This window comes from Sturnus vulgaris, chromosome 4, assembly GCF_052056855.1.
Source record: "Sturnus vulgaris isolate bStuVul1 chromosome 4, bStuVul1.hap1, whole genome shotgun sequence".
Classification (NCBI taxonomy): domain Eukaryota; kingdom Metazoa; phylum Chordata; class Aves; order Passeriformes; family Sturnidae; genus Sturnus; species Sturnus vulgaris.
The window spans coordinates 5,079,572-5,221,583 of record NC_142246.1 but is presented as its reverse complement, the minus strand read 5'-3'; the positions used below and the strand labels follow the sequence as shown (position 1 = coordinate 5,221,583).

The 142,012-nt window shown below is 45.4% G+C and overlaps 4 protein-coding genes and 1 long non-coding RNA gene across 8 annotated transcripts; 4 read left to right on the top strand and 1 right to left on the bottom strand.

Annotated features, from left to right (window-relative positions):
• The first annotated feature begins 11,406 nt into the window (after positions 1–11,406).
• Positions 11,407–18,628, top strand: LOC148223849 (uncharacterized). Its single transcript, XM_088164412.1, has 6 exons — positions 11,407–11,439; positions 12,570–12,662; positions 14,837–15,008; positions 16,328–16,465; positions 17,536–17,665; positions 18,487–18,628. Exons 1-6 carry the CDS (start codon positions 11,407–11,409, stop codon positions 18,626–18,628), a joined length of 708 nt encoding a protein of 235 aa, XP_088020538.1.
• A 24,421-nt stretch (positions 18,629–43,049) lies between these two features.
• On the top strand, positions 43,050–61,733 carry LOC106853117 (histamine H2 receptor-like). Of its 3 annotated transcripts, XM_088162984.1 has the most exons (7): positions 46,601–47,374; positions 48,024–48,362; positions 48,963–49,236; positions 52,973–53,149; positions 54,328–56,094; positions 58,107–58,235; positions 61,263–61,733. In XM_088162984.1, exons 3-5 carry the CDS (start codon positions 48,980–48,982, stop codon positions 54,998–55,000), a joined length of 1,107 nt encoding a protein of 368 aa, XP_088019110.1. In that variant the 5' UTR covers positions 46,601–47,374; positions 48,024–48,362; positions 48,963–48,979; the 3' UTR covers positions 55,001–56,094; positions 58,107–58,235; positions 61,263–61,733. The 3 variants fall into 3 exon arrangements, with proteins under 3 accessions (XP_088019109.1, XP_088019110.1, XP_014731651.2); XM_088162983.1 differs by lacking the exons at positions 46,601–47,374; positions 48,024–48,362 and adding an exon at positions 43,050–43,979; XM_014876165.2 differs by lacking the exon at positions 48,024–48,362.
• On the bottom strand, positions 58,060–99,546 carry EIF2AK3 (eukaryotic translation initiation factor 2 alpha kinase 3). The gene is made up of 17 exons (XM_014876194.2): positions 99,269–99,546; positions 92,470–92,599; positions 77,798–77,992; positions 76,060–76,190; positions 74,155–74,389; positions 73,743–73,905; positions 72,742–72,879; positions 72,083–72,205; positions 71,317–71,537; positions 70,874–70,986; positions 69,870–69,992; positions 68,509–68,658; positions 66,722–67,490; positions 62,574–62,741; positions 61,926–62,027; positions 59,676–59,738; positions 58,060–58,621 (listed from the first exon to the last, which is right to left on the bottom strand). The coding sequence occupies exons 1-17, from the start codon at positions 99,529–99,531 to the stop codon at positions 58,445–58,447; spliced, it is 3,264 nt and encodes a 1,087-aa protein (XP_014731680.2). The 5' UTR covers positions 99,532–99,546; the 3' UTR covers positions 58,060–58,444.
• A 457-nt stretch (positions 99,547–100,003) lies between these two features.
• On the top strand, positions 100,004–101,729 carry LOC148223848 (uncharacterized). Of its 2 annotated transcripts, none has more exons than XR_015802989.1 (3): positions 100,004–100,251; positions 100,439–100,597; positions 101,158–101,729. It is a non-coding gene; the product is annotated as an uncharacterized LOC148223848 (long non-coding RNA). The 2 variants fall into 2 exon arrangements; XR_015802990.1 differs by having other exon boundaries at positions 100,007–100,165.
• A 4,690-nt stretch (positions 101,730–106,419) lies between these two features.
• On the top strand, positions 106,420–124,513 carry RPIA (ribose 5-phosphate isomerase A). Its single transcript, XM_014876203.2, has 9 exons — positions 106,420–106,617; positions 112,258–112,318; positions 114,378–114,433; positions 118,268–118,327; positions 119,189–119,253; positions 119,578–119,646; positions 120,153–120,294; positions 120,794–120,893; positions 123,313–124,513. Exons 1-9 carry the CDS (start codon positions 106,435–106,437, stop codon positions 123,408–123,410), a joined length of 834 nt encoding a protein of 277 aa, XP_014731689.2. The 5' UTR covers positions 106,420–106,434; the 3' UTR covers positions 123,411–124,513.
• The last annotated feature ends 17,499 nt before the right edge of the window (positions 124,514–142,012 follow it).

Below are 142,012 nucleotides of genomic sequence, written 5' to 3'. Positions count from 1 at the left end.
CATCGATTTAGGGGGAAAATAAAGGATTATTGTCTACCAATTGTGAAGGAGTCTAAAACTGAGGCTATGGAGTGTTCAATAAGGAAGAAAACAGCTCTTGACACAGAGCTATCTCTGCCTGGGAGCGGGGGGCAAATGGGCAGGGTATCTTTTGATATGGGAAAACAAAAGACACATTTAGGGAAAAAAGCTGATATTCAAGAGGTGATGGAATCTCTATCAAAAATTAATATTTTTTAAAAGGTTATTGTGGTTGTTGAGAACAATCAGCTGTTCCTTGTTGTGCTTTTGTGATGAATGAGGCACATGAATAAGAAATTATAATAACTCCATATTGATGATGTATGAAATTATGGTGGCACCTATAAAATCATGAGTAGCAGGGTAAAATAACAGGGATGAAGTTGTTTATTATCCAGTTAAATACAATATAAATACCCTGTGGGATTTAAACTAAAACTGTGACCATGTTTGTGAGCAGATACCACCACACAATGTGCAGCTGTACATTGAAGCTTCTCAAGGAACTCTCTTTAATTACTTGCAGAAAGGGAATATTATGGATGACTTTTTTGTAGTCTATAAATATCTGTGCAAGAGCTTGAGGATAAAGGACAAAATCAGAGCAGGAATCAGGGGCCAGAACTGAATCAGGACAGAGAGAAGGGGCTCAACTCAGCTGGTCACACAGAGATAGCTGGCCACAGTGACACTATAAAGGCCACTGTAAAGAAATACTTTGAAGTCTGTTCACTCTTCTTGGCTATCTGGTGTCTCCAGCTTGGTCAGTGTCTGATGAGGGGAAGTGGTCCAGCCAAAGGATTGCTGCTAATGGAAGCTTTGGCCAGCAGAAACAGGAGTCTGAAATCAGTCTGAGTAAAATCTCACAGCTACTGAGCCAGTTAAAGATGCTCCAGCATAATCCCGTGTGCCTTAGAAAATCAGGTGGACAGACAAGGGAGTGTGGAAAAACCTTGTTTTAAGGCAGTGATGCAAAACACATGAGAGGCATCAGCAGGAATCACACCCATAAAAAACCAAACCTGGTAAGCTCAAGATTTGTCACCTTACAGAAATCAGCCTTTCTGTTCAGGGCTGTGGACCAGATTCCCTGATGCTCACAGCTCTAGGGGTTCCTATGACTGATGGCAAGGAAGAACTTCCGTGACTTCTTTGAGGAATTTCAGGTGATTTTGCTGCCAGTCAAGGCGTGCCTGAGCCTGACCTGGGGAGTGAACCAGGCTGACATTTGTGACTGACTGGCACGTGTCACACACTGGCAAAGGCAATACTGACCAGGACAGATATGGCAACTCTATCATGAGGCTCTGCAGACTCAACATAAGCAAAAAGAAGTGCAAGTGCAAAAACGAAAGAGTCAACAGAGCTGAAAAATTCTAACTGGTATTTAGGAAGACCAAAACTAGCAAGGAGAGGAAGAGCAAGACCTGCCTGGGTTTCCCCTGGGGTTTTCTGCATTAATGTTGAAGAGATTTCCCTGCTTTCAGAGAAGGACAGGCTGAAAAGATGGGGAAATACTACCAGATTTTTTAAAGATGACCCATCAAGAGATTTAGAGATTCTCAGTATTTGGGAGATTATAATGCTTCAGAAGCAGGCTGACAAGAAGATCCTGCTAGCAAAGGTGCAGAAAAGGTTGAGAGAATTGGAATTGTTCAGCCTGGGAAAAGAAGGCTGTGAGGTGACCTTATTGCAGCCTTTCAGTACCTGAAGGGAGCCTACAAGAAAGCTGGAGAGGGACTTTTTACAAGGGCATGTCATGACAGGACAAGAGGGAATGGCTTTAAACTGACAGAAGGCAGGTTTGGGTTGGACATTAGGAATTAATCCTTTGTGAGGGTGGTGAGGCTCTGACACAGGTTGATTGGAGAACCTGCCTCATCCCTGGAAGTGTTAAAGTCCAGGCTGGACAAGACTGAGAGCAATCAGGTCTAGTAGAAAATGTCCATGCCCATGCTAGGGGTGTTGAAATTGGATGATCTTTAGGGTTTCTTCCAACCCAAACCATTCTATAATTCTATTTAACCTTTTAATAGTTCCATTAATGGTCAGGAGACTGAAGAATTCTGAGGGGCTGAGAATGGATTGATGTGGCTGTGGCATGGGTCACTGGCCCAACCAGGCACCTGTATGTTATCAGGAAAGAAAAGATCCCTTAAACAAGGGAAAGGGTTCCTAGGAGGTGAATTCCCACAAGGGACCTTCCAAACATTGTGTTTCCTGATATCCAAGCAAATTCCTCACTGTGCTCCTTGCTGGAGGAGTCAGAAGGTGGATTCATTTCCACAAAGCAAGAGGGACAGTGCAGCAAAACCAGTGCAAGAGGCTGATCCCTGGCAAGTTCAGAGAGATCAAGAAGCACTTCATCTCTTCAGTTGCACAATTTGAAAAAGTCATTTGACCTGGTATGTTGCAATAGGTGTGTGGAGTGTCCTAGGGCCATATGATATTGTAAGAAGCTGCTGAAGAACATTATGAAGAGGTGAGGTCAGCAGTGCTGGTCAAGAACAAGCTGAACAACTGGTTCAACACAATGACTGGTAGCAGACAGGGTGACTTGATAATTCACAGTAACTTCTGGAGCTGCCTGTAGAAAGTGAAGGATGGAGTTACAGTCTCCGAGGACTTTGGGCAAAGCCAGAAGATCAAAAACCTGAAGATGATCACATCTCCAGTGGTGGTGCTGCTTCATCAGATGTGCAGAGTCAGGTTGCTGTGTGCTGTGATGAATGATGCAGATCAAACATTGGCATGAGCCGGGCACAGAGCAGGAGGAAAGGGAGAAAGGATGAGAGCTACACGGACAGGCAGCAGCCGGGTGGACAAGATGGGCAGCCCCGTTTGTCTGAGACATTTCACCACACAGGTCAGCAGCTGATCCCTCACGGAGATCTGAAGCAGGATGTAGCTGGCACATGTGGGTGTAGATCAACTGAAGCAGCCATGAAAAGACAGGAAAATTATGGAAGTGAAAAGCTGGCTGCTCAGTTGGTCCCTGTTCTTGCTTTGTGTGCAAAGAAATGAATAAAGGGAAAGTGAAACAAAAATGACAGCTGGTGTTTGGAGTGAAGTGTCACCGATTTTGGGAGTGTGCCAGGACTGGGACAGTCAGCAGAAAGATGTGCAGAAAGCCATCCCTGTGAGGAAGCTCTGGCTGCTGCATGGATGGATGATCTCTTTGAACATACCCTGCTCTTTATTCTTGTTAAGGAGAGAGGATTAAGATTCAGATGTTAACAGAAATTAGTTTTTTGCTTTTTATTTTGATTTTTTTTGTTGTTAGTTTACAATTTTCTTGACAGGGGTGTGGATCCTTGTGCCCTGCATTTGCACCTGCCTCTTAATATTCCCCACAGACCCTTTGGGTCAACAATCTGTGGATGGAAGGGGTGGAGAACATAAAGAAAAGGAACCCATACTTGCTGAGCACAGAGGAGCACTTGAGAATGACTTGTAACTGTCCTTTATGGTCATTAGTCTGTGGGAGAAAAAATAAAGGCCAAACATCTCTGAAAATGGAGACAGCAAAGACAAAGGACCTGAGAGGGAAAAGGGACAAAGAGCAGATTTTTGCATGCAGCAGTTCCAGTTCATCTGTGAACAGTGATGCCACTTTGAGTTTCCAAACTCAAACACAGTGGGACCCGTGTCACCAGGTCACTCTAATGGGCCAGGCAGACAGAGCCCTGACAGACAGCAACCAACACCAAGAGTGTGGAAGAGGCAAAATCAAATTTCCACGCTCTCCTCTTGACAAGGAGAGTGTAATCTGGCTCTTTACAAGTCAGGAGATTCCTGCAGAGCAGTGAATTCACATCACATAGTCCCAAAGTTTTGGATGGGATCCCTTAGGGGAAAAAAAAAGTTCAGGATGGAGAGAACCAGATGATTTAATCTGGGTTGTAGGAAGGGTGAGTGAGATAGAGGTGATTGAGCAGCATCAAAGGGTGACAATCAATTTGAATTTCCCCAGAAGTGATGTTGATGCCTGTGTTGCTTCTCCCCGTGCTTTTTCTTTAATTAAATACCGAATGTTCCATTAGTAGTTGGAATAACATGCTGTTCTTGGGGAAAAGAAAACCCAAGTAATCCCTTTATCTGCTAAAATAGATGATTTCTAGTAGATTAAACAGTGGCCTTTCAGCTAGCAGAGCATAGTTCAGGCCATAATTGAAGTCCTCTCCTTGGCCTCTCCTCAGTCCCTCGCAGCCAGCAGCCCGTGGAGCCCCATCATCAGAGATAACCTCAGTGACTCTTGTCTGCACTGAGTGTTTCTCCAGATGAGGAGATTAGTCAGAGATAAAGCATATTACCTGAAAATAATAAGTGATTACAGTCCCTGACTGTCTCTCCACATTCATTTCATGCTGGTTAACCCTTGCAAAACTGGCTGCTGGTTGGATTTAGGTCTTTAAAGAGGAGGGAGGGTAAAGGAAGGTTTCCAGTGCCTGAGTGGAAAAGGAGAAATTTCGCCCTTTGTTGTCTGTTCCATTGTCTGAGTGGGGATTTCTGGGCCTGGCTGCAGCCCAGAGTCCATGGAGGAGTTGGAGCTGTGCCTTGTGGGGTTTTTGTGTGATGCCATCACCCTCTCCTCCCTGTGCTGGTCAGCTGGAAGCTGTGAGGACTTAAAAGTCCCTTGCAAGTCATCTTCCATTTACCTGACAGCAGCATAGGAGAGCACTGGATGCCCAGGACATACTCAGTGGCTGTTTTCTCACTGCTGCATTGAGCAGGACTGTGCCATGGGCCCAGGCAGTGACCTGCAGTAGTCCATGCTGTCCAGTTATTAGCAGGGACCTGTCATGTTTTGGGATTTACAGTACTCTCCCATCTCCAGGTATGGCTCAGAGGCTATAAACTTCTCCAGTGGGAAATTTCCATGGGACCAGTCTGTTACTGGGAGTGCTGGCTGGGCTGTGTGGATGTGAGCTCAGAACACAGAATAGTCCCTGGTATCTTTTCAAGCATGGATGTAGCTGCTCTGACTTGACAACACAAAACCATTTATAGCTTCTCTATTCATTCAACAGCAAGAGATGCAGAGAAATACAAAAACCTTGAAGATTTTTATAGCAAGTTTTCAAAATACTCTAGAAGGACAAAAAAAAATATAGTGGTTTTCTAGAGATTCAGATTGGTTGCCTAGGGAGGATGGAGAGAAGAAATATAAAAGAAAAAAATTGAAAAAATGCCTTGAAATCCGCTTATGTGGCTCTGTGTTGTTAGCAATACTGGGAGTGAGCTCCTGTGCTACAGAGAGTGTCCTGGTGGGAAGATAATTTCCTTGTGTTCCTTGCAAATATTACAGATGAAGTCTTGGCCTCATTCGAGTCACTGGGAGTTTTGTGAGCAGCTTCATTAGCACCACAGCCATTTCATTCATAAAAGGCCCCTTCCCTGCCCCTGTGCCATTCCAGCATCCCCTGTCTGTCATCAGGCTGGTCTCCCTGAGTGAGGGGAGAGCAGGTTCATCCTTCTTCCTCTAAATGCTTCATCAGCCGCTCCCTTGAAAACTGTAAATAAAGGCCGCTGGGGATAGCTTTTCTGCTTGACCCCTCACCTGAAATGAAAATAAAGGTGACTGAATTTCATCCTGACGTGGAGCTCCTTCCCAGGCTGGCTCTTTCCCGTGGCTGTTGACAGTTACCTGCCAAGCCCCACGGTTACCTTTGATTTTGCCGTAATGACATCTCCGTGCTCAGGATGGCTCGGGGACTGTAATCCCCTCTGCAGCCTTAACCGATTTATGGGGTAACCTGAGACCAGGCTCTCTCTTCCCCGTGATTTTTCCACTTGTTAACACTCACTGAAGGCATCAACAAACTAAATGCAGAGGGTTTATTTTGTTGCATGCCCAGGGTTGGCGAATATCTGCATTCACACCTGATATGAATCTTGGCCTTCAGAAAGATGCTGCATGTTCTTGCCACGTGAAAATGGCACAATGTTTTATTTCCCCAGAGTGTGCTGCTAAAACAAATGCTTTGTTAGCAAAACCCAGGCAGTGCTCCAAGGAGCTGTTTAGAGCAGAAGTGAGGATTCAGCAAAGCGGGATCTATCCATAGTTTTGCCACAGATTTTCTGTGTGATCTGTAACTTGCTTTGTCTCAAAGTGCTTTGTATTTAAAACCTTTCCATTCAAAGTCTTGATGTGTCTTGTATTCAGACTAGGCTTTTCAGAGACAGGGCTTTTTTATTTGCAGAGCAGCTTTTATAAGAAGTCCCTGATCTCTAGGGAATCTACCTGTGCACGTGTAATACAATTTTAAAAGAGAAGGCTCAACTTCATCACAGTGAATGATCCTGATGTTAGAGGAGGACACAAGTCCTGCTCCCTGCTCTTTAACCTGTGTTTTTGGCTTTTCTAAAGGAAATCTTAGGGCAGATGATTTACACGGTGGTGGAAGTGGAAGGAGGATCCCTGGGGAAAGCAAACACTTGAGACTTCAAGGTGAGGTGACTTTGGTGGCACACTTTTCCACTGGCCATCTGATCCAGGAGGTGCCCACTTCCTAAGCACAGATCAAAGACAAAAGGTGACTTCTGAAATGACATGCAGCCACCTCTTGCATTGCTTAAATTCTCTCCTCCTGCTTCTGTTTGATCTCACTTTACTTTTCCTGCCACTGGAAGCAGGTGGTTTCTTTATTCTCCCCGACAAGTTTAGATCAGCTGAACAGCTCTAATGGCTGCAGTGAGAATCTCTCAATGGCATAGCCAGCCTAAAGCTTGGAGCAGTCAATGGAAAAGCTCCTTTTCACTGCAGTCACGTGTGGATGGGTCTGGATAAGCAGATTCACAGTGGTCATTACCCTGCCAGACTTGCCTTTAAGAAGTAGATGTGGGTGTAATTCGAGGTGACACTCATGGAAAGCCCAGGAGCTCCTCCAGGCCAGTGGGCATACAGCTGGAGGGTTTTCATGGTGTGCTAAAGATGCACATTTCCTCTTTATGTCTTGTTAGCAAAGGCTGGTGCTTGTTAGTCTGGGCTCTTAGCTCCATAGGGTGGCTCTGCTGACTGCTGGTAAAAATGTCCAGACCATGAGATCTGTGATGAATGTGATCACAAGTGACAGGCATAAGTCAAGCCAATGTCATATAGTAACCAGAGTTACATTAGATCAAGAGACTCCCCAGACTTGGGTCACTTGTGTGTGCTGCTCTGAATTTTGTCTGTTTTTCCTATTTTTCTGTAATGCTGCTCTTTTCATGCATCTCTCTATTGGTTTACTCGTGTGAGCCTGTCTCTAATTTTAACCTGCTTCTTCTTCTGAGAAAGAGAAGCAGAATTTACCTAACAGGCAAGCTCTTAACAAAGCCTCGGATACCTGATACACATAATGGTCCCAGAGGCATGTTTACTTTGGACTGAGTGAGTGAGTGAAAACCCTTTTGGAAGGACTTTTTCACCTCCAGCAACTTAACCTAACGAGGAGAAAAGTGATGTGGTTAAAGGGCTGTTTAAACAACGGCATTAGGGAGCAGATTTAGGCTCTCCAACAATACCCATATGTATTTGCCTTACACAGGTGCATAAATATGCCATGATTTATATCACAGGACACATCACATAGGCAGTGATGAGATTTCAGCCATCCTCTGCTGATGGATGATTTTTGGGGGATTATCAGAGACAAACAATTGATTGCTTTATCAGGTTACAGCAGAATTGCCCAAAGATTTGGGACATCAGCTGCCCTTGTCTTCTGCGCAGAGGAGTGCCTGTGCAACAAGGAATTTGGCTTTGAGGGTTCAGTCCTTTAGTCCTTTCAGTGCTTTAGGTGGCTGGAGGAGAGCAGCAGGGGCCTCAGATTTGGGCTGAAGGATGGTGCTTGTTTCTGCTCACATGAAGTCTTAAATGCCCCACCAATTTATCAAGCAAGCATGAGAGATGGATGAAATAAATAACTGCATGGGAAATGTGCCCATGCTGGACTGCTGCACTGCCATGAAAGTTCATGTTTTTACACTCAAATGGGTGGCTGACCTCCTGCTGACAGAACAGGCTGTCAACACTCACCCCCTGAAGAAGAGTTCCCTCTTTGCACTTTGTGTCCTGGTGGTGATGACCTGAATGGAGATTCCCAGATTACACCCTGCCTCTTCCATGCACTGGGGGTCCTGCTTACCCATCACTTCCCTCTTTCAACATTCTCATGGGGGCAATGAATCTTGTTCCTGGCCCAAGGAGCACTTGTCAGGGGCTGGGTTGACAGGGAGGTATGTGTCCTCCTTGGCCATGTTTTTGTGCATGGAATTGTTACTAGCTGAGATGGTTCCTTGCACAAGGGCAGTACAGACCTAGAGAGAACTCCTGTGTTTCACAGGTGGAAAAAGACAGCAAAAATGGTAAGTTAGGGCCAAACTGAGGTGAAATTTATCTCTGCATCATGTCCTTTATGCAACTGCAGTCTTACTGAGACTACAAGATCCACTTTCCAGGGGTACACAGGTACCTCTGAACACAGTGGGAATGACCTCCAGGACGCCAGGAAGGATCTGCACAGGCCAGGTATACAAATCTCATTGTTTTACATTATAGTTGAGGTCCATGACTCTAACTCTTCCTATGTGATTTTAAAGGATCTGAGCTCAGCTCTCACACATTTGGGCCCACTGGCAAATTCTTCCAAGGTGCTGCTCAAACACAAAAATATCTGCCTTTGACTTTCTGGTCCTGGCTGATGTGTACTTTGCTTTTGTGCATGCATGTAGCACAATGTGGAGAAGCCAAAGGCACCAGCACCCTCTGAATACATTCCTGGATGTCTGGAGTTGTCATTACCTTGAGAAACAGGGGCACTGCCATTCAGATGAATGGTTTAAGCTCCTGGCTGTGGGAATCTGAGCCATTGTCTCCCTGGAGTATTGTGAAAATAAACCAATTATTTAAGAGTAATTTCCTCCTGCAGATGTTTGGTGTTCAGCACTATCTTCTGTCTCAGGGATGTGCAGAGAGCTACACAGAGAACAGCCATGCAGGGCACAGCTTTCTCCATATCTGCATTAGCAAAGAGGAGGCAAATAAGTTCTCTTGGAGATAGGAAAGTGAGAGCTGCGAGTTTGGTTCCTATCCACTTCTAATTGGGATTATGCTGGCAACTATCAGCCCCATCTTCTGATAAATGGGAAACTGAACAGCAATAGTGGGCTGCTCCTGCATAAACTATTCTGGCAAAATGCCTTTTAATTTCACATGAGCGGTGCCTGCGAGAAGACGGAAGGATCAAGCTATCATCATCAAGAAAGATTAGGATTTGGAGCCAGGTTTGGAAAATTGTCTCCTATCTCAGTAATGAATCAGACACCTTAGGTTAAATTCGGATCCTACTGAACAAGCATTTTGCTTTTCTGTGTTTACCAGGGCCAAGATTTCATCCCTAACTTCAAATATTCCCAAACACTGCTGTGCCTGCAGCTTGGAGCTGGTTACCAACGTTACATCTTAAAATTGTATTTTATTTATATTATCCTTGTAGGACCTGATTTTACTCCCCACTATGGGGCTTCCAATGCTGAATTCAAGATGATGAGACTATCCTTTTTTAACTCTGCTGTGTTACAAAATAGTGATATTTTTAAAGTGATTCTTCTTAATTTTTATTATTCCTGGTAATTCTAGATTGCAGACTTGGTTTCATTTACACCAGAAATAGGATCCATTTTCTCTGCCCTGGAAGGAAGACACTCTCAAGGGCTTACTGATATTTGTGTGTTTGACTTTAAGGCAGAAGTTTGTTCCTAATTAATTGAATAAGTGCTTTAATCCCTGGCCTGAGGGCTTCCCATAGAGCATTAGCTGTATTAAGAAGGAAATGGAGTGTAATCCCTTTAATATAAGCACAGGAGAACATGAGAGTTTCACATTTCTGGAAATAGTTTCTTTCCTTGTTGCGTTATTTATTCTAATCTTAATTTGCATAAAATGCAGTGAGGACAAAGGGCTTCTCCTGTTTCCTGACACCAGTGCAGAGCTGTCAGCAGCACACAGCCCTTGCCAGAGCATCCTTGGGCTCCAGTTGCACACTGGTATGTAAGAGTGTGCAGAGAGAAATAACTCATGGAATTCAGCTCATTCCAATGGTGCCAGTGAACACAAGTCTGTGACTGGGTCTCCTCCTGGAGCTCTCATCTTCCCTTCCTGCCTCATCACCAGCATTCACTATTTGCATCACTGTAGTGACAGAGAATCTTGTTTCTGAACCAATGGCTGCACAAGGCTCATGTGCAGCCACTAAAATTGGACTCTAGGATGAGATTCAGCTCAGCAAACCCGGGTTTCTGGATTTATTTCAGCCCCAGCTATGTACCTGCACTGGTTACACGAGTTGTCCTAAAGGAGCCAGGAAGTCAGGAAGGATGAGCTCAGAGGGAGATGTCCTCCTTGTGTACACCCAAAATTAAGCAAGATTAGTCTTTCGGTGAAATGCACCCAAACCTGGTCAAAGGTTGGTGTTTTTTAAAGACTAAATACTGCTCTGTGTATCTGGTGTGGTGTTCTATTAATGAGACAAAGGACTCCATTTGAGCATGCCCTGCTGCCTCACCAGAGGAAGAGAATGGCAGCATCTGAAGGGGACAGTTCAGGTGTCACCCTCTGAGTCCAAATGGAGATCCCTGCCTGCCCTAATTCTGCTGTGCTCCCCATGCTTCCATGCAGGCAGGTAAGGATGCCGTTTTCCTCTGCTCAGCACACCCACAAAGCAATGTCCTTCTCTCCTCAGTTTCCTCACCGTTTGCTCACCTCTTTAGCAGGATTTGGGGAGGTCTTCACAAAGAGCTCACAAAGGGCAGGCTTTGTCCCTCTCCTGGCCTCGTGTCCCCAGCATGGCTGGCTGTAGCTGAAAACCTGGGTAACAGCTCCCCAGCATGAATGTTGGGTGCCTTTACCTCCCAGAAACAACACCAACCCCCTCAGGCTCCCCTTCTTCCACCAAGGCCTCCAGGGTTCTGAAGTTCAGTGGTGTCACAATGGAGTTTTCCCTTGACCCTGGAAACACAGTGACCACACAGGCATTGTTGGATCCCATCACTGATGTTCCCTGACCCCAGGAGGGGTCACAGCTGCTCACCCTCTGGGTGACTTGGGGGTTCCTGGTGCTGGGATGTCTCCATCTCATCCCTTCTGGGTTCCAACAGGCTGCATCCCCTGAGGTGTGCATCTGTGTACGTCCTGGCTGGGTATATTTTACTTTGCTGAAGTTGGCTGAAATCAGTCACACTCTGCCAATTTGAGTATTTCAGCCCCATCTGAATCCCCTTCCTCCTGCCAGTAGCCATCTTCAGGTCTCCAGTTCCCTTATCCCTTGAGGTGGGATGGAGGAGAAGACCTGGGGTGCTGGTTTCTAACTGAGTGATTTTTCTGGTCCAGGTTCCTGGTTCATCATGGAGATAATGAGGGATGCAAAGCCGTGGAAGGTGAAGTGCACACAGGGCTCTCATCCTTACTGGTGTTTCAGTAATGGGTTTGGCTGGGTCTGCTGGTCTGAGAAGATAATAGGAACTGGTGACAATGGAATTCTGCATCCTGGCCAAAGGCAAACACTGTTCTGGGAAGCCCAGAGGGGGGAAAAAAGTGAAATGCTAGGAAAAAAAGGACTGAGAATATCAAATATATCCTTGCCCAAGGTGTGTGACTGTTGGCAAGGCACACAAAGCCCTCCCTAAGGTGCTGTGTGCTGCTGCAGTGTCCCAAATCACAGGGACACGGCAGTGCAGGTCCTGCCTGGGCCAGCCAAGCCACCCTTGTGTGGTGGAGCCACACAGGCTACACAGGAGTTTGTGTAACTGTGGAGATCACAGTGACACCTGCAATCAGAGCTCACCTCTCCCAGCCCTTGCCATGCACTGATGACTTATCACGTTTAGTGCTTCAGCATAGAAATAGCTCTGGAGCCAGCCTGAAGGGTCATCTTAGCAGCTTTCCTGGCTCCAGCACTGCTTCTGGTGCATGCTGAGGGACAAAACACACAGACAGTGCTCTCTCCCTAAAATCCTCCCCCTGCCTCCAGAAATTTGCACTGCAGGGATTTCTGGTGTTAGTGCAGGTGTCACTGGCTTTATGTCCCCTGGCAGAGTTCTCCTCCATAGTTTCTCCAATGGCTTTGCAGAATTAGTATTGACATTAGGCAGCTCTTTAAATATGTGATAAGCACATAGCAAATGTTACTGAAATAGAAGATGGAAGCATGTGCTGATTTAACCTGAGTGACACTGGAGCTCAGCAGCTGATCAAAGTATTTCGGCAGCTCTGTATTAGTGCTCTGCCTGGGGCCATTTGGGCACTCAGAGGAGGTTTGAGGAAAGCAGGAGGAAGGCGTTTGTTGCAAGGGAAATCCTGGGACAAGAAGAGCCCGAGAAACCATTGCCAAAAGAGTGTAGGAGCTTCCCAGCCACCCTGAGCAAGGAATCGCCCTGCTGGACTGGCCCAGAGGAGCAGCTCATCCTCTCCTGAGCTGTGAGGGAGCATTTTTGGGTTTGTATCACCACGTTTGAAAGCTTCCCCCGAGGCTTAGTGGTTCCTTGTGTTTGCCTCCTCTCTCTCCCAGCTGCCCCCCGCCCTGGACAAGTACAAGAGCACGTATCGGAAGGATTTCGGCTGGCACGAAGATTACCACTCACCCGTCCAGGCACACGTACCGGTACCGTGCTCTTCTCCTGCCCTGATCCCCATTCCGAGCCGCCAGCTCCCCTCGGTTCGCCTGGGGATGGGGATGGTGCCAGAGGGGCAGCAGGGGTGGGTGGGTTCTGTCTGTCCTGCCCTGGTCGCCACCAGCAGCTCCCAGCTCGCCCAAACGCCCCCGGCTTGTGCCCCCATCCCTCCTGCGGGAAATCCCCCGTGCGCCCTCCGGTGAAGCTGCTGCTGGGGAGTGATGCTAATTGCGCTCATTAAGTCAGGGCACTAACGAGTGCTTGCTGAACCCGCGCCTGAGCCTTGGACTCCGCTTGCTCCCCGTGGGGCTGCTGGGTGTCAGGATCAGACCCATCCCGGGACCGCCTTGGGAAGGGGATGCGTTTGGGATGGAGACGGCTCCTTGCCCTGACACGGGCTTGAGAAGACTTCTCTGGGGAAGCTGGGGTTGGGTTTTTTTTTTCCTAATCTCCTTGCAGTGCGAGCGACCCCCTGAGCTATTTAATCTGATTTGCCTCGCTCCGCCTGCCCTGGCTTAATTGCTTGTGGCAGCGCGGTGGGGACAGCTGCGGTCTGCACTGGGCCACTGCGGAGAGGTGGTGGGGGGCATGTTGGGAGTGCTTTGGGCTCCTGTGCCCACGGGAGAGGGGAAAAAAGTTGAGGCTGGGGAGGAAAAGGAGAGGGCAACAGCAGAGAAATCATTGAGTGAAGGTGCCCGCAGGGACAGAAGGGCTGCCTGGGGACATCACTGCCCTCCCCGCCCGGATGAGGAGAGGATGGCATTCCTCTCCTCTCCTCTCCTCTCCTCTCCTCTCCTCTCCTCTCCTCTCCTCTCCTCTCCTCTCCTCTCCTCTCCTCTCCTCTCCTCTCCTCTCCTCTCCTCTCCTCTCCTCTCCTCTCCTCTCCTCTCCTCTCCTCTCCTCTCCTCTCCTCTCCTCTCCTCTCCTCTCCTCTCCTCTCCTCTCCTCTCCTCTCCTCTCCTCATTAGCACTGCTGCCGGGCTCTCCTGCTGTTCTCCAGGCTGGCCAGGGCTTCCCGGGCAGCCCCAGCCTTAGGTGGCTGCTCTGCTTCCAGGAGCCCGGCTGGCAGGGCAGGGTTTAACCCCTGCCTGCTGGAGCACAGTTTCCAAGCCATGCACCTCAGTTTCTTTTTCTTTTCTCCTTTTCCTTTATTTATTTCATTTAAAATTTATTTTTGGAAGGCTGCACGCTTTCTGTGGAGATGCCGGTGTAGCTTGGGAGATAGGAAGGAAGGAAGCAGTGTCTGATTCTCTTGGGTTGCAGTTCCCTTTGGCTCTTTATTAATTCATAAGGCCTGCCAAAGAAAGCTGTCCCACTGGGTAGTGTGATGATGAGGTACTTGGGAGGCCCAGGTTTCCCTCTTGGCCCTGAGAGGATTTGTTCTTGTTTAAGAGGGTAAACCAACTGTGATGTTTTTATCTATGAAATTTTGGGCACTAACCCACTCCCAAGGGGAAGAAGAACTCCTTGGTTTAAGGAAGAAAGCACTGGTTGGTAAACCATCCCCACTAGGGTCTCCTGGAGGCTGTTGTCCCTCTGAAGATACCCCAGGAGAAGCTCTGACCATCCTCAGTGGGGGAAGCCCCCAGACACTGGTAATTCCTGTAGCTCTACAGCCTCCACCTGCCCTGCTGTCAGCCTGGCAAAGGAAAAATGTTAGAGGATTGCCCTGGGAACCCTGGAGTTTGAGGGACAAACAGAAACCCACAGAGATCCAAAACAACAACAGACAAACCCTGTGAGGATGGTCCTTGCTGGCCTAGCAGCCTGGAGGAGCTCACAGCAGGAGAATTCCTTTCTGAGCCTCTAAAAAGCATCTGGAGCTGCAGTGTGCAGCTGGGGAGGCTGGAGGCAGTGGCCACACCAGATTGCTCTTTAGCCTTTCCCTGCCATGAGCCCTGGAGCCATTCCCTTTCCCATTGCTTTTGCCAGGGCTCCCTCCCTCCCTCCCACTGCCCAGCAGAGTCCTAGGCTATAAGTTGGGCAGACGGAGGAAGCTGTGATGGTTCCTGTATTTCAGTGAGAGCCCCAGAGCTGCTCTGTGGCCGCTGCATCCCCAGGGATGCTGACCCCAGGCTTTGCTGTGGGCGGGTGTTTGACGATGCTTTAGCAGCTGCCCTCCCCAGCTGCATCCTCTCCATTCACAGGGCACTTTTTTCTGCAGAAACCTTCATACCCTCCTGTGGCAGAGGTACCCAAGTGCTACCTGCCAGAGTGCCGGCCCTCTGACCTGACAGCGAGACGAGCAGGGAAACTGGAGATCCTCGCTGAGCCCATGCACGACCTGTCCTGCTGCCCGCCCCTTCCATCTCCTCCTCTGGCAGCTGAAACTGAGGGTAACCCTGATGCTGGCACTGCTGGGGAACAGCTGCCTGGCCATGTCCAGCTGCCCCAGGGACTGGGACTGTCTGCTGGGCCTTTGCCAGCCCCCAGCCCCAGCTCTGTGCTGGCTGGACATGGATGGCAGCCTCCTGGTGATGCCTCGGTGCTGGGCTGAGCCTGCCGAGGGTTCACACATGGGCACTGCACCCTGTCACCACGAATATGCAGCTCCCAGGCCAGCTCACAGCACGGGTGTAGGGAGCTGGGGTTTTAGAAACATCTTGGTGCATGAAGAGCCTCTTCTAGCAAGGGCTTTATCCTCACAGCTCTGTTGGGATAGAGGGAGATGCAGTCAGCCCCATGTTGCAGAAGTGCAGGGAGAGAAAAGGGCTATGGCTGTGTGTGAGGGGTTTGGGTGGTTCAAACACCTTCTGCTAAGGGTTCCTGTCTGACAGCAAAGGGGATGGTAGCCAGCCCTCAGCCACACCATTTAACAGCCTGCTTGCATGGATTAAAATGCTCATGGAAGTCAGGAATACAAAAGGAGTCGTTACCAAACATCTCTCAGCCATGCTCAACCATCCTAAAGCAGTGGGGATTTTTCTCTGAGCTCCTGCTTGAGAGTGAAGAGAGTGTCACTGCTCAGCAGTGCTCCCGAAGCAAACAGCAGACATGGCCAGGGATGTCCTCTCTGTTCCCGGAGCTGATCTCCCCCAGTGTGGGATGTCTCTGCCTGGATCCTTTCATGATCAGAGGGGAGCAATGACACAGCCATCTCCTGTAGCTTAATGCCACCCTGACAGTGAGGTGAAGACAGCCCTGGCAGGGTTTCTCTGTCCACTCAATACAAGGAGAGTCTGGACAAGCAGCTCAGACAGACGTGTCTCCATGTGGATCCACTTACATCTCAGGGCTTCAAGGATCTCCTTGCCAAGCCCACCTGAAGCTGTCTTATGCTAATGACAAAAGTCCTGTGAGCTTTTCCCTTCCTGCTCTGCCCCTGTGTATCCCAGCAGTGCAGTTTTTCTCCCTCTCACACACAGACCTGCTGCAGAGGGTCTCCTTTCAGCACTCCAGAGCAATGTGGAGACAGCAGGCTGCTTCCACGTGCTTTGAACCAACAAAAATCCTTCCCCTACTTGTGTCATGAACCACCAAAATTGACACACCTAAGCAAAGCTGATGCACCTCAGCAAAGCTCTGCTGAAGTGACTGGGTCTGCCTTGATTTTGCCAGCTGGCACTTCAACTTACTCTGTCTAAAGGGTAGGATTTGGGTGAGTAATTGATGGTGATTCCTGACTAATTCAGCTTCTTCTCCTCCCATGTCTCAGGGGCCTTGGCACTGAGGCAACTGCCAACTTCAAACTTGGTCACCTACCAGCAATTCGCCCAGGATTTGTACCAGGAAAGGCTGTACAATGCTGATAAAAACAAAAGCCACAACCAGACCTCATCTATTTTAATGAAAGGTCAGTGGATGGAAGCTGTGGCAGCTGCCCCATGAGAGTGACTGGTGGCCTTCAGCCTGGTTTTATGTTTTTAATATAATTCCAGAAGAGACTGAGGAGAGTAAAGTGAAAGTGAGTGACACAGGAAAGGTTCACAGATCTCCTGTAACCATCTGCCCACTGGTGGGGAGAAACAGGGCACAGAAAAACATTTATCTTCTGGAAGAGGTTGGAGTGTTGTAAATGATGTTTCTTTCACCTCAATTTCCAGACAGCTCATCCCATGGATCACTGCCCTGCTCAATGTGGTTTCCCTAGAAATAATGTCATAAGACAGGAACTGCTGCTGGGTGCCATTAACAGCCTGACAAGGCCATGCATGTGAGACACCTGTAGCCTCAGCCTCAGTGAAAACAACAGAAATTCTCTACCAATGACTCATTATAGGAATGTGCCATTTTTAAAATACCCAGAAAATCTGTCTACAATGGGAAGCTCTTCTTTGTGTGTCCTCCCTGCATGTTTATCTCCAGTTAGATCTGCTTGATCAGAAGGACACACACCGAGCTGTTAACACAGAGATAAGACATCCCTGGAGAGTCAGATGGAAGATGGTACCCCTTCAAACCAGCTTCCACAGGGATTTTTGGGGAAGATATCAAAGCAGATGTGATGGTCCTCAGTTAAGGGTTAAGTGAGCCATGAATCTCTTCCTTGGTTTAGTCCCTGATGAGTGGCAGGATGGAAAAGAAAATAGACAGTATGGGAAATTTCATACCAGGTGACAAGTCAGTATCCAGACAGGAAGATCACAAGATATCATTTCCAGGTCTGCCTTGTGTGGCTTCCCTCACATAGGCTATAGCAAACAAGGGCTGAATAATCTCATCTAAATGACCTTATCTACACCAGGGAAGCAACTCCTGCATTTTGCCTTGGTTAATCCCTTCATCATGGTAACTCCCACAGGAGTGCTGGAAGCACAAACATCCAATGGACCTCAGGGGAATGGAGAAACACTCAGACTGTGCAATATAGGAGACAGAGATTTAAAAAAAAATCTTTACATTATTTCGACTCTCTTTCACTAGACTACTCTGACCTTGAGTGGAAAAGTATCTACAAGCAAGATTACCAGCGCCAGAAAAGAATCCCTAGTGGACTGTACACAGAGGAGATAAGGCCTTCTCCCGTTTTCCCTGAGGAAAGCCGCTTCAATGAGTAAGGAGAAGTAGGATGGGGAGGAAAGAGTGGCTGCTGGGAGTAGGGGACAGGGTAGGAGTAAGTCAGGGAGGCTTTGGAGCTGCTTGGAATTGGGAAGTGATTCCCGAACATATTTCTCCTTGTCCATATTATGCAATGAGCCCAAAGAAATTCCCTCGGGGACAAATCCATTCTCAAAGCCTGATCAGGCTTTTCTTGAAAAGTTTTGCAGTAGGGTTGATAGGACTGGGGGGACAACTTCTGGGACAGCCTCATCCCTGTGGAAAGAAGATCCCCATGGGGCTGGGGCAGGAGGCATGTCTCATCATTTCCATGTCCAGGCTTCCCCTGGGAAAGGGCTCTCTGACCGTCAATCACACAGGGCAGGAATTGTTTGCAACGTGACTCATCTGCACACTATGAACCAAACAGGCATAAACTGCTCCTGAGCTCTCATTTCTCTCTGGAAAGGCGATTCCTCCCCGCTGCCTCATGCCCCCCACCTTCCCCTAACACACACATATTTCAGCTCTGCATTGCAGATTTTAATCTGTGATCCTGAAGTTATATGTGGGGTGGAGACTGCACCTCTGTAATGGTTGGTCCAGGTGGGAGATGGATGTGGATGGTAGCTGTGTGCTGCAGCATCTGCCCTGCTCCAGACGGACACAGGCTGCTCCCCCTCTGCCCCATCCCATCTGAATGTGCTTTTGTTTGCTCTGCACAGATTCCTGGCTGGGTGGTGGAATGCTGCAGAGGGGCAGGCAGGTCCCTTGTCCTGGTGCACGGAGCACAGAGTAGGGGTCCTCTCCTTATCCCCTTCTCCATGTTCTCTGCAGGGGCCGCTGGGTTACTGAGTATGCAGACAGCTACAGCATCTTCCTCAAGAGGCTGGACTGGTCATCTCCCATCTCTGCACAGTGGCTGCCCTTCGGGAAGGATGCACGGTGGACACCTCGATGGAGAGAGTCCACTCACTGAGTGCTGCTGAAGTGACTCTAGTAAGCACTAGGATCATCCTTTTTGACTCTGAGAGATGGGATTTCAGGGACTGAGGCAGAGGGAAAAAGTATAAACAGTCGTGGGACCTGGTACAAATTACCATGAGACCTGAGAATTTGGCTGCTGAATGTTCTCCTGAGTAGCAGCATTTGTCCCAGTCAGTGGAGGAGGATTGGGCAAGATGGCCTTCAAAGGTCCCTTCCAACCAAAACCATTCTATAATTCTGTGATTTCTGGGCTCCTAGAAAGTGATTTTCCAACCAGATCTAATTAGGAGAATTTTTTTACCGTGAGGATGGTCAGACACTGTCTGGAGACTGGCAAGGTGGGGGAGTGGCATGGAGATGTTCACTGGGTGGCAATGCTGGGTCTGAGGAGCCTCATCTAGGCTGGCCCTGTTGGACCAGGACATCTACATTACTCCACATTTTCCTGATTTCCTTTAGGACATGTGACCAATGTTATTCTGATTACAGCTCCTTGGCCCTCCAAGATGCCTGTGTGATATCGATCATCAGAGACAATAAAAAAAGCCTTGGAAACCTCGTCTCTACCGAATCCACCAGCGTGTCTGTCAGATGTGAAATGTTTGGCAAAGACCTCTTTAAGTGAAAATTATGATTAAAATCTCCCAGGAACCTCAGCTTTTATCAACGTCAGAAAAAAAAGGGGTTTAGGGGGAGAGTGGAGGATACAGACCTAAAATCACTGGGGCAGTTTCAAGTTATGTACTCTAAAGAAAACTTGATGATAAATCTGTGACTCTCAGCAAGAAGTAGTGTGTGTTAAACAGCACTGTTGCTATTAATTTACTCTTTAAAACCTTGTGCACTTACAGGGAGGGAAATATCCCTGTGATCCAGGGCAGCTGAGTACCACCCTTGCAGAACTCCTTCCCTTCCTTTACATTTAAAAACTTATTCCAGGTTTTGACCATCAATTTCAGCTAATGCTGGGTAAAAGGGAATTGAGTTTGCCGTGTCCTTTCGGGATTTCTATTTGGGGAAGGACCAAGGCTGCTCCCAGCCTGAAGATGGCAATGGAGAGCTGCCGAACCCAGACCTGCAAAGGGCTGACAGCACTTCTGCTCTGGCTTTAGTGGTCTGAATGGGTCTTCTAAATTGATGCCAAAATTACCCCAGAGTAGGTGCTGTAGAGAAACCTCTCCCTGACTCGTAAGAATTATTCCTTTCAAAGGACATCCTTGCAGATGTCTAAGCAAGACATCTTTAACAGCTAAAATGTCAAGAATAATGAGAACAAATAGCTTATTTTACAGTAATAGCAACTATCCCCAGTCCTGTTGGTGACAGGACCTGTGTAGACACAGCAGCATACTGGTCCCTGCCTCAAGGAGTTCATCACCTGAGCTCTGCAGGATTTGGCAGAATGATGCCTGGCAGGGCCAAGCTCCAAGCAGGGGATCCAGGGAATTAGAGTGGGCCAGTGTCTCTCAAAGCTGCTCTGGTGGGGGGCATTGCTGACCACAGCTCACGCAGCATTTGGGATTTCCACTGTAGTTGAGTGTAGCAGACTACTGGCAATTTTGGAGGACAGAAACAATGAAACCACCTTTAACTTAAAAATTAGGGAAAGATACAACAGAGAAGAGGCAGAGTTTGACTTCTTTGAGAAAAAGGAGACCATGAGAATTGAGATGTTCTTAAGAGAAATGTGTGCTTTTACACCACTGAAAATTAATCTCTTGGCCTTAACCTTACTGATAATTTTCTCTTATGGAAAAAGCATCATTTTCCTGTCTCCCCATACTGGAGTTGGGCTCCTCAGACTGATTTCCACATTGCTCTGCTGTGTCTTGCTGCACTGATTGAGGCTGTGTCTAGATGAGTTCTCAGAGCACATATACAAGGTAATCACTAGGAAAAAGCATATTGCTAAATTCTAATCATAACCAAGGTGGAAAAACATGCCTGGATAAGAATCTTGGGTTTGTGTTACACCCTGTCAGGACGGCTAAGAGGGTATTCAATCAGGCAGATGGATGCTGGGTTTGCTAAAGGGGTCCTTAAGTTCGTGCCAGGGAGAAGGAAGGAAGCTGCTGATGCTGGAAATAAATGTCCTTGCTGGTTTTTCTGGCAGCATCCTTGCCCAGGCACTTCCCAGATTTGGAGACCAGGCTTAGAGATGCAGCTTTTGAAACCCGCACTCAAAGTTCAGCCCCCACCCAGGATCCAGCCTGTTGCATCCCCACCTCCTGCCATTTCTCTTCCCAAATTTTCCTTTCGAACCTTTGTTTCTTCATCCCTCATTGCCCCTTCCAAATATGGGTCTGTGTGTCGTGGCAGTGATTGCTGTTAGTGCTTTTTACCCCATCCCAGCTCCCTGGGAATGGAAATTGTGATGGTCCCAAGGCAGTTCAAACACACCAAAAGGCTCTCACACCTCCCCAGGAGTCACTGCTGCATGCAGGGGACATTCAGGCCCTGTCCAAATATATCCAGATGGCATAAGGGAGCAGACACAGAAACAGGATTTCAATTTTCATTTTCAAATTGCATCCAAAAATGCCCTGGCTTTTCACAGGATGGATCCCGTTCATGTGAGTGACACAGGGTTAAAACTGAAGAGCACTGGGGTAAAAAAGAGGTGAGACTCTCTAGATAATACTGGCTTTACCTCAATACCATCCATTTCCAGTCCTTTTTCTGCAGCACCAAGATGACACCAGCCATGAGCTGAACAGGGTTCAAAAAGGGATGCAACCAGGTTCTGCAGTAGTAACACAGTCCAAGAGAAAACCTCTGAAACAACACAGAGAAACAAGCCTGGCAGGAGTCAGGAAGTGGCTGGTAGAGATTAGGAGATGTTTTCCAGGGTCCTGATGCCTCATTTCTGCTATGGTGGAGCCATAGGCACATTTCTTCAGAGTATTTGGTGCTTCCCTGTGTCCGAAACAGAGGAACATCTCTGGGTGGAGGCTGCTCTGATCTGGTGAGAACTCACTGGAGCCATGAGAAGGACAGTCAGAAACATGTTCCCTCTCAGGTCCCATCACAAGAAGCACAACCCATTGAATGTAAAATTTGCAATTTCCCCCCCGAACGTACAACTTCAGAAAAACCAGTTTTTTAGTCAGGCCGAAGTGATGCTTTTTGCCTGAATGCCTTAGTGCCACCTCCTGGGTAGAAGGGGAAGTTCTCATTTTGGAAGTTGAACACTTGGTCTGAGCTCCCTTGGCTACTCAGTCATTAGAATCCCGATTGCCATCAGGATCCCACACTCTGCCTGGTCCTGCTAAAAAGAATTGTCTTCCTTGGGATTCATAATGGAGACGTCTGTTCAGGGAAAAGGATTCTCTGGGTTTATAATTAATTTTGAAGTAGCATTTTTCATCTTTAATTTTGTCTTTTCTATTTCCCAAAGTGGAAGCACTGACTGAACTCTAAATTTACTTCATGCGTTCTTTATGAAAAAATTAATTCAAAATTATCATGGGTTAATCCACTGATGGCTTTTTCTACTTTGAGTCTTTCTAGAACTCTCCACAAATTATCTCATTGTACATCAGAGTTGCAAAACATCCTTATTGAATGGCTAAATGAATTTCACAGTGCTGAAAGACAGGCTGAAATATGTCTGTGGTCATTCTGGCCACCACTACAGAGCATCTACTTCACCAAGGAATGACTGAACCCTCAAATGTGTTTGATGCTGCCTGCACCTTGCATGGGAACAGGCAGAAATCCCACAACAGCTTCCTTGGAAGAGCATGCTTGGGAAGAACTGGTGATTTGTGTTGTAACAGGCACAAACTTTCAGAGGTGTTTTTACAAATGTAATTAGAGGATTAATTTAGCCCAGCAGAACAAAACATTGGTGGTTGGGGTTTCAGTGGTATGATGTGACATTTCTAAAAGAGAAGCAGCTGCAGTAAATGCTTGGACACTTTGCTCTGCAAACAGCACTGCCCATGAATGCCACCACTTCTTTGAAGGATGCAAGGACATTCAAGGGCTGATCCTCAGCCCCATCACTGAGCAATCAATTTCTTCCTCCTGTTTTGGACAAAACTCTTCCCATGGCCACCACCCAGCTCACAATTGTGCAATAAATCATTTAGCATATGCTAAATGTTAACAGAGCAGGAGTTAATGATGCAAATCCACCATCTGCTGCAGCCAGGTCAGCCTGCCCTTGGCTCAGCCACCAACCTGAGCAGAAATTATAAGCAAAGAACTTGCTGATTAACACATTTTGCCAAACTGATTTTTGTCAAGGGATGGTGGTCAAACAACTCTTTTTTATTGGAATAGTTTCGTTGGCACTTTCTTGGGCAAATGATGGCGTTCAAAAGAGATAGAGACAACCAGTGAGAAGTGTGAAAGGTTTATTGTGATGGCTTGACAGTCCAAAACAAAAGCAAGTGCCAGCCACTCCTCTAAATTTCCCTAAAATCAGGTATTTTGCTTTCCACCCAGACTCAGCTGGCCTCATGCCTGTTTCCATGCTGTTTCTGTGGCAGCTCAGGTGCTGTTAGTGTTTGGGAACAGTCTGCTGGGCTTGAATGTGGGACTGAACCTCCATAGAAGTTCATAAACACCAAAAAGTTCTTCACTGCCTTTATTTGAGCTTGTTTAGATGAGGAGAGTTTCTTTGGTTTGGTTAAAAGCTACATGAATCATCCAATAGAAAATGAAAGGGGGTGCATTGTTGAGATGTGATGACTCCATTTATGGTGTACAGATCCATCTGATGCTGCTGTAAGATAAAAGTGAGTTTACAGCTATAAATGACTGCAGCTATAAATGACTACATGATGATGACAGGTCCTCTGCATGCACCTGCCTGGCCTGTGCTCAGCTCAGAGGTGAGTTCCAAGTCCTTTGCCTCAGATCTCCTTCTTCTGGAAGGAAACTCACAGCCTGCTGTCCGAGGGAATGGCCTGAGGTTGTGTCAGGGCAGGTTTAGGTTGGATATCAGGAAAAGGTTCTTCCCCCAGAGGGTGGCTGGCACTGAACAGGCTCCCCAGGGCAGTGGTCACAGCCCCAGCCTGACAGAGCTCCAGGAGTGTTGGGACAATGCTCTCAGCACAGGCTGGGACTCTTGGGGTGTCCTGGGCAGGGCCAGGAGCTGGACTGGATGATCCTTGTGGGTCCCTTACAATTCAGCTTCTTCTGTGATTCTATGATCAGCTTGAAAGCTGTTCAATGGATTTGCCTCCATCAAATATAAACCATGCTGGTAAAACTGTTAGAATTTTCCACTGATACTACTTTATTTTAATTGTTAAATTACAAGCAACATGTTCTGTAATATGTTTTGATTTTACCCATATTTTTCTCCTTTTATGAGTTCAAAACTAAATGTTTTGACCCAGGGTCATGCTGACTCACATGTTTTACTTTCTCCTTCATCTCCTTGGTCATTGAACTTTGAAAAAAACCTGTCTTTTGGGTGGCCTAAGCCTTTCCTCTACCTTGCAGGTCATTCTTGGTGCAGTGGACACATCTCAGGTGTTCTGGGTTCATGTGGCCTTTGTAGAGCTGAGCATTGCTGCTTTCCCTGTGAGCAGTGGTGATATCCAACCTCCCTTAGGAGGAGCCACTCTTACATCAAACTAAGACTACATAAAATATTTCCCTTAAAAGAAAAATTGTTAAATGGAAACATGCTGTAATATTTGCAAATAGAGCTCTCATTCTTCCATGGCCAGCTGGAAACATCCAGCTGTATGTGTTACTCAGCACGAAAATGATGTGCCAGAGAAATATGAAAAATAAGTAGATTTCATTTCTCTATGGGGTGGATATCAAGGGAAAATATTCTCATGGGTGATGTTTGATGGTTCCTGGGTGAGTTGCTGATAATGAGTCAATTAATTAAGCAGGTCAGCAGGGCAAACAGTGCCATCAGGAAGCTCCTGCTCTGATCAACATGTGAGGGTCTTCCAGCCTGGGAGCTGCTCCTTCCTCTGCCCACTGCTCCTGCCTTCCATCACAGCTCGCACTGTGAGATTTCACTGTATTTATCCAAGAAATGCACATATGAAAGACAAAAATAATGACAAAAGTGAAAACAAGCACTTCAGTGTTTTATTTCAATCAAACTGCCTCAAAAGCAGCCTGTGATTGATGTGACATCTTTACAATCATCTACACCCTCTTCAATTCAGCTGTCACAAAAAGCTGCCTTACCTGGAGAGCCAGATCAGCTGTATTGCACTGTTGGTGACAGGAGCTCCCAAAATCCCATTGCATTTCTCACAGTGATGCTGGGTTCACACACACTGAAAACTGCATCCAAAGGCTGTTGGCTTCCCTGGAAAATTTTCCACTTATTTCAAGAGGACTCAGACTTTGTAAAAAATAAATAAGGAAAAAAATTGGAAGTAAATTTAATAAAAATCAGAGCGAGGGGATCCCTGATGTGACTCTCTGCAGTCCCACAGCTGAAAGTGCTCCCTTTCCCCATTGCCTCCCCTGCACTGTTTCCAGCAGTAGTCTCAGCTTTCTGCAATAAAAATCAAGAAACCCAATCTTGCTGTAACAAATACCAGCCTGCAGGTTTAAACTCTGCCTTACCCTGGCTTTGTAAGGTGCTGATGCTGAGTTAGTCACTTGTTCACATGATGCTGCTGCCCAGGCTGGTGCTGAGTGCCAGGTGTGACAGAGCAGTAAAGGTGGCACAGCAACAGAACCCTCAAAAATTGGGGCACTGGCTCAAAACAGAGCCCCAAACCTTTTCATATCCCTCTGAGGCTTTTGGAGAAGTGGGAACCTTGAGAGGTGGGAAAAATTGCTCCAAGACCAGCAAAGAAATCAAGAAGTGGTGCAAAGCAGGAGGAGGAGTTGAGCAGCTGTTGATGTGCTTGGGGAATTTGGTGCCCTCTGAGCCTGTGCCTGTTCACTGCTGCCTGGAAACCCAGCCAGTGCACATAAAATAAGTGGTAGGTACCCAGTGTTGCTTTGTACCATTTTCCTGTTTGCCTAATACAAAATCAATGGCCTTTTAAAATTCCAAATGGAGCTGTGCAAGCCAGGTGGAGAAATGCCAGCTCTAGTGCTTTGGGTTTTCATACAATCCTTTCTGATCCCAATATCGTGTTTGCAGGGAAAACATCCAAGCAACGTTTCTGCAATCCTTGGAAGTTCTCTAATTCCAGTCCTCACTGGAGGTCACCCAGTGAGACAGGAGCACCATGGGTGCTGTGGCTCTGTGGGATGGAGAAGAAGCTGGAGATGCCCAGGGAGGAGGGAAGGGCTGCAGGGTGTGGGAACCATCCCGGCTGGGACTGAGGTGTGAGGTGTCAGGTGAGTGCAAGGTTGGGGTGTTTTGTGGTTTCAGGAGCAAGTTGCTCTAGGTTAAAAGAAGTGTGGGAATAGTCTTTGAACTGGAGTTAGGCCTTTTCCTTTCACTGGCACATTTCTATCTTGTGAAGAAGAAGAATGAAAAACAGAGGAACTGGAGAAAAGACAATACTTGGGCTTTTAGAAAATTGTAATCCTCTTTTCCCATTCATTTTTGACCTAATTTGATTATCCATCTTTTTTCAGGGCAGAGTCACCTGTCCCTTTAATCAACACAATCCTAACCACACCAGCAGGAGGTGTTTGGTGAAACCCACCTGAATTTTCAAATAATTTTGTGGCCAAAACAGTTTTTCATTCTGAATGAAAACTGCATTGAAGGGGGACCCTCTCTTCCCCCAGAATTTCACCTCTGGGAAGGAAGGGAAAAGTTCCTGGGTGTGAGCTCCAAACTCCCAGGCCTGCACTGGTAGGGAAAGACAGACTGGATGGATTTGGGATGCTCCTGGGCATGGGACTTGCACGACAGGACAGAAATCTGAGGTTGGAGATGAAATTCTCGGCTGAGTCACAGCAGCTCTGCAATGCAGGTGCTTTCCTGCCACTCTGTTCCTCCCTGTTTTGGCCACTCTTCTGGGGATGACCAATGGCTGAGTCACCCCTCTTAAAGCTGTTCCTGGATTCACATTTTCCACAGTCACTGCACATCCTGTAATAGATGTTTTCCTCTTCAAACACTGTTTGTTGGGGTGTTTTCCCCTCATAGAAGGGAGCAACCCACTCCTTCATCCCTTGATCACTCAAAACTTTGACCAATATGAATAATAAATAGTCTTGTCTGGGGGGGAGCACTGAAAGCTGTTTTTGGGGGAGTTGCTTGGTTTTGTCTTGGATTTTTTGATTTTTAAAATTATCTTTATTTAATGTTTTGTTTCTACATTTAACCAGACCATAGAAAATGGGTTTGAAAGGAATCCTGAAGGCACTTCTATAATGCTAAATCAGAGGCCCAGGGAAATCAGCTGAAGGACTGGAACAGGGTGGTCCATGAAACTGAATTTGTGCTTAGCTTTAGACAAAGGCTGCTGTAGAGGATTAATGCCAATTCATGTGGATGGAAGCCAGATCTGCTTGCCCAGCCTTGTGGCCAGGGTTTGGGTTTGAGCATTTTTTTATTTGTACCTCTTTTAGATGTGTATGTCTCAGCCTGATTACAGGCACAACTCTGTGTTTGCAGGAAAAACAGCATCCCAAGTGACAGCTCCTCCTAATCAATCCCATCCTGCACCCTGTCACCATCAGCCATTCTTCTATCACAAATCATTCATTAATTCAAGTTTTTTATGTCCTTTCTTTTCTCTCTGCTTTGGGAGTTCAAGTTTTAATAGCTGGCACCTTCTGGCTGCACACCTCACTCTGTAGAGTACCTCTTACTGTGAGCCAACCTCTGCTTCTCTTATGATACTCAGCAGTCATTCATTCAGAGGTGTTTAACAATAATTAACATCCCTCTCTCCCAGCCTGTGTCAGACACCACCATCGTGGCCTTTTTCTGGCAGCAGAGAGTGCAGAGAGCTGAGAAAGGATGATCACATGTGTGACACAGCATGGGATGGAGCATGTGGAACTGCTGCATTCCCAGATGGGGACTGGTGAGATCCAGCAGTGCCAGGAGCATCCAGCAGTGCCTGCACGCCCTTCACCTCCAGGTCAGCAGTGATTGCTCTGCCAGGCTTGGCCACACAGCACGCTGTGACAAGGAGCAGCACGTTTCTGGTGAGGGAAGCTCAGAGATTTAACCAGCTGAACACAAATCTCCACTGGCAGCTGGTGAAATCTGCATTTTCCCTCCCATTCCGTGTCCAGGGATGCAGCACCTGGATGCTGCAGAAGCCTCTCACGGGTCACTGGGCACTCTGCAGTTACAAAGCACTTTCTTCAGTCGGACCATTTATTGTGCCAAGGGCAAGATGAAGCTTCAGCTTTCCATATTAAGCATAAAATATTAAACTCAACAGTTTTTGGGTTGTTTTGTGAGGCTGCCATATGTCAGTGGTTTAGTCTAACGCTGAGCTGGGAACTTCAGTGCAGCTCAGACAACTTTATTCCCAGGGTTTTTGTGGCCTTCAGGCCAATTTTTTACTGCACAAGTGCCTGCTCCCAGGTGTGGAGCACTGATGGTGACCAACACAGGTGTGTTTCACTGCTGGAAGGGTTTTACCTTCTCAGGGTTGTGTTGTACAGTTGATAGAATTTGGCACAGCAGCAGCAGGTCACCAGCTGGAGTCTCACAGAGCACAATGTAAGGACCAGTAGGGCCAGGGGTTTCACTGGGGACTTTGGCTCCTGTCAGGAGTTTAGGGAACACCTTCAGGACAGGTGAGAGCAGTGTAGGAAGGTTTAAATGTTTGATGCATCCCTACTCAGACTCATGGCTTGCTTCCTGTGGGTATTTCCAAGATGCAGTGGGTGCTTCAGCCATTGCCTCTATGGCTGGGAAAAAAACAAAAACAAACACAACCAAACAAAAACTCAAAACAAACTAAATAAAAATATAAATATAAATAAAAATATAAATAATATGTGTAATATATATATATAAAATACATATACACATATAAGGATGTGCCAATTACACAGGAAGACCCCAAGTGCCACAGAGGAGTGGGGTCAGAGAGCTGTAGATCAGTCCTGCTGTCCTGCTGGACATTTTCCTGTTGTTTGTATGAACAGCTCTCTGAGTGCCTACAGGAGCCCTGCAGGCTCCAGCAGTTTTTTCCCTATGTTTGTTCATCCCTGGTTGACCACACTTGGCAGGCACTGTCAGATGCATTTGCTAAAGGATTCCTGCAGGCAAAAAAAAAACCCAAAGAAACCAAAACTTTTTTTTCTTTTTTCTCTTTTTTCTTTTTTTTCTTTTCTTTCTTTTTTTTTTTTTTTTTAAATCATTGAAAATATGTTTTTTTGAATGTGGGTCTCTTTCCAAAGTGTCCCTGTGACTTATAGGCCCCTGGCTATGCCATAAAGGGATTTAAGTACACAAGTCCAAGTTATGGCTCAGAAATCCATGTGATCCCTGTGGTTTTGGTAGGAAGAGTTTTTAAGGAGCTGATTATCTGACAAAGAAAGAGGATTCTGATTGTTCTTCATGGATGACCGAATTCCATCTATAATTCACATTTAGGACTGATGACCTTCCAAGCAGGACCTGACTTTGACCAGGGGCTGGGAACCAGGCTTGGGTAGGGGATGCTCTCCAAACCCTTCTGCTCCTCTCCACCTTGAGCTCCCACCACAATCCAGGGACTGGTGGGGCCAGGAGCTCCCAAAGCATTGGAAAATTGCTGAGTGTGGCAGCAAGGTGCTCTTTGGCAAAGATGGCCAGAAATGCTCAGAGCATCCATTTCCCAACACCATTATTGTCTTTTAGGCACTCATCTGCATGGGCTTGGTGCCTTCAACCCCACCACAAGGCAAAGGGAGAATTGGGCATGTTGGAAATGTGATCCAGATGTAGAGGGAAGAGGAAACAGCTGGACATCTCCATGGGGTGGTGCTGAGCTCAGCTCTCCCCTGGGAAATCAGGCAGCTCCCCCCATTCTCATGGGCATGAGGAAATTTCTTGTTCTGTTCATGACCTTTTCCATGTAGCTCAGCCAGGGCTGACTCCTTATGCTGGGATGTGGTGGTGAGAGCCATGGCTGGGAGGAGATGACACTTGGAGAGTTGTGGAAGAGCATCTGAAAAGTTTACTCTGTCCATTTGTTCACCAAAACCAAGTTTCTAGCAGCTATCAGATAAAAAAAAAAAAAAAGATGAAAACATTTGTTTCTCAATTTAGAAATAAGAATTTATTCGGTTTTCTATTTCCCAGTGTTCTTGCCAACTTGGAAAAGGTACCAGTGGGCCCCCATTTAAAGGGAGAAAGGATGGTGAGCAACAGGAAACGAAATACTTAAAAAGCACTTAGGCTTTTTTTACCTAAACACAGAGCTGGAAGGGTAAATTTAAAACCCAAGCACTGAGTTGAAACAGGCTCTGTTTCATGTGTTGGAGCATGAAATAAAAAATACAGATTGCCTCTCACCACAGTTTTTTTATTCCACATTTATTCCTGACAGGGATGAGGGTGAGTCATGGGAGAAGGATGCCACTTCAGAAGGAACAGCCAAGGGTGACACTGTCACTGGTAAAATTATACACAAATTATACATGGGGAATTGCTGCTTGTTTAATCCTAGACTCAAAGCCAGTCCACACATTTTCTATTTTGATGGAAGTCCCCAGCCTCTCCTGGGCCCCCTGGGGCCGTGTTTTGGGTGGGCATTGGCTCTGCTGCTCCTTCCCCAGCTCTGAGGACACACTTCTGCCTCTGCAGCAACATATTTTCATTATTTTATGTTACACCATGAGCCAGTGAGGAGGTGCTGCCAGGTGCCTCCGTCTGAGGAGTCTAGAAAATGTTCAAATACAGACATTTTTCTCCTTCGAGAAGATATGAGCCCTGAATTTTCCCTTTATTTTTGTTCTTATAATTTTGATCTTACAGAAAGGCAATTTCACCTGAGATTAATGTATTTTTATGAAATATTCCCATCTTTGGAGATGGTTGTTTTTCACTGTACACAATTTATTTTCCAACCAAACTAAAAGCATTTTTGTGTTTTAGTGGCATTTTTCATTTTCTATCAAAATACATCAGCAGCCCTACATGAAATCAAGTTTACGAAGACTGCAAATAAGTTTTCCTATCTCTAATAACAAGCATGAAAAACTGGATTTCAGACTCATCCCACTAATGGCAGTGTTTCTGTATCCTGCTGTCTCAGTGGTGTGGGATTTTGTGTGTTTTGGGTAAGCACAAAACAATAAGAAGACTGAAGATTCCTTTTTTTTTTTAAACCCAACATCATCAGTCACCTCTTCCAGACACCCCACACCTAAATCCCCTCCCAAGACATTGCACAGAGGAGGCTCTGTAACAGATTATTTTATATCTTTCTTTATCTTTCTCCAGGCTTTTTTTTTTTTTTCCAGGCTCACTGTAGATTTTAGACCAGTTTGTTTAAAACATGGATTTATTATTCAAGTGGCGGTGGGTGCTGGCACAGATCAATTACTGCAGCAGCTCCTCCATTAACAGAATTGCAGATATTGGCCTTGCAATGCACAGAAGCACGATGCTCGCAGATGAAACGCTGCTTATTTTTAAAATGACAGCATTTCTGTCCCAGGAAGCTGGGGAATATGGTCAGTACATAAATCAGCACATTGGGAAAAGGAAATAGAGTTGCAAGGTTCTGCTCCGTGAGCTTCAGTTCTGTGAGTCATGCAGTTCAGAAGAGAAGGTTAAAAATGTTCTTGGGCTTCAACTTGTTGTAATGTAGGGGCTGCCAAACTCTGCTGATTGCTGTGTGTCTTAAAAAAAAAATTAAAGGAGAAATTTAATATGCAAGATTCTCCCTCTAATGCATTTAATTAAAAACTTAATTGGTTTGAGCTAAGTATTTCTGAACTCTAGTAAAGTAAATGAATATGTAAAGCTCCCTTGGGGCCATCATGACAAGCACAAGCCAGAAAAACAGGATTTCCTATTACCAAAAAATAAAGGCTTTTAACAGTACACCATGTAGCACCAACAGGCAAAAGTCTCACCTGGGCAGTGCTGAGGAATCTGATCTTGCATGGGGGTCTTTTCTCTTGCCAGAAACCCTTTTGTTTTCTGTTCCTCAACAGCTATCTTTGTATTTTGTTTGGAGTTTTTTTGGGGGTGGGTGGGTGAGGTTCTATGTGATGGTTTTTGGTCTATTTAATGGAGAAGCATTTCCCAAGCAGTGACCTCAGTGGAAAGCACAAAAATTGCTCTAATTAGAGCAACTTTTTGGCACACCCTGGGTGTACCTTAAAAAAGGGACAAGATACAATACTCTCCATCAGTGCTCTGTGCAACATGAACTGTATAATTTTTAAAAAAGTAAAAAACCAAAATTATCAGGAAAAAAGCATCTTCATGCCCATCTTAATCTTCTGCAATAATCTATATAAAATCTGATGAATTTACATAAGGTCTGATGACCCATCAGAGGACCTGTTGCTAGGATGATGGGTTTTTTTCAGAGCTGTGGCTGCCCCAACCCTGGCAATGTCCAAGTATAGGTTGGATGGGGCTTGGAGCAATCTGGGATGGTGGAAGGTGTCCCTGCCTTCACACATCACCCATCACCTTGTCTGCCTCTGCAGACTCATCCCCAAGCTGCAGGAAGGTGCAGAGTTAATGGAGCAGGGAATGTAAAATGCTGTAAATTCAGTCTCGCATGAGCAGTGCTCAGATCCTCCCCAGGACGTGCCCATCACTGAGAGCATCCCCCCTGAAATGGCAGCAGCCTGGTTTTTGCTGTCTGTGGTGATGGCTTCAGCTTGTTTTCCTCGTTTTATTCCTGGAATAACCTGGGGTTCAGCCTTCAGAGCCAAAGGACTCTGCTTCAGCCACAGTTTTAATAGACAAGCACTAATTTTTGGCTGTGAATTTCTGTAAAATGCAGCCACTTCCAGCTCATTGCCCAAAGACTCCTGGAGATCCTCTGCCAGCTGTGATTTCTTTGGGCTGCCTCTCCTGGTCTTGGAGGGGGAGAGTTGCACAGTGATCAAAAGCAGAGAGCAAAGCTTTGCTCCAGGGACTGCTCCCAGTCAGACCCAGACATGACAGTGCCTCCCTAGGCAAGGCTGGAGGTCACTCTGACCTTCCCCTGCACTCGTGGACGTCCCTGATCTGGGAAATGCCACCTTTGTGGCTATGGATGGTGTCAGATCTAAAGGGGGCGAGTGGCATCATAAAGGTCAGAAAAAAATAGCTTTGCAAAGAGAAGAAAACTGTAAAAAGTAAAGAAAAAAGTGAAAGCAACTTATAACCTGTTCTTGTTTATACCTGGTTCCTTTACTATATTCAGATTTTACTTCTTTACTTGATTAAAAAGGATTCAGTCAAGCTGCTAACATAAATGGTCTGGATAGCAATTCTTTGAATCCAACCTGTATTTATCTGGCATAGGTCATATTTATCTAGCACAAATCAGTGTCAAATAAACAAACATAGCCTGTATGAAGCCAGGCATGAAAAACACAACAACCAAAAATTAGTTTTAGTATTACAGAGCAGGCAGTGGAAAGAAGACAGTTTATTATTGGGAGAGGAGGGTTTTGGTGGTGTCCTTAGAAATCAGTCTGACACTGTTATCAACAGAAATACATTTTTGGATTTTGTTCCTAAGCTACTGGCTAGGGACAGCACCTGGTGCACCGTTTTATGTGAATTTATGTGAAGGGGCAAAAAAGCAAATATGAGCAAGCAGTGAGATGATATAGAGATCTGCTGGGTGGGCATGGCTGTCTGGCAGGGCAATGTGCACACACTCTCACCTCCCACCCCAATTTCTGTTGTCCTCATCAATGATGAGGATTTTCATTCCCTTCCCCACTTTCATTATTTCTGTTCCTGGAAAAGATGAGGTTTTGATGAGATGGATTTTTGTCCTGCCCCTGAAGAGCTGTGTAATCCAGCTCAAAGGAGTTCATCATCTGAGCAGACAAGATATATTTTCCTCTCTTCAACCTCTTCTATATCATAACCCACCAAGTGAGTTTCCCTCTCTCCTGCTCCTTCTGAGACCCAGCAGATGCAGATGGGGCGGCAGAGGGCACAGCTGGGCACAGCTGGGCACAGCTGGGCATCCCCAGCAGAGGTGCCAGCATGAACACCTAAGCTAAGGTGCCCTTAGCAACCTTTCAACATGTGCAGTGATTCTTGCTGCTCCCCAAACCGTTCCATTTTTTCATCTGCCTCCCCTGGCTTTGCTTTTACATTCTATCCCTTCTCTTGCCATCCAGGTTTTATGACCAAGTAACATTCACAAATCATGCCAGAAGAAAAATCCTTGCAGAATAACACCTAATTTCCAACACATGCTTCTTTAATCTCCCTGGGGCTTACTTATCTCCGGAGCAAAGCAGCATTTCCAGAGAGTGATTTCCCATCAGAGAGGAGCAGCATGCTCCTCCTGCTGCCGGTTCAAACACATCCTGGTTTCTGCAAACACTTCCATAGACATTCAGATCAGGTGTGCACTCTCAGCACAACCCTGGGCAATTATCCCACCATTCCCGGTGGAACAGCAAGGCTTTGGCTGCTCTGATCAACTTTCCACCCGTGGAAAGCTGTGAGGTATTTTGCAGCTTTAGTTAAGCTTAAAAAGACAAGCAGTGAGATGTTTTTTCCTGCAAATGCAGGTTGCTTAACTTAGTGAAAGTATAGTGGCAAGGAATATTTTGTTATACAGCTCTAAAGTATTTATTACTGTAATTATTATTTTATTTGTAAAATATTTGATAGGTAAATTAGTGGGAGGTGTGGGAAAAGGGAAATCATGTTCTGAAAAAAACTCCAAAACAACTTCCCCTAGACCAGGTTGCACAAAGCCCCATCCAACCTGGCCTTGAGTACTGCCAGGGATAGGGCAGCCACAATTTGCTGCAAAATAAATGTGTTTAGTTCAAGCTTCAAGTCTTGTAAATAATCTTTAGATCCTCAAGTGAAAATCCATAATAAAATGTGAAATATTAACCTTGCCAGAAAACATTTGATTATTAAACTAATGAATCACATAAGTAAACAAGTCCTCTACTGGATTCAAGATGAAATGCCTGGGAAAAATAAAAGATTATTAATTTGCTGTGCTCTTCAGCATAAGCTACTCTACATCGTGTCTGTATATATGCCACTCCACTTGCTCTGGGTGGGCAGTGATAAGATTTGAAGGAATACCTAATTAAAGCTAAAAATAAACCACAGATATACTTGTCAAATGCAAAAAGCACAACGCAGCTTTTTGTAGAGAACAGCACAATTTCCCAAGGCAACATAGGATGGTCTCACATTTAAACAGTCAGAGCACAGTTCTGTTCCTGTCCAAAATCTCCCTGTCCACACAGGCATTTCCTCCTGATTTGTCATTTTTTACTGTGAATCTTCTGCAAAAATCAGGCATCACTGCCCCATGTCACCCAGCGAGATAAAATCTGTGCTCCAGGCTGTTCATTTCATACATTTCACATATTTCAAACATTTCACAGCTCAGGAGCTGTCCCTGGTCCAGCCACACCAGGAAATGCTGTGCATGTGAATGGGGCTGAGTGCTGTGCTTCAGGGATTAAACAGGAGGAATGCATTTTCAAACGGGACTGTAAAATTGAAATGAGACTGGCTCTTGTTGGGACAGCTCCTGGCATCAGTGCCATGGAAGTTGAGGACCAGCATTTAAGAAACCTTGTGTTTCAGAAATTCACTGCCTATCTCACTGTGAAAGGTTGAGTTTCTCCAGAGTTCTCCAGAGTTTCAGAAGTAACTTTGTTTTCTAAAAAAGTTATCTACTTTCTAAAGCCTTTCTCTGGCAGATCCATCATGTCTGATATCCTGAGACTGAGACTTATTCCTATGATCTCATCTTCTGCTCAGCCCAGGGCACTCCTCTGTGGCTCTGCTCTGCCCTGACAGAACCATAAAGTGGTTTGGGTGGAAAGGGACCTTAAAGATAGCCAGTATCAACCCCCTGCCATGGACAGAGACACCTTCCACTAACCCAGGCTGCTCAGAGCATTATCCCACCCAGTCCTGAACACTTCCAGGGTTGGGACAGGCACAACTTCTCCAGTAAATCTGTGCCAGGGCCTCACTGCCCTCACAGTAAACAATTTCTTCCAAAGATCCAATCTAACCCTGCCTTCCATCAGTGTGAAGCCACTTCCCCTTGTCCTGTCACTCCATGGCCTTATCAAAAGACCATCTCCATCTCTCTGGTAGCCCTTTAGGCATGAGAAGATGTTCTAAGGTCTTCCCAGAGCCTTCTCCTCTCCAGGTGAGCACCCCCAGCTCTCCCAGCCTGGCTCCAGAGCAGAGGTGCTCCAGCCCTCTGAGCATCTCCATGGCCTCCTCTGGACTTCTCCAACAGCTCCAGGTGCTGCTGGAGGTGCCAGAGATGGACACAGCTCTGCAGGTGGGGTCTCAAGACCTGGTGTAGCCCCAGGGCACAGAGGAAGAAGTGCTGTAGAACCCAGAAGGACCCTGTGGGGTTTGTGAGGGAGTAAAATGCATTTATTGTGTACCTTGGTGAGGGTGTCCAGGGTTCCACCATGGTCCACCAGGGTTCCACCTCCTCACACAACCTGGTTCAGGGCAGGGTTTCCAGGCACCAGCCTTGCTCCTGCACAGGAGGTGGCCATGAAGATGTATTCCAGAGAGGGATCTCCTTTTTTTTGCTTTGAAACAGGAGTCCCAAATGATAAATGAATAAAGGGTTTCACAGCCCTTTATTTAAAATGAAGGCTCTGTTTCTTCATCTCTTCTGGGCTGTACAAATAGTATCATCCTGCAACAGGGATTGCCATTGAAGGCCCTGGATTGTTTTTAGTGGTTTGTCTCCTGCCATGCATCCAGCCCACAATAATCCCAGATGTCCAGTGAAATCTTCCTCCCATCTTCTCCCAATTACTCAGCCTAATCCTAGCCAGCCTGTAATCAAGGCAGGCAGCCTTGTGAGACACTAATGTGTTCTGTGATTGTAGTTTGCTTGCCAGCATTTATGACATTTGCAAAGAGTGGTGAGTCATGCGAGACAAATGGTTAGTGCTGTCTCTTTTTTAATGTATGTATATAATTAGATTTTGAAGCACAAGAGAAAAGAGCCCCTGTCCAGCTTGTCAGGAGAACAATAAAAAGGAAAAAGAAAATTTTCTTTGGCAACTTATTTCAGCCTGACAAGTGGTTTCGATGATAAGTTTCTCTTTTTTTTTTTATCAGAGTTATACAATAATTTCAGCACCGTTGCTAGAAATACACAACAGAGCCAAGAAACAGGATTGTTGGAAGCAATTAAAATATGGCAGCTATTCAAATAGATTCTGTGTCCTGATACAGCATGTAGGATATCCTGAGTTTTTTCCTCCAGTGGTTTTGTCTGTGGGTGTTCAGTTGTCTCCTGTCTCTCAGGACACTGTTTTGTGTATCAATGGTGTCTTTTCTTCCAAGATCAACAAAAGCCTTTGCAACTCCCCTTGGTGGTCTCTGCAGCAGATCTCTGGTATCTACTCAGTGCAGTGGGATTTCTGACCAGATTTATCATTTTCTCCATCCCTCACATCTGACACGGTCTAACAGATAACACACTGAGCCAGAGGTTTTGCTTCAGACCAAGACATTGAGTCATTGTGCAGCTTCTGGCAGGCAGTGAAAGCTTAAAAATGTCCACTCATTTCTGATGACTCAGCTTGAGCATTTTCATACCTCTTGGGCTTGAATTTTCTGATGGCCTTTGAGAACTCAAGGCACACACCGAGCTCAGCTGTACAACCCTGCTGCAAGCCCAGCCCAGCCTGGATGCTTGGGAATGGAGGAGCCCATAATTAGAGAGCACTTTGGGGAATGTTACTCACTGGGTTTCAGTTTAAGGGTAAAAACACCAAGGTTCCTTCTGGACAAAGGGTTTCTGTTTGCACAACACGGGGATCCTCAGGTGAAAGTGCTGTGGTGTAAACATGGCAAGGAGCGTGGCCATGGTGAAACCCTGACCATCTGATAGCTGGGACATGCCCTGTGCAGGGAAAAACATTTTGCTTAGAAGGGTTATCAAATTTCTGGGGAGATCTCCCACACAAAAAGAAGTCATCTGCCCAACAGCTACAGGGAGATAAACAAGCCACTTCAGAGATGTGAGCAAGCAATTCCATGAGAGTATGGAGGAGATGTGTGCACACTGCAGTGCAAGCTACCCAGAGTTCCCAGAGAGTCCCCTGATGTCTGACAGCTGCTCCTCCTGTAAAAACCATTATTGCTCTCAAGTAAACCCAGGGACAGTTCCCTGCCAGCCTTGGATGGCTCTACCTGAATTATAGGATGTGTGTCTGTTGGGTTATCAGCCCGTGTGAGAGGACAGAGATCTGGCACTGTCAGGTCTATTCTCCTTCTGTGGGATGGAATGCCCAAGGTCTCCCCAAGCAGTGATGAAGGTTCAGCTGGAATTGCTCACTCCTGTGTGGAGTGACACCAGAGTGTGGCTGAAGTGAAGCTGCAAAGAACAACTCGAACATTCAAGAGCACTCAGGAGCTGTTGCTGTTGCAGAGGCTGGGCAGAGCTGGGCCATTTCTTTGTCTGAATGTGCTTTTAGAGCTTAAGAACCTCAAACCCTTCTCTAGCTCAAGGGAAAATCCATGACAGAACAAAATTTGGACACAAAACTTCACGTACTAACACAAAACTTCACATATAATTAACTCAGTTCGGTACCTACAGCTCTGTGGTTAAGAGGTTGTCAGCGGAATTCTGGGGACAGTGACCAGAGATCCCTCTGAACAACACACATGGCTGGTTTGTACCAATGGGAAACTCATGGAGAATGACAGAAAAAAAGATTTTGGAACTCATTTTCATCATCAAGGAGCCCCAAAGGGGTCACAGGTGTTCCTCAGCAGTGCAGACCAGCCCTCTGCATTGCCCTGGTCTCTGTCACAGCTGGCCACTGCTCTGTGCCAGAGGTCACATCTGCATCCTGAACACCAGGAAAGACTGGGCTGGATACACGCCTGGCTGGGAGATGCCAATAGCATTTGAGGGTTTGGATTTTGTAGATTTAAAGTGTGATTGCTCTTCTTCCTCTCCAAGTGGCATTGCTCCAATGACCCAAAATTGCCCTTATGATCAGAACCAATGAGCATATCCATACAAAATTCCTGGTGGGTACAAACACCAGCTCTCATGAGCCAGTTTAAATTTTGAGGATTGTTTTTCTTTTATTTTTTATATAATTCTATAACTAGATATCCATCTTACTGCCCTGGATTAATGGCTGTGGTGATAATAAATGTCTAATAAACTATTTCAGGCTCCAGTCATTCCCATGGATTTCACCAAGAATGTTTTGGGTCTCTCTAATTCCCTTGCTGGTGGGGAGGATGCTGATTTTTCAGCAGTGTGACACAGGCTGCAGTTCAGCTGAAGCACATCAGAGACATGGAGTTATTTGCAGGCTTAAAAGTGTATCAGCATAAACATTGCTGGAAGCTAGTGGGAATACCTGTACTATTTATTTCCAGAATATAAATTGGAAACTGTTAAGACAAAAAAAATTAGGAATATATACCCCCTACATATCCATTGGAAAGAAGAGAAAGCACTTTTGGGGTCTGAGGGGCAAGTGGAAGCAGCAGAGAGCAGCTGAGACTGCCCCAGGCAACAGGAGCAATTCCTCATTTGAGGAGTGATTATGTCAAAGTAGAAAGATTACAAATCCCACCTGAAAAACAAAATATAAATATACAGGGCCTGATGAAGGAAGAAGCAGAGAGAAACTGTCAGGCAGAATTCATCAAGCTCGAGAAGTGCTTGATGCTGCAGCACATCAGGTATTGGAAAAGCACCCTCGGGGAGCAGAGCAGGGATGGTGTGTCCAAGGAGCTCCCCTGCCTGGGCTGTGAGTGCAGCACTGCCACAGCCATCAGCAGCCAGAGCTTGGCACAGAGCACATCTCACACCGCTGCCTCGGGGCCCTGGGGCTGCACAGGAGGGGTCAGCAAGCACCTGCAGAGGCTTCTGCTCACAAAGCCTGTCAGTCGGCAGGCTTAGCAAGGAGCTGTTTAACAGTCCAGACAGAAGTTTCTGCAGTTTCACACCTGGCTAAATCAAGACAGACAGGAAAGCAAATGCTCCTTTCTTCCTTCTTGCTCTTGTGCTGCTGCCTTAAGAAGGGGCTGGAGAGGAGGCAAGGCTATCAGGACAGGCTCCCCTCTAGGGGCAAAGGAAAACACCAAAACTGCCACTCCTATGGCCCTCTTTGCCCCATGCCATGTGATTTACAGGCCTTTCTTAATCCGTTTTTCTCTGTGCATTCTGTAAATCTCTGTGCATGGTGGGGTTACCATCTGCCACGGCAGCATCTCCACAGCTGAACCATGAGGTCTAAACCCCACCAAGTTTCCTTGTATCCTTCTGCTTGGCACCACAACACACTGATCTGAGCTCCTTTCCTCCTTCCCAAGGGATTTAACAATGCTTTCCAAGTGGCTATCAAGTGTAAAAGAAGCCTCAAACCATTCCTGAGTGTTCCAGCCCCTGCACCACCTTATTTGTCAGTTTTAGGAGCTGTACCTCGGTGTCTGCATAAACAGCCCTACTGCTTCTTAATTTTTTTAAGATCAAGCTGCTTTTGATATGCAAAACACTCTGAAATGAACATTTCTTATTACCCTCCTTGTTGTAAAGGTCAGAAAGCTAAATAAACTCCATTTAACCTCATTCCTCCCTTTCCAGGTTGCATTAAAATATAATGTAAAACCAGAACCCCAGCAACCCATGAGATGACATCCCAGGAATCTGTGCTTTACAATATCCTTGAATTTCCAATAAATGCGAAATTTTGCCATGTTTTTATTTTGTTTTGATGATTTGTGACATGCTGACAGGTGAATTGATCACAGATTACATTGATATGAGTGGCTGACACAGCACTTGCAGCACTCTGTCCAGACCACCTCTTCTGGCTGTTATCTCCCTCCTTTGTCATTTCTTTGGAGATTGGTGCTTTGGAGGAGCTGCAGGCCTCTGCTATTATTCTCTACTCCATAAAAACTCAATTACTGGAGTCTGACAGCCTGCCTGGAATCCAGGAGGACAAAGAAGAGCCCAGCCAAAGGAAAGCCAGGACCCAGCTGTGCAACCCTCTGGTACTAAGGTGGGGCACAGCCCCCTCCCACCCCCAGGAATGGGCAATTAATGCTAATTAGGGAAAGGGGCAGCTTCCTTCGGGGTTTTTGGACTATTTTTGTCCTATGAATTCAAGGGAAATAGAGGAGGAGAGGGGGGTTTTGGCAAGGCCAGGTGCTGGTGTTGAACCTGGGTGGATACAGCCCCATTATCAAACCAGGCTGGGGGATGAACAGAGCAAGAGCAGCCCTGACAAAAAGGATTGGGGGTCCCTGTCCAGGGCAGGGGGATTGGAACTACCTGACCTTGAAAGGTCCATTCTGAGATTCTATGAAAAGTATGTTCTAAGAATGTTCTGTCAAAAAAAACCCCACCATAAACTGGATATTATTAAAAACCACAAGTTTTTTCTTATTTCTACAATTTAATGTATTTATTATGCATTTACTATATTAATATGGTACAAAATACAATTGATATAAAATGTGTTTATAATATATATAATTTAATTCTATTTTTTGATGTTTGCTTGTCAGCAAATGGAGAAATAAAAGAGCTCAATACAAGCTTTTAAATAAAACTTCTACCCCTTTGCTTATCTTCCCTGGTCAGATGCTCCTGTTTGGCTCAGTGGCATTAATGAAGTGAGGAAGGAGATCAGAAAGTGGCTTCAAGAGCTCAGCTTGTAAAGAGGCTGGTGAACCTTTTCTTCAGGTTTGAAAATTGCTCTTTTTGATCAGAAACAAAATATTTTGCTCAAATTTAAAGTTATATTAAAACTTCTAAAAAGTAAACGTAAATTAGAAGACAACTTTAAACACAATAATTTAAAATATTTACACTGAAGTTGTCAAGGCTGTTTTTTTCAGAAACACATGGAAGTTTATGTTGACTGAAGTAACAGAATCAATCTAAATTCACAGAAAACTGTGAATTCACACATTGCTTATTTCTCCTGCTTTATAGAAAATATTTTGTTCTTATTAAAGGAAAATACAGGGTTGAGGTTGTGTTTGGCTATGACATCATTATTTTCTTTTTCTTTCTTTCTTTCTTTCTTTCTTTCTTTCTTTCTTTCTTTCTTTCTTTCTTTCTTTCTTTCTTTCTTTTTCTCTCTTTCTCTCTTTATTTCTTCCCTCTCTTTTGCTCTTTCTTTCTCTTTCTTTTATCCTTCATTCCTTTCCTTCCTTCCTTCCACTCCTGGAGTGGAAAATCTATAATTTAAAGTAGATTTTATTATGTTCAAAGGGCAATCTGCTATTTCTGAAGCAATAAATATGGCACAAAACGATCCAAACATTATCTTCCATCATTTGATTTGTTTGATTGTTAATGTTTGATTAATGTTTTGTTTGGTTGTTAATGCCAAAGTCGAGCCTGAAACCTGAGAGGCCAATTGCCAGCCAGGAGCAGAGCTATTCCAGGGAGAGGACAGTAAATCGGAGTTTCTTTACTTTCCACCAACCCTGATCAAGAGATTTCCTCTCCACACCCATTAAAAAAATTCTCCGGTGTCATTTTTTGTGGTGGGTGAAGCCAGAGGTCAAAACCTTTGGGACAATATTTGGAAAATAAAGGGAAAAGGAGACCAACGTGTGGCAGCAAAATGTGTGAGAGCTGGTGCCTTTGGGAGTGGTTTGGGGGTTATTTTAGGGCAGGTGATATGGCCGAGGGTTACACACGCACGTCTTTGTGTGTGACATTCACTCAGCACTCAAAGAACCGAATTTTTACCCCTTTTCTTGCCGTGTTCATTTTCTGCTGGCTGAGTGGCTCCCCGAGAGGTGCCGGTCACTCCCTGAGCCCGGACCCGCAGCTGGGAAGAGGATTTCTCCTTTCCAGACACCAGTTCAGCCAGGCTGTCCCACCGACATGCCTAAAGAACCCACTGCCCAGTTTCCAAAATCCAGCATCCACCATCCCTGTATCCCATCCCTGTATCCCATCCCTCCCAGACCCCGGGACAAGGCACAAGGAGGGGCTGGGCAGGTGACATCCCACCAACCTCTCACCACAGGTTCCTCTTCCAGCCCGGGATTTTTCAGATTTTTCGGTTTAGTTTATGAACAAACCACCCTGTTTGGCCACAGGGGAGCCAAACCCACGGAACGCCTCTTATTTTTTATTGTTGTTTTCATGCATCAGGTCGCCGTGCGCCTGTAGCTGCCGGGGGGGGAGTGGGAAGGGCTGGTTTGAAAGCAGGAGGAAAAAAAGCATCGTTCGTACGCGGAGCCCCGTATCCCGCAGGGAAGGAAAGGTTTCCCGGAGGGAAGGAAACGTTTCCCGGCTGGAGCGGGGAGGAGCGGGGGAGAGAGGAGGCGGCTCCTCCGCCTGCCTCGGTAAGTGCTGCCGGAGGAATCCCCATCCCCATCCTCATCCCCATCCTCATCCTCATCCCCATCCCCATCCCCAGGCAGATCCTGATACCCCATTCCCGGGCAGAGCTCCCCCCGGGCACGGCTCCCACTGCTGCTCCCCGCTCCGGGTGCCATCCCCTCTATCGCGGGCTCCCCCGAGGCACATCCTGAACCCTCTGCCCAAGGGACACCCCCTTCAAGCACTGCCTGTCCCTCGGGAAGGGTTCCCCCCTCTTCTTCCCCACCTCCTTGGGCAGGACCCCCAGCCCCTGCCCGGGCTGATGCAGATGCGCTCACAGCATCCTCGGCGCTTTGCCCTACCTGTGGCTGGGGGTTTTGCTGCCCTGGGGGTTGGCGCTTTTGTCCCCAGAGGTTTGGCGGGTTTGACCTCAGGAAGGGTGGATTTGGCACTCCGGGACTGTGGATCAGAACCCCGGGGGTAATGTCTTTGTACTCAAAGGTTTGGTGCTTTTGCACCCCAAGGTTTGGGGGTTTTGGCACCCCAGGGTTTAGGGTTTTTTTGCACTCCAGGGGTTGGGAATTTTGCTCCCCAGAGGGTGAGGGTTTTGCCTCCCCAGGGTTTGGGTTTTGGCACCCTGGCTCATTTCCTAACCAGTGAACACCCAGTGTTTGCAGCGCGGGTTTAACTTCGCCTTGAGTTTCACTGCTGAGATGTCGCTCCGGTCTCTGCTCTCTCCCCGGAGCAGGCAGCGGCTGCTGGAGAATTTCTGTGGCTGTGGAGGAGCCTGCCGGGGCTGATCCCGAACCGCTGTGCCTGCTGTGGATGAGGATTCTGTGTCCTGCTTCAGGCAGGCAGGCTGGGAGCATCTCCGAGAGGAGGGATCCGCACTCCCTGGTACCCCCCGGTACCCCCTGGTACCCCCGGTACCCTGGGGCTGGGAAAGCAGCAGGCTCCGGGCTCAGGGACACGGCCGAGCTGCTCCTGCCATCAGTTTCCAAGGTAAGATTTTGTGTTTTACTGTGCTCCCAGCCCCGGCGCTCTCAGAGACGCTGTAGGAGTCGTTCTGTGCTGGTTTGGGGGTGGAAAGAAGCCCTGAGAAATGCTGTCCTTCCAAGGGGAAAGCTGGATAGAGGGAGAGAGAGAGAAGGAAAGTCAGTGCAAGGCTCACCCTCTGCGGGACCTCCTCGAGTGTGTGCTGTGCTGGTGGAAGCATCCCCAGGCATTCATTGTCCCCCCCTTCATCACCACCCACTGCCTTGCACAGTTGAGCAAACTGCTCGCACTGTTGAGCCATCACTGAGCTGCTGCACTTTCCTCATGGGGAGGAGAAGGGAAAGGTGTGTGAGATCCTGGGGCAGGTGTTGTTCCCTGCTGGTTTGTACCTGATTCAGCAGAGCAGTAAATGCATGCCCAGTAATATATTTCCAGTTTTGATCATTCCTCTAAGATTTTAAGTGCAGTCAGCCTTGAGATTGCAGAGTTTTTTCCCCTCCCTTGCCATCAAAATATGCCTTTTACTGATGAAATTAACCTTTAGCTTGGGATTTGTCTGCTGAATAAATTAGTTCCAACTTTCTGGGTATTAAAGGGGAACAGAGATGGTGGAGTTGCTTTGCTCAGGCAGCCTCAGAGCAGAATCCAACCCATCAGCTTTTTGACAGGAAGGAAAACTATAATATCCAAAAAAGAGCAGTGCAAACCCTGAGGCATCTGAGATTCCCCAGGAAAGCTGGGAAGATCCCACATCCTGATACAACTGGGCATTTACCCCTTTGGTTTAAGAGGGCTCTTACAGGGAAGACTGAAAGACTCTGGGCTATCCCAGCAGTGTAACCACATGGGCTGCTGCAGCTCGCAGGAATATTTAGAAATTCCAGTATCTTAAGCTGAGGAAATGCATCCCTGGGAAAGATAGCATATCCTGCTTTGTCCCAGTAATTTCCACAGAGAGGGTAAGGTGGTATCATCCCCTGCTTTTCTGTGTTAACAATTCTCCAGGTGGTTTGAGAGTACTTTGGGTAAGGGTTGGCTTCTTAGTCAGAAGTGAAAGGATCCAGACATCCACCCCAGGCTGCTTGGCTGTGACAGGGACTGTGGATGAGCTTCCAGGGACTCTGGCTGGGATTCTTAAAAGGGATGAGGAGCAGCAGGATCCTGTTGTCTATACCCTGAATTACAGTTCAAGGTTCAAGCCTGAAGTTTCAAGAATTCATCATCCCTTGTTTTTATTGTTGGAGTAATGGATGTCAAAAAAAGCCTTATTTCCAGTTCCTCAGCCTTTGTGTTGATAAAAAGAAAAAAAATATGACTAAATATTGCTTCTCTAGTGTTTTGTGAGTGTGGGCACATCTGTCTGCTGTTTTGTGCACTGTCATACTCCTGGGTGTGCCCTGCATTAAGGAGCCTGCTGTGAGTTTTTCCACTTGAGAAGACCTTTTAACCCAGGCTGGTGGCTGAGATGGTACTTGAGGAGCACAGAGAACTTGCGAAAAGGAATTCTCATAACTGTGTTCTAATTCTGCTCAAAGTTTGAGAGTGGTGTGTGCTCACAGAGCAGTGTGAGTAATGGTCTGCTTTAATTAGAGTAGTCCTAAAGCTGATACAAAGTTAATGACCATGTGGGAACAGTCATTCTTTGCAGGAAGGACTTCAAAACCTTCTTGTCTCAGTGTTACATCTAAAAAAACCCAGATAATCCAGAATTCTCATCTATCGTTCTCATCCACAATGAACAAATATTTGACAGTGATTTTTCAAAATCTGAAGATCGGACGTTTTAAACTTTAAAATTCATCTTTCTTTTTTTAAATTTTTTTTTTAAACATTGATTTTTCATCAAACCTGATTTGCAGCTAATGCTGCATGCTCTCCTGGGAGAACCTGGGAGTCACTGGGTGGTACTCAAGTGTTTAAATTGGTTAGAGGTCAACTCGAGGTGGGGTCAGAGGGCAGTTTCCAGACCTTGTGGAGGTACCAGAGGTGTGAGGACAGCAGCAGGTGCGGGAGGTGAGATGGAAGGTGGCTGTGGGGCAGGGAATGGCCCTTGCAGAGGTGGGTTCTGGAGCCTGGCTCCCGTGTGGCCGTGCTCTGTGTCCCTGTGGCTTTCCCAGCCGCTGTCCCTGAGCTGTCTGTGTGGAACATGCTGGGAGGAGAACAGCCTGAACAATTCCTTCTGCCAGGAAATGTGGCTGCATTGAAATCCAATTGTTCCACAGGAGCTCATCCAGTCTGCTGCCATCCTCCGTGGAGCTGTTAGGAAGAATGGCACAGATTGTCTTCTTTCCTGTCAATTATGGGGGAGTTTTTATTTTATTTTTATGGGGTGTTACCAGGATGTGGAATGTTGTTCCAGGAATATTTTCATTAGGACTGAGGCACTTAAGACACCTTGCAGACTTTTAGCAGTGCTGGCCCAGGGGGCTGCATGAGATGATGTCCAAAAAAAGCTTCTTATTCTCAGTGCTGGAGGAGCAGGAGAGCTTCAGGTATCATTCAGTGACTTCCATCTCCAGTGAGGAAGAGCTTTCCTTCTTTATTTTTTTTTCCTAGACAGCTTGAGTCTTCTCTTAATTTTTTTTTTTTTTTATTTTTTTTATTTTTTTTATTTTAACTTGAAAGAAAGGAAACCACTAAATCCAGCAAATAAACAGAAGTCGTGGGACGGAGCTGAGGATTTTGAAGGATGAGTAGGTGCACCAACACACGATTACATCCAAGGACAAGGTCACCATTGCTTTCAGAAAATGCAGCCCAGCTTCACAGTTGTATAGGAATGCTTGGAAGAAGTCAGCAGGTGGTGTAGGCTGCTTGGAATTCTGAAAGGTTTTCAATACAGTCCCTCATGGTGGGGGCTTTTAGGGAAATGTAATAGTCCTGAGTTAAGAAGGAAACTCCCTGTGTGAAAAAGTACTTGTCTGCAAGGTGACATGCAGGAGGGGTAAGTGCAGGGTGAATTAAAGAGAGGTCAGTGATGCTCTCTACTGGGATAGAGGTTGGGATATGTGGGGTTCTGGAATCTTCAGCTGGGAAAATCATGAATCATGGAGTGGTGATATTTACAGGCAAAAGAAAGTCTAACCAGGGCATGAAGGATAATGTCTGACTTAATGAAGTGGAAAAAGGTTTTTATGAGACTCGTTGAGCATTACAGTGGAAGAAAGAATTCAACTGTGAAGTGATGGGGTTTCGAAAAGATGGAGAGAATTTCCTAATTTCATGCTATTTTCCCATCTAAAGCAGTGGACTCTGAGCTCTGGAACAAGACCTTTGGATGGCCACAGCCCAGTGGAAAGATCAAAATCACTCAAAAATCACTCAAAATCACTCAAATCAGCAAATCATGTCAGGGATGGTGACGAAAGGGAAGCAGGAGAGAACAGAGACCATGCCCTTAGGTAAATCCACAGAGCAGTTACCTCTTGGGAATTGTTTGGAGTGTTGGTCCTTCTCAGGGGCTCAGAAGAGCAGGAGGGGTGGGCAGAGGTTGAAGAGCCCACCAGTGGCACTGAGGGATGGATGGGGATGGGCTGTGGGGTGTCTCTTCCAAGGCAAGGAGCAGAGGCACCGAACGAAGCTGGCTGGTGACAGGCTCAGAACGAGCAAAAAGAGGAGTTTCACTGCAGGGTACAGAGCTGAGCTGTGGGAGTTGTTGCTATAGAAGGTCATTGATGCTAAAAGTTTGCTGGGGGAGAGGGGAAGCAGGACAATTTTGTGATTCAGAAATCATTGAAACTATCTTAAGAGGTAATTCTGGATCATAGGCTTCAGGAAGGACAAAGAGATGTTGGGAACATTTTGCTGCCTTGTTCTTACACTCCTCCTCAGACAAAGTTTGGCTCCTGTGAGATGAGGCAAATTGGGCTATAAGGATGTTATCCCTTACACTGCACTCAGTAGGATGCTCTGGAGATGTGGGATTGGCCTGAGGATACTGTGGAAGGAGATCCTGGTCACAGGAGAAGTGATGATACTTAAATATAACAATTTGTCATTGGGAAATATTTGTATAATTTTCTTTTCCCCACAAATTTTGTGTTCCCTCAGCTACACCAGTGAGCTTTGAACTGCTGGAGTTTTTGCAGGGCATCATTCCAACCTTCCCACCTACCTGTGACACCACTTGGTCGAAGTCTGGGAACTGAGCTGTGGACCCAAGCCTGAGGATTTCCTCAATGGAAAAATCCCCAGTTAACGAGTTGGGAGCATCACCTCCCATCTGGGCACAGAGGGAACACGAGTCTGGGGTCAGGGCTGCACCTGAGACACCTCAATTTGGTGATCTTCCAACCCAAACCATTCTGTGATTCCATGGTTCTGCTCCCCGTGTGGCTTCTGGCAGCCCTGCTTGGCCGTTCACACTGGAGGATGGAGCTGCCCACTATGGTAATAAAAAACCTCTAAACTTCAGCCTGAAAAAGCACCAGGACAGCCCAGGGCACAGCACGGACTGAACAGTGGGGTTATGGAGGCAGCCAGCCTGGGCAAGCAGCCCCAGCTGGTCTGGGGGTGGCAAAGATGATAATGAGAATGCAGAAACACAGAATGGTTTAGTTTGGAAAGGGCCTTAAAGATCATCTAGTTCCAGCCCCCACATTACACGGACTTGGCATGCTGTTCAGTGGGATTTAGCCCAGCTGCTTTAATTTTTTATTTCATTTGTTTTCTTTTCCTCTCTCTGCTCTCAGTACATTTCTAATTTTTTTTTCTGGTCTCATGCTTCACCTGATGATGCATTTTCATTCACGGGAGGGCTTTTAATTGCCGTGAAGGACTTCAGTCAATGCTGCACATTTATCCTCACCCTCAGGATTTCAGACACTTCTAATGGGCTGCTAACCACGGGACAGTGCTGGCACAGGCACAGCCGGGTGTGTGGATTTTTCCTGGAGCAAATGAAGTGTGAATATCACTTCCATCCTCCCTTTCACACACCTACAAATCGTCATTAAGGTAGTTCTGGTTCTCCCCTTTTATCTCGTCCAGATTTTAACAGTGGGAAGATGCTGATGGACAAGAATGAAACCTGGCTCTCTAATTTCTCCTCTGCTGCCTCCTCCTTTGCAAGGGGAGGGGTTGGGCTCCAGGAGGTGCTCATCGGGCTCGTCCTCACCCTCATCGATGTGGTCACCCTGCTGGGAAACACCATCGTGTTCCTGTGCCCCGTGGTGGAGAAGAGGCTGCGCACTGTCACCTACATGTTCATCATGTCCTTGGCCATGGCAGACTTCCTCGTGGCCTGTCTGGTGATGCCCTTCAGGTGAGGAGTGTCCCTGGGGTGGGAGCAGAGCAGGATAAATGTCCTTTCTCCCAGCTCTGCATCTGCTCATGGAGCAAGGGATTCACCTGCTGGGCTCAGGGCTGGGCTCTCCTAAGGGCTGGACCACGGCTTGGTGGCTCTGTGTGCTTCCCTGGCTCTGCTCTGAGTTATGGATTATTATTATCCCCTGATAATGCATGGGGACACATTTCCCAAGGGTGTTTCTCCTGTTGGCCACACAGGGGTTCTGGCTGCTGATCTGAGCTTGATTTCCAGCTTTGCACGTGGAGCTGCAGTCGTTGAGCCCCCTCTTCCAGGACTAGCCCTGTGTAAGGAATGTAAGGAATTTATTCAGTGTAAGCAGAGTAATTTAGGCTTCCTCTACACTTCATGGAGGAGGAGGCACTTCAGAGAGCACGTGTCCCTGCATGAGGTTTACATTTATGGGAGCTTCACCACTTGGCTCAAACAGTGAAAAAAACCCAGAAAGCAGCTGGCCTGTGATCCTGGCTGTCCTGTCCTGAAAAGCTGCCCTAAGTTTGTGGAAATCAGGGAACTGCACCCTGTTTTGAGCTCCTGGGGCAATATGAGGAAGCTGAACTCTTTTCATGTTGTATGCTTCAGTTGCCATGGGGCTGCCCATTCTTTTGAATTTGGCACTGAAAAGTATTGTCCCAATGAGCAATTACAAACTGAGTTAAAAGTTCATGGTATCAGGTGAAAAAAAGCAGTCAATTATGTTCTTTTAAAAAATATTACTGCTAACTTAAATTCTATGCTTGATGAATTTTAAGTTCGGTTCTGAAATTATCATAGAACCATAGACTGGTTTGGATTGGCAGGGACCTTTAGGGGTCATCCAGTCCAGCTCCTGCAGGGACATGGGCAACTGGACCAGGTTGTTCAGAGCCCCATCCAACCTGGCTTTGAGCACCTTTAGGGATGGGGCAGCCACAGCATCTCTGGGCAACCTCACCGTAAAAACTTTTTTCCTCCTATCTATTTTGAATCTACTTTCAGTGATGTCTTACTTAAACAACAAAAATTACAAAGAGGAGCAAAGATCAGAGCATGGTTTGTGCTTTGTGCCCTCCTGAATGTCCTGGTGCTGCCTGGAGGGAAGAGCTGCCAGCTCCTGCTGGGCCACGTGCTGAGGGATGGACCCTGCTGGCTCCATCAGTGCTGTCCAGCCCTGCCAGCACAGTGGCTGCTGTTTCACACATTCCCACTGCTTTGGCTTCACATCTATGCTGCTCTTTTGGATTTCAGTTTGCCCCTCAGCTGGCAGGTTATTACGTGCCAAAGGGAAGTAAAAGAAATTACCTTAGGAGGCAGTTTGGCTCAGGAAAGTGTGGCAGAAGGGAAAAACAAATTTGTCACTTGGTGTCTTAATTTCATAAGAGTAAGACTTTTGTTTTGTTCCTGGCTTGGCTGGTTTGCAGGAGTGGTCCAGCTGAGCTTAGCTTGTTGTCTGAGTACTCCAGCCAGTTTGTCATTTCCAGGCTGGAAATATTTCCAGCTATTCTTTCCCTCTGCAAGCAAAAGGGCAAGGCAGGGGTGACTTCATTGTGTACTTTTCTTGGCTTTTACTACTCCTTCTTATCCAGCATCATTTCCAAGCTGCAGAGACTTTGTAGCTCAGAGAAGAAGGGTGAGGTATCCATGGCCATATGCTGTAGGGAATGTCTGCAGGTCAGGTGCATCCCACCAGATGTGTGCAGGTGAGAATTGGGCACCTGCTCACTTGGGATCTGTGTGCAAGGGGGTCCCAACAGCAGCACATCTCCTTCTGGGAGGCCAGGGCACACCACAGGCTCTGCAGCATCTCTGGGATGAGGAGGACTCTGAGGAATGGCAAAGAGGCACCCAAGTCCAGTACTGAGCTCATGCTCCAATTCCAATGCCTCATTTCCCCTCTGTAAAAGAGCCATGAAACCTTCCCTTGTGTGTGCTGTGGGATCCTCCACGGTGTGGGGACAGGTTCTGCTGTAGTTTGCTTGGGTTTTTGCATGGAATCCCACATAACAAAGAGCTGCAGAGGGCTAGGACCCACCTACAGCAGTTGTTGTGTTCTGGAACAACCTTCACAAGTCGATTTAGTGAACTGATGCTGATGAGATGCCGATCAGGCATTGTTTTCTGACATCAGGTTGAATCTTTCTCCCTTGCTGGACGCCTGCAGCTCAGCAGCTCTGATCTCACTGTATTTAACCAGCAAGCTGGGAAGTTACAGGATAATTAAAGCTCTGCAGGACTAGGGAGTTACTCATCAAATCCACACACAATGGTGATTTTAGCAGCACCTCGGGAGTTGCAGAAAGCTGGAGAAAGAAAGAAGCAAATGGCATCTCACTGAATGCTATAGAAGCATGCATCAGCCTTCCTACAGCTGCCATATGCTCCTTCCTTCTCTGCTCACTTCTCACAGGCCCCTCTTGACTTTGTTAGAAATATTTTTGGTACTATATCTGCTTTTTGCTGGTGTGTTTACCTTGCTGAGGCATTTAGAGCCACAAAATGTACAAGCTGTATGGGCTTCCCCCTAGGATATATTGTTTTGTATTTTTTTTAAACCAAGAGTGGAAATGCTTTCTAGTTTTGAAGCATTCAGTTGGATATGAAGTGAGTTTCTCTGGGAGATGTCACATGCCTCAGGAACTGGGGAGAAATCATAAAAGACTGTTCTGTGTCAGGCACTGGGAAAATGCTGTAATAAACAAAGCTGTGCAGGTGTAAATCTGGGGAGCTTTGTGGGGCAAAGCACCTCTCTCAAGGCTGCAAGAAGCACAGGTTTGCTCTTGTTTAGTCGTGCTCCAGCTGTGGGGTGCTCCTTTCTTGGGTTGTGCTTTGAGGATGAGTCCCAGCTGTCTGAGCTGCTTGCCCATCTTTAGTACCTGTGTGATAAAATACAGCATTACCTCAGCACAGCCATAAAGAAATAGTCACAGAATGGTTTGGGTTGGAAGGAATCTTAGAGATTCTCTTGTTCCAGCCCTGGGCAGGAATCCCTTCCACCAGACCAGGTTGCTCACCTGATAGCTGCACCACCTTATTAGTGGCACCACAAATCAGTGTCTTCTTTTTTCTTCTGCCTTCACTCAGAGCCAGGATTGAAACTTGAGGGACAGATTTTCTTGTTCGGACTTGATTGTTTATTAATTCTTGTCTAAAGTACAGAGAGTTCTTCAGCACCTCGAGCTAACAAGCTAAAAGCGAGAAAATGGAGCTGTATCTGGCTAGTTACAAGGTCTTTGAAAGGCTGACTATCCAATTAAGAACTAACATCTATATTATTTATACTTTTGACCCAATAACCAAACACCTGTGACCCTCACTGTGGTACCTTGTAACCAATTAAAAAAGTACCACCTAAAACCAAGTAGGAACAAGAAGGAAGAAGAGCCACTCCCAAGAACCTCAATCTTGTCCCATTACCTATTACTGTATTCTAAAACCCCAAATTCTATGTATATCCCCAAAATCCTTCACTATGTGAAATTACACACTTCTATTCAAAAACACACCAGTGATTCTAACTCCATCACTCAAATCTGGAAGCCTTCTCCAAGGCCTCAAGTCAAAAGCAGTATTCCTTTGAGGGTCGGTGTAGAAAGCACAGAAAGTTCAAAACTCCCAGGCTTCAGAGTTCCAACACTCACCCAGCCTGGCCTTACACACCTCCAGGACTGCACAAACAGCCCTTCCAGCTCTGATTTCCACCTGTTTCCTCTCTCAGCATCATTTACGAGGTGACAGGGATGTGGCTGTTTGGGAAGTTGTTCTGCAAAGTCTGGATCTCCTTCGATGTCATGTTCTGCACTGCATCCATTGTCACGCTGTGCTTCATCAGCCTGGACAGGTACTGCTCCGTGGTCACCCCCTACCACTACTCCAGAAGGATGTCCCGTGGCAGGTGAGTGCAGCTGCTCCTCGTTTTGGGTCTCTCCAGGGTGCCACTTGATCTGAGGCTGAATGAGCTGTTGACAGGCGCTGCCCAGAAGCAGAGTGATGTGGTGAAAGGAACTTTAACCATTTAAAACTGCAGAAAATGCCTAGTGTGGTGCAGGAGAGGACAAGGAGGATGCAGCTGAGGGGGTTGGATGGTACTCCTGGCAGAATATTTTTTGAGCTAAGGCAGGGTTGCAAAAGTAGAAACCAGCGATATGGGCTGAGTTGGACCAACAGGTTTTTCCCTGTGCTGTCATTTCAGACATCTCATAGAATCAGAATCACAGAAAGGCTTGGGTTGGAAGAGACTGTAAAGATTATCTTGTTCCATCCCCCTGCTGTGAGTAGGGATACCTTCCACTAGACCAGGTTGCTCAAGCCTTAGCCTTAAACACTTTCAGAGATGGGGAAGGACTTTGAAGTACTTCTAAGGACCAGGTGAAAGGAAACCCAGAAGGATGCATGTAGTCTTCCCTCTCTTAAACTCACCATCTTTTCTGAAGTGATATTCAGGGAAAACAGGGAGAGTTTCTGAGTTCCCATGAAGGTTTAATGTGAAAGGCTGAAATGAGGATTGTAGGGTGGGGAAAATCATCGGAGGGTGGACAGAGAGGACACTGGAGCAGTGGCGTGCTTTACAGGGTGGGTTCAGGCTCTTCTAGGCATGTTTTTCCGACTGTCACTCTTGCTGTGTGTGATTTGTGGATCACAGGCAAAGAGAGGAGGGTGCTGTGTGGCCCCCCCTTGCAGATTCTGTCATCTGGTGTCCATCAGCTCCATCCCCATCAGGCCCCAGAGGGTGAGATAATGACCAGATACTAAAGCTGAAAGCAAAAAAATCTGCACGCTGTTTCAAATACTAACAAACATCTTCTGTAAAACCTTTCCTCATCTTCTCTCAGCCAGCTTTGAGTACTCCTTAAGCTGACCCCAATTCTGTCAACTACAGACCAATTACCCAATTGTTAGAGATATGCACGTCTGGACTTGTTATACTCCAGCTTTTTCCCTTCTCCACGCCCTGCTGGACTGCTCAACAGCGATATCCCACACAGGTTACCATGGGGATTGAATCGTACTGGATGTTCTCAACTCAAAATTACTCAGGCCCTCTCTCCCCTCCGCATCTCTTTCCTTTTGCAGATGCATCGTGATGACCTGCACGGTCTGGGTATATTCCTCCCTCATTTCCTTCCTGCCCGTCATGCAAGGCTGGAATGAAATCCCTGGCGTGGACTTTGATGCAGGCAGAGAATGCATCTTTGTCACCAACTGGGTTTTTGCCATCGTGGCTTCTGCCCTGGCGTTTTTCCTCCCCTTCATGGTCATGTGCCTCATGTACTTCTTCATCTACCGAGCCTCCCGCCTCAAGGCCACCCGCATCATGTCCCAGACGCTGGAGATCCACTACCACCCCAACAGCAAGCGGCAGAACCACCTGCAGCTGGAGAACAAGGCCACGAGGACCATCAGCATCATCATCTCGGTGTTTGTGCTCTGCTGGCTGCCCTACTTCGTGCTGAACGTTTGGCTGGCAGCCAGAGGCACCGACTCCACCAGCACGGTGCTGCTCGGCACCTTCAAGATCATCACCTGGCTGGGCTACTGCAACTCCACCATCAACCCCCTGCTCTACGCCTTCCTCAACAGGGACTTCCAGCACGCCCTCAAGAAGCTGCTCATCTGCAGGCACAGGTCTCAGGTGGATGTTGGGGAGGACATGGTTTCCATAGCCACCTTTTCCAAGACTGCTCCGGACCTGGAATACAGCGTGACGGTGCCCAATGGTGCCCCGAAGGGCAAACCCAAGTCATAAGGATTCAGGATCAGTCACTGGAGGTGGTGATAAAGAAAGTGCTGGAGCACATCCCAAAGGAAAAACGAAGGGTAGGAAAATATGGGAAGGAGGGGCTGGAATATTACAGCTGGGGACAATACAACAAAGATGCATTTCTTCACCTTCCACAGTTTCAGTAATGAGGAACTTAGGTATTTTAGGGGCAATTTGTTATAGTAATGGAGCTAATTCATTCCTGGATAATTATTTTTCTAATGAGCATTTCCTTAGACAAATTCAACCTTCATGTTGGGCAAAAAATACCAAACCAGTACGATATAACGTGACCTTACATTTGTGAACATCCTGGTGATCTGTGTCAGGTGGGACAGTGTTTCTTACCAAGCCACTGTAGCTTCTCATCTCAAAGTTTCATTACAGATTTGACCAGTTTTAATGACTCCACATGTGCCAGTCTGTGTGTGGGAGTTAGAGGAGGGATGTGGCCAAAGAGCAGAGCTCACTTCCTAAAGAGGCACCACTCTGCAGCCTGGGCTGAGCTTGGGGCTCAGCTCACTGGCTTCTGCAACATCTGGATATTCAGAGCTTTGTGTGAATTATCTGTGGGTTTCCTTGTTAATTCTGGAGGGGACATTCCATGTGGCAGGCCACAGGAGACAACAAAGACTTGCTGTAACACCAGGAGCACCGTGGTTTCAAAGCTACAGGAGACTGACATCATCCAAAGATGGGATGTGAATAGGAACTATTACTTGTGTGTACACTGTGGAATCTACCACCGAGATATAAAAAAAAGGATGATAAATGGAAACGATTATTTTTGCTACTCCCAAGTCTCGTCTGGACTTCCAACAGCACTGGCTCCCTGCAGGAAAGCCACAAGTGCCTCACTGAAGGGTTACTCTGAAAAGGTAGCAAAAGGCAGTAGGACCTGCCTGGAGCAGCTGAGATACTGAAGATGCCAGCACAAGGGTCAGGAGTTCTCTCTCAAGAGCCTGGTAGAAAAAAACAGCCCTGACCTGAGCTTCAACAGTGGTTCTCCTGTGAAATGACTCTCCATGAAGAAGGTGAGGTGTCCCAGACCCTACAACTCCAGCAACAACATGGAAGTGGTAAGTAACTACACCTTGTTCTGGGGGAAGCATCCTGTTGGCACAAAGATGGACAGGGCAGGAATCCAGCTTCTGCCACCCAGGTAATTTTGATAAAACAGGACAAGGAATGGGATTTAAATCCAAGAGGGGGAAGAAGGGAGCTGAGGGATAGGCAGCATCCTGTGAAAGAACGGGACAGGACACTGATGCTGCACAGCACAACAGAACTCCAGGCCAAAGCCCCTTTGGCAGGGCTGTGAGCTCACAGTTCTGGCAGTTTGGGCGTTTTTCCACAAAACAGCTGGCAGGAAAGCACACATCACTCAGAGGAAAATTTCTCAGCATAGAGAGGAGCCTTTCTCTGTCAGACCCTGGAGCAATAAGGGACGAAGACTGGGACAACACACTCCAGTGCTTAGAGAAGCAAAGACTGACCAGGCAGTTCAGAGCTGAGCATGGCCAGACGCTGGGCAGGGACCCCACAGGGGAGGACTCATCCACGCCTTGGAGGGCAAGTATAACATCCCAGAATATGCAGACACACCTGGTGTGAACACATATGCTAGTTCTGGGACTGAAATGCTGCAGGGCCCTTGGAATAGGCAGCCACCCACATACAGATATCCAGCAAGTATAAATACCTTATTCCTCATTTCCTGTGCTCCACCTGTAATCACCGAGCTGGCAGGGAAGGCAAAGAGGCTCCACATGTGGCCATTTCACTGTGCTGCTGTAGCTCATGCAAACAGGGACATCCAAGGGAAGAGGACACATTTAACTCCCCTGCTTTAACCCAGCTAAACACAAATTCTGTTCCTGATCAGATATTCACTGCAGAATTCTGGTTTCACCTGGACAAGCCAGTATCTAGGGGAGTTATCCAAGAGGACATGGAAGACAATCATTGTAATCTACTTGTGCCTTATCATAAAGCTGCAGGGTGTCAGCTGGTTTAATTGCTGCTCACAGTGTCACACCACAGTATAGTAATCCCCAGAAGGATTTGAATCCAGTATGCTTTTAGGAAAGTGATCTCAGAGACTTCTGTTAAACAGGAAAATACAATTGCACAGGAACAGCTCTAACAGCTTAAGAATTATCCCTTCTCCCCTCTCTGGTGGGCGATTTTCTCCATAATCCACCCAGTTTGGAGCTCAATTCCTTTCTTCCTCCAGATCCTATCTCACTTGCAAGCAGCACACTCAGTTTTGCGTCATCACACACGCTGTGGCCAGTGTGAGACAGGGAAGCAAAGGAAGTTTCAGGAATGCAGAGCCCATCCTGTTCCCACTGCACAGGGCTGCCATCTGCAGCACACACGGATGCAGGCTTCCAACAGAAGCAACTACCATTTTGTCTTATAAATAAAAAAAGTTTATTAAATCATTTAGACTTGAAATAAGTCACAATAATCAATGCACTCAACAATTACACCAAGTGCATCCTGTACACCACCAACCCAAATGGATTGATTCTGTATTTTATAAATAAAAATTAACATATTTACAGTGAGAAAAAAAAGCATGGCATTAGGCAGTTAAATTAGCAGATTACACAAATGCCTACCAATTGATTTTTTTTAAAAAGTACAAATCTACAAGATTACATACGACACGTATGACTTCATTAGGTTTAAATTTTTAGAATCACAACAATTTTGTACATAATTTTGACTATGGCTCTTCCAACCACTGCCTATAAAACCCCCCATTTAATGGCAAAAAGCTCGTTTTCCTTCTCTACAGCTTCATCCATATAAGATGCATTCCCTAAGATCTACTGTAGTGCAGAAATATGAAATGATTTCCTCTAATGACAGTGATAATATGTACAACTGTGGTACTTTTTTGCTTTAAAAATAGTGCAGATTCCCAGTTTACCCACCAGGGAGAAAAATGAAGTCAAAGTTAGTTTCAAAATCATCTTCATTTCACCAAAGAGCAAGTGACCCGGATAGACACTCACTAGGCTTAGAGACTGTAATTTGCTCTATAAAAATACAGTATTTTAATTCTATTTACATGTTACAGATCTCTCATTCACCCAGCAAGCTGACATTTACAAGCTTCAAAAAAACCCAAGAAACCCCCCAAAAAAGGATAATGGAGCACAACATTGGCAAGCACAGCAGCTGGACCTGTCCGCTTAGGAGAGCAAAGGTAAGGAAAATGGAATGTGAAAGGTTTGGTTACTGGGTTTCCTTGGCTGTCAAAGTAAACCAAAATCTGTCCAACATGTCTTATACATTAAACATGGCAAAAAAAGCTGAAGTAAACTATTCCCAAGATAAACATTCTGTATCATAGGATCCTTCTGCTGAACAATCCCTGTGAAACCTGCTGAGTGGAAGAAGTGATCCTGAGGATAGTTATTTGCTTGGTTGTCTGGAATGTTTATTTCCTGATAGACTCATTGTCCGTGACCTCTGCCTGAGCACGGGTTTGGGTGGGAGCTCCAAGTCTTCAAAGACAGCATTTTCAATGATTGCTGCAGCCTCTGGTCGTTCAGTGGGACTTGGAGAGAGCATGTCCTTCACCATGGTGTACTGAAAGGAAACACAACACATATTACATGAACCAATCCATAAACTCTTCCTCATTTCATGTCCTGGCCTCAGGTGTGGCTGTATGAACAAGTGGAAAATACCCTCAGCTGAGTTATTTGGGTGTTAGTGCTTTGGCTCAGTAATTAGAAGTGCACTAAATATTTTAAGATATATCACTGTGCATCTGTTAAAATGTCTTTACTGTCAAGGACTGAAAACGATTTGGCAATCCAAATTGGACTCGAGGTTTAACAGAGTTATAAAAAACTTAATGTTATTTGCAATCAAAATTAAATATATGATACATAATTTATAAGTAATTTTTAAATTCGTGTTTACATATTTAGCCACACTGAATTTTTCTTGTGGCAAATTAGAATTTTTTCTTTAAATATACAAGCAGTTTGAATATTTGCTTCAAATTTCATCAGAATTAGTGTCGTGCTCCAGCTGAGCACAGTACAGCCCTTTCTCCCATGCAGCCTTCAGCTGTACAGTAGGAAAGGCTGGCCTCATTTGGCCACTGGTCTGAAGCTCCTCTGAACACCTGAGAGAACCTCAGCTTTTCACTGGGGAGGTTGTGTACATGACCTCCTCTTTGCCTGCAACCACATCACTTTACAGACCTGACTAAGGAGAACACAGCACAATTTGCTCATGTGATTTCCTCCTGGGAGGTCCAGTTCTGGAGAGGATCCCACACAGCCATGGTGCTGCCTACAGCCTCTTCTCTACCTGTCTGAAACTCTGCACTTTCTCTTTGGGAATATGGATTTGTTGCAGGAAATCGTGACAGGATGGATGTGAAATGAATGACTGTAAGTGACGAAGGGAAGTCAGGTAAAAATGTATTCCTGGAGGAAAACTGTGACAGAAGTGTCATAGTGCCCATTATTGCAATGTTATAGCTTTGAAATGTAGAGCACTGGGATAGAGAAATGCATCTTAATATCATGAAAGCAACCTGGTTTCTCCATTTTTACCTGCAAAGCAAAGAAAAAAAGTTCCAATAATTAATGAAAAAGCTGTAATTAATAGCATCAGCTGTACCTACCTCTTGTGCATATTTCTGAGTGAACAATGGTGGAAAGTTCAAATTTCTAACATCACTTAGGGTCTGTAAAAACATGAAGAATTACATGTAAATTTTCTAAAATACAATTCTTCAGCAGTATTACCCTGTCCTTCAAAAATATGCAAATCATGCAAACAAATCAGCCTGCTGCAAAAATAACCCTTTGTTTTAAAATGTTGCTTTAGTGGTTAAATATCACAACCTAGTTGAACAGGTGAGTTGCTGTTTCTCTAGGTATTGAGCCAACAACAGGAAATGTGCTACAAGAATTGTGATCTCTGCAATTTTATACATAAGCTTGCACTTTCTCACTTCAGCTGAACACAATCAATAAATCTGTGCACCACCCATAACCCCCAAGATTGCCTACACCAGTATTAAGAGACATGAAAAGACTGTCTCTGCATTACCAATGTAAGCACCAGCCTTTGTTTAACATTTAGGAGGAATGAGAAGATTTGTCAGTTTGGAAACCAGTTGTCTTGGGTATTTCTGTGTTACTTCCATACAAAGGCCACTGGCTCCATCTAGTGACAGTGTTTTTCCCATGTTCGGCCAGAAGCACAGTATTTTTTAGCACTTCAATTGTTTTGGAAGGATCTCATTTTACAAAAGTTTGAGCACAAAATACAAGAGTTCTAAAGTTAAATCAAAATTAATTTCACTATTACTCCACTGGAAGTATGAAGTAACCAGTTAACAGGGATGGACAACAGCCAAACTCCTGTTCAAGAGAACTGAGTTTGATGACATTAAATGCTTCAGAAAGCTTTTCTCCTTTTCACTCAGTCCAGTCTGCATTTAGCGATCTGTTTTCCAGCATGTCATTTGCAAATGAATTGCACTGCTACTCACTGCTCGAAGCTTGAGACAGAGGCAGCTCTCATGCTCCACCTCTGGGGATTTTTCCAGCCAGTTGTCACAAATTCCTAGAATTTGCTGGGTTACTTGGTCAGGCAGAGCATGTTTTGCTTCAGCAAGCAGTGCTAATGCTTGGCTGATGCCAATGAAAACCTCAGTGTAACAACTCAGAAATAACTACTGAAGTAGCCAAACTCCAGAATTTGGCAATGAAAGCACAGAGGTTTCTTTTCAGTAAAAAGAGTGAAATGGTAGTGAAAATCCTGGAAAGCCAGGGCACTCTTTTAACACTGTCTTGAAATAAAAAATTTGAATTAGATGGAATTCAGGTTTCATTCTGATTACTTGCTTTGCTTCTGTTCTTAGGAGAGAAACTGGAAAGGGAAAGCTGCTGCAAGAGATTTGATGGCTCTTTCCTGGAGATTTTGTTTCAGTAAAACTGATTTAGAGAAACTGAAACTGTTTTCAATGCCAGGGGTTCAAATGAAACACCAGTTCCTCCTCTAGACTATACTCTTTGTGCCATTAAAAGCCTGAGCATTTTAATCAAGAGAATGCAACAGATGAAGCACTTGGTCAGGCTGCCGTTCGAGTTGTTTCTTACCTCTCTGCTAAACCCACTCCATCTGCACCAGAGAAAGTAACACCTTCAAGCACATTTAAATGATAAATACGAGTTTTAATGACTCTTTCTTTCCTGCACAGGTGACTGGTTGTCAGAGAGGAGAGACGTGTCTGGCTGTAGCCCCTGTTCTCCATGAACTTGCTCCTGAGCAAGATGGATCTCACATTTTAACAGCAAGAGAGAGCTGTAATGGACCATCAAACACCCCAAATTCACATCTGGGGCAATGAATGTCATCAGTTATGGGAAGATTGTGCTTGAAGCTGAGCAAGACTCATAGCTAAGACTCACTATAGGAAAAGGAACAGCCATTTTTCACCAAGTGCTCTGGGTGGAAAAGCACTGCAGATGTAAATGACGGAAGAAATAATCAACATGCACAGCATGGTTCCAATTCTTGAATGAAAACCAAGCTGGTAGACTTAAAGTCACAAGCTGCTTCAGTTGTATTTGTTGCTTGAGTTCTTGGATATCGTAGTTCAATAGTTTCTCTTACTTGGCTTGACAACAGAGGAGCTTTGTTAAGAAATTAAAGCCTCGATTCAATTGCACACATTAGGAAGACTGCAGTTTATTTTCAGTGATTCAGGGGGTCTGTACAAGGCTGATAAAGAAGTTGTGCTCCTAGCTGCAAGGCTTTTCTCCAAAGAAAACAAGACAGAAACCTTTTGCCAGTGTTTCACCAAGCAAATAGCTGCTTTAAACAAATGCTCAAACTGAAGATAACCCAACACCACACATACCTTGACCCTCTCCATCTGTGTGCTGAACGGGTAGAGCAGCTCAAAGAGAATCAGTCCCAGAGAAAAGATATCCACCTTGTGCGAGTAGGTGTTGCCACAGATCTGAGAAGGCAAAATCAGGGTCAGGGCAATCGAGCTACTCACTGCATGCAATTATCTACAAAGTAAACGACACCCTTGCAAGTCTGCCTGTGAAGTCACCAGCCCTGTGCAGAGCTAGCTTTAAGCTGCAGCACAGGAATGTTGGCAAACTTCAGCAATGAGCACCAGGGAGCAAGGTCCTGATCCTCAGCTCCTCTGTGCTGCAAAGCAAAATGTTTCACCTTACTTAAACCTTTTGCACAAGAGTGTGTCTTTCCTCAAATAAGTGGAATCTTTTACAGTTACCTTCCTATACTGCATTAAAAGCAAGAAAAATGAAAGCATCCAGTCTGTATAATTAGCCACTATTTTTTCTGAAACAAATATATATATATAAAAATATTCATTCTGGAATCCAATTTAGCTCAAAACTCTATTTTGATGAGAAAGAATTTAAGTGACTTGATTGCAATGGTTTCTAGGTATGCCCGATGATTTTAGAGCTCCCAAAAATTCAGGGCTCTTCTGGACACTGCCAAATACAGCTTTGGAGAAGAAAGCACAAACCTGTTCTGGGCTCATGTAGAGTTTGGTCCCTACTTGTCCTGTGTGCCTGGCATAAGCTGGCATTGGGGTCAGAACTGATTCCTCCTCCTCATCTTGGTCCATAGCAGTCACCAGTCCAAAATCCCCAACCTTTACTATGTCATCCATTGTGAAAAATATATTGGAAGGCTGAGAAAACAAAAAGGGGAAAAGAAAAGAAAAAGTAAGTGACAAACAAATGTCTGTGTTCCAGTACTAACTCAGTAGCTGTTAAGGTTAAAAACACTCATTGAACTGCTGAAGGATAGCAGCTAAGAGTTGTAACTATTCAGGAAAAAGGAATTACTCCTGCATTAACCATTGTCTCTTCCTGAAACTCAGACTGCTCATTTCTTGTCATTCAGCAGAGGTTTCCCAGCAGCACACAGGTCTGCTGAGGAACATACACAGAGCCAACACTGCTGGGAGCAGCACAGCTAAGTTATCCAGCATCCACCACATGACACTTGCACACCACATGCTGCAGTTCCATCTCCTGGGCTTTTGTATTTCAATGCCTAAGTGCTAAAGTCGTTTGCTGTATTATTAACCAGCACACAGCACATCATCTTAGCGTTAAATTATAGATACAATGAGAACAAGGTCTGCTTTTCAGTGTAACTGTGCAGTTTAACATGGGAACAGCTGTTTGCATGACAGAATTAAAAGTTTACTTTTGATAGAAGCTTAAGAACTTTGCAATTCATAAAGGCATCAACAGTGATGAACTGGCTTGACTCTCCTTTAGCTTGTTTGCCACACACCACCATCCTTGGCTTAGGCTACTTATAAAAGACTGGAACAGAGATGTCCCTTGGTCAGTGTGCACATCCCAGACAGATTTCCAGAAATCTGCTTTCTGGCTGATAGAACAGCGCCCACCAAAAGAATGATTATTCCCTTGAAATATAACCACTCCAGCTGGGTTACAAATACAGACACAGAGTTTTGGGGGAAGAACAGACTGATCCTGCAAGGGGAAGGAAGCAGCAGGATGCTGTACAGGGCCAAGCTGTGAAGAGGCAGATGGTGCTGGGCAAGCTCAGAGCTCCTGGATCCTCGAGGCTGGGAGAACATGGTCCATGCTTTGCTGACATAAGCCTTGCAACAGGAGCAGGCAGACAGACAGAAGGCAATATTTTTCCACAAGATAAAGGACCACAAAGCTGACCTATTTCAAAGTCCATCTGACTTCCTCAGTTAAAGACAAACCCACTGTGTGCATGAGAAACAAGACAGAGAAAAGGTTTCTTTTTTTTAGGCAATGGCCAGCTCTGAAGGAAGCACTAGAGAAACAGCTCCACAGTGCCCACATCCTGCCTCTGAAACTGCCTTCTGAGCCAGGTCTTACCTCCCACTGTATTTCCCTGTAATGAACATCCAGCCCTTTGGAGCTGCAGTGCATTCAGGGCACAAAAGCCATTGGTCTGTAAACCCACAGCATCTCCAGGCTCTGGCTGAAGCATTTACAGAGCACCCACTCCTCAGTGCACACCCACAAAGTCTTGGTATCAGAATTTTAATGCTCAAGGAACAAACATCTCCATTAGGAGTTTGTATCCCATTGCCTTGATTTCCATTCTCTTCTAACAAACATAAATCCAGGATTTGTCTTGCCTTCTGGGGAAAAAAACTTCTCATAACAGAAAGTTTATTTCAATACTTCTCTGGCTAGATACAGACTGTCTCTGAGCAGGCTGGAACATAGTTTCTACAAATAAGGGGAATGGACTCTCTGCTATTGCAAAATACCAGCAAAACTAAACCATCAAGAACACATTTGGGAGAAAAGAAAAAAAGAGGAAGAAGCACACAGTTTTGATTTAAATCATCAGAAGAGTACAATCAAAAATAGCTATCCTCTAGTTTAGTTATCTTGCCACCTGCACAAAGAAATTTCTCTCCATATTCTTCAGTCAGAATAAGAATTCTCGTTTTTTCACAGACATGAATAAGCTTCTCACACATCTGGAATACTCTGTTTAATTCAATTAATACTGCAAAATGTATCCAAGACTGTTCTTGCAGTTCTGTGAAACTGATAATTTCTTTTGAGCTGCCAAGCATGACCGACAGCTTATCCTAGGAATAACAGTAAATTTACTTGACAGACAGACTTTTGTTCCTGCCCTTCATTTTCTTCAAAAGAATTTGAACTCTGACCTCTTTGCTTACCCACATAAATTCCTGCCATCTTGTCATTACAGTATCTCTGATTAGCAGGGGCCTAATTAATGAATTTTTAATGTGCACTGGTAATTTAAATATTTAGATTACTTCTTGGATCTTTTAATATGCTCACATAGGAATTTATTTTCACACCAATCTACCAGCTTTTGTTGGTGCCAATGGGAGCAAGAACTGGCCTCTGCTATCACTGAGCTCTGCCTGTAGCCAAGCCAGAGCAGCTCTGCAGGTTATTCACTTGTTAGTGCTGGCACCAACTCAGGGCTGCATGACCAATTTCTTGGACAAATTACAAAATTAGACGAGATCTCTTCCTAGGAGCTTCTGAGAAGTATAGAAAATAATTAAATAAACTGGCTGTTGTTTTGTCCAAATTAACACTTAACAGACAAATAAACTGGCTGTTGTTTTGTCCAAATTAACACTTAACAGACAAATAAACTTTGAGATCCAAGAATAACATCTATACAAGCATAGAAAGTTTCCTGAAGGAGGAAGTTGTTCACCCAGAGAGACTGTTTCCAAGTTGGTTATACCAAGGAAACAAAATTAAAACTCTTGTTCAAAATGCTGCCAGCACTGAACTTTTAAGATGTTCCAACAAAACACTCCACACCTGCTGATTAAGACTAACACAGTTTGAAGTGAAGATCTACATAAGGTTTACTGAACAGTGAGCTCAGTGCAGACTGCAGAGGGCTACAACTGACAGTATTGTTAAGAGAGGTTATTAATTAACATGTCTAGCAACATATTAGTACAGGGATTTAATTACTTTTATGGTCAGTTTCTCAAGCACTAAAGATTTGTCAGATAACTGGTTCAAGGTAATTGCCTAATGCTGATGGGAAAAGAAAATACTTGGAAGGGCTCACGAGTTTTTCTAACTCTGACATATCCTTTGAGAATTATTGAATCTGAACCTCCTTTTACTGACACATCTGAGATGGCATTTTTTAGCTTTTGCTTCGACTGATACCAAATTACCATCTGAGAAGCCACAATTTCAGTAATTACTCCACTGAAGTAGGGTATTAATGCCTCCTCAAACAAGCGAAGAGAAATAGAATTGTCCACATTTGGCAAAAGGGATCAGTTTCTCAAAGCTTGGCCTAATAAAACTAACTTTAGCTGGGCTCTTCAGTTAAATTTGTGTACTTGGTAACACATACTGACACTTCCAGTACTTTAAGTTGCAGCAAAATTAGGCACTAGCATAGGAAGCTCACAAGCAAAATGAAAGAAAAGGTACAAGTTACTCCTGACTTCAGTTACACTAAACACCAGAGGTGCAAAGCACCTTTCCCAATCCTCACTGTCTGGATGCTATGAGACATTAAAAACACTGGGAATCCTTCAGAAAGCTTCATTGTGATTGCTGGCATTGGCTCACAGTTTCACTCGAGGACAGTTTATGTTTCAATCCCAGAGCAGTAATACTTAATTTTTACTTTCTCTAACCAAGAGTAACACTGCTCCTTTTAGGCTGTGTTGCTATAGAAAGAAGGAAAATACCAGAATTAGAATCACAGAATTATTCAGGTTGGAAAATACTTTTAAGATCAAGTCCAACTGCAAGCTTCACATTGCCAATTATCTGCTTCACTTGAAAGAGTAGAATAGGATCCAAAATTTGTCACACAGCTTTGTCACACAGCTCAGCACTGAATAACCCTACAAAGAACACAAATTAAAAATACCATAGGACAAATGCCACTGATCTGTGCCAGGTACAAGAAGTCTTGCTGTAATAAAGACTTTAATTGCAGTGATAAGTGATGAATGTTTATTTCCTGGAGCACTGCACCTCCAGATTATTGTACAGACATTAATTCAGCTTTTTTAACACCCATGCTAAGGTCACCGAGAGGAGTCAGCTATTTTGGCAGGATTTGTCTCCAGTGCCACATTCCTCCCACATATAGCAACCTATGGATACAAACCTTGAGATCCCTGTGCATTAATCCTTTGCTATGCAGAAAGTCAACAGCTTCAGCAATCTGCAGAAAGATTTGCAGACACTCTGTCCTTTCCCTCTCCTCTATGGTGCATCTTCTGCTCATCCAGTCTTTAAGGTTCTCTTTCCTGCAGAGCTGCATCTGGATGTACAGGTACACCTTTGGAGAGGTGGGTTTCACTTTTTCTGCAGTGTTTTTAGAAAGGTCCAGGCTTAAACTTGTTGGCCTTGGAGGAGAAACAGAGAGGGGACTTCCTGAAGCAGATTTCTTGTTATCAGATTCCTTTGTACTTTTCCCTTTATCCTCAGAAGGACCCTCATTATGTGAAACATCAACTTTATCTTCCTTACTAGAGGCATTTCCACAGCCAGAATCTTCAAACACAATAGAGGAGGAGGTCCCTTCCTTCAGATGTACAACAGAAACAGCTGAAGAACAAATTTCCAAGGAGTGTCCCAGCTCATTACTATTGATAGTACTGTCTTCTACATCACAGCCTGTAAGGACACTGTCCTGAAGGTTTAATAGTGGATCTTCTGAGTAATGCAAGTCCCTGTTGTCTGTGTCAGAAAATTCCAGAGGGGAAAACTGGCTTCCAGATGAATCTGACTGACCACAGGATATCCCCACAGACCTCACCCTCTCTGCTGAAGTTGCAGTAACTTCAATGTGTTCCTTTGCTGAAAATGGCTCTGTTGTGATCTTAAATGATGGGACATCCATCGGGCTGGGAGAACTGAGTGGCCAATCAGTGCTGGAAGACAAAGGTGAGAGATCAATGCTAGAGAAATAGATTCCAATCATTCCACTAGAAATGCACTTCCAAAAGCCCAGATTTTAACAACTGCTACCCCTGATACCTGTGTCATACCACAACAAGGAATGACTACCAAGTGTGGGAATCACAATCAGGATTTAGCATCTGTGTCTTAGCAAGGATAATGTTTTCTCATTGAGACAAAAGTGTTGATAAAGGAATATTTAACAAGCTCTACTGCTTGGATTCCTAATGTGCAATCAGGCTTATCTTCAGTTCGAAAAAATCCAGCCCTTTGGAACATGCACTGCAAAGACTATTTAAAGTGCCTTGGAAGAATTACAGCTGTGAAATGTTAATTTGATGCCTGAAATATAAAGGTTGCTGTATTCTAAAAATTGTGAGGCATGTTAAGATGTTATTACGAAACCACCCAGCAGTCGTGTATTAGGCCTCATTCTATAAATACGAACATACACCCACTTTTTCCTTCTCTTCACATTCTCTAACTCCTTTATCTAATTTTCCATTTTTAACCTACTTCTACCAAGCTCCACAAATCGTCAGTCTGATTATCCCTCACGTATTTCTGCTGAAATAAATTCACTGAATTCTTGGAGTACTGTATCAGGTCCATCTAATTCAAGACAATGAAGAGGAAGAAAGCAGCAGAAAGGATCAAAGAAGGCAGAGATGCCAAAGTTTGAAACTGAATCACAGCAGCAATACTCCAATCTTCCAGTCACTGCAAGATTCAGTTACACAAGTTCAGTTAAGAACAATGTAATGTTTCCTGAGCTGAAAGAAGAACCTGAACACAAGAGAGGACCCAGAAAACAAGAACTTTATGCAGAAGGGTGATATATTTTTACCCGTTCAATCGAAAAGTTGGCAGGCTAAGTTAATAACCATCTCTCTCCTAGTCTCTCCATCATCCTGGATCCTCTACCAGTTTTCTAGCTCTCCTGACATATAATCTCAAAACTCATTTGTTAAAAAGAGCCCCATGAGTTACCTTTCATCTTTTAACCACTGCTCATCCATCTTTTCCTGCCATCTCTCAGGGGGAGCTTCCAGCCAGGCATTGAAATACCGAACAATCCCTGGATGCTCGAGCTTAGCCAAAGCCTTGACTTCTCTCATCACCTTCTCACGAGCCAGATCCCTGTGGTTTGGGGTGAGGAAAAAAAAAGACACAGTCACAAAAAGCAACAGCACAGCACAAAAATTTCTGCGAAGGAATTTAATCAAAACTGCCCCAGCAGTATACACAGGCAATAGCATTGCTTTTCACATCAAAACAAAAATATATCTTAAATTCCCCAGAGTAACTTTTTTAGTTTAGAAGTGTGGAAGAGCAGAATGTGCTTATAATGGCTCAATATTTAGTTTTCCCTTTTCACATAATTACAGGCAGCAAAAAACAAGAAGAAAAAGATCATCTTCCTCTCAACTGTTCTCAAGGATAGAAAAAAATACTTTGAACAGCAATATTCTACTGGGATGTAGAAGACACTGACACAAAAGACAGACAGCAATACCTTAGTATTTGTTTTTTAATTAGCAGTAGGTAAGGAGGTTGCATAAGGACTATTTCTGTTCTGTGGACAGAAAAGCAGGCAGCCTCCTGTCTTACTGAAGGAATTTATTTCTCTCCAAAAGACTGTAACTGGATCAAATAAAGTCTGATGGTTTTAATTAATAGCTTTGAATACGCTTGGAAAATAAGAATTTAGGCTACCTTAAATCTCTGAACAAAACCTTTACTCTTAAATAGTCATGCTTATTTACCACATTCAAAAAAATAGTAATTCTAGATTTCATAGCTTTACCCCCTCCCTCTTGCTGTTCTAACTTGAGATTTCCAGAAGCAGTGTCTCCCATCTCCCACTAAAAGGAAGTGCTGCAAGCTCTGGGTAGGGTAATTCAGCAGCATGGCTTGACCACCTATGACTGAGAGAAAAGGTAGGGGCTGTGGGACCAGAAAATGAAATAAATGGGCAAATGGAGTAAAAAAACTAGGTGAGAGAGTGAGAAAAGAAAGAGGAAATAAGTAGGAAAGGTAAGGAGAGGAAGGAGAAAAGCACATTTACAGCACTACAATAACTGGTCCTGTTAGCAAAGGCTCCATTCATTAAGGAAATCCCCATGGAGCAGCATCCTCACAAAGGGATTTGCTATGCAAGTGTTTTAGCCAAGCAGGTCACCTCTGCTGGGACTGCATATGCCAAATTCTTTCTGCCAAAACTAAGTCAGCCCCCCATTAAAAAGCATGTCATTCATCCTAATCTGGGAAATCAGTTCAGGAGCAGATGGTTCTGTGTAGGATGGGATCCCACCATTCATTCATTATTCTGTGTCCCACCCATTCATTACCTGTTGGGCAATCGGATCCTCTTGATGGCATAGTTGCAGTCATCCACTTTATTTCTGGCTTCAAAAACCACTCCAAAACCTCCACGACCCAGACACTGAATTGGTTCAAAATCTGTCAGATATCTGGGAACAGAGGGGTATGAGGAAAGGACAGAAGAAGGGAGGGAGGACAGAGAAGAAAAATGCTTAAGTACAGATAGAAAAAAAAAGTAATTTATGACCATGACTGAAGTAGTTCTGTATAGGAAAAACATGCTGAAGGACTTGCAGAATTTCTTATTTTTCCCTGCTCACTCACTGTGAGCAATTCCCTATCTATGAAATGGACATTTGCTAAATACGTACTTAGGCAGAGCCTATCAAAGGCCAGCAGAATCCATTCTGCATGCAATGCGCAATCTGAAGAGATTTTTCAGAATACCAGGTTGCATGCCTACTGGATCCTGAGTATATAACCCACATTTCTGTAGCTGAGTATTTTCTAAATCATGATTTGCCTTTAACCCTACCCCAAATAATTGCATAATGACATGCCCGTATTAAGCCTTCTACCTCAACCAACTCCTCTGTAAAACCAATAAAGGTTTAATTTCAAGTACAGACTGCTTATTCTGCAGAGTATACAAAATGTCATCCGTTTCCATTTGCCTTTCTCTGCCTTACACCATAAACACAGGAACAGATGGAGTAAACACTGATTAATACCTAGAAGGATCAATCTCCCATTTTGCACATCAGCAAGAAGTATGAGAGCAGTACTTCTGATCACATGTAACCTGGAACCTTGGCTCTCTGGAATTTCTGATACTAATCATAACTGCAATGTCCCATGAGTAATTTGTTTTCAGAGTGCTTTGTTCCAGAGTTGCTGATTATCCTGCAAAGTCAGAGGACTGGCAGTTCCTAGGTAAGAACAGGTGAACACCTACTCTTTCTATCTTCAGATCGTATTAGTAGTCACACTGATTAAACAACCTGTTTATGTTGTGTTGAACAGACCTCACCTTGACACATATCCAGAGTTCTTGGCATCACTCCAGCTGTTGTCTTTAATGTCTCCACAAGTGGGCTCATACTTACAGTCAGTCTGACACTGTGTTTCAGACTCCTTCCGCAGCTAACAAGGATTTCCAAAACAAGAACAAAACAAACAAACAAACAAAATCAACTCCTTGAGTGCCTGAGACTGGATTGTACCCTAGATATGGCATTAAATAAATATCTCCAGACACGTCAGAAGCAGTCTAATCTGCTTGCTGAAGCAGTTAAGCAAATTGTATGTGGCAGCTGGCAGCCTTCACACACAGATTAAACAATAAATTTAGGCTTTTGATTTTGTTATCTCATTAGCTATTAACTTATTAATATTACTCATTCCAAGTCCAAACTGAAAGAAACAGCTAAAATAATTCCTTCTGTACTTGGGATTCTGAAAAGAAATACTTACTCTGCTGTAAGGGTGGGGATGGAAGAGTTTGCGCACAATAAAGGTTGTGGCCACGATACAAAACACAATGGTGCCAACAATTTCTTTCCACCAGTGAAGCAGAAGAACAGGATCCTTTTTGCGAATATTCTTGTAATTTGTGTCATCAAAAAATCTAACTGTGATCTGGTTGCTACGTTTATTTCTCTCCCTCTTGTAGTAGGGTAAGTAATAACCATTATCTGTGTATAAAACACAAAGCAAGCACAGATTTACTTGCAGGTACCTACAAAACAATTTTGGCTTCTCATTAATAGGTCTTCTCAACAGATATGGGGTGTTTTTATTTCTATGCCCCATGATTTTAAACGACACATAAGCATATTCAATCCATTAAGGCTGTGGACAGCAACTAGGTCTCCCTGTCTTTAAACCAGAATATCTTCCACATGGAAAACTTGTGACAACCATCCTGAGTCTCCAGCACTGTTAGTAAATTCTGAAAAAATAAGTCCCAAGATTTTTCCACTCCTAACAATTCTCAGTGGCAACAGTAGCACACACAACAGCTCTTCAGTAGCAATTCCTGGCACTTTTGTTGTGCTTTATGTGGCATAAATTGTACCTACATCACCATCTGGAAATCCTAGTTTGGGCAATAATTTCCTAGTTCATTAACTGTTAAAAAATACACATATTTAAGGTCAAACAAATGGTCATTTATTGAAATTGACAGATAATAAAACGTGTGTATTTGAAAATCTTCAAGGTCTGGAACTTCACCTACCATAAGGGTACTGCAGGACTGACAGTGCTCCATTGCTGTATTCCTCATGAGAATACTTGTCATTGCTGAGACACTTATCAAACTCATCAGAGCCCACCAGCACTGGAGTCCTGGAAGGAGAATCTAAGCATAGAAAAGATAAAATTTTCTGAGCTTTATTTCAAGTACCGACTGCTTATTCTGCAGAATATGTAAAATGTCAATTGTTCGTAAAATTCCATTCTCACATTTATTTTAATAAGAACTCCAATTGCATAATCTTACAAAATGCCTCTTGAATCAGGCCAAGGGAAGTAAATTTCATAGAAGGAAACATGAAAAAAGTACTTTAAGGTAACAGTTACTTAATAATTCTTCCCCTTGATAAGTCAATTCACTCATATTCACATCACTGCAAAAAACTTCCTTCTTTTTGCTGAAAATTTTGATTAAGAAGACCCAAAATTTCATTGCTAACAAAGACCCTGTCAAATCCATAGTAAAAGAAAACAGACCTTAAACATTCAATTAGAAAAAAAATTAACACTTAATAAGGCACAGAGATATTCCTGCAGTATTTTACAGTTGGAAACATCAGACTTGAAACACACTGGAAATCAGAAAGATGTCCTGTCTTTTCTGAGCTAAGGTAATAAATGAAACTCTGAATTGTTACTTACGGATTAAAGGTTTCCATTTGATTTTGGGAAGAGGAATAATTGCATTATCATTCCTGGATTCCAGAGCCTTTGGGCTGGTTGGGAACTTCTTAGAAATTCTGACTGATGATTGAAGATACAACTGGCCCCTGAACATACCTAAGTAAAAATCAAGGAAGTGTATTAGTCTTCAGATTTGGTTCTCTTCACTCCTGGAATAAAACTGCCTGGTCAAAATACATGGTTAAAAACATTTCTGAAAATAATCCTTCGTATTCTGAGAACCTGAGATACTGCCTCTAGATAAATTCAAGTAATATCTCTTCTTTGTTCTAGGAAAGCAAGAGTTCAGGACATCTCATTTTTACTGCTGGAAAGCTGGTGCTACAGGAAAATGCCAACAATTTTTAAGAGCTATAAAGAAGTTTGGGATTTGTAGAAGTAAGACCTCATTCGAACTTCCTACCCTTGTTAATGCTGCACAAAGCAGTCATCACCAGGAAGGCTGGAACAATCTGGCTTCTTCCTAGTGTTCTTCTTTATCTGTTATTCTAACCATTAACTGGAAAGCTACAAGGTGCAAAGACAGAGAAAAAGGCTAAGGCAAACCAAGTCTTAGAAAACTAAAGCACATTTACCTCCCACAGACAAGATAGCTGAGGAAGAGGACCTCGAGCCTCTCTATTTCAAATTGTCACAAACCACATCCAATGAATCCTGACAGCTGGATGAAAACTAAGCCATGTAAAATTTTATCTGAATTTTCCTTTACAGTAAGTTACTCCAATCAGTGTACAAATTAATGGGCAATAAGGCTGCTTTGTTAGCTGTCAACCTGTCTTCTAAAGTTTCAAGACTTTTACTCATCTCCAGTGTACTGAAACTACAAAGCAATGAATATTTCAGAATCGAAATGGAAAAGATTTATGGGGTTGAAATCTACAAAAAGATTTGCTTTATTACAACCTCAACAGAGAAATCAGTAACGTTTACTACAGAAAATGCTGCAGTTGGTGTCTCACCCAAATAGACACTGGATTCTGTGGCCCCTCTGGCAGCTTCCACAAGATCTTCTTCATCTTCCAGTATCTCATTATTTGCTGTGTAACTCGTGTCATCAAACAGACTGATTGGAATTACTTTGCCATCCTTAAGCAGCCATGCAGAAGCAATTGGAGTGCAAAACTGAAGGCGAGAGAGGTAATTGGAAAATTAATGTTGTATTAATAAGTTATTAAATAAGAATAATAAAAAACAAAGTGCTTAAACTTCTTGCTTAAATTTTTTAATGCAGCAGCTGAAAGTCAGAACTTCAGTTAAAAAAATACAAGCAGATGTGTGCTCCTTTACAAAGACAGTGCCTGAAACCAAAGATGAAAGACATCTTCAGAACATCTACTTTTGTGATATTTAATATTCTGTCTTTCCCCCTACCTGGTATTCCCATTCCAGATGTCCTCCTCGTCTGTTAAAAGCCATCACCTTCCAGTCAGCCACGGAGACCTTTATCACTGTGTCTTTCATCATAGCTTCCTGCTCATCCACATCTGAAATAAGTTTTGTTTCTTCTTTGTTCATAGATGATTTAAAATTGCTCTCAATGTATCCTGCTCTGGTTTCCATATCTGGGACATAGCGTAGCTCAAAGTGACCAACACTGAAATTCCACCTCAAAGAAAAAGAGAAACAGCTTTGGAGAAACAGTTTTTATATTCTGAGGAAGTCCCAAGTCCTCTGTGCAGAAGATTTCTAAACTGAATTACCTATATTTGGCCCATATTTTCACAGTAAATTCTCAGACTGTCAAATGAACAAAACTGTACCAGGAGGGGAGTGCTAATCCAGAACATAAATCAGACAAGCTGAGAAATGCTTTCCAACATGATGGGTGAACTGAGAAAAAAAGCTGGTAAAGTAGGACCAATGACATGAAAGCTTTAGTGTACGAAGGGGGAAATTAAAATCATCAAGTACTACAGCTGGGTCTGCTTAGGAAGAAAACATTCTGTAGCAGATGAAAGCAGTAAGTACAAAGCTGTTAGGAAGCAGTGTTCTAACAAGCCATTTTTCTCTTCACTAATTAAGTGGATTTAACTGGAAATGAAAGATTTTTCAAACTGAGAAAGGGACAATGCTTTTTTTGTTTAACCCCACATACAACCTAACACAGATCCCTTGACAGGTACTTCATGAAACCAGGACTGCTCATGTCCCATATGTTAACACCAAAAAAAGACAAACGTGTAATGAAATATGTAAGGAGCACAGTTTTCTTGCACAGCAAAAAACTCTTCAATTCTTGTAAACCTACAAAGATATAGATGGGAAAAGTATGGCATGTTTGGACAGCATGAAGGGGTAAATATTTCTTGAACAGTATGTTCAGGTACCTAAAACTTCTTATCAGTCTCGCAACCACCAGGAGCCCAAATTGGCTCTTTAAAGAATTTACAGCCTTATGGTAAAAGTTTGGCGCATTTTATACATTTGGTTGATTTATTAAAGATGTTTCTTTCTCTGGGTTAAAACCGCAAATGTTTCTTGTCACCAAGGAAAGCACCTCTGCTTTTCATCACAAATATAGGAGGATTCTGGGACACAAGACTAAATACTAGGATTTTGACACACCTCTCCTGGCTAATATCTGTCTCCAAAAAACACAGAAACCAAGATTTATTCTCTCAGACATCTGATGTGTTAATCTACTGAGTTCTCATTAGGTTCTCTCTGATAGGCTACATATTCACAACCTGTCACATCCTGCTGCAAACAGAAGAGGGAGCAGGGGAACAGGGAATGACTGGCTCTCCACTATGTTGCTGGGCAGTTACTTGTATCTATGTACAGAACCCAGCTTTTTAAGTCTGTGTTTTATGAAGTCGGTTTGTTTTTTTTTTTCCCCAGCAAATACATGTCTGTAATTTTACAGAAATCTTGATGTTATTAAAACATCAATGTGACAGTGTTAGAAAAATCACAGCTTGAGCCAATTTCTATGGCTTAGAAAGAACAGACCACCTACATTTTGGGATGAACAACATAAATTTAAGAATGATTTAAAATAAAAGTTTAAGACTTTATGTGTAACCCCTCTCCCCAGTGACAGTTACCATTGGTAGGTGAAGAATCTTAAAGTGAGTAGATTATAGGAAGACTTTTAAACCTCTTGTACAAAAGCAACAGTTAGAACAAACATTATAGCGACATTTGCCTTGTGCAGCAGAGCAGTCACAAACTCTTCTGAGGTGAGCAAGGACAAGGGAAGCAACTGTGATCTGACTGCTATGTTTTCTGTCTCACCATCTCTACGGGGCTGTTCTGAACAGTTGCCAGACTCACTTTTCATTGCCACTGCGTGGCCCCACAGCCCGGACGGTTTTCTGGGTGCGGTGCAGCAGCAGCGTCTCCTCCTGCTCCGTCTCCTCATCGTCCCAGCGGCGGCAGCCCACGGCTGAGCAGATGTACTTCACCTGGGGGACAAGGCAGGCTCACATGTGTGACTTCAAAACAAGTACCATCAACAGCAACATTCCAAGCTAGCAATCCTTCCCTACAGCCTGTTCTTGGCTGGAACTCCATGACTTTAGATGTTTGACTGGAGGGATGTTGAAAAGGCTGGTTTAAGAGATAATGGCTTTTCAGAAAGAATAAACTTTCTGGAATCCTTTGAAAGTTCAGTCTGTGGTATTTTGACTACCATTTGACTGTATTTTCCATGTACTTCTAACACAAAGAAATCTGAGCTCTCTCTTTTCCCACTATTTCTATGGACATCAAAAAAACATTCCTGCAAGATCCACAGCATAATTCTGCTTTCATGTCATATTTGTCTCAGCAAAACTCTATCAGCTTCAAATTAAGTACTACTGACTTATATAAAATACCACAAAGCCTCTCTCCTTTGCCTTGTCAGCTATTAAAAGGAAAAGAAAACCTTAATGAACTCTCACAGTCACACAGTTTCCAACAGTCCCAAGCTCAAACAGAATTTGCATTATATGGGCAATGGCAGAGAGATAAAACTGCCCAAACTCTTAGGAAGGAAGAGTCAGGAACTACTTCCTCTAAGAGGCAGCTTTGCTACTGTCAACATAAGCCAGGAATCAAAACAGAAATGGAAACTTCCTCCTCTGAGCACTAAAAGGTGAGAAGCCTGTTGGTGCACAGAGCCCTCTGCTACCAGTGAGAAACTCAAAAGGAATTAATGAACTCTGTTTTGGGTCTATGCTCTTTGTCATTAGTGATGATTCCACACCACACCACAGAAGTGTTCCACATTAAAATGTATCATAAAAATAAAAAAAAATAACAACCCACCCTGACTTTGTTGAAAACAAAGCTTTAAAATTTTTAAACTGAATCTATTTTTCAACTTGTTTTAAAATGCAATGTTTCTGAAACACCAAATGTCTGTTCTTCACTACACAAAGTATCTAGAAGCACTTCAATGACATCTGACATTTAACTTAACTTTTAAATATGAATTTAAAATATAAGAACTTCTTCTGATAGTAAATAAACTGACAACAACTAAAAGTCCTTAAGTTTAGTATATGTTGAATTTTTTCTCCTCTCATTAGTTATGAAAAATCTGAAATTAGTTGCAAAACAGGTGTCACCTAAAGCATTAACTGATACACAGTGAGCTGAACTGCAAAGTCTACTTCAAGCAGAGCCAGATGATAAAGCTGAACTCCTCCCACAGAAAGGGGTCATCCCTCTTTATCCTGTCACTATGCTCTGGTGACAAACCTGCTGTCCCTTCCCTTGTGCTGGCTCTGGCACTCCCTGATCCTCTGCCACAGCTAAGGCGGCACAAAACTAATTCAGTAAAAAGTGAACAGTGCTCTGCTGGGTTAGCAAATGGTGAGACAAGGGTTAAAGCCAGCACAGGGGGCAGAGCAGGAGCTCCCAGGCAGGAGGACACTGCAGTGCTATGCCACCTACTGCAGCCCACCAAGCTCAGGTTCTGCCCTTTTGTGCCTGAGCTGCACACACCACAGTTTAAACCTCAGGAGTTACCTGTTTGCAAGGCCGAGCTCAGACACAGACACAAAACACCTTTTTCGGCTCTTACCTTCCCTGAATAGGAGCTCAGGCCATAGGTGGTCAAAGACTTTCCCCCAACTAAGACAACGTCCTCGCCGAATTTGTAGGATGACTCAAGAAGAGACTCAACCGTGAAAGGAACAGCTTCCATGCTCTCTCGATCCCGATCCCACTGGAAGAGGTCCCCATCCAAGGAAGGGATAATTATCTTGTTTCCAAACACCTAAAATAATTGAATTCAAGGTTAGCTATGATTTAACCATAATTTTATCAAAACACACAGACCACAAATGGCAGCAGAAATGCTGTATAAGCAAGTCCAGTGCATTATGCTCCAGTGTCCTAATGGTTTCGAATCTCAGAGTCCTATTTTCCAAAGTTATACTGAAGACAGAAAACTTTCAAGGCATTCAAATCAAATCCATATTTCACTATTCTTAGTTTAAAAACAGTTCAGTGTGTGACACTTCTTCAAAACATTTGAAAGCTTGATGAGTTGACAGGTTTCATCCAAAGCTGCAGAAAATATGATGTGGGTTGAAGCATTCTCCAAGAGACAGGCACTGGTTAAAGTGCAAAGTTTTGCAGATTACTTGTGATAGTTTCAAGATAGAGTAATTTTAAAAGTACAACTGAGGCTGTTTTCACAATTAATATCTATTCCAGAATATCCAACATTCTGTAAAGCAGAGATAGAAATTATCACTGAGATCAGAACACACATTTCACCTTTGTCTCTCCTGACAATTACATCCGACAACTCAGAATTTATCTTTAAGCACACCATTCCTTTAAAAATTGCCTGGCTTTTCCCTAAGCACACAAGTAGAGAAAAAGAATCTTCATTGGGATACAACATTTCATCCATTACACAGAGATTTTCAAGGAGATCCTAGCTCAGAAGTATGAGTCATTGACAGTCAGTACTAAGGGACTTATTAAGAAACTCATTATCAGCATGATGGACCATAACTAATGCTGTGGAGCCACAGTGGCTGTGTCCACCAAGAACAGTGAGAAACTGTAATCCACATAATCTTAGCTTCTGAGGATATGGATTAACATGGGATGTTTTAGTGCTTTTTCAGAACCTCTGTCCATTTGGGCAGTATCCTACAATATAATTACATTAAATTTGGATACTTGACACATTAGGAATTAAAGATTGCTTCTGGTACATGGGTACTAGTCACTTGGAAAAAAATATTCTTGCTCAGACTCCAAGGCATAGATGTGTATTACAAAGTGGTACAAAAGATGCAGAAGGTTCCCTGTTGTTATCATTTCTGGAGCCACTGTGAGGATCTGAAACCACATCTTCTGCATGATTCAAATTTCATATAACATGGAACTTTTTATTCCTCTAATTGGGTCAGAGTCAAGAAACAGCACTAAGCAAAGTTGGGATTCACCTGAACAGGGAGGGAAAGACAGATGTTGTAGGTGTGTGCATGTCATGACTAATATCTCCTCATACACTGTTCAACACACCTATTTAAAGAGAAAAATTCAGATGAGTTACCCCACACTGCTGGTCTTTAAGATCCCTAAAGGATCCAACACAGATGCTTTCCAGCTTTGAAAAGCCTCATGATGACAGACAATTGAAATAAAAACTCCTCTCAGGAGCACAATGTGTAATTGAAGAGATGATAAAAATAAACTCCTGAGATTAGCTGTGAAGCTCTTTACAAAGCAAAACTAGGTGTGTTCTTTCCCTCTCAGATATTTACCTTATGGCAATAAAGGCCAAACATCCTGGAAAAGACATTGCCTGTAATACACAAATGATGCATTATGGCTTAATACTGGGGAGGAAAAATAAATACACACAGCTCTACACACACACACACAGAAATAAACCAACAAAAAAGCAAATATTCTGGTAGGGCAGAGGGTGTCATTGTAGAGATCACCTGATTGGTGAACAAAAGAAAGCAAACAAATATGGTTTATACAAACATTCATATTCAAGAGAAACTGAGAAACAATAGACTGGGAGGATTTGGAAAACACCCTTTTTAAAACCAAAATGCCAGTTCCAAAATTGCAGCTGTAACCATGGTGGAAGCACCTTGTTAAAACATTCAACACAGAGGAGTAATACTACAGAATGTTTCTGTAATACATTCTTTCAGAAGCCCATAATAATTCTGATGACAACTTTTCGCCTGTGCAGCTGTTACTTTGCATTAACAAATCCTCTGAATGGATCTGCACATGATCCATACACAGGCAAGTAGTCTGAAGGCCCATGACAGTATGAGATACTCTGCTCCAAGGGCTGGAGACCATTCCATGGTTTGTGAACAATGGAGACAGTGGGGTAAACTGCCCAGGAATTGCTGCTGAGCAAGGAAGATTCTCTGTGGGCAACTGCAAGCTCTGGGGACAGCATGACACATTTCACCTTAAGTGCCTCCCCTGTCCCAAAGTTCTTGCTCCGGGGCCCGAGCAGGAAATTTTCCATCAGCAAACAACACACACACATTGGCCATTTCTAGGAACCACACCAAAATTTCCAAGATGCATGGAGCTGTCTCAGCAACACACACCTCCCAATATATGGATCAAATAATACGAAGATTCCCTGGCAGTGGCTCTCTGCCTGCCTGCCTGCCTGTTAGAACCTCGGTCCCCATAAACTGCAGAGCACAGGCGACACTGCTGGTCAGCTCTGCTGATCCCCTGTCTGTGCTGCCAATCTTGGGGCATCCACAGGAGCAGCACGTGCTGGGTGACACTGGGAGGGAAAAGCTGAGAGAAGACACAGCTACTGTCCATGAGGAAAGGGAACACAGGCAGCCCGAGGAGCTGCTGCAGCGAAGGACAATGCCAGAGTGGGAGTGGATAAGGTTAAACTGACCCTAACTGCAAGTGAGGCATTTGGGTTACTAACCATCACAAATGAGCTATTTCACTACAGAAACAGAGGAGGGTGAAAAAAAACCACCTTCTTTTAAAATGACTCTATCTATAAATGGATTACAAGACACAGCGCTGACAGCACCTGATTACCACGAAGATCTTTTAAGAAAAAAGCTTTATGTGAAGAATGGGGCAGGTATGCAAATGTGCCACTTTGCAGGTGCCAACACACATGTGTAACAAAAGGCATTTGTGGCCACACTTGTGGTGAGATCTGTTTTCAAAAGAGCAGTTCAGCCAGAGGTTTCAGAAGGACATTAATAACAATAACTATCTGAATTATGCAGCTCATTCTCTAGTACAACAGAAGCAGAAAAGGGACTTTCCTTGAAAGTACTAGCAACTAGCATCGGCATGCAGCTCAGGTAAAGGAATGACATCACCCTGTATCTCAAAAGCATTACCTCATCTCCTAATCCAAGGAGTGAGTCACCCAGGCAGTCAGCTGCAAATCTCTTGGCACAGAAAATGTAGGTTACCACGATGCACTTACACATTCCTCTGATCTGTCAATGTAAATAGCTATTTGTTCAGCTTCACTGGTCAGCAATATGGCACATAATTGTTAAGTGGCTTGTCTTTCAGAAGTAACACTTAAAAAAAGCCCCCACATTAACTGTGGAGCCCTAACCGAGCCGCTGCTCTTTTGCTCATTAAGAGTTTGCAGCCCAAGTTCTCCATTGGCTCTGCGCGGGGCTCTGCAGCCCTATCAGCGGCGCGGGCTGCGCAATCTCCAGGCCGACGGGTGAGGTAATGCAGTTTCTAAAAAGCTTCCACAAAAAAGCAAAAAGGCATAACGATCCGGAATGGCACACGCTTCCAGGGAATTTGCTGTCTAGACTCTTTACTGGAAAGGAGGGCACCGTACGCCAGGTGCCACGGCAGGTTGATGGGCGCAGGAAGGCGCTGATTTATAGCGGTGGAGAGAAGAGAAACAGAAAGAAAAGGAGAATTTGTGTAAACAGAGATCAAAACAAGCTGAAGTACTAAAGCTTCCAGGAGTTGTTTAACAGCAGGCGTGACATTCTACCCCCTTCCTAAGGCTCTTTATCGTCTGAAACAAAAATCAAGCCTGCTCACGTGCAGACACATCTGAGCCAAGTCTGGTGCCAAAACAGTCAATATTATTGTTTACAGATGGGTTGGACCATCTACTAACTCCAAGGAAATAACCACGCACAAGTGAAATATTTTCCTTAAAATAGGATTTTATGTCTTCATGTTTTTCTAACACTTCTGCTTGTAGTTTTCAAATCTTACTGTTACTATAAGCTGCAAGAGCTTCATTCCAGTTACTAATTAACTAAGACCAACCTACATGATCTTAAACGATAAGGGTACTAGTTTTTTTCCCCCTCTATGATTATCCTTACAATAGGATCACTGTAGCAAACAGGATCAAAGCCAACATCAACCATGCTCTTAAGAAAACTACTTCTCACTGAGAACTATGTCTTTTAAGACTCGTTAAAATTAATCTAGGCAACATATTAAAAGTCACATATGGCAGCTTTATAATGAAGGGTAGAAACAAGTCTGCACAAAGAAATCTGGGAAAGTGAAAGCAAGCTGGTATGCTCCACATTAAAAAAACAAACAAACAAAACCACAAATCCATAGACAGGCAGTAACATAGGTATCCCTATTGTAAATGTTGACAGATTTTTCAGGTAATACAGATATACATACACACAATTTTTGAGATGTCCCTAGTTTAGGCTGGTCTGGAACTCATTTATTGTCTGCTCTTTTTTGTTATGCATGCAGGAAGGTTTATCTGCACAGAGCCATGGGTTTATGACTTCCTCCCAACAGAAGAGGTTATTTCTCCTCTTCACCTTAGATTTCAGGATGCTGATTCATCTGTTTTGCCTCCAGCGACCTGCAGAAATCCCGAAGCAGAGGGCACTACAAGGATGACAGTGTACTGTTACTAACAGGCAAACCCTAATCAAGCAGCAGCACACTGGGATGAAGGGGTCAACTAGAGCCTTTGAACTTCTGCAAGGCCCCTCTTCCTTAAGAGAACAAAGACTCAGACACAAGCATAATCTTGAAAAACAGAGGCTGTTGAGCTATTCCACTGCCTAAAGCACTGGTAAAAGAGCAAAGTATTCTTAAAAACATACAGGGCTGTTCAATTCAACTAGCCAGGAAAAACAAAAATTGAGTGTGAAGGGAAGTCCATGATTTACATCAGTAAAACAACCTGAGACATGTTCAAGGGCAATGAGGAAGCTGAGGCAGGAAATACCAACAGACAGATTGTTTGTCTAGAAAAATTTTCCTTCTTGTGAGTGCCATTGGTTCTGATCTCAGCACTACACTTGTTTACAAAGTGCATACCTGTCCTGACCACCTCCTGTGCCTGTTAAGCACCGAACATTGCCCAAACGGATGGTGAGAAAGGCTGCACCTGGACATCAGCTAATCAGTATTTTATTGAGCTGTTTACAGAGGTGGGATTAGGTGGCCTTCCCCCTCTGCAGAGGTGAGAGCCAGCCAGTGCCAGGGCGGCACATCAGAGAAATAGGTTTCATCACAGCTGGGGTGTGACAGCCTGAAAGAGCACACCAGGTCTGCACAGCAACAGTGAGAGGAGATGTTTCTCAGAGCTCAGGCTGATCTGTACCATCAGGCTGTACGGCTCACCCAGCAACAGTTCACAGCATCTATCGACTGACCAAACCTGGTCCCTGGCTCCTGCCTACATTAAGTACCTTATGACACAAGTTTGTATCTATTACAGTCTTTCTTCTCCTTCCATCATCCCCAAACTCCACAAGCTGGTAGTTTCGATTTCATTTTCCATTAATACATGGAAAAGAGTAATAAATTCAACTTTTGTGGGCCTGTATTTTCTGTATGATGTGTGAAGTGATGCTGTAACCCTGTGCCTGGATGAGTACTAGAGAACTCATTTCAAAACTCCTTTCTTCTCTCTCTTCAAAGCAACACCTGCAACATCCTCCCGAGAACTTTAATAAAAGACTAGAGCTGGTATCTCTGTCATGATTCTACACTTCAGATCTTAAAATCTGATCAGGTGTAAGGGGTCCTGACAAAACTGTCTTTTACATCAACAGTGTAAAAAGCAATAGAAGACAGGAGCACAGCAGCTTGAGACTTAAACTCTCCTTTCCAGCATCAGGGACACAGTACCTTGTTCAGCTTGAGTTTGCCCTTAAAGGAATTATTCCTGCTCTGCCCTCCCCTGAAGGGCTATACAGGAAATCTGAGGAATTGCAGTGTGCTAACTAGACCTCCCCAGCTTCAAAAGAGATCAGGAACCCAATACTGTTTGCTGTGCAATCACACAGACCTTTCCTCTGAAGACAAGCAAACTGAAACACCACCGTTACTTTAATCATAATCAAACAAGACTTGAGGTTTTGAGATACAGAGATGCCAGCCTGCTCTGCTGCCATGGTAACAGACTTTTAAAAACTGTTCTCCTTAATAATAATAAAAAAACCCAACTGCACGGTGCTTTAGGACTTTATTTTGACATTATTCCATCCCCCTCTTTTACATGGCAAGTTTTATTAATAAGACTGCAAGTCTTCTGAAACTTAAGAGCAGTGCTTTCTGAGGCAAACTGGTACTGCTGCTACCGAAACCATTGCTGAGCTCCTTGAAACTAACAGCACATAAGGGAATGGATTAATGGGAAAAAAAAAAAAATCACCCAAAGCCTTGTCTTTCCAGAAATAGGCCCTGTACAGAAGTTCATCAGCAACCATGGCAAAATTGGTATTGTATTTTGGTTTGCATGGCAAAGCTTTGGTATTGGGGGACTACAGGGGTGGGAAGAACCCCACACTGAAGCAGGGGAAAAGCATGAGGGGTCCTCCCCTGAGGAGGAAGAAGTGGCAGAGACAACGTGTGATGAACTTACTGCAGTCTCCACACCCCATCCCCCTATGCCACTCTGGGGTGGAGGGAGAGAAAACCAGGGTGAAGTTAGGCCTGAGAAGAAGGGAGCAGTGGGGGAAGGTATTCGTCAGATTTGGTTTTATTTCTCCTTATGCCATTCTGGTTTTATTGGTAATAAAATTGGTTTCCCTGTGTTGAGTTTGCTTTGCCCATGACGGTGCCTGGTGAATCATCTCTCCCTGCTCTTATCTTGACCCACAAGCTTTTTCAATAAGTTTTTCTATCCCCTGTCCAGCTGAGGAGGGATGTGACAGAGTGGCTTTGGTGGGCACCTGGCATCTATGCAGGGGCAATAGCAGAAGCTCATAACACTTCAGGACACCAGGATTCAAACTTGATCTCTGCTGGACCCTGTGTGTTTCTTCCCCTGGCCCTGCATGAACAGGAAGGTTTTCAACACAAGGACACGGAGTCCATGTGAAAAACAAAGTCACAAAGCAACTCCTACAGGAAAAGACCCTGATGCAGGAGGAGAACAGAATGGCAATTCACAGTCTCCTCTTTCAAGGAAAGAGTGCACGAACGTGCTGCAAGTCTGACAAAGATTAATAGTTACCTCCTTATGGAGCACAAAGTCCAGAAGAAATTCGGAAATGAGATGTCAGTGGCTATGCTGCTAGAGGAATGATTTGCTAAACTGTCTAAAATGCTTAACCATTGAAATGGGACCTTCCTTATATAGATAAAGGCATAGCCTGAAAGTTAAAAAAGGCTCTGAATAATTCTATAAATGTTAACAAATGTTTTGTGTATTGGGCAGTTGTATTCCAACTAAGTTATTGACTACCTGAAACTGGTATTTGCCTAAGTACTAGAGTTGATCCATTTTAGCATCTGTAAACACCAGAACTGCTAAACAGCCAACACAAAACAGGCAGTGGGCCACACACAATTAAATTACAAGCTCTCTTCCTGCTCTTACCTCAACCCAGGAGGTAAAGGGCCCACACCACAAGACTTGCAAGAAATGGCTGAGGGAGCTGTGGTTAGTTAGCCTGGAAAAAAAAGGAGGCTCAGGGAAGACCTTATTGCTCTCTACAACTACCTGAATGGAAGATTTTAGCCAGGTGAGAGGAGTCAATCTCTTTTCCCAAGAAACAAGCAATAGGATAAGAAGGAATGGGCTGAAGTTCCATCAGAGAAGGTTTTGACTGGCTGTAAAGAAAAACTTTCTTAACTGAAAAGATGGTCAAGTATTGGAACAGGCTGCCCAGGGCAGTTGTGGAATCACCATCCCTGGGGAAATGTAAAAACCTTGTGGATGTGCCACTTAAGGATGTGGCCTTGGCAGTGCAAGGTTAACACTTGGACTCTGTAATTCTGTAATCTTAGAGGTCTATCCCAACCTAAACCATTCTGTTACTCTACTATGAAGAGAATAAAAACGCAAAGATAATGGGGATGGTAAAAAGCCTTTCCAATATTTGGTGCATTTTGACTGTGGCTGTGAGCATGAGATGAAAGCTGGTCGTACACAGAGTGACTCTGAGAAACTTCCCTGGCTTTGCTCAAGGCAGAGCATCACCTGAGGGCTGGTCTCGAGAGCTCTGGCATCGCACAAGCCACAATATCCTGTTCTGTAGCTGCTCATGTGTCCCCTACCGGAAGTTGTCATCCTCCAAAACGTCCTTAAAGCACTGAAAGGACACGTGTCAGCACTTCCTCAGGGCTTTATCAGTGCTAGTTACAAGTGTCTGCAAGGCAGCCACCGAGCTGCAGCTACAGGAAGGTTTTGGGGTTTTTAATTGAACAGGACACCAAACTAAGAGGACTGAAGATGTGCAGTTTCGATAAATACATAACATCACTTTGCCTAAGCAACAGCCCTGCTTGTAATGATGGTATGATGGCCACATTAACTGCATCACACTAACCACCAACTCAGCTCAGGCACCTCTCAGCAATTCCCCTTCTCCTCAAGTTTACCATTTCCCACTAAAAAAGTTGGCTGTGTATCCTATAAAAGCACAGCTCCCAGCTGTCAGGGTATTTTAAAATAATTAATCTTTTGCTGATGACTTTTTATCCACTAAACAACATTAGAAGTTTGTTTTCAGGAGAATTGTAAATTATGTTTTGGTTTCACCAAGAAATCAACAAAAAGCTGTACTCAGAAATCGACAAGTTTCTCTAGTAAAGCTTCCCAAGGCTGTCACCTCTTCATGCACACGTGTGAATTTCCAGCAACAGAACTGAGAAGAACCACTTGTGCCATCGGGAATGCCAATATACCCATGTAGTTAAAGAATAGTCACATCCATTCTCTTCCTGCAAAACACAGGCTCCACTCCCCTTGACAGCCCTAATAAGCCTTCTCTGCCTCAATTGCAATTAGAATTTATCTTCCTTTGAAGTACAATTCTGGACACTCACTTATTCATTATGAGCTTTTCCAGGACCATTTAAGACACTAATCTGTCTCTCTCTCTCTACCCGCAGGCAACACAGAATCACATTTCCTTCCCCTGCAGTGGAATGGAGATGGCAGCTGATAACCTGTCACAAGGTATCTTAGTACACAGTTTTTTCAGTTCTAAACTGGTCATCTCCAACCTTTAACAACCAAACCACTGTTATCAATCCCCACATCTTGGATTTCATTTAGCACAGTTTAATTTCATGTCTATTATAAAAAACCTGTACGGCTGAGAACCAGCTCATGCAGCAGTCTTTCTCTACAGGAATGACACCTCCAACTATCTAAGCTTCTGGTGGTTCTATAGTCTCAGTAGTACACAAAAATAAAGGTCACTATAGGACACTAGACTATTCTTTCAGACAACTAAAATTATACCAGTTTACCTACAAGGAAACATATTTTCCCCAGTTTAGTCACTTCAATAACCAGACCACAGATTTACACTCTGCCTGCTTGAGAAGAGTGGCAATTCCGTGGTTTACAGCTGCTCAGAAGATAGTACAGTCTGAAAGTAATTTTACAGCATGAAAAGGCATTTTAAAAATTTTATTCTTTGTTGAGTAAAACTGTCCTTTAAAAACCTTTTTTACACACTTGAACACGTCAGAGAATCAACTTGCTATTCTCTGTATATGGAAGTTGGAACCTCCTGCAAGCTGCCTCTGGATCAGGTGCATGGAGATTCTTCCAAGTGCTAAGCAGGAAAGTTTGTTTCTGTTGTGGCCTGTCCCATTCCAGATGTTTTAATATGCACCCAAGATTAAGAGTTAAAATTACTGTGAACTAGACAGAGGCTTTCATTTTTACGCAGAATTCAGAACAAAGATATTTTCTCAGAATGTCTGTGTAGTTTGAAAAGAATCTCCTTTTTGTTTGACCAGTGAACTGTTAGAACAATTTTATGCAGGATTAATATAAATTCCTAATATTCATCACTGCATTTAACAGCTGCTATAATAACCTTTTCAGTGTTTTCACTGAAAGTGTCTGACAGTCTTAAGTGTTCCCCACCCATATCCAAGACAAACACTATCAACTTTCCCTTGGATGATACTTACAGACAGTGACTCAACTGAAAAATAACTATAATAGAAAGCCATGAACCAAACAAACCCATAAGGTTTATTCAAACTGATAAAATACTGCTGCAGCGGTGCTCTAAGTGGTGGGTGAGACTTTGCTAATTCTTTCAAAGACACTGTTAAATTATTTACCCTCTCTGAACCTCTGGGAGGGCACGAAACAGAATTCACAATTCAAGTCCCTCAAAGAGCATTTTGACCTCTTGCCTTGTCCTGACCCATTTCAATGTGGATTCTGCATTTTCTTTATTCCAGAGTGTAAGAGGTCAAAGAATAGGAATTGCTGAGTTTCCTCCTGTGTTCCCAAAGCAACCCAAGACAGATTTGGGCTCTTCTCTGGCTTGTCTGAGCACAGAGGTTGTCTTACCCAAAGAACAGCAAAGTGCAGGCAAGTCTCTACCTCAGCGTGAGTCCCAGCAGAATTCTGTATTTCTTTTGGGAAACCAAAGCACTGAAAATTTAGAGGGGTTTATGATGCAGATAAAGGGATGGAAAAAGAAAGAAGATACACTCATACTGTACATTAAATCCAGTCACTAGTGGAGGTTTTTGAGATTTCAAAATCCTTTTCCAATTCACTGCTCTAAGCAAAAAAGGAACAATCTGCTCAAAGTCTCTATGGGTTCACTTCACCAACAATGCAGTGAGTTTTCAGATGATTTCAGTATAAAACTTCACCTCTCCATATTTCTCTGGAGAAAAAAATGTAATACTACGTTATTCCATAAAAATATGCCACTTCTATGTCCAAAAAAAGATGACACAGATGTCTACGTTTGTAGAAAAGTTGATTTTATGTGGCTATCACAATAAAAAGATACATTTATGTTTACATATATACATACACACAATGCAATACAAACGTCATGAGAGTCTTTATTGGAATAAGAATGTTGACAGATTTGATGACATAACATAATGAAATGATTCCATTTTTCCAGGATACAGTGGTATGTTTACTCTGACTGCTATAAATGTCAGCCTTGTGAGCTGATACTGATTTTGTCCCATGATCTTCAATGTCTCAAATAAGGAAATAAGATGCTTACTTAAGGATTAGTCTGTAACAGCCCAAGCCTACCAGGTACTTTTATCAAGTCCATCCCAGTGTAGCCTCTGCCCAGAGCACTGAAACAACTCTGACTGGTGGCCATTAACTAATTTAGTATAAAGCTTGCAGGTAAAAGAATGAATCCTTCTCATCAGCAAATGATGAGTTATGAACCTTTCCCACTGCTTCTGAAGCACTTCTCCACTTCCACTATAATTAAAAATCATTATTCCAACACACTGATCTCCCAAGAGTATTCTTTTCTAAGTATGGACAGTGTATTAATTACAAACCCAAATTTTAAAGAACAAAGTGTTTCTATTAAAATTAAGCTCTCTTTTAGAAAAGCTGTGATTCAATGACTTTACTGTGAACTTCATCAGGCAATCTTCACATGTAGGTAGCAGGAATCTTGGGAGTTGTAACCAGGCTTTTATAGAGAGAGGTTTACCACTTTAAAACAATGGATAGGGAAATAGAATTTTTAAATTCTCAAGCACAAGCCTGACCTGTAGAGTCAACTTTTCAGCATTGGCACCCTGACCACGATTTGTTTAGGTTGGAGCTCAGGGCCAAGGAAAATATTTTAGCATTTTAGTTACCCAGACACACAATTAATACTTCAGCAGCCTTTCCTTTCTAATTGATCTGTTCACATGACAAATGATGAACATCTCACTTGTCAGTGTCTTAAGCAGTAGTTTCAAGATCTGAAGCGTTTGACAGAGCTGCTGGAACATTTGAAATTTCACTGCCTCACTTTCCTAATTAACACTCGAGCTCCAGACAGCCAGGTTGACATTTTACAGTTAGGCAAAGGAAGTTAACTACAGTTCTGTTAAACACTGGAAGTTTGATCTAATGTCTATTCTTAAAAGGCACTTGGAAATTAAATTCATGCTTTTGCACCAGGACTTGAAACTACAGTTCATTATACTCACACTTGAGATAGTTTAAAAAAAAACCCTTAGAAGAACAATTAAGACCCAGCAGCACACACTTTCCTTGCTCTGAAACAGCACAAATCTTTGTCACTGCAAGTGTAACACAGAGTTTCTCATCTGCCATTCCTTGCAAGAAGATGTAGTTTAACAGCTTACATAATGTTACTGCTTTATGATGAATATTGTGGTTGCTAGCACAGAAGCCTTTGTTTCAAACTTCAAAAATGCTGGAAGAGAAAGGAAAAGCTTCAAGACTCAGAGAGAGTAAAATTCAACAGGTCACATGCCCACGTCAGTATTTTGACCCAAACCAGAATTTTCCCAGCAATTTTAATGAGGTAAATTACTCACTTAAGTAAGTACCTAGATTCACTGCACGAAGTCTTTCAGCTGATTACTGACAGCAGATTAAACACTTAAATATTTAAATGCAGTTTATTCAGAGTATTCATCACTTTTCATCATGTTTGTTAAATTCTGTCTTAACAGCCTTTGTTTACATGACAGTAAGAAGTCTAAAAAGGCCCATGTTCATAACGTTGAACAGCTTCTAAAAGGCCAAAATGACCTTTTCCTTCCAAAATTAGTTATCTCATAGGCTCTGCCAAAATCCCTCAGTGTCTTTGGCCACAGCTGTAGAAATGGAACAATTTGAAAGGCCTTCTGAACTTCCAACTTCCTCTATCCATAACAAATGCTCTTTAAAAATGTATTTTTATGACTGCCACAACCTACTGACTTGTAATTACAGAAGGGAATTAAATACTACATGGACAAACTACAATTGTTGTGTAAACCCCAACCTTTGGTTTCTACAATTATACCACATTGGAAAAATACCAAAATTCTGGACAGTTGAGTGACAAAATCTGCATTTGCAAAAACACTTCTATTGTTGCAAATGCTTACACTCCCAAAATCTTTAAAGCCCTGGGCTTGTGACTTAACTTGCAGTGAAAAAAAATAAAGTTTATATTTGCACAGATTTCAGATGTGTGCTTTTCATAATCACTGGTTCTATTTTCATGTGGTCATCAGAAACTATTTGCAGCAACAGGTAACAGGGCAGTATTTTATGGATCTACTGAGAACATTTATGAAGGATCACACTGTCACTGACACCTTCCACCTCACAGAGCTCTTAACAGTTCTGTCTACAGTTCTCTCTTCTGTATTCTTTTCAATTCTGCTCTTAAACATATTTTGGGGGGCAAGTTCTTCTTTCCTACAGTGTTTTTCTAAACAACAAAAACACACGTGAACAAATCTCACAAAGCTGCATCCATAAATAAAATTCTCTCTCAAAAACAAAGGAATGTGAGTAAACATTCACATTACTGTTGCAACCCGAGATACTCATTAGCAGCTTATAGTCACACAGCAAGAGACCACATCTTCCCATTGACTTCTTTACACTGAAACAGAAGTCATGTCCACAGATAGCAACAAACAGCTACAAGCAAGAAAGTCATGCAGTCTGAATAATCCTGAACTCAACTTTCATTCTCTGATGCTCATTGTGCAAAAGCATGATACAGGACTGGTCATCAAATCCAACCATCCCTGACAGGGAAGAACTGTGTACTTATGTGGTGTGTTATCATCACAAATTACCTCTTTGTTGGTGTTTTCACTCCTCCTTATTCTAGGAGAGAATGAATCGAAGATCTCCCCAGTGCAGGAAAAGAAAAAAAGGAAAAAAAAACCTTCCTCCTAATTTTTAGCCTAGTTTATTGAAACTGATGGTGGCTAATAGCACCAAACAAGAAACTGAACTCAAGATTTTCTTCTTAGAGTTCATCAGCAAGAAGTGATGCAACCCTTTAGCAGTCAGTACTTCAGGGTGACCTTCAGCACTCTGTTTAATTGCTAACACATTCTATTTCACAGGCAGCCTGCTTATCTAGTATAAAACACCCAAAACAGTCCTTTGTTCATTTATTAAGTCACAAGGACTTTTGCTTTTCTTAAGGGAAAAGAAGAGCCAGTACTTGCCAAGACATAGTCTAGTAATACAAAGCAGATGATCCTTTCATTTGCTTGAAATTACAAGTAACTTGTTTTCAATCAGCAATTACATACAATTCCCCAACTCAGTTACATCATCTAGTTTGATAGTTATCAAATACATCAATCCCAAGGCTGAAATGCTGACACACTCCAGTTTGAAATGACAATATGATGTAAGCACTTAAAAAAAAGTTTGAGAATAGTACTGACAAAGTTTTGTAGGTGTTTGCTCCATTATTTAACATCTACCAAACAGGGGAGGAAGCTGCATTCCTTTTATTACAGATCTCCATTTTTAAAGATTTACTCAGGAAAGAAATGAAGCCTTACCTCTGGCTTACTGAGGCTGGATGACACAAGAGAACCTGATCCCACATCCAGATCCCACTGTTTTCGCCCACTGTTTTCTGGATCCAGTGCAGCAATTCGTCCATCCAAAGTGCTGATAATTACAAGAGATCTGCAAGTTGGAAACATTCACAGTCAAAACTACAGCAGGATGGACTTCACCTATGAGCTGCCTCTTATGCTCAGTAAAATCCACCTCCAACCCTTAAGTCTCTATATTCTGCAGCAAAGCAAATCAAGTGGGTAGCTCTACCCAGACCAACAATAGAGTAGAAAGTGAAGTCTCTGGCTGGATGTCATAAACTGATTTCCATGTTGTAAAGCACTTTCAGAGCTCAGATTCAGAGGAAGGCTGACTTTTTGCTCTTGCTTGCAGATGTTACCACTACAATATTGAATGAGATCATCTTTTTTGAGATATTTATACAAACAGCATGGATCCCACTTCTTCCAGGCCCTTCCAAACTGATCTTTAATACAGCCTTTCAAAACAATCTAAACCCCAAACTATTAACCCAGCCAACCAGGATGTAAGAAATATTGTTACAACTAAGTTTTCAATGATTTTGGATGAAACATCAAACTTTATTTTGTAAGTGTCTGAATAAAACAAGTCCCTCCAAAGGCACACAGGGCACTACAAACAACTGCCAATGTCTGCAGACCACAAACCAACCAAACTGGGTTTTGCAGCTTAGGCTTCAAGTAGCCTGATGTCTGGGGCCGTATACAGGGCCATGGCAGGCTGGCTGCCGATTTCTACAGCGCCTGAAGCTCCTCAATTTCAGGAAATCTTGTTTCTTACAGAGCTGTACAATTAGAATGAGCATTTCTGGTTGGGCTAGGGCTCCAGCATTAAAATAAACAAACAAACAAAATAAACAACACATCAGAGACAAAGGACTGACAAGGCATTTCTGAAGGGCTTTTTTTTTTTTTCTTCCTTGAAGACTGTTTCTCTCTGACCTGAAAAAGCTGGGATTGTGTTGTCAGTTTGGCTTGCAGCAGCTCACCAATCTTCAAAGGCAGAGGGAGTAGAACTTGATCACTTCACAGGCTGCTTGCACTGAGGGGGGCTGGATCTAGTGACCCAGAAGGACCTTTATAGTTGCTGGTTTCAATAAGAATAAGGAACTGTGCAAATAAACTGATGGGGAGATTAACCAGTTTCAGATGAGGGTGAAAGGGCAGGGGGCTGGTAGTGCACGCACAGACACATATATTAATCTTTAAACAATAAGGAATAATAAATTATTGTGTAGAACTCTAGCCAAATATATTCACTTGTCCAAAGTTAATGGTGTAGTAACATGGAATTTAGGGAGGAAATGATGGGGGTTATTAGTTTGCTTTGAGGAGTGAAAAACTGAAATCATGATCTAAAAACATATTCAGGGAGAGTGGCTCATTACATCACCTCTAACAAAAACATGTAAAACATGGCCATTTTACATGCTAAAGTAACCCACACAATTTATAAGATTTTATAATGCTTATAGCACTACACTACCAATAAACAGAAAAATAAAGGTAACTTTAACCTGTTCCAAAAATGCTGTAGCAGCTCCTACTCCTGAAGGTGGCCAAGCACCACGTTCCTCCAAAAGCTAAGTTTAAGAAACTGTTAGAAAAATACCAATTGTGCAAATATTTGCACAGTAGAAGACATAAGTTTTTATAAGCTGATTACAAACACTTTTTCCAACTGTACAGAAATGAAGACTGGGTTAATAATAAACCAGATTGCAGGAGACTGACTATTTTCAAGTACTGTAAACAAGTGCTCACACACTAAAGGCCTTGGACACATATTTAACACAATCTGTTTGCTTTATGGTAAAACAATTTATCTGAAACCCTCCAGCATTGCATAAAAAAAATATATTATTCCAAGTGGGTCTGCTTAAATTTTATGTTGATTCTCCTGACAACTAGGTTATAAAAAGAGGTAGAAATGCAGCTAGAATGAAGGGAATCTTGGCAGCCATACTGCAGAGAAGACAAACCCTAAAATCACGCTGTGAAATGTTTTCTTCCAGTGTACTCCCATTGTCTTTCCTTTATCTAATTCTTCCTGTTTGACTTCTCCCTCAAGTAAAAAATGTTTCATGCCTTTTTGTCTTACATTTCTGTATTATCTTTCCCCACCAGATGCAAACCTGAACCTTCCCTAGGAGTTACCTCGCTATTTCAGCCTCTCCACCACCACTCAAGACAGCAGTTTTGGAATCTGTACCTGCACCCTGACCTCCAGCCACCCAAATCATGCTGTAACCACACTCCAGTTTTAAGTTTAGCTGATTAGGGGAGTGTGGGGAACCTCTGTGCCAGCAGCACACACTTGGAGGAACTGGTTTAACCAACCACTCCTGCACACTGTAAAAATCCTGGCTTTTCTTGGGGGCAGTGGCACTCGGGGTTTGTCCTCTTGGTTTGTCCCCAGCTGTAGAATGGACTTTGTTTCACCCACTGAGCAAACACTTCCATGAGACAGAGGAACAGAATCAGCCCAGCTGTATCTGAATCTTAGGTGTGGCTGCCTTTTGAACTAGAACCAGGTGTAAGAAAACATCCATTTCTGCTTTTTTAATAAGTGATTAATTTTCAACTAAATAGCCACATTTCTGGTTCCAGCTTCATCTTGCTCTTCAGCAACACCATACACCAGGAAAAAACTAAAACTTATTATTTTGATAAAATCCTTCATTCCTAATTCTACTTGTCCAGGAGTTAAAATCTTAATACCTGTTCTCCTCTTCTCTGATGGACTCCAGTAAGTTAAAACCCTTTCACTTGAACTCTAATTGGTGTAAGATCTGAAATTTGTGCCCGAGACTCTCTCCAGTGTCACATTTTCCCTTCTCTTTCTCTGTGAGATTACAGTGCTTGCAGCTTTGTGTACTGGGAGCATGAAGTGGTGACAGGAGATCTTTCTGTTGCTCAGGTAGTCTAATCAAGCACTAAAGTAACACATTATGATAAAAGCAATTTAGGGAACTACTACCATAAAATATTTCAGAGCTTAAAAGCTAACAGGCAGGTGACTTCCTTTTTCTCACCCCAGAATGCCACTGTGGGTTTACTGCAGTGTATTATGCCAATTCTTATATTAAATTCTTAGAAACAGGAGCAGAATACAGCAACAGTTCCAGATAAAGAGAGTCCTTTCAGCCACCTGTTTGCCAGCCTTTGCTTGCTCAAGATGTCAGGTCTGCAATTCCTGTAATTCCATTACATTAAACTGAAAAAGCAGTATTTTTGGGCCAACTGATTGACAAACTGAAAGTAAAAGGAATTCCTGACTCAGTTTCTATTTTGGTTAGGCCTGATAAACTCTTTTATTTTCTTTAAAAGAGCACCTTATCACTGGTTTAATCAACATCATTTCCTGGCTGGGGTCAAGCTGAAAGACTGCCTTGACCAAAGAAGCCAGCTTCCAGTAATACACAGATTTTCTGACAACACTTCCAAATCAGATTCCCTTCTGAAGAAAGGAAAACACAACATATTACCTAGCTTAAGGTCAAAAGTCACGACTATAACACCAAGGAAGTGAGGAGGATAGAGACAAACAGCATCAAGGCTGTGTCTTGTTGACAACAACAATACTTGTTGACAGTAAATCACTGACTATACCAGGGAGTGAATCACATCACAAGGATACAAAAATAAGGAAAAAAAAAACAAAACAAAACCCAATCACCAATACCACAAAATCATAATTCAGTAGTCTCCAAAAGCCTGGACCAGAACAAAAAAGATACAAAAAGAAATTACTCAAAATAAGGCAGCCACTTAAATCCCAGGATCCATCACCTGAAAAATAAACATCAGTAAAATGAAGACCTGCATTTCTCATTGCCTTGAGCTGCTGGTGCAGAATATATTGTGAACCAAGGGATGGAAGAGACCAAAATCCCTTCTGGGCCCTTACAGATGGCCAACAGCAGGACTAGAGCAAGGGGCCAGTTCATGGAGCATAAAGAGTTATCAGTAATTGGAGCAGCTGGCAGAGAACAAGCTAATGCTGTATAGTTAGATTTTATTTGCACTTTGTCACTATGAAAGCACATCTGGACACACTTCCCTGACCCCAACCATCTAAAAACAGCCTCTATGGCTGAATGAAAAGATTTTCTTACCAGTTCCTATCCTCTTTCACTCACAGAGAGGAACTTGTTATTCCAGGGCAGTGATAATGTTCCCCTTGAAATTATGCAAAATATCTACTGCAAACTTCCACATACATTGATAAAAGGCAATTCCTGGGCCTTAAAACCTTTGTTAGTATCTCATAATGAACACAGCCTACTTTCTGAGATCAAGAGGCCTGAGCACAGCACTTTTCTACCCTACAGAGGTGAAGATGTGATTTACCTACAAACAAAAGGGCTAAGATAGCAAGGGAAGTTGCAAACAGGACAGAGGAGGAACACTTCTTTAGTTCACCTACACCCTTTCACTTCACCAAACTTTACATTTATTCATATAAGTTGTTTATGTCAGAAAAACCAAACATAACTTATCTTGGTACATTTACCACCGTTCCTGTTTCAGTTTAAAAGAATCATCAAACCTAAAACCCTCAACCCTCAGAAGTCCATTGGGACATTACAAATATGGCTACTTGTTAAACTTCAACTCTAAGCAGCTATTCCAACAGCAAATCCTGCCTGCTTGTATGTAAAGAGCACAGTAAATCACTAACCCTCCTATTTTCTTCTAGAAAAACAGAAGAAATCTTCAAACCAAGATGATTATATTTATTTGCCTACAGCAATGATAGTTGGGGTTTTGTTCTTTTTTTTCCAGATTATATTGACCTCTATATTGCCTGGGCATTGCTGAAGAACAATTAGCTGAGATGAGCAGAGATCTCAGAAACACAGATAAAAAAATAAAGAAGTGCAGGCAAACACTATGGCCAGGCAGCCATTCTATTTTTATTTGATGACAGCAAATCTGTTCCTACATATTAATCAATTACAGAGCAGCTACATTTAATCTCAGGCTTAATTTACTACATTGAACATCTTTAGTATATTCTACTTAGCTCTAGAAGGCAAACAGAAAATGTATTTTTAAAAATTTTTCAGGCTAAATAAACAAGGGTCCTATCAAAAACTGAATACAGTAGAATTGCAATAAACCAGGTGGTATTTTGATCATCTGATACACAAAGTAATGATCCTGTTGCAAACTGGTGAGACTGTCCTCGAAGAAAACAGGGTAACAAGATATCAACCAGTTTCTTGTTTTAAGTGAATGCTTGGGTATACTAAGAGCAAGCTTTGGGCTATTCACTTTCATGTTTTCAAATATAGCAGGCATTTAGTCATGCTGTTCTTCCTTTAAACTCTGGCTGTGGTTTATCACCTCATCGTTCTCAGCCAATTCAGAAACAGACTGGAATCAGCTCAGTAACATCTCGGCACTTGAGTCATTTATCTAAGTCTTCCTTCTGCCGGAGCTTCTTGCCACACGCAGTTATTAAGTATTTTATTTCCCCTTGTTATATTCTGAAACTTGTTCATCAATTTGCCTTGCATGTTTTGCTTCCCCTCAGGCACACTCCAGTGTCTGTGCTGAACAGACAATTAGTACACGGGAGAACTGCATTTTCTTTAAAACAAAACAGTGACAGAAAGGGACAGCGTGCTCTGAACACCTGTGAGCTGCGGTTATTGGGGAGAGTTCAGCCTCGAGCTGCTTTAGGGTCTCCTCCCCGCAGGCACAGAACTGCCACCTGGGACCAAGGCAAGGAAGGGATCGAGACATGGTGCTAGCAGGGTAAGCAGACGGGCCAGATGTCACATAGCGTGACATCGGGCAGCTTGTTTGTTTAAGAACTAAGACACCCTTTCTCCGTGCTAACAACCGCGTAAAGAACAAGCATCTCAGCGCTGGTGAGGTCCCCAAGTCCCTTTTCCTCATTGTCCCTGCCTCCTCCTCGGTCCAGCCTGTCCATCTCTGTAGCGCTACTCCAGCCCCATCACGGGACTCGTCTCTTCCATCCCTTCTCCCTGCACCTCTCCTCCGGCCCTGGGACACTTCTCCGCGTGTCCCACAGTCCAGCCCCACGCACCAGCCTGCGACACCCTTACTTCATCGCTTTCCCAAGCACCATCTACGATAATCCTACAGCGCAACTCTCCCTCCCTCCCTCCTCTCCACTCTTCCCTCTCCAACACTCCCGACCCATCCCAGCGCTATTCCCGTCCAAGCCCACTCCTGCACGGCCCCTTCCCCACACACGACCCCCGGGACGCTGCAGCCCTTTTTCCACGCATACCCCCTCCCCAAAACCCGTGGCTGCTGATTCCCAGCCCAGACCCAGTCGTGTCCCCTGGACATTGCATCCTTGCCCCCGAGGCACTGACCTCCGGCCAGCACCCACACACAGGACCCGAGCCCCCTCTCCAGCCCCTCCACGCTGGGACCACTGACCCCCCACCCCGGTCACAGACACCCTTCAACAGTCCCAGACACTGACCCCCATCCCAATCACTGATACTCCACCTAATCAGATCCAGACACTGATTCCCGAACCCCCTCAGCCTCCCCAGGCACTGACCCCAGCTCAGCCGCCCTACACCGACCCCCCACCCACTCACTGACCCCCTACCCAGCCACCAACCCCCTCAGGAACGCCGGTCCCGACAGCCATCCCAGGCACTGACACTCCCCCTACCACCGCAGGCATGACCCTCACCCCGGACACCGACCCCGCACTCTCACCCATGCACTGAACCCTCCTTCAGCCCCACGCACTGATCCTCACCTGCTGCCGGTCCGGGCCTCTCCGCTGCCCTCAGCCTCCTGCTCTCCGGGCGCCGCGGGGGCCACACCGCCCTCATCGTCCTCCACTGTCACGTCAGGGGAACCAGCGGGCAGAGCGGCGGGAGCGGCGGCCGCCCCCAGCCCGAACGCGGCCTCCACAGCCGCGGCATCGATCGGCGGCGGCTCCGGGCCGCCCGCCGCCAACCCCAGCAGCACCAGCAACGCGAAGGCGGCCAGAGCGCTGAGGCCCCGCGGCCCCCGCATGGAGGGGCCCGGCTCGCCCGCCTCCACCACCCGTTAGGACATGAACGCCGCTGTCGCCGTCGCCGCTGTCGCCGCCACAGAATGGGCGCCCGCCGCGCGCGCAGCCCTGCCCGCCGCGCCACACCCGCCCGCCACGTACCGGCACCCCGCGCGCACCCGCCCCTGCGAGGCGGACACGCATTCCATTGGTCCGCCGCCACGCCGCTCAGCCCGCCGCTTCCTTCTGATTGGCGCGCCCGGAGGCGGGGGGCGGGGAGGAGCTGGGTGTTTGTCAACAGAGCCCGCCGGGCCAATCGGAGCCACGCCGCTCTCTCCCCCTCCTCTACCGCTGCGCCGACCAATCGCTGAGCGCATGATTCACCGGCCCGCACGCTGATTTGCTGTCGCCTGGCGCGCGGGCGGTGCGGCCCCGCCTTTTCCTCGGCCGGGCTGGAGACGTGGCTGTTCCTCGGCGCCGGCAGGGCGGGGCCAGCGGCGCGCACCACCCGGCACGGGGGGCTGGGGGGCGCGCAGAAAGTGCCTTCCCCCAGCCCGGAGCGGAATGGACTCGTCGGGCGGGAAGCGGGCCGTGAGGGAGTGACCGGCCGGGGGCACCGAGGGTAGAGTGGACATGGCACTGAGTGTTCGGACAGAGGTGGGACTCGCTCAGCTCAGAGGTCTTCTCCAGCCCAATTGATCCTGTCATTCAGTGTGCCCCCCGGGCTGTTCTGGGCGGTACAGGTAACCCTACCCTTGATACCAAAATCGGCCTGTGGTGACCCCAAGTGACCCCAACTTTCTGCGGGCTTTCTGTGCCCACCCGCCCCAGCACACACAGGCCCATGGCCGGCAGCCCCAGCACTTTGGCCAGGTGTCGTAACAGCCCCAGCAAAGCCCTTAAAGTCGTGTTCCGTCTGTGTGTTCACAGATCTGTCCTGGGACATTGTGAGAACCCTGTCCCTGGAAGTGTTCCAGGCCAGGCTGGATGGGGCTCTGAGGAACATGGCCTGGTGGAACCTGGTGTCCCTGCCATGGCACGGCGTGGAACCTGCTGGTCTTTGAGGTCTCTTCCAACCCGAGTCATTCTGTGAGCGTCTCTTTATGGTATACTTGATATAAATTATATATATTATATATAATTGCCCCCTTCAGGGTTAGTTTTGCCCCAGTTTTTTCCAGACCCAGTTTACCATATTTTGAAGAACAGTCCTTATAATCCTGATGATACCACTGATGGTACGACTGATGAGGATGTCATCTGCAAATTGGATTAGGGCTGATTTTGTATTTACTTCCAAATGACTAATGAAAATATTGATTATGTATGTGTGTAGTACAGCACATATGATCCTGGAGGGTCCTATTAGAAGTAGCCTTATTCAATAGTGATTTATAACCACTTATAAAAAAATAATCTCTGTGACCAGTGTTTAATGTATTCTTCACTGATGCTTTATTACCCTGTTTAATTAAAATATTGTGCAGCCCTAAGTAAAAATGCTTTTAAAAGTACATTACACCTTTTGGAGGAAATTGAATTATTTGTTATCTTTTAGAAGCATGAAATGAGATTTCTATTAGACCTCTGTCTGGCATTACTAATTCTTTAATGAGTGACATAACACCCTTTTTTTTGTATTTATCCAGAACATTATCCATAGATCCGATGTTATTAAATCTACATTTACTCCATATCATTTCCTGAAGACAGGCACCAACCTGGCATTTTTTTAACCTCCTAGAATTGCCCTGGTCTATGAAGGTTCGTTAAAGAAGAAGGTCAACACACAAGGGATCTCTGCAGTCAGCTGTTTCCAACCTCCTGGGCCACAGTTATCCCTGGAAGACAAGAGCTCCACTGGCCACTAATGCACTGAAATTAATCCCATCACTGTCAAGTGACCCCCCCACACGTATCTTCCTGCTTCTTTACAAACATAGATCATAAATGTTCAATGAACACTTCTGCATTGCTATTGGCATTTTAATCATGTCCATCTAGTAATGGGCCTGTGCCATTCACTCCTAGGGTTTTCTGGGATTTAGCCTTGCCAGCTATAGATTTCCTTTGATGTGCTTCACTTCCAATAACTACTCTGCTTCTCACAGCTTCTTTATACCAACACTTTCTTATTTCCTGCTTTCTCCATTTTTGCTATTTCTCTTTTAATTTTACTCACACTCTCCAATCCATTAATAAAACAAGAGTTGTCAATGTTTTTTCTCTCTTGATTTTGAAATTGTGGCTTTTTGATCACCCAATGAATTCTTTAAAAAGAGCTCATAATTGTCATTTTTCGACTTCTACCTAATTTTTTTCTTCCTGTTTGCACTCTTATTTTCTGATGATTTGGAAATACAGCTCTTTTAGAGCACCAGGTATGTGCAAACTCAGGTCACAAACACTGCTCTCCAGCCAACCACTGAATTGCAATCCAGAGATCTTTGTTTGGGTTTTTTTACTTCCTTCGTTACAACAAAGTCCAAAAGAATTTACCTTCTGTCACACGCCAAATAGAACATGTTATTTTTAGTAACTTAAACGACATTTTATTACTGTACCCATATGAGCTTGTGCTACTATTTTATTTATTTAAATAACTCCTCTCGAGTGTCTACCCGTTCATATATTTATAAAGAGTAATCAAATTCCTTGTTTCTCTAGGCAAACCGAGCCAAAGGCTTTTATTCTTCCCTTACACATTTGGCTCTCTGCTCTCACTTGCCCTCCCCTGCACCTGCCTCTATTTAAAATCATTTTTCTTGCATGGTGATGTTTTGAAGAGTCACGTTGAAGGGTAAATTTAGTTAAATTTTAAACTCCATTATATTTCTAGACAATGAAGAAAAGCTAATTCCTTGCCACGCTTTTTACAGTAACTTTCTCTCTTGCCCACCCGTTATTTGGGGGGCCTCAGAGACATAACCATAGACCCCTGAAAGTTCCAGAATATCAGGATATGTCATGGCTGGACTTGCACTTCCACCTTTGTGCTGGGTCACGACGGTTTATTATACTTAAGGCAAAACAACAGTCGCACCGTGCAAGCGTTCCTCTCACACCCATGAGCATGACCTCATTTTCTTGTGTTCCCTCCCAGCCCCCGCCCAGATCAGCAGCCTTCCAATTGCAGCCTTTTATTTTGGGGAGGATCTGGCAGTTTTCACCAGAGTGCACGTTTTCTTCTAGACTCCGCCTAGATTCCGTGGCACCGAGGAATAATGAATAATAATCAGAATGCAAAAGCTCTTATTTTTCTTGTTTTGGAAACATTTTTCCAAGGGATGGACAACGTTATTCTCGAATCCTTATGACAAACATGGCAATACAGCCCTATAATTTTCTCTCAGTATTAAAAATTTGTGCCAACAAAACCAAACTTCCTGCTTTTTGCGAAGCATGACTCACATCCTCCATTCTGTTTTGACTGACTGACATAAGAGATCTATTTCAGTCATATGACAATAACTTTGAATCTGACTAGCCACTTATGTGGAAATCAAAGCCTGTTCTTGCAGGATGGATGGATGTTAACAGGAATGGTGTTTTACATAACTCCACTGAAGAGCTGCCTGCTTTTCTCGATTAACTTGCTCCTGGAAGAGCGAGGCGCGGCAGTGAAAGCCCAGCGTGCCACCTCGTGGCTGCCCTGTGCCCAGGGCCGTTCCCGGTGCCTCCCTTTTCCAGGAGAATCCAGACCTTCCGAAAGCTGCATATGTTGTAATTAGCATACCGGCACCCCTGCTGATGCCTTCTCACAAGCAGAATAAAACCGAGTAATTCTTCACCCGACAGATCAAACCAGAGACAATCAGAGAGGCAGGTGTTATTCAGAGGAAATGTCACTGAACTGGAATCTGCAGGATAAAAAATTAAGTTGCAGGAATGTAAATTGCAGGAACGTGAGAGGTTTGGAGTGCTGCTGCCAACCAGAAAGAGATTTTGGGAAATTCTCAATCTTCCACTTGGTTTCACCAGTGTGTTGGTGAAGTTTTACTTTCGTGGGTCTTGGATTTTAGTTGTTTCATGCCTAATCAATGAGAGAGGAGTATAGTTAATTGGATCAACACATCTGCCACCCAGAGAGGCTGTACCTTCACCAGGATTTCACTCAAGTTGGAATGCACTTTTCCAGCTGGTTTAGGCTGGGTTAAGCCTGCCATGGAAGATGGTCCCACAGCTTTCCCTCTCCCAGCTGATCGATCTTGCTGCCTTCCTCAGGAAAGGTGAAGGAAAACGGACCTTGATTTTTTTGGTTGCTTTACCTTTCAGAAAGAACAGCTTTCTGCAAACACATGGAAATAGCAGGAAAACTTGGCAAGCGATGGACCATGAGGTGGGAATTCTCTCTTTTTTTTTTTTTTTTTTTTTTTTTTTTTTCCTTTTTTTTTTTTTTTTCTGTCTTAGACCAGGGCAGCTTAAGCCACTTACAAAACTCCCTTTCAGAGAGATATATTAAGTCTGGCTGACCCAACCTCACTCACCTGGCAAGAAGAAACTGCCTTTCCTTGCCTTTGTGGCAAGGTGAATCAGCACAGGGTCATGGGAATGCCAGCAGCAGCATAAACTCTGTACCCTGGCTGCAGGTGGATGGTGGCTGAAGGCAGTGAAGAGCGGGCTCTTCCCCTTTTGTCAACAGCAAGCTGTTATCTCAGCTACCATGTAATTTTCCTACCATGTAATTTCAGCCTCAGATGCAGAATTCAGCACCCGGAGTCAGGCAGTCACCCTGACGGCCTGAAAGGGCTGAGCTGCTCCGTTCCTCAGCGTGGTTTTTGTTGGGGTTAACACCTCGTGATTGCCACGGTCTGACAGGCAGAATGTCTGTTCAAAGCAGCTTCAAACTCCTCCTTAGACTGAAGCACACAGGGTGAGAGCTGGCTCCTGGAGAAGCTTTGGCATGGGACAAAACCAAGCATGAACAAAAGGATTTGGGGCTGTTTGCAAACAGTTACTGAAATTCACAGAAGATCCATTTCTGAAATGTCCAATGCCAATTTTTTGTGCACAGGCAAGGCTCAGCACAGCATAAATGAAAGATTCTCTGCTTTCACTAGAGCTGTAACTGTCCAACAGATTGAGATAAATTGCTAATAGAAAGGTCATTATCTAGAAGTGGAAATGTTTCTGTTTCCCCAGGCACTGCAAGATGTGTTTCAAGCCAAAGCTATCAGCCATTGCTGTGAGGATATCACAGGTTTATCATCCCACACTCCTGCACTAACACTCCCCTCAACAGTGGGATTTCAGGGAAGCCCAGGATGGACTTCCTGAGTCAGCATAAAACCCTAGTGACTGTTCTTCATTTCAGTCAAATACTTAGGATACTGAATAATCATAGAATCATAGAGTGGCCTGGGTTGGAAGAGACCTTTAAAATCATCTCATTTCAACCCACTCTGTGTAGGACAGAGACACCTGCCACTAGACTAGACTGCCCAGAGCTCCTCCCAACCTGGCTTTAAACACTGGGGCAGCCACAGCTTCTCTGGGCAACCTGTTCCAGTGCTTCACCTGTTCCAGTGCTTCACCACCCTCATAGTAAAATTTTTTTCCTAATATTTAATTAAAACCTACTCTCAGTTAGAAGCCATTCCCCTTTGTCCTGTAATGCTCTTGTAATGTCTGCCAAAGCTCAGTGAGCTGCTCCTTCAGTTTTACCCTTCTTGCATCGTGGAAGGGCTTGGGTCTGATTCCCTCTGAATACATATTCCACTAGATGTGTGTATTTACACTTTAAAATAGGTAACTTGCAGGAAAAATCGTTGCCAGCTGGCAGGGAACACTGAACCACTGCACAGAACCACGTGCTGCTCTTAACATCGAGTCACCTGCTCTGCACAGAAAGGTAAGGCCTCACCGAGCTGAGATAAACCCGGACAATGATAATAGAGCCTTTGTTGAAATCCCACCCCATTGTTCAAGGACTGATGTGCCGGCCCTGGGAGAACAAAAGGAAACGTTTCTAGTCCTTGAAAATCACAGCAGAATCGCAGAGGTTGGCAGCAAAGCAAGCCAGTCATACACAGAATTAAAAAAAGAGAAATCAGCGGCAGCTTCTCTGTTGAGCAAATAAAAAGATTATTCTCTACGAATTGTGGCCTGACCTTGGAGTGACTAATAGGGGTAAATACCTGCAATTCTCATCCACCTTTGTGAGATTGCAGCTGCAGAGAAACTGAAGTGCCCATGAATAGTGCTAATGTGGCTCATAGGAGTGAAAATATCGGTGCAGAGGGACTTCAAGGTTCCTCTGCCTCTTTAAAATGTTTCAGAAACAACTTAATCAGAGGTCAACCCAGGGTAGAGGGAAAAACTATGGCAAATAAAAAAAGGCTCTGTGTGCTTAGGGACAGGAGCTCTCCATGGGGTTTTGTCCTGACCCTCCTGCAGGGCGGGTAAGGACTAACTGCTGGTTGACACTATGTGCTCAGAGGACCCCTGGCATTTTTCATGTCCATGTTGCGACTGTCGAGGGAGATCGTGCTCCAAAGTTTGAGTAAAAGTCCAAGCAAGGCCCTTCCTCAAAACCTGTGGAAGCCTGGCCAGAGTTACAGTAAGTTCCCGAGCTCAGTGCGTTGCCTGCTCCCTGCAAGGGCTCCCCCGCCATCCTCCCTCCCTCCCCAGCACTTCCCGGTGGGACACTCTGGATCCCTCTGCTCTTTGTGGAAATGTCTGAACTGTTCCAGCCCTGGCAAACTCGGTCTCCCGCTACTTTAATATCTACATACATCGATGCAACAAGTCGCTCCGGGGATTGTCAGGCATTGTGGGAGCTGTAGTTCCCCGCTCGCAGCACTACAAGTCCCAGCCTCCCGGCGGAGGAGAAAGAGGAGGAGGTGGAGGCGGAGGAGGAGAGGAGCCGGCACGGCCCAGGCCTGCAGCCCGTGAGGAAGAGCCCCCCGGGGGCGGGCCGCGCCGGCATGCGGCTCCCCGGCCGGCTCGCCCTGCTCCGCAGCACGCCCCTGGCTGCCCGGCCGCCAGGGAGGCTCCGAACGGGGCGGGCGGCGGCGCGGCGCGGCTTCTCCCGCGGGCGGCTCGGCGGCACCATGGCAGAGGAGGCCAAGAAGCGGGCCGCCTTCGCTGCCGTGGACAAGCACGTCCAGGTGAGACAGCCCGGGGTGCTGCGGGGTGCGGGGGCTCGGAGCCCCGGTGCGCGGAGCGGCGCGGGGTGCGCGGAGCCTCCGGCAGCACGGACGGACCCGGAGTGAGCGGAGGGGCTCCGGGCTGCAGGGACCTTCCAAAGCACAGAGAAATTCCAGGGTGCAGGGATCCCCCAAAGCACTAAGAAACTCCGGGGTGCAGGGACCTCCCAAAGCACAGAGAAACTCCAGGGTGCAGGGACTTCTCAAAGTACAGAGTGGCTGCAGCTTGCTGGGGTCCCCCAATGCATGCAGTGGCCATGGAGTGTGCACGGAACATCCAAGTGCACGGTGCCGCTCCAGAGTGCCGGGACAAGCTTTGGGCTGCTGGGACACTCCAGTACACGGAACCGCTCCGGGGTGCCAGGACAGGACCTGGGCTGCCGGGACACTCCACTACAGAGAGCGGCTCTGGGCTTCCGGGACATCTCCGTACACGGCGCGGCTCCGGGGTGCCGGGAGAGGATCTGGGCTGCCGGGACAGGATCTGGGCTGCCGGCACTCCCCAGTGCACGAAGCGGCTCCGGGGTGCCGGGACACCGCCGTACACGGAACCGCTCTGGGGTGCACGGAGCTCCCCAGCACATGGAGCCGCTCTGGAGTGCACGGAGTCCCCAGTGCATAGACAGATCCCGGAGTGCAGGGACAGGCTCCGGGATGCCTGGACCCCCCAGTCCCCCAGTGCACGGAGCGACTCCGGGGTGCAGAGACCCGCTAGTGCTCGGACGGAGCTCAGGGTGCACGGAGCAACTCCGGGATGCAGAGACCTCCCTAATGCACGGAGCGGGCATGTGGTGCCCGGAGCCTCCAGACCCACGGACGGGTCCCGAGTGCGTGGAGCGGCTCCGGGCGCAGGGACAGGCTCTGAGGTGCCGGACTCTGAATGTACCAAGTGGCCGTGAGGTGCACGGAGCGACTCCGGGTTGTCGGGACTCCACAAAGCGGCCGCGGGGTTTTTCTAGTGCATGGAGTGTCTCTGGATTGCAGGGACAAGCTCTGAGGTGCCAGGACTCCCAGTACACGGAGTGGCAATGAAGTGCACGGAGCTTCCCAGTGCACGGACAGGCTCCGGGATGCACGGATCCCCCCGCACACAGAGTGGCTCTGGGGTGCCGGGACTCCCCAAAGCACGAAACAGCCACAGGGTGTGCAGAGTGCCCCGGTGCACGGACGGACCCTGGCATGCATGGAGCGATTCTGGGGTGCGGGGACACCCCAAAGCACGGAGCAGCCACGGACTCTCCTGGAGCACGGGTAGACTCTGCGATTCATGGAGCGGCTCCGGGTGTAGGGACAGGCTTTAGGGTGCTGGGACCCCGCAATGCACAGAGGGGCCGTGGGGTACACAGAATCTCTGGAGCATGGATGGACCCTGAGGTGCACAGAGCAACTCTGGGGTGTGGGGACCCCACAAAAACACAGAGCGGCCACAAAACATAGGAGTGCATGGACAGACCCAGGGCTGTGTGAGGCAGCTCCAGCTGCAGGGACAGGCTGTGGAGTGCTGGGACTCCCCAGTGTATGGAATGGCCAAGGAATGGACTGAACTTCCAGAGCGTGAATGAGCTTCAGGTGGCACGAACTCCTGCAGTGCACAGAGCAGCCCTGAGGTCCATGGATGCAGTGGGGGGCACCCATACCCCCCCCCCCATAGCATGAGCAGTCCTGGGTGCAAAGAGGGACCCTGGGGTGCACGGATGGGTCCTGCAGAGCCTCTTTCTCCTTCGCTTTGGACCCCGCTCCCTTTAGCTGAGGTGAAAGGAGAAAATTGCTTTTCTTTCCCCAGTGTGTGCCTCCCTGGCAGCAGCTTCATGCTTGATCCAGCTCAGCACTGTGTGTGCTGAATTTGGGGTAATGTCCCACCTCCCAACTTTCACTGTGCACCCTCCTGTGAGCTGGGCTGTGGTGGGAGTTCAGGCTAATGCCACGTCCTGCTCCTTTCTCCAAGTCCAGGATGTGCTACTGCTGCACACCATTTCTGAGCACCCAAGCAAGGAACAACAACCCCTGACCAGGGGCTTCTGTCTTGTCCTCTGCAGGGAGGGAAATGCAGCCAGGGGCTTGAATCAGCCCCTTGAATGTCAGATAGGGCTGGAGCTGCCTGAAGTTTGGCACAGCCTGGTTTGGAAGATCAACGGTTACAATCACACAGGGCTTTATCTCAGTTTCTGTGCCAGCCCTTTCGCAATAGCAGTGGTGAAATCGTTGAGGAGCTGCTGCTAAGAGAGTAGATATTAGCAGTTAGGGGAGAAGAAAAAAATCGCTCTTCCTTCCTGCTCCCTCCTTGCTGGGTTCAGTTGCTGATGGCTTCTCTTATGTCCCATGAAAGTTAAGCTTGTTCTGCAGCCCTCTTCCTTCCTTGGAGCAGTCTGTACCTTCCTGAGAGAGCACAGCCACATGCTGTGTGAGACCCAGCCCCTGCCAGGCCAACACCATCAAAAGTGATCAGTCTGTGAGATGGGGGAGCCTGGGGGATCTGGCAGTTGCATAAAAATCACCCTTCTTAGCCAAGGAACGCCCAAAATTGTACATTGAGGGGTCGTGGGAGGAAGGAGTCGTCTCATAAGGCATGGAGCCAAGACACCACTGTTGCTGTGAGTTATCATAAATGAGGGCTCCTTTCATTTGGGGTAAAACCAGTACTTTTGGACTTTTATAGTGAAATAGTTGGCCTTTGTGCTGTTTTATGGCCAGGAAAGTTAGGATAATGTTTTTGGCTGTGTCCCAACTGAACATTAAAGTTCAATGTCCAGCTTGTGATGCAGGTTAAGTAAACTAGGCAGTGTCTGGGGTAATGCCCCAATGCTTGTGCAAGCTGGCTTCGAGAGCTGGTGGAGAAGGAGCTCAGAGTCACTGCCCAGGAGCTGGATGGTCTCAGCTGTCAGTTTGCACTGCCAGGGGGCAGCTGCTGTTTGTAATGGATATGTTTGTGTTTATTAATGAGAGCTCTCAGGAGGGAGCTACATTATCTCAAAGCAAAGCTACGGCTTCCTTTGCACAGCAGGGACGTGTGGGAAACACCAGGGTTTGATTCTGCTGGACAAATCTCTCTTACTTAACTCTGCCATAAATTTTTGGCACTGGAAGCTTGGGACTGGTACTGAATGAGGCTCTTTGGCCTCCACCTTCTCACCCATCCCTGCCTTGCCAGGACAGCAGCTCCTTCTGTGGCAGATGTAAACCTGAGTGTGGGAGGGGGGATTAGGAGAGGAAAACTTGTTTCTCTGTTGGTGGTGGTTTTTTTTCCTTTTTTTTTTTTTTTTTATTAAAACTAGATTGGTGTATTTACTCACAGTGCTTGTCCCTGGACAGCTGCAGGAGCAGAGTTCCCCAGTTCTGGAGGGGACACTGGGATGACCAACCTCAGAGGCCGTGGGCTGTGGGGCTGTGACAGCTTGGGGGAGTGAGGCTGGCACAGGGCTTGGGGCTTTAGAGCTGTAAGCTGCTTGGGGAGAGCTGGCTTTGTGTTTATACAACGCCTCTGAAGGCGGGCCTCTGCTAGAAATGAAAATACAGGTACTGCCCTATGTCCTGCTGCCCCAGAGAGCACTGAGCAAACTCTGGGCTTTGCTCTGTATTTATCCACTGCTTTTAGCTGGAGCTCTTTCTTCTCTGACCTTGGAATCTGAGGTTGGACTGTCCAGTGCCTGTGTGCTGCTGATACTGTTCCATGTGTGTTGCCTTGTTGGCTTCTGTAGTGCTGGGCAGTGTCTTTAGGCCCTTGGGTTGGCTGAGAAAATGCTGTGGTCGCTGCCCACTTCACCCATATGTGTGTCCTCAGCTGTGCTGTGGCTCAGTGCCTTGGTTTTGTTTGGTGGGCTTTTGGTAAACAACTTGAAATACAGATTTTTTTGCATGAGGTGCTGCTCCTCAGTGTTCTGCTTCTCACCAGTGTTTGCCCTGCCCCTGTTTTTTAAAAGTGAATGTTTTGTGGTTGGTTTTGCCCCTGGTCTGGTTGGGATTGGAGCTGAAGTGGGAGAGGTGGGAGTCACGGTAAGGCAGGGGCTGGGACCCTTGTGAGCTCTTCCTGCTTCCTTACAGTGGAGTCGCCAATGCTGAGGCTTTCCCCATCCCTTTAGGGTACCCAGCTACTCCAAGAAGCTGTCCCACCCTACAGAAATGAGGGCAAAGAGAAGAAACTGCCTCTCCCCAGGTCAAAACAAGTCTTTTGGGAACACTGGTACTGCCCATGTCCTGCCAGCCTCTGCACAGCTTTGCTTGCCCCTTCCTTGGCTGGCCTTGCTTGGCTCTGCTGGGTGGGTGACACTGAGAGCCTCAGGAGCTGTTGTGTTTCTGCTGGCCCCGTTGCAGGTGTGCAGCAGTGACCTGTTGCTCTGCCCAGCTTTTGCAGAGTCACGGTGGTTAGTGAGGGCTGGGATGGAAACTGATTTTGACCTCTGGTTTTGGAGAACTTCTGTTTTCTTTAAGCTTTTAAGTTGTAGAAGCAAGAGAAATGACTAATCCTAGGGGAGTCTGACCTGTCTTGAACTCCACCTTTCCAGGTAAATTTTTGTGACAGCAAGATTTTAGCTGGTTGAAGTGCTGCAGGTGTGGCTTTTTCCACAGCTGCCGAACTCTGGATATGCTGCACATGAGGAAAGAGCTCCAGATCTGTCTAATGTCCAAGAGATAATGCACAACAGCTCTGTGCCTGCATCTCTGGTTGTCTTCATGTCTTCCTCATCTGAAGTCTCTGTGGTGATACTGGGCCTCTTTAAGTGAATTTAAGCTTTGGATCCCATCCAAACAAAACAAAGTAGACTGAAAATGGGAAGTGCAGAAGGCTGCAGGTCACTTACAGAGAGTGGGAAACAGTTGATAATAAACAGAGACTGACGTGGCAGAGAACATTTCTTGCAGAAGTAACAGAAGTGCCCCCACCCACCCTCAGCCTGCAGCACCTTTTAGGAGTGAATCTGTGCTACGGATCACAGGGCAGTGATCCTTCTTAAACCAGGCAATACGCAGAGAAAGGCCAGGATGGAGCTGTGGTTAAAATGTCATCCTCTTCACCACATGCTGCCAGGCTCACCCACCTTCCAAGTTTTGCTGGACTCTCCTATAGGCAGCTTTACATGCTGTTTTGGAAAACATTTTTTATTATTCACAGGAACAGCTGCTGTGCTCTCTGCTTTGGCTGCTGGTGCATCTGTGCTGTTTACTAATGATATGGTTGGCAGCAAACCCAGCCTTTTACTGTGTGGCTTTCTTGGGAGATTTTATCTTGAGGTTGTTTCCCCTTCTTCCTCTGTGGTATTGTCTGAAATTCACAGCTTTCCGGCAGGAGAGCTTTCATGGAATGCCAGCAACCACCAGTGAGTGTGCATTGAACACCCTGAGATCGGACTGTGCTGGTAATTAGCAAGCACATGTCCTTTAATGAGAGGGAGAGTTGATTAAAATCCCTTGGCCACAGACCATGGCCGTGCCCTCGCTGGCACAGTGTGTTCCCTCCCTTGCCTGCAGAGTGCTGAGATGCTGTGTCCACGTGCATCCCTGGACAAGGCCTGTCCTGCATGTGTTTACAATGCCAGTTTCACTGGGGAAAGTGGACAGTCTGGAGCCTGCAGTAACAGCTTTCCTGTGTCTCTCTTTGATTTGCAGAACAATCAAGTTCTTGGGATCGGGAGCGGATCCACGATTGTACACGCCGTGCAACGATTAGGTAGGATGCTCTCCTTCCTGTGCCTCCCACCACAAAAAGTCTCCTTTTCCATCTGCTTCAACTACTTGAAAAACACCCTAAATCACCTGTGTGCTGACTTAGAGCTGATGCCTTGGGTCTGTTCACTGGCTGCTGTGTCCTGCTTGAAGCTGAAGGTTAAAACTGGGCGTTGGGCTCCAAATTTATTGCCTGAGAGTCCTGAAGAGGTAATGATTTGCCACCTGTTCTCTCCACACAGCCAGGAAAAGCTCTGCACTGGCACCCACCACAAAACTGGAGCTGAACTCCTTGGTCTGGTTCCAGCTTTGCCCAGCTTTGCCCAGTGCTGACTTGCTGTGTGGCTCAGGGCCATGCAGCTGCTCTGCTTCCTCTGACTCGTTTGCCTGTGGCTCGTTTTGCTCCCCACATACACACGATTCACACCAAGGGCCCTGCTGAGGTGTAATGAAAATGAGGAATGTGAAATCCTGCTGCATTTATTTTATTTATGTACCCTGCAGTCAGGTTTACCTGCTTGCTCCAGGTGCAGGTGTTTGCTCAGGGTGTGATTCAGAAAATTTCAGCAAAATATTCAAGTGAGGCAAATGCAGTTTTGCAAAGTGAGTATGAGGGTAATTACTGTCATGGCTCATTACAGAGGGTGCAGAGGTTTAAATTAAAGTTCCTTTGCAGGGCACTCTCAGCCCTAGATCTGCTTGTGGAGGTGCTGAACTTTGGATGTCCTTGGATGCAGAGCAGCTGTGGGGGCCATGGTGGGTTGGGAGTGCAGGATCAGCCCTGTTGTTCTTGGGGGTCTTCCTTGGATACAGAAGGGGAACCACAGAATCATTAAGGTTGGAAAACACCTCCAAGATCCTCAAATACAATGCAGCACCGCTGTGTTCACCACCACACCATACTCCCAAGTGTTACATCCACACTTCCAGCTGTGAAGATTCCACCACTTCCCTGGGCAGCACAGTTCAGTGTGTCCCACCTGGGTGGCTTTGCCTGTCTGGGGAGTCCCCTGGTGATCTTCAGATCCCTTGGGCAGAGCTGTCCTGCAGCCCAGAGCAGGCTGAGTTCTGAGCACAGCCCAGCCCTTCACTGTGCAGGGACACAGCAGGGCTGGGGCTGCCCCTTGTCACCATTTCTCCACTCTGTGTGTGTGATGCACTTCATTGTCTGGGAGCTGCTGTTCAGCCTTCTGGGCTTGGCTCAGAACTGCAACCACTCCCTCCTTGAGCAAAGAATCAGTCTCTAAATAAATGGCTATTGTATTTGAAGAGGAGTGGCTGTTCCAGGCTGCAAATTCTGGCTTTTCATGTCTCCTGATTGCTTTAGAACTGGGATGTGGCTTGTAACAACATCCAGCCTCCTGTATTGCATGCTCAATCCTTCCAGCAGCAGCATTACCTTAGAGCACGTAGCTTGTGTGCTCGAGCTCTTGTGCTCGAGCTCTTGCTGACTCTTGGCCTGTTGGCTTGTTCCTGGGTATTGTAATTACTAAAATAACATTTTGTCCATAATGATATCTTAGTAATAGATTTTAGTCATTTGAGGTTAGCCTGGGGAGGAAATATTTTCTTCCATTTAATGGAATACTGTACTTTATTAGTTCTTTCCCTGCTATATATTTAAATGTTCTATAATAAATTAATGTGATGTCCCCAGGGCAACAAGCCAGCAAGCCTTTCAGACAGCTGCTGGTGCTCTGTGTTTACATGGAGAGCAGCAAAAACCTGTCTAATGGAGTGAGAGAGGGGATGGGGCTGATTTCCCAGGTGAGGATTTGCTGATGGGGCTCCTTTGCTGCTGGAGACATAAAGGTTAATGGCTCATGGTAGCTTGGGCTGGGCCAGAGTGGGTGTTTCAACATTTCTGACTGTTGAAACTGAGCCTCAGCCTATGGAGGGGGGCACCTGTTTGCATTTTGAGCGTGACTGAGTTATTTGCAAGCCAAGCAAGTAATTGCAGTGAATCAGAGGGGCTGCACTGAACTGAGGTTTCTTAAAGTGAAAGTTGCTGTGTTTTTGCCTTGTGCAATGAACAAACCAAGGCTTCTGCTTTTTTCCTGCAGCTGAGCGAGTTAAGGAGGAGAACCTGACAATTGTCTGCATCCCTACATCCTTTCAGGTGAGTGCTTTCCTTCTGTGCTTCCTGCCAATCCAAACACTCCTGCAGGGGATCTCCCCCTGGGCTGTGGGAGGCCACCTTGCCTCTCTCTGGTTCACAGTGCTGTGAATGAACCAAAAGTGAAAGCAGTCGTGGTGCAGCCTACAGAAAGACCCGACAAAGAAGGTGATGGTGCTGTGTTATCCTAACGTGAGCTCAGGGCTGGGAGGTGTATTTGGAGCCAGTGTGGTAAGTCTGGTTGTGTCAGGGTTGGTGTGTGGCTTCCTCTGGATCCCATTTGCAGGAAAATGCTGCTTAGTGGTGAACCAGACTCATAGTTCAAAGCTCACTGGAGACACTTTGTCTCCTTTGAGTCTGTATCAGCCCTGACAGCTGTAAAGAATAGCAAGCTCTTGTGTTTTCAGCAGGAACTTCAAATGCATCAGCTGGATTTGATAAGAAATTGCAGAAGAGAAAGTGGCTTAACCTCTTGTTTGCTGTGCAGCCTTTGCAGGAGTTGGTTCATACCAATTAGATGTTGAGAGGACTGGAGGGAGAGAGAAAGAGCCTGGCTGGATGAAGGAATACAGATCTGCTGGGGAAGCTTCTGAGCATCTCCCATCCCTTTGGCAACTGGGTTTGGTCTCTTTGCCTCTGTTCCCTGAGGTGGGAACCTCCTTTTGGGCAGGTAGAGGTGACATGGTGGGGACCACACGAGGGGTCTTCAAGGCTGGGTGGCAATACCCCAGTCAAGGAATTGGGCATGTGTCCTTTTCGTGGTCCTGGTGTGGGCCTGGGGACTGCACTTTTTGTCACCATGAGTGCAGTCAGAAAGTGTGGCAGAACCTGTCCTGTGAGGTTTTCAGGGACTGGGTGTGTACAGCCCTGAGCAGCCTGGGAGTTGACCCTGCTTTGACCTGGAGGTTGGATAGAGACCAACCTCAATTATCCTAAAATCTTAGGAAAACCTAACATCCTCTTACCCTGCAGTTGTTCAGGTGTGGGGGTTACAGGGCTCTCTCTTCCCAGCTGTTCCAAACAAGTGGGGTATAATGCAAGGTGCTGCAAAGGCCAGAAAGTGGAAAAAAAAATAATCTATATCAGTACTTGTGTTGCTAATGTAGACTGTAGTGAGAGTTTGTCTTGGATCTGTCTCAAATGATTGCCACCCTGAAATGCCATGTCCCGTTTTAATCTAGGAGGAGTGCTCTGAGTTCAGTCATTAGTTCTTAAAGAATATATTGATGAAGCTCTTGTAGTGAGTGGGCTGGAGCCTGTCCTGCATTGAAATGTTGTCACAGTTCATTTAATACCAGAGAGTTTCATACCAGTAAAACAAAAAGTTGCTGTTAAAGGGGAGAGATTGTACACCTGCAGGAGCCAAAATTCCCAACACGGGGCTGCCTTGTCTCTCTTGCAGTCCCTTAGACCTCAACCAATTCTGAGTGGAGAGTTCCCAGGTCAGCAAAACAGCATTTTATTTTCACTATGTACAGGTGTAGATGGCTTCCTGAGGTCACTGGCAAGGAAGAGTTGGTTTCAATGGGCTTTTATATCCTCCCTTCCCTGTTGTCAGGTCATTAATCCACCAGCATCAGTAAAGCTAGAGCAGGGTAAGTACCTGTGCCCTGGCGTTTGTGTTGTCTCTCCTCACCGGGACGTGTGCTGGGAGCACGGATGGGACTGCTCCTGGCCAGTGCTGTGCAGTTTCCACCACTGTGCCCTCAGTTATGGGAGCTCTGCTTTTGATTCCCACTGCTCCCATCGCCTTGCAAGCAGAGCCTGGAGAGAGCCAAGCCACGTCGCTGCCACACTGCTGACTCTAAGCCTGTTCAGGGTCTGACCTGCATGTGCAGCACAGTGTTTTTCAATGCTTTCAATTCCCCAGATCCCTGAAATCTCCTTTTGTGGACACCATGTGATGAATGCCAATCCACTGATTTTGATTCCTTTCATTTAGTGAGTCCTTAGGGACCCACAGCCCATGGGTGTTAAAACTGCATGCTATGAAATGCCATGATAAACTATTCAAATCATATCTCGTTGCCAGGAGTGCCACCTGCTAATTCTAATGTTTCTGGGATGCCAGCACCTGTGACTGATGCACTTTGCTAGTGTTATAGTGGGTAGAATTCAGGGGAATCAGCTGATCCAGGCTATTGAACTGGAGTTTCTTGGTCTAGCTGCAGCATGGTAGCAAGTTTGGACTTGAAGAGAGTCTGTGCAAGGAGGGAATCTCACTCAAATGATGATTTGTAACATAGAAAATTCAAACAGTTAGAGATTCTGCAGATGACACCAAGTTGGATGGGAGTGTTGATCTGCTGGAGGGCTCTACAGGGGATCTGGACAGGATGGATGGATGGATGATGGATGGATGGATGGATGGATGGATGGATGGATGGATGGATGATGGATGGACAGACCAAGGCCAATGGTCTGAGGTTCAACAAAGACAGGTTCTGGGTCTGCACTTGGGCCACAACAACCTCCTGCAGAACTCCAGGCTGGGGCAGAGAGGGTGGAAAGTGGCCCAGAGGAAAAGGCCCTGGGGATGCTGGTGAGTGACTGAACATGATCAAAGATGTGCCCAGGTGGCCAAGGGAGCCAGGGGCACCTGGCCTGTGTCAGCAATAGTGTGACCAGCAGGACCAGGGCAGGAATTGTCCTTCTGTACTGAGCACTGGTGAGGCCACACCTTGAATCCTGTGCTCAGTTTTGTCCCTCATGACAAGAAAGGCACTGAGGGGTTGGAGCGTGTCCAGAGAAGGGGGTGGAGCTGGGGAAGGGTCTGGAGCACAGGTGAGATGAGGAGCAGCTGAGGGAGCTGAGAAAAGGAATCCCAGGGGGGACCTTCTCACTCTCCACAACTCCCTGACAGGAGAGGGCAGCCAGGTGGGATTTGGTCTCTTCTCTCAAGTAACAAATACCAGGAGAAGAGGAAATGGCCCCAGGTTGTGCCAGGGGAGGTTTAGATTGGATATTAGGGAAAATTTCTTCACTGGGAAGATCAAACACTGAACAGGCTGCCCAGGGCAGTGGTGTAGTCACCATCCCTGGAGGGATGTAAAAGCCATGTACATGTGGCACTTGGGGACACGGTTTAGTGGTGGCCTGGACAGTGCTGGGTTAAGGGCTGGACTTGATGTTAGTAAACCTGGCTAAACAATTCAGTGATTCCCTGTTTAAGCTGAGGGACTGAGCCAAGGGCAGCTCTGAGTTCCTTGTGTTGTGTTGCCACTAGAGGGAAACACAGCCTCTGCAGGAAGTATAGATCAGCGCCACCAAGCAGCTGTTTCAGCAGCTTCCCACACTTCTCCCACGAGTTGTGAGTTTGTTGTTTACTTTTTAGCTTATTTCCAACATGAAAAATATTTCCTCTGTTAGTTCCACATCGCTGTTGTCTAAATATTTTGTTTTCTTGGTTTCATTTTTTAGCTGGAGATAAGAAGGGCTGGATGGCTGTGAGGAAGAATGATGTCCAAGCTGAAACAACATAGGAGTTAAAAATTCCATATCTGTTTTAGTGCTTAGATATAAGTGATTCCCACCAAACTGATGAGGCCTCCTGCTATGTAGTATGGAGACACCCAAACCCAAGAGTCCTGTTGCACCACCTGAGCATTTTAATTCAAATCAGCAGCAGGATTTTCTCTTGATTAAACTTCTCTGGTGTGGAAACTTAATTTTCTCCTTGCTGTGTGTTCCTGTTGCAGCCTCTCCATGAGGTCAGAGTGGAGCAGTGGAGCTCTCCCAGGGAGGTTCCATCCTTGCTGCAGCCAGGGAATGATACTAAGAGTTTGTTTTCCTTTCCTCCCACTGGTAAATGATGTTTGTTGTCTTCTTGGTGCACAGGCTCGTCAGTTGATCCTGCAGAATGGCTTAACACTGAGTGACTTGGACCGAAATCCAGAGGTAAGTGGGACCATGGAGATGAGACCTCACCTGGCTTTCCTCTCACCTGGTCCTTCAGAAAGCATCCAGGCTCCTTAGTCCTCCCCTGAGGCTGAGTTTGGGCAGCCAATGCAGAACATGAGTGAGAACTCAAGTTAGGACAGGAAACAGCCTCAGAAAACGGCCTCAAGTTGTGCCACAGGAGGTTCAGATTGGACATTAGGAAACATTTCTTCACTGAAAGGTTGGTTAAGCACTGGAACAGGGCAGTAGTGCAATCAGCATCTGTGGAAGTGTTCAAAAAACATGTAGATTTGATGCTTAGGGACATGGTTTAGTGGGGACCTGGCAGGGTTTGTTGAATGGTTGGACTCAATGATCTTAGAGGTCTTTCCTAACCTTAATAATTCTATGATTTTAACAAGTTTAGCTTATTTTTCCCCCGAGTTCTGTCTTAGTTCTTGTCCCTTTAGATGGCATGAAGGCTGCTGGGTTGTGTTGCCTCCAGGTGCTTGGCATCTCTTCCAAGATGAGGCTTGAGACAGGGATATTGCTGAACTGTCAAAGATTTTTCTTGGGAAAATCTTGCACACTGGTCTTAAACAACCCCAGAGGCTAAAGAGATGTGCCTTGCAGGCCAGCTCTTAGTTTGGGTTTCTCTTCCTCTTACATGCCTGTGGTTTTTAGAGGGGCTTGGGTGGTCTCAGGATATCCTTGGGTGGCCCATCAGACACTTGTCTCTGGTCAGGCTGGCACCAAGGTGGTCCAGCTCTGGTGACATTTGTGATATTTGGGACGCTCCAGCCCCGGAGCTGCAGCAGGAGCAGGGCCTGGATGCTGCACAGGAGGAGTTTCCACATCAATTTTCTCTTCTTCCCACAGCTTGATGTTGCCATTGATGGAGCAGATGAGGTGGACTCTGACCTCAACCTTATCAAAGGTGGCGGGTGAGCCTTGCTGTCCATCTGTGTGTCTGTCCCAGCGTTGGTGGGGAGGGCTCTGAGCATCCCTGTGTGGCTGTGGGTGTCTCTGGAGGGGGCTGGAGAGGATCCTGTGCAGGGCTGTGTGTGCACCCACAGGGGGAGATGGCTCCTGGCCAAGGCTGCCAGGGACAAGGGGCACAAAGTGAGGGCTGGGGAGAAGGTGTGGGGTAAAACCAGCACCAAAACCAGCAAGAACATATTGCAGGGGACTGGGCTTCAGGGCCATTAGGCACAGTGGGGAGCAGACTGATGTTTTCTGGTTTTGTTTTTATTTTTTCTCTCTTGCAGTGGCTGCTTGACACAGGAGAAGATAGTTGCAGGATTTGCAAAGTGCTTCATTGTTATTGCTGATTACAGGTGAAGATATTACTGTTCATGATACCTTTCTCCTCCATGGGAGGTTTCAGATGGTGCTGTGTTAGGCCATTATTGTCATTCTAATGGTTACAGGAGAGCAGGAATGGGTGGAAATGAGCCTGGCTCCCAGTATTTCAGCAATTCAATTTATCTTTTTTTCTTAATTTTCAACTCAGCAGGCCTGCTAGGGAGTCAGCAGAGCTTGTGGGGAAGTGGCAGTTCTGCTCTCTGAGCTCAATGATTGTCAGCATGGGATAAATTTTCCAGCCATGGGGCTGTGGGAAAAACAACTCCTGTTCTGCTTGTCCAAAACATGTCAAAACAGGACTTGTGAGTGGATAGAGCATCATGCATGGAACTGGCTCTTGCTGCACCAGGGCAGACATGGCTGACCCTGTGTCTTACTGTGCCTTGTGCCTAAGGGGTTTGCAAAGGGCTTGGGGTGATGTCAATGGTGTCAGCAGTGCAATGTCCAACACTAATCCCACCTCAAACTGTGCCCTCAGGAAAAAATCTGACAGGCTTGGGGAGCAGTGGAAGAAGGGAGTTCCCATCGAGGTCATCCCCATGGCTTATGTGCCTGTCACCAGAGCCCTGACCAAAAAATTCGGCGGTGTCGTGGAGCTGCGGATGGCTGTTAACAAAGCAGTGAGTGTCCCTGTCAGCCCTGCTTCCCCTGAGGAAACACCTGAACGTGGGCAAAGGGAGGACCAGAGGTCTGGCCCTTCATCTAGTGAAATCTGGGCTTTCAGTCCCACAGGTGACATCTTGTGTAATTGCTCCTTATTTTACTTCGGTGACTGAATGATGTAGTTAGGTGTTCAGGCTGCTCGTTGAAAGCCTCTCTGGTTATGACTCCTCAAGCAGCATCCCTGGGCAGGGAGCAGAGGGATTGCCAGCCTGGGTCTGGCCTGCTGCTCTGGGGGTGTTGGGGGGGCTGCAGGGCAGTCTGAGCTGCCAAAGAGGGTCTCAAGTTGGGGGTGATGATTTCGCTGGCAGGTTTATTGTGTGGACGGCCTCAGTTTGCTCGAATAATGACTCTAAAGCACTGCAGTGGGGACAGCTGGTCCCAAGGAGGGCTGTGACAATTCCTGGCTGGGATCAGGAGACACAGGGCTCATGCCATGACAACTGGGTTTGCTTCCAGGGCCCTGTGGTGACAGACAATGGGAACTTCATCCTGGACTGGAAATTTGACAAGATTCATGAGTGGCGTGAAGTGAACACCGCTATAAAAATGATACCAGGTAATAATTGTGACTTTTTTTAAAAATCACAAAAGCTGGCTGAGGCTTGGTGTGGGATAAGTAACCTGGACTGTGGCAGCTCTTTTCTGGATATGAAGAAATGTGTGTGTGTATTTACTGCCCTCCTGCAGGTCCCTGCATCTGTTTCTACTCAAGAGACCAGTCAGCTCAATAGGTTCAATTGTGCACATGTGGCTATTCCATGAAAACCTGGAGTGATGCTGGTTGATGTTGACACTGTTTCCCATTAGGCACAACAGTCCTGTCCTCTTCCTTCCTCTCCTTGTGCCCATTTAGAGAGGGACTTTTAGTGGAAACCCCAGTGCACTCTGGAGGGAGGGTTTGCACTGTGCTATGCTATTTTCCAGGAGCTGCTGGCAGCTCTGCATGCCATTCCCATTGGGAAGCCCTCCCTGCTGGCCTTGCTGTGAGGATAAAGTGTACCCAAGCTCTTGCTGGGCTCGAACAGCAGTGGCTGAGTGCTCTGTTTGCAAACAAAACAGCCTCTTTGCAAGGACTCCTGCCTTGCATGAGACCAGCTGCCCAGGCAAGAGCTGCCTCTGGGCCACCCAGGCCTGCCCAGGGGCACTGGCACACTCTGAACTTCGGGGAAGCAGTATCTGGATGTCTTTATGGTTATCGTGGCAAAGTCTGTCCCTGAAGTCCTGCCTTCACACAGCTGCCTTCAGACTGCTTATGTGTTGCCAGAACGTGCAGGAACAGGTTGGGATCTTGCTGCACAAACGCCAGCATCCCCACAAAGCAGCCATACATTGTCCTGGCTCCACAATTCAAACACCAGAGCAGGCAGAGGCTGTGGGTGTAGGCTGGGTGAAGAGTGGCCAGGAACTTCTAGTTGTTTCTGGTCAGTGGTTTTGCTTCCCTCAGTAGTGCTCATCACAGAATCACGGGATTGTTGTCATTGGAAGGGATCACTGGTGACCACTGCTGGTCTGGGCTGCCCCTGGTGCATTGCTCCATCATATCCTGGTCCCGTTGCTGCCCATGGCTGCACAAATCTCTATCATTAGAGCTCTGTCTGTGCAAGAGGCAGACAGTGCCTGGTTCCTCTGCCCAGCAGGAGCTTCTTCCCTGCATTTCATTTTGATTGAGAAAGGAATAGTAAATAATGAGACCTGTTCCATCCTGTGGGTGTGGTCTCAGCACTGTTTTCTGCTCAGAAATGGACCTGCTAAGGGAAGAAGATCTTCTTCCCTACCCAGAAGTGGATGAGCCTAAATGTGCCACTGTTAAAGCTTAAATGTAGTACTGGTAGAAGGGTTTTGGCCACCTTATGCTTGTGGTAGCCCTTGTCCTCCATTTCCATCCACCTTCCTGGCCTCTGGCTGTATCTCAGTGATCACTCTGAAGTTAGGAGCACCCCATAATTAAATGCAATCAAAAATACATTTACAAATGGGCTACAAATTGCAGAGATAGCACTGGAGCTGCCAAGTCTTAACATTTGAACAAGTGTTAGCCAGGTGATCTCTTACAGGATAGTCTTTCAGGTGAGTTTAAAGGCAAAAGGAGTGATCCCCAGTCCTGTGGGTGTGTAGCTTCCTCTTGCTCCCACGGGTCATCAGATGGCAGAAAATGCTTTTCTTGTGATTGTGTTTGTGGTGACTAGGGCAGCGTGAATGTCACCAGAGCTTTGGGAGCTGTTTCTCAGTCTCTGGAGAGTTTTTGCTGCGAGTGGCTGCATGGAAAAGACTTCCCAGAAGCTCCATGTGTGGCTGATAGAGGTTGGACACTTCTCCAGACCTCTGATGGAGGCACTGGTGCTTTTTAACGAGCAAAACCACAGGCAGAGCAGAGGACACGAGTGACAAAATGGCTGGAGTTGTGCTCACTTTGCCACTATGTGCCCGCAGTGGGTCACTCCCTGGGAGCAGATGACCTGAATGTGGCTAGAGCCACAATTTCTCTAGGGCTGTTTTGCTGTCAGTTTGTGCTCTGAGGAGGCAAGGAGGAGGGGAAAGTCTTTTGCATAGGATAAAGAGGATTTATTACTCTGGGGAATGCGGGGACCAAAGACAAAAACGCAAGGGTGCAACAGTTGAAATATGGGGGAGGTTCAGGGGGAGGGTACAAATCATCAGCAAATTGGAGAAATTCTGGGGAGGAGTAAAGGCAAGGTTCACAAAACCATTGTCCAATGAGGGAGGCAGGGAGGGAAACTGGGTCACATGGACTAATGAGACCTGGAGGTTTTGGGGGATTTCCCAAGGGGAATTCCAAGCAGGGGTTTGGCACAAGGTAGGATTGACAGGTAATTCAGGATGGATTGATAAGGTGGGTGGGAGGGTATAATCTGGACTGTATCATTAACTTGGGCAGAACATCCCATTAACCAGAAACACACTGCAACACACACAGGGGTGGCTCTGTCACTAACCAGCGACCTCTCGTCCTGCAGGCGTGGTGGAGACGGGGCTGTTCATCGACATGGCCGAGATGGTGTATTTTGGGATGGAGGACGGCTCTGTCAGCGTCAGGGAGAAGCAGCCCTGCTGACAGGGACTCACTCAGCTGTCAGCTCAGTGCCAACCCCGATGTTTTGCCTTAAGGAGCAGCGGCTGTCGCAGGAGACCCGTGGGAAAGCCCATCAGAATCCGCTGACGTGATGCTGAATGTTTTTTTTTTAAAAAAAAAACCAATAACAAATGAACAAACAAACAGAAAAAAATAGATTCTATTTATATATATATATTTTTACTTTACAGGAATGTCGTCTTTTTTTAATGAGTCGTTTCAACGAATTGCTTTAACATTTTTATTTTCTTTTCTAAGAAATACTTACCAAAAACATTACTCCCTGGTTTTGTGTTTGGAGGTTGTTTTTTTTTTTTTTCTTTTCTTTTTTTCAAAGAGAACTTGAACCCTTCTGGTTGCTCATAGTGATTAATGATGGCGGTCAGAAGTACAATCCCAATCCTTCCTTCCTAACTATCCTGGCTAGGAGGGTGATGTATGTAACAGGAGCACATCCAGTTGGGACCTGCTGATGCCTTATTTGGAACCTTTTTGGTTCAGTATTTTATGCCTTTTATTTTTCTATACCACTGTTTTTTAATAGTTCAGGATGTCTGGTTGTCCTCTGTGCACATGACAATTCTCTAAGCCTAGGGTGGTCTTTACATCCCCCTCTCTGGGACACTAAAAAGGGCCTTTTCTGGGTTCTGTATGGAGGAGACATTCATCCTTTGAGCCAAACTCTGCTCTCATTTAATTCAGTACCTCTGAATATGTCTGTCCTGTAGCTGGAGATGTTTGGGACTTTGTCCTTGTAGACCAAGAGCAGAACTGGGTGCTTGATGAAGTTTACAGGAGCATATTTTAGCAGCTTAGGGCATTATGGAGTAGTGTTCAGTGGCAAATGATTTGGTTAGGAATGAAGGTTGATGATCACCCCTCATAGCTGGTTGATTTGTGGAAGGATAAAGCAGAACGCACAGGAAAACAGAGTCTTCCTGCCTAAATTTTCTATGTGTAGCAGGAGAGAGACACTCGCTCAATATCTCATTTTTGGTGTATAGGTGCTTTGCATGGTTCTGATGTCGAAATGCAAGCCCTTTCTTTGTGTTTTAGAAACTGAAATAAAAAGCTGTTGTACCAGACTTGGTGCTATTTTTGTTCTCAAAGTAACTTATTTTGTGGATAATGGGGCAGATTGTGGTCAGACCAACTTCTGCTAACTCCCCCCTTGCAAGAATCCCTCACCCTGGCTAAATCCACCCTTCTACATTTGATTTATTTTTGCTTAAGGTAAATGAATTATTTAAAATGAACCAAATTATCTGGTCAACACTTGTTATCTGCAGTACTTTCCTCAACAGACACTGTCTTCAATTTGCACATCTAAAACCTCTGCAGTAAATCCAGCTCTTGCACTGACCAAACTGCCAGCAGCTTGCTGGAAACACTGGGATTTCTTTTCCTAGAAGTCTGGTGTTGCAGAAGCCATTTGCAAAGCCCTAGCTCTGTCTAGGGGCTGTTTTCAGATGCTCTTGGGCTCCTAATGTAATCCTGGATAAACAGAGAGCAATCGAGCACAGCTTTGTGCCCAAGTGCCTTCTCACTCAGCGTGCTGCTGGAAATGAGATTAGCAGGAGTGAATGCTGCTGTTGACTCTCCTCTGTCTGAAATCAAACAGCTCCTTCTCAAAAAGCCAATAAACCCATTACTGCACCATTACTTTCTGGCCCTGGACCAGCTGTGATCTCATTCAGCTTTGTGTTTAGCAGGGGCTCCTTAGCCTGAGGATGGGCAGGTCTGATTGCTGAGCTGCTCTGGGTGCCGGGGTAGATCCCCTGGGGGCTGTGGCAGCTGATTCCCCTGCTGGGGTGGGACTGTGAGTGGGTCTTGGGCTGTGGGTTATGGGCACGGTGTGCACTGTACCACACAGCTGGAATTAAAATGTCTGTGTGGAATTCAAATCCCTGGAGAAAATTTAGTGTCTGAATCCTTGTGCAAGCTCCTCCAGCTCACATTTGCTGTTAGTAGATGGGGTTTGACTTAAGGGGCTCTTGGGAATGGTCATGTCCTCTCACTTGGAGGCTGCCAGGCTCCCTCATCTGTCATGACCATCCTCATCCTCATCTGCCAGCACATTCAGGTGTGGTGCAGGGAGTTCATCCCCTCCTGGGGTGGCTTTGTGCCCTGGCTCTGCCCTGTCACCTGCACAGCCCACTCACTGATTGCTCAGCTGCCTTGCCACAAGCATGTTAGAAGAAAGTGAAGTGTACAGGCAGCAGAGGTATTTCCAGTCCCTGGTCCTTGCTTTTTTGGGCTATCACCATTATTACAGACGTTTTTGGAGAGGTAACTGTTTACAGGTGAGCATGCTGTGGTAGATCTCCACCTGAGGGCAGGCACTGCACCTCCCTGTCACTTCAGTGCAGCTGCTCCTGAGAACGAGTTCGTTGAATTTGATTTTACCACCTTGGCTGGTTTCACTGTGGCATTTGCTCTGGGCTTTGATTTTTTCAAGGTGCTTTTCAAAAGAGCTTTCAGAAGCTTTTAGAAATGGGCTGCCACTTCTGTCCCACCCTGCTCCCTTGCACCCTGGAATGAGAAGCAGGGATATATTTTTAGAAAATGGCATAGGGAAAAAAATGCTATCAAAAGCAGGTGGGAGGAGGTGTCCTTTTACACCTAAGACAGGGTGGTAGTGGCTATTTAGGGTGCATTTCTGCGGTGGGTTGTGTTACCTGATGTGATCCAGCCCTGGCCCCCGTTGCCTTTTGGGTTGTGTGTGGTGGGTAATGCACGGAGATTTACCATTAGCACTGAATTATGGATTAACTTGGCCCTGGAGGAAACAAACGTTTCAAGAAAGAGCAACAGCAGCACTAAAATTAATGAGCAACAGAGGTAATGAAACACTAGTCCCATTCAGGAGAAAAAAAGAAGAATATAAGTATAGTAAGAGAGTGCATCAGATTCAATTAACCTGTGGTTAATAGGTTAAATAATTAAGATAAATTAATTAAACTAAGTAGAAAGAAATTATGTGTTTTGTTAACCAACTTACCTTGTTCCATGTTATATAGAAAGTATTACTATTTGTCAAGTTATTATAGTCAGTGTAGGATGGGGTTTATGATCTGACATAATTACTGATCTGAGAAATATGGCATAAAAAGAGGTGAAAATAATTAAGCAGGCAGCGTAGAGGATGTGTGCTCTGGGTTTTAAACCAAACAATTACAGCTAAAGTGATGAGGAGAAAATCAGCATAGCATAACTAGTGATAAAGATTAGCTGTGAGGAATATTAGTAAGCTGTAATATGTATTAATGTCTTTCAAACATAAAGCCAGATCCATTTTTTAACTGTGTGGATTTAATAAAAAATTGTGTAATGACACTCTCTGTGGTCCAGCTGCATCAAGAAAGGAGGAGGAAAAGGAAAGATGTCCTCATTTTCAAAGTGTTTCCAACTTACCGAGCCATTTGAATCCTCAAAAATGTCTTTGCAGCTTTATTTCACTCAGTACATAAGCAGAAAGGTGATGCATTTCAGATTAAAGATGAACTTAAAGACCTAAAACTGCCAGGTTTTTGTACTGAAAACTTGTGAAGTTTGTTCATGTCCCCTTCCAGTAACTTTAACAGGAGTTTTATCATCCCTGTAACTCCATAACATTGGCAGCTGGGATCAGGAGGTTTTTTTTTTTTTCAGAGCATGAGACTTTTCTGTGTGTATTTTTACACCTACCAACACAAACACATCTTACACTTCCTTAATGACACTTCTAGCCTTGTGAAAATCATGTCAGACCATCAACATTAAATGTAGTGAGCAAAACAATAAAGGCTCAGTCACTTGGTTTGACTACAGGAAATTATATAAACCATTTTTTTACTGAAAACAGAAGACATTGTACAACAACATCTCAGTGAAAGATGAAACCATCAATCATGTTGGAAAGCAAAATGCCTTTGATGATTTATGTTGTTTCTGGAAGTCAGTAACAGAAAGATGAAATTCAGCAGAAGAAAAAAGTGACTATTAAGCCAAACACCTCAGATCTGCAAAGCTCCCAACACTTCAGTATACAAGTTCACTTGGGGATGTTGAGTTAGAAATACTCTTAATCACACTAAATTCAAAGTTCATCTCATGCCATATTGTTAAAAATATGTGCACGTGAATTTGATAATGAAAAAAAAAAACCCCGCAGAAGCTGAAGTGCCTGCTAACTGGAATAATCTTTTTTATTGGGCACCAAACTCTAAATTCCCTTGTGGTGGCCTTCCAGTGCAGGATTAATTAAAGAAAATACTACATCAAGTATCCTTTCTACTTATAAATGTCTCACAGGTTTGTGTAATCTCCTACTGAAGCTATTACTAGAATGCCTTATAGATCAAAATCTCTAATTAAACATTAATTCCCTTAAAACATTTTCAAAGCCTTAATTTCAGTAACGTGCAAGCTTTATTTGCCTGCCACAGCACGCTGTCTTCTTGTAATCAGTATTTAATAACCTGTACAGTTTAATGCCAATGTAATATATTTGGCAATGACAAATGAAATTGAAAATCCCTGCTGTAAATCTAGATGGTACACTGGGATGCTCTTCCTACTACCTTAATTTCTTGCTGGAAAAAAAAAAAAGACAGTCTTGCCTTCCTCTAACCCTTAAATGAGTATTATTTTTTGAAGAGGAGATTATAATTCTTTCCTTTACTTTTATATGTAACTTAGTGAGGGCTGGACCAGATCAGCGAGGAGTCAAATCCATCAGCTCATAAGTAATGTACCAAAATTTTGTCTAATTGAAGAGCAAGCAGATAATCACACTTTGTACTGAGAGGGTTTTCAGGGCAGGATCCACTGCATGTGAGCACCCTGGGAAAACTCAGCCTCTTTGCCACAGACCACCAGGTTTTGGACAGGGTACTGTGGTTTATCATTTGGGAAATGTTTCTTTCATCCTTATTTGAGGGCTCAAGCAGCACGTGCTGACCCTGGCTGGGGCTTTGGGGGCTCTACTCAGTGTTTTTGCTCAGGCTCTTTGTTTTCCCTGTGGATTTGCTGCCTTGGCTACCAACAGCCTTTCCCAGCCTCTTTCCAGAGGCTCTCCAACAGCCCAAGGCCATTATTGCTCCCTCATCTGACCCTTGGAAGCTGCTCAAGGAGTTGCTTTGCTGTAATTCTTATCTCTGATGCCCACAATGCCCAATGGACTTCATTTCCAGTTCCTGGGATGCTCTGCCTCACCAACACCATTGCCTCAGCACCAGTGAGGCTGGCCAAGAGCTTTTCATCACTTTTAAAGCAAGTCAGCAAGAATCTTTTAGCAGATTGAACATCCTCAGCTGCAGAATCATTAGAAAAATCTTCTCTGCTCACTGGATTGTACAGCTGGATGTTTTGCCACATGTGTCAGTCACAATCACATCAAAACATTACACAGAGCTTCAGTATCATTTAATCCATCCTGCCTGGGCAATTCCTTGCCTTTTTTTTCAACTAAATCACTTTTGGGTCATGTATGAAAGATAAAAAGGTAGGATGGTGGTGTTTTTTTGTTGTTCGTTTGTTTGTTGGTTTTTTGGTGTTTTTTTTGTTTTTGTTTTTGTTTTTTTCCTGAAAATCAGACAGAACTGTTTTTAGGCTCCCAGGCAGACAGGCAGGCACAGTTCCATGTTCCCTCTTCACAGATGAGCTTGGCCTGTGTTGAGTTGTGAAGAGGAAAACCCATCTGGTTATTACTTAGCTGGGATTTTTTTTCCCTGGAGTAAATCTAATACCTGACCCTTAAAAATAGAGACAGTGAACTGAAAGTAAAGTTGATTACATCTCCCATATGCCAGGTCAGCAGGGAATATTTCATCCGAGCTCCTTCATCTCAAAGTGACATTTCTTCACCTCAAGTGCCCAGAATTCTGGACACCAGTGAGAGGATATTGTTCATTGGCATCGTGGGACCCAGCCAGGACCCTCAGGATGCTGCCACCCTTGTCCTTGTAGGGCAATTCCACTGGCCAGATGTTAACTGGGAAAAGACAGGTCCAGGAGATTCCCAAGACACCTGGATGACAACTTCTTGGCAGAGGGCCTCGGGGAGCTGATGTGGAGAGGTGCCCTCTGTGCTTTGCTGCTTGTTCCCAGAGAGGCTCTTGTTGGTGAGGTGGTGACTGGTGGCTGTCTTGGCACAGTGACCATGAAACCCACTGATTTTCAGATCTCTGGCGCTGCAGGAACACATCTGGGTCCCGAGGTGGCTCACTGAGCACTTCAGCATCTTTTATTGGCGTGTCCTCCTGCAGGAAAGGTGTTGGTTGCTTCGAGCCTCTGCGCAGTAACGAAGGACAATGACGATTCTCCAGAGCTCTTTGGAAATATAAAAACATTTATTGACAACTGAACTGCCCCAAGTGAACCGATTCAAATTAGTCTGGCAGCGGGTGCTAACCATCCAGCTGCACCTCCATGCAGGAGCACCAGAGCAGGGTGCAGAGCGCCTGCAGAGCCCGCCGGGGGCTGGAGGGCTGCCTGGGCACAGCCTGCGGGCCACTGAGGCTCTGGGCTGCCAGCCGGCTCCGTGAGGAGCAGGAAGAGCAGCAGGGGCTGTCCGGGACAGGGCTCTGTGCCCCCGATGCTGGCACCTGCTCGTCTGAGGCAGAAGGATTCGGTGCCTTTGCCTGCTCCTGGAGGGAATCCCGCAGGAGCTCCGGGTACCTGGGGTTCACCCAGATAGTCCGGATTGTGATGTGCCTCCAGCTTTCATGCACCGATGTTTTGTCGCTGTTGTTTTCCCCTTGGGACAGCTTCCGGATACTGCTGACTTCCCCTTGGGAAAGCTCTTGGTCCATGTGGTTTTCCCTTCGGCAGGGCTCAAGAGGATGGCACACTTCCCTCTTTTCCTCACCCTCCTCAGGCTCGGGTGCTGCCGGCACTGACCACTGCCCGCTGAGGGTCGGGGCTGTCCCCTGGGCACACGAGGGGCTCTGCAGGAGCGGGACATGGCTCTGTGCCCCTGCTGAGGGCACCTGCTCGCCCAGGGCTGCTGCCTGTGCTGCCTCTTGTGCCTCGGCAGGAGCATCTGGACAGTGCTTCTCCTCCTGTGGCTGCCCGTGCTCCACTGGAGGCTGCTTCGAGGCCATCTGTGGGACAGAGGAGGCGTGGGGTGGAGGGCGTTGTCTTGGCACGCCTTGTCCCATCACCAGCCTCTCTTTCCTGCCCCATCGCTCATCCTTTGCCTCTTCAGGCTCAGCAGACGCTGGATGGGCAAGGATTTAGGATTCACCTTCTCCCCCGTGGGTGTCTCTGTCATGCTTTCCTGCAGAGGTTCTCAGGCAGCTGCTGCCTCCTGAGAAAGGTTCTCTTGGGCAGTGCCACCCCTGTGTCACAGAGAGCCTCTGTCACAAAGGGACACCCCAGCACTCACAGAACCACCTGGAAATGGCTATGCCCAGCACGGGACAGACCCTGCTGTCCCCTCTGAGCCCCCCATGTCTGATCCATCCCTCCCACACAGCCCCACTGACACCCTGGCTCCAGACTCCTGCATCCCTCTGCATCAGGACTGACTTGGCCTTGGGCCTTTATTTCTCTCCAAGCCTTGATGGGGGCATCTCACACAGGGGAGATCATGAACTGGGTTTTAACTCAGCTCCTACACTGGGCTGCCTAAACGTGGTGCAGTCACTAAGTGCCTAATGTGAGCTCTTGAAGCTTATTTCAGTCATCCAGTTTGGGAACATAACATGTTGGTTATAAAGGGGAAAAGGAGCTTTGTTTGGTCAATGCTTAGAAACTCAATGCATTGATCGAAACTCTTGAAACTCAAATTTCAATAATGCTTAGAAAACTCAAACATTTCTGGATTAAATAATGCTCAAACTGAATATTCAGTTATTGAGACAAAAGAGCCTGATGCCTTTTTAGTCTTCATTTGACTAATTTAAGAGAAATAGATAAGATAAAATCAATGTGAGACAGAGAATCCACATGTTGCTGTTACTCTGTAGTGCATGGCTGCCTTCCCCAAGAAAAATTCAGTGGAGAAATTCACGCCCTAAGGGCTCTATTTATTGCTTGATGAGTAAGGGAGGTATTTCAGGGATATCATTATTTACAGGATCAATATTGCTATTTAGCCAGATGGCTGGCCAAGCACAGATAAATATTGTCTGCTATAATTCATTTATTTGTCTATTGATCCATCTCTGCAGCCATTTTGATGATCAAACAGATGGATAGAGCAGGACCAGGAATAACTTACTCCTAGTTTTCCCACATCAGTAGTAGGATTTATCTCACATAACTTCTCACTCCAAGCTACACGAGTTTGGACAAACCTGGAGCCCTATGGAAAGAGCCAAATGGATTCACCCCGTCTATTTTAGGCAGGACCCCTCACCTCCTGGGAGTGCTCATCCCAGACAAAGGCAACCCACATCTCCTGCCTACAGGTCTCTCAACACCAAAGAACTATAATAACACTTTAGTAACAAAGTGTTGCCGTGCTTAGAGCAGAAAATGTGATTATAGGACGGATGTGTAGAAGTGGAAAGGATGGCTACAAGATTTTCCCGAATTCAGAATATTCAGTGGAGGATGCAGAGAGATTTTTTCAGATCTACTCAAGTGTACAGAGCACCTCATGCTGGCCCAAGCTGTTGCTTGCTAGGGAAACGTGACCTAGTAAAAAGCTTCCACTGGTCAGAGGGTGACAACCCGTGGTGAGAGCTCCTCACCTCCACACCAAGCAGGAACAGCTCCAGTGAAGTGGGTGGAGCTGATGAGCCAGAAATCACTGTCAGCTGCAGATGGATTCACAGATGGAGAGGAAAGATGTTTTGAAAGACTGAGTGAAATGCAATTTTAAAAATCAAGGTGTTTCACAGAAAGATCCCTGATGGCACACATTCACTGGCCTGTTCTACACAGAGGTGTGATCGGGGGAGGATATGGAGATTCACGTGCTGAAAAATTCCATGGAACCTGTGTGGGAGCGGGGGATGCTTTCTGGGAACCAGCCAGGTCACTGCAGAAACATGACAGGTGATTTTTGGGGAGTGAGACAAAGCCAACACACTGAAATTTGTGTTGTTTACCTCCTCATCAGAGGGATGGTGACAGTGGCTGTGCTGGGGATGGGGCTGCTTGCCAGGCAGCCAGTCACCCCCTAAATCCAGTATCAGCCCTGTCATTGCCTTCATCACCCACAAAGGTCTGATTTAACCCACTCAGGTGCCAGCAGCCAGGTTGCTAAAGAAAATTTCTGGGTTGTGACCAAACCTGACCAGCCATGGGGCTGTCTGTTTGTTTTGCAATACAGTTCCAAGAAGACAAAAGAGATGAAGGCTCTCAGTTTTCACCTGGCAATAGTAGTTGTCACCCTTGCTGATAAGCAGATGGTTTGAAACCATCCTGTTTTTCTGGAAACAGGCAAGGCCTCTCCAGACAAACATATGAATCTTGGGGAGGTCAGTCCAAAGAGTCAAGGCAAAATACACAAGGAAGCTTTGGTGTCTTGAGGATGATCATCTGGGGCATCTCTGATACAGCTCCAAGCCCTGAGGATGTGCTGGTCCAATTGGCACAGCTTGGGAAGTTCACCAAAGGGAGGAAGCCTCCCTGGGTCTCACAGGGTGCTCCCCAGGCTGACATGGGGCAGAGGAGGGGCTATATCCATAGCTGTGATTAATGTTTTCATCTAGGATTTGTTAGATTGATTTAGAAAAAGCTGGGCTACATATTGAGAATGGGGGGTGGTGATGGGAGGGTGAAAATATTTCTCTTCTCCCTTTTCTTCCCTCTTTTCTTCCCAGGCAAATTATGGGCCAAGTTTCTCTTCCAGCCATGAAGGGAGCTGGCATCAGGCTTGGGTGAGCTGTGATTTGGTGTTATCTCAAAAAATGCACCACTGAGTCCAACAGAGATGCTCATTTAGCAAAGCCTGTCAGCTTGAACAGACTCATTGGCCTCAGTTGGTTTTAGGCTGCATCTGAACTCAGATGGACAAAACATGGCTTTAAAGTGAGGAAGAGGAATTTGACTAAAGCCACTGTAATAAATAATCTTGTGATGGGCAAGTCATGCAAATTAGGTGACTGTAGGCAGGCTAGGAGCCCTATGCCCAAGCCTGAGGCAGTTCAGACACCTTTGTGCCACTCTGGGCTCCTGTTACAGTGCACAGATGTGGGTCCTAACCCATGGTCCACCCCCTGCTCTGTGGTCCTCCTCTTCCTCTGCATCCACCCCAACGTGGAGGAAGCACAGCTGGAATCAGCCATTTAAAACCTCACCTTTCAAATATTTCTTGTCCTGCACAAGCAAATCCAAACTGTATTTTGTCACACACAGGTGTATGATGAGTGGTCTGCTACAGGACCTGGGCTCGTCTCATTCTAAACCTGTCAATAATCCCAGTGAATTTAAACACTGCAAATATTTCAGTTTGAGGGTAAGTGTGCCTGGGTGAGAGCAGACAGCTAACACTCCTCTGTGGTACCCACTGAGGTGGTGTAACCAAGCAGAAACCCCACTGAGCTGAAAAATGCCCTTTGCTCAGGAAAAGCAGGCTCCTGCCTGTGCTTCCAATGCCCTGTGATGGGACAGCTCCCAGAGAGATGCGAGCACCTCCAGTGGATTTCCTCTGGAACCCACTGCAGGGTTCCATTCAAAGCTCACTCAAGGTAAAAGTGCCATTTATCTTCTGTGGGATTTCAAATCTGTTTTCCCATTAAATGCACTCAGCTGTTAAAGAAGGATATGAACTAATTTAGCTGAAGTTCCTGGACTTTCCCATTTCAAGTCCATTTTAGGGATGAAGTTAAACCAGGTTCTTCACAGAATCACAGAATAAGCTGAGTTGTAAGGGACCTACAAGGATCATCCAGTCCAGCTCCTGGCCCTGCCCAGCACCATCCCCAAGAGTCCCAGCCTGTGCTGAGAGCATTGTCCCAACACTCCTGGAGCTCTGTCAGGCTGGGGCTGTGACCACTGCCCTGGGGAGCCTGTTCAGTGCCAGCCACCCTCTGGGGGAAGAACCTTTTCCTGATACCCAACCTAAACCTGCCCTGACACAACCTCAGGCCATTCCCTCAGTCCTGTCACTGTCACCACAGAGCAGAGATCAATGTCTGTCCTTTCTCTTCCCCTCACAAAGAAGCTGCTCCTTGTAAGGTGCTCTTGTTCTGACAATCACTTTTGCTTTCTTTTTCTTTTTCTTTTTTGTTTGGTTTTGTTTTTGTTTGTTTGTTTGTTTTGGGTTGGTTTTTGTTTGTTTGTTTTTATTTATTTTATTTATATTATTTTCTTTTTTTACCTTCAGGGAATGCTTTGACAGCAATTTCACAGGAATTCAGTTTTGGTTTTATTTGCAATAATTGTTGTCATTGGAGTGAAAAAGGAATCCACAGGAGCAATTACTGGTCATGAGAGAGTGAATAAATGAATTAATTATCTTCAGCTTTGCTATTATTTTCATGCACATAATGATGGCACAGGCTGGTGCACTGACTACATTGTGTTTAGGGGAGGGAGAAAAACTCTCTAAAAGCCTGTGGGAGATAATTAATTTGAACCTCCCTCCGAAAATAGTGTATTTTTCTTTTATGGCAACCTCAGTGCCAAGTCCTGAGGATGAACAGGTTCCTATGGATGACACCAGCAGAGACAGAAATCAGATTGCCTTGGGAACAGAGGAAGAATATTCTTCCCTGACCTTCACATGGGCTGAAGCAACTGTGCTCACTCCTTCACCTTCCAATCATTTGCCTCTCTGCCACGAGCTGCTAAAATAGGGCAGAGATACAGCCAGCCTCTGTGGCAGTTTGGCATCTAAAATTAGCTCCTGCAACAGAAAACACCTCGAGTTTGGCCTAATTAAGTTCAGTTGATGTTATTGCTATTTCTTCACTATTTCAGTAGGAGGAGGTGGGTGGGTGCTTGTGTGTTCCAGGACCATCAAGCATCAACAACCACAGTGACAACACTAATGCCATATGCTATAACTAGGGAAAGTACAGGAAAGTCACTCCCAGCACTGAAATTATCAGAATAAAAACCAAAATAATATCCTGTGGTCACTTTGCTTTCCTGCCTTCAGCAAAGTTGTTTGTGTCCCACACCAAACTTCTTCCCACCAGTTTTTTTGCTGTAGTTTCAAAGGGTCAGAGTGGTCCTGCCCTTTAATTTCCTTCATAATTGAACAAACTGCAGAGCCTTTTTGCGCCCCAAACCAGAGGATTTGAGAAACACATGATTTTTTTTTCTCAAGAAAGGTTTGTCCTAAAGCACCCTGCACTTCCTGAGGATAAAAGCTTTGTTTTGCTTAGTTGTCTTTGTGTTTGGCTCCTCAGTTAAACCTACAACAGTTGTTCTTCAGGCAAGGCTGTTAAGGAGTGAGCAGTCAAACAGTGAAGCAGTCGTGACATCTAGTGGTGTTTGTGGCTGTTACAACGCACGGAAAAATCAGGGAATCGTGGAATGGTTTGGGTTGGAATGGACCTTAAAGACCATCTCGTTCTAACCCTGCCATGGGCAGCAACACCTTCTGCTAGACCAGGCTGGTCAGAGCCTTGTCCTTGAACAATTCCAGGGATGGGGCAGCCACAGCTTCTCTGGCCAAAGAAAAATATATAGTAAATAATACTAAAAATTAAAAATAGGTGTACATATAAAAAAAGCTGATTTTGTGCTTTTAAGGATAAATAGCCAGAGGGATCTCACAGAGGTCACCAGGTCTCAAGTGTTGCCACTGCAGTGTCTTCACTGCTGCTGCTTCAGCTTTAACTGCAAGGATGTGAAATGAGGATTAGCCCCCATGGATATGGTTTAGACATTTGTATACATTTTGTAGACATTCAAGGACTAGCCCCGAAGCAAAGGATTTCAGTAGAACATTAACTTGGTCCTGCAGAACTTTGCACACTGGCACTACTGTGTCAGCAAGATTTCTGTAAAATTAAAAACCTCAAATAAAACTCTTCACTTTAGAAAGAATCTGGGTATTTTTAATGTTGTCAGTTACTTTTGCAAGGACAAAGCTGGCTTTAGTGTAACAACAAATTTGAGCAAAATTCTTTTTTCGTTAGGTGCAAGACAAATCCTGCCATGGAATAAACCTATATTCATATTTTGCTCTGGGGCTGTTAAGCCTCCAGAGAAATGGTGGACTCAAGAGAACTTCTAACTCTTCATCAGTCCCACAGTGCCTGAAAAGAAAAGCAATTTTAGTGCAAAAAATTCCAACAGAATTGTGTTTGTGAAGCTGCTGTGGCCAGCTCAGGGATTTCCAGACTGGTGACCTGTCTAACCACTGAAAATGAGCTGATGGCACCCACTAAAAGGGAGTAAAAACATGTAATTTGTCAGTTCAGCACTTCCTAAGGCATTCAGATTGGGCAGGGCTCTGAGAAACCTGGTCTAGTGCAAGGTGTCCCTGTTCATGACAAGGAAGCTGTGCAGAGGACTTTTAAATGTTCCTTCCAACCCAAAGCATTCCATGGCTCTATGGTGCAGAATTAAATAAGAATTGTAGGGAAGCTTCTCTTTGTGCTTCTGTGCGTGTGTCTCCAGGAGAGGAAGTGAACATCACTGGAACTAAGGCACCAGCCCCAGGAGACTGCTGGAGGGAGAAGTTTGTCACCTGGGGATAAGAAAAGCAGCCAGTTCCTGCTCCAGGACCACAGAGCCCTGCCTTGCCCAGCCCAGTTGTCCTGCAGTGGCCTGACCAATCTCCCTATGAAATAGCTGATGACAACGATGGGGGAACAGGACAAAAGGGAAGTAGCTGGATTTACTACTCTCCATGGTGAAGGTGAACACATTGTTCCATGTGTTTGTGACTTCTGGGGACACCAGACCAGACCTGATCTGTTGTAGACTGTGCTACATTTAGCCAGGTTGAGCCCTTCCTCTTGGATTCACAATTATGGATTTCTTAAACCCCACATAGGTTACAAAAAAAAAAAAAATTTCTTCATGACTAATTTTGCAGAGACACGTGAACCACAGCATTTCAGGGATGCTGAGGTCAAAAGGAATATGCCTATTTCCATGCTGCAGTTCTGGCCCTTAGATGTCAGGGGTTTATCAGCTTTCAGCTTAACTCCTGCTGAGATGCACTCCACAATCCTGAAACCTTAAAAACCAACGTGGCCTCCAGGGAAGAAGATTTGAATTTATTTATCACACAGGGATTCACTGATATTCAATGGAGTATTTTTCAGGGCAAAGAATTATGGTTGGAATGAAATGGTCATTAAGGTCCCTTCCAACTCAAACTATTCCATGATTCTGATGCCTGGAGAGGCTACCTAGGACAGAGGCTAGACAGAGTTAAAGGAATAAAGTAGGGATTTATTAAAAGACCTTCAAAGGATACACCTTGGGCAGTACAAGAGCCTGGCCGTGGCTACACCCAAGATGGACCCTGGGTCATGAGTTTTCACACTTATAAGTTTTGGTCCATTTCCATATTGGGGTTCATTGTCCAATTACAGTTCCAGGTTCTGCAGTCCCATCCTCCCAGATTGCTCTCCTCAGTTCGCTGCTGTTTACACTTTTCGGGGCTGAAGCTGCAACAGTGTCCTTGGTTTTCGGGCTGGGAAAGGATTGTTTTTTCTAATTAAACTGTGAAGAGAACTTGTCAACACTTTATATGAAGTTCAGAGTCACACACTAAGGCAGTCCAGAATCTGAAAAATACAGAAGCTAAAACTTAAGGCATCAATTCTATGAAAGAATTAACAGCCAAACTCAATTCCTGACAGCAGGGGAACAAGTCATGGCCCGAGGCTTTTCTGGCATCTGCATTTCAAGAACTTACATCTCATTTTGCTCCTGCTTCTTCTTGGATGGCAGAGGCTTTGCAGGATCCTGTATCCTGCTCCAACACCAGGAAAACCCCATACAGGGTCTCTGAGAACAGAATTTATCCCAATCTGCTGTTTTCCCTCTGTGAACCCCTCCCATCCTCAGGTCTGCTCCACTCCTCGTGACCAGCAGTGCAATCTGGTGATCTGGAAGAGCAGGTCCTGCAGGACGTGACCTTTCCCAGCACTGTGGGGCAGCCCCAGGTCTGACACCTGTGTTTTTAATAAACCAGATCACTGTGCTTGGCTGCCCTGTCTCCAGGAGGGACAGAGGCAATGGGAGGTAGATGGCCACAGCCCAGTGAACTGCTACAAAAACCCATCAAATGTCAAGCTTTTCTCTAAGACCTGGAGTTGCTGAAGCATTTCTGGCAAAATTCACTGAATAAAATGAGTAAGCTCTGATAAGCCCCTGTTATGTGACAAAGCCAGACTTGCTTCAAATCACAGAGCAAAGGAAAAAAACACTGTTTAGATGAAGATCACCACAGGTCTTTGACAGCATCTGCTTTCCATGAGAAATCCAAGCCATGATGGACCTGAAAGGATAATTTTGGGGCTGGCAGGCTGCAGGGTCCATCCTTGGGACTTCCCACTGAAGTGCTTCCGATGTTGATATTGTGACCACAGTTGGTGCCAAGCTGAAATCTGATCTCCTGTTTGTGAAGCACCGTAGAAATGTCAGCCTGTTTAGAAATACCAAGCCACGGCACAGCCTAGGGGACAAGGGGTAGTGTTTGTGTGCTCCTTTATTTTCATTTGGCATTAATAATACTGAAACGCACTCTCCACCCCAAAATAACTATACTAATAGCAGTACCACTAAAGTTTGCAGGATTTTTCAGAAGCAAAATGTAGAATTTGTTTGCTGAAAGCACAATGGGGGCTGCACAGAAAAAGAGCAAGCTGGATGATCCTTTTCTTGCTCTACCTACACCTTCCCTGCCATAATTCTCCACTGGTTCTTATCTCTGCTCTCTGGAGTTACAGAAGTCCCAGCAAGTCAATTTCTATTCCTTAGCAGATGCTCTCAGCCATAGCCCTGTTACTGAAAACCACAGGCTGCAGGTTAAAAATAAAGCAGGTTAAAGCACAAGTGTGGCTAATCCCTCCAGAGGGAATCCTCAGCTTTGAATTTCTCCATGCACTTTTCAAACGAAAGGAGAGCAGTGATCCAGCTCCCCCAGTCACTTTCCCAGGGCTGAGATGCTGGGATTATTTTTACTTACAACCTATAAAATATAGAAACCCACAAACTTGTCTGTTTTTAGAAGGGTCAGCTCCCCTTAGCTGCTGGAAGCTGGATAGACATGAGGGCAAGGTTTAGCTTCATGCTTGGGTTGCTGCCTTGACTCCAGGGAGGTGGTGAGGAATGACCAAGTTGTTGACACGTCCTGAAGTTCCAGTGATAGGAGGTGATGATGCTACTACATCTAACAAGACTCATGAGGATTTCCAGCTGCTAGGTTGTTTTATGGAGGATAAGATTGGGAGACAGTGATCAGACATCAGCTGATGCCAGAAATGTAGGTCCAGGGTCATCACTGAGGTAAGTAAAGGCTAAACCAGCTCAAGAACTCGTCCCTGGTTTAGAAATTCCCTTAATACAGGCTTCCCTCTAAGGATGGCCTTCCTGCTAAACCCTCCCTATTGGAACCTGCATTTGTCAATGGGATGTCTTTTACCTCTGGCCAGCACCAGGAGACAAATCTGCTTCAGATTATGAACAGGAAATCAGGAGTACATTTGATGTTGTTAAATACCTGCCCACAAAGTCCATTTTGTGGCTGTCCCAACTGTGCAGTTTGTACAGATGCCAGGCTGAATACAACCTTAAGTATTTTAATATGTCTGAGTTTATTGTATGGGTCACATGTGTGACTCCTGCCACAGAATTACAGAATGGGTTGGGTTGGAAGGGACATCAAAAACATCTAGGTACAACCCCTGCCATAGGCAGGGACACCTCCCACTAAACCAGGCTCCCCAGAGCCCCATCAAGTCTGGTCTCACACAGTTCCCGGGATGGGGAATTCACAGCTTTTCTGGGCAACAAGATTATCCCAAAGGATTTCTGCCTGGTGGGAAGCTCACCACAATGTTTGTGGTATAAGGGGCTGCAGTCCTGGGACAGTGAGCAGTCCTTTGGCCACCCCACTAGAACTGGGACTGATCTGAGCTTTGTGACGCAGCCCCTGTCACTGCTACCTGAGTGCTGATAATTACTGCATTGTTGCTCCCTAGCTGAATGGTTTCTTTCTAGGCAGTTGAATAAATCAGCAAAATTAATGTCGGTGGGACAGAGTGTTCTCTGACAAACCACTGCATTAAAACAATTGAAAATAAGTTTATTTTTCCTCAATTCCATGTATGTCTGGCCAATTAGATATTGTGCAGCTCGTTTCCATACCGTGAAACTTCAACAGTTAGAGTGATGATGCCTTGCATTGATGTTAATTACAGAAAAAAAAAGACTCTATACAAAGTAAGGTTTTGAATGCAAAGGACTGAAGAGATGTTTCTGCTACTGAGGTTTAAAAAAACCAAACCATCGAATCAACAACTCCTACCCTCATCTTACGTGATCCTATTAAAAACACTAAAAAGGCAAAATGTTTCTGTATACAGAATGATGATGCATTGGCATCTAACTCAAATTCTATAATCTTCACAAGAGTCTTGGTGAAAGCCTAAGGAAAAATTGATTGGGAAATGGATCCAGGTATAAATCTTTAAGTAGTGAGGGGGTTCCTTATAAAATCTGTGTGTGTGTATCCTCCTAAGGGGATCATATATAGCTCATAAGGAGCTTAACATTTGGATGCTTCATTCATTACAGCTTCCTTCTGGCCTCAGTTTTAGGGACACGATTAATTAATAAATCAAGAAGAAATCAGAGTATGACTTTGCTTTTTTATTTTTGTTCCAAAGCAATACTTTGTCTCTTCTCAACCCACTCCCACAGCCCTCCCTACCTTATCTGTGCCCGCAAATACACAATTATTGGTACTGGTTATATTTACAGGACATGTTTCTGGAGGCAGCTGATGGCAGCGGTTGAACCAGGTAACGCACTGTGGTTCCTCCCAGCCTGACCCATCCTGTGACTCTGTGAGGTGATGGAGTCATGGAATCACAGAAAACCCTGAGTTGGGAGGGACTCACAAGGATCATCCAGTCTAGCTCCTGGCCCTGCCCAGCCCCATCCCCAAGAGTCCCATCCTGTGCTGAGAGCATTGTCCCAACACTCCTGGAGCTCTGTCAGGCTGGGGCTGTGACCACTGCCCTGGGGAGCCTGTTCAGTGCCAGCCACCCTCTGGGGGAAGAACCTTTTCCTGATATCCAACCTAAACCTGCCCTGACACAACCTCAGGCCATTCCCTCAGTCCTGTCACTGTCACCACAGAGCAGAGATCAGTGCCTGTCCCTCCTCTTCCCCTCTGCAGGAATTTGTAACTGCACTGAGCTCTCCCCTCAGTCCCCCCAGGCTGAACAGACCCAGTGCCCTCAGCCTCTCCTCACACAGCTTCTCCTCAGGGCCCTTCCCCATCTTTGTTGCCCTCCTTTGGACACTCTCTAATAGTTTAATGTCATTTTTATGCTGTGGTGTCCAAAGCTGCCCCCAGCACTGAGGTGAGGCCGCCCCAGCCCAGAGCAGAGCGGGACAATCCCTCCCTTGCCCGGCTGTGATGCTGTGCCTGATGTCCCCAGCACAGGGATGTCCCTCCTGGCTCCAGGGCACTGCTGGCTCACGTTCAACTTGCCACTGAGCAG

Bases quoted from the DNA above. Each gene is read 5' to 3' on its own strand.
- RPIA (XM_014876203.2), top strand. From the start codon at position 106,435: ATGCGGCTCCCCGGCCGGCTCGCCCTGCTCCGCAGCACGCCCCTGGCT. The intron at 119,254-119,577 runs GTGAGCCTTGCT...TCTCTCTTGCAG, and splicing joins AACCTTATCAAAGGTGGCGG to TGGCTGCTTGACACAGGAGA. The intron at 119,647-120,152 runs GTGAAGATATTA...CTGTGCCCTCAG, and splicing joins ATTGTTATTGCTGATTACAG to GAAAAAATCTGACAGGCTTG.
- EIF2AK3 (XM_014876194.2), bottom strand. From the start codon at position 99,531: ATGCGGGGGCCGCGGGGCCTCAGCGCTCTGGCCGCCTTCGCGTTGCTG. The intron at 73,906-74,154 runs GTAGGGGGAAAG...TCTCGCCTTCAG, and splicing joins ATCTGGAATGGGAATACCAG to TTTTGCACTCCAATTGCTTC. The intron at 71,538-72,082 runs GTAGGTGAAGTT...TTTTATACACAG, and splicing joins AGTCCTGCAGTACCCTTATG to ATAATGGTTATTACTTACCC.
- LOC148223849 (XM_088164412.1), top strand. From the start codon at position 11,407: ATGGAGATAATGAGGGATGCAAAGCCGTGGAAG. The intron at 12,663-14,836 runs GTACCGTGCTCT...TTTTTTCTGCAG, and splicing joins CCGTCCAGGCACACGTACCG to AAACCTTCATACCCTCCTGT. The intron at 16,466-17,535 runs GTCAGTGGATGG...CTCTTTCACTAG, and splicing joins CTCATCTATTTTAATGAAAG to ACTACTCTGACCTTGAGTGG.
- LOC106853117 (XM_014876165.2), top strand. From the start codon at position 47,251: ATGGCCACAGCCCAGTGGAAAGATCAAAATCACTCAAAAATCACTCAA. The intron at 47,375-48,962 runs GTAAATCCACAG...TATCTCGTCCAG, and splicing joins AACAGAGACCATGCCCTTAG to ATTTTAACAGTGGGAAGATG. The intron at 53,150-54,327 runs GTGAGTGCAGCT...TTCCTTTTGCAG, and splicing joins AGAAGGATGTCCCGTGGCAG to ATGCATCGTGATGACCTGCA.